Raw genomic sequence first — 120,043 nt, forward strand, 5'->3', positions numbered from 1 at the left:
ATGTGCTAAAAGCAGTGGGAATGTTAACACAAGTGTTCCTAAAAACGCTTTCATTTATTTTTTATATTGAGACTGAATTGATTTTAACTGTGTATTATGATCTAGAATGTTCAAAGTGACCGACCGGTATCCGATTGTATTTTGAAGATTGGGAGCTAAAGATTATTCAAAACTCGAAGTATGCTTCTTTCAAATGGAACAACAAGCAAACAAGCTATCAAATTGGCTCAGCATCTCCATCTGAAATAACAAGAAGGTTTTTTAATGAAATTACTTAATTGCGATACGGATACTGTACAATGTTCATTGATACATCAACCACCACCAGACAACTATATTAAGTATTATATTCATCAATAGTCTAGGAAATGGTCATAATAGCGTCTAGCGGTCGGGTAAATGGGAGGGGGTGTCATACCGCCAGACGCCATTTTTCATACCCCAAGGGTGAAATTCTCGGTTATCATTATGACCACTCAAAAGCAAATATTTACCCTTGGTGAGAAAGTGTCGCTTCTTCACAAATACAGCGTCTATATAGCCGACTGGGAATTCAAACAGTGGTCTCAAAATGGTCCCCTGTGGACATCTTCTTTTTGGAGCGGGCAATTGTAGCCAACCTCCGGGTTACAAAGTGTCACTCTAATCGCCCGGACAGGTCAGTTTTTTGCAACAGACGAATACCTTTTAAAACTTTCAGTTTCTGTGTTTGTTGTGATGACGGACACCAGACAAGTGGTCTCCTACTATCGCCTACTTTTTGTTGGATAACGCAATAGCACCAAAAAGTATGAAGAATCTCATTGGACACACCGACATTAGGAATGACTTCGTGCTGAAACTAAACTAAAATAGTAGAAGGAATAAAGTCGTGGAACTTGACATCATAAATAGTAAGGCTCCTGTGTCACCAAAGTTTGAACCTCAGAAAAAAAAATGTTATGAAGGGTACGAAAAAATGACGATAGGTATTGCCTACTTTTCTTTGATTTAAAGGCAAGGTATATACCTTTGATTTCTGAAACCATTCGATTGTTTTAATCCTGTATATAAGTGAAAATGTATGCAGTTCAACTAATGTGAAAAGTTCAATTCGAAAGGTGGTCGCGGTTTTGAGATACCGCCAAGTGAAATGTCCTGCGCCGAGAAACGTTACTGACGTAACGCTTCTCAGATTCAAGTTTGGGAGCATTAAAAGCGATACATTTTTACATAACCACATTACTTCGGAGTGAATGTTTCTCTCTATACCCTCGAAAGATGCTGTATGCTTCAAACCAAAGGTTATTACTGTCACTATTAAGAAGTCCAAACGAATATACCTTTAAATAACGGTTGGCTTTAACACTTTTTGCATTGGGGATTCCTTCTAATACACCAATGGGATGTTACTTCTTTATAGTATGGTATACTCCAAGGGGGTAGGAGGAAGTAAACCCGACCTCAACTCTTGGTATTGCCGCAATAATTTTCAAGATGCAATTACAGGGACAGGGGGACGGTCCAGGGTGGAAGGTCTACACGGGTTCTCCTCCTCCAATCAGATAGGAAATTGCAAACGACATGTCTGAGGAGGTCCAAGCTGATTGAGTAAATCAAGCTGACAAAAAACAATGTCAAAGTCGGAACAGTCTACGCTTTCACGACACGGCGAATTAGACCAGTCTCGATGATAAATTACTGGCTTTAGTAAATTAATTCAGTTAATTGAAAGGGGTACGTGAAAGTAGCTCAATAGTTCCCCTACACTTTGTCCATAAAATGAGCATGGTAAATTTAGTAAAGCCAATGTTGCGACTGTGATTTTCATCTGTAATGACTTCTGACAGTTGTAACTAACATGTTTCAGATGTGTATAAAAAAACATTTGATATTGATAGTTGTTTTGAAGTACAGTGCAGAGAAAACGAAAACACACAACTCCTACAATTATAGTCAGTCTGCCAACAATGATGGAGTGTACATTAATACCAACACTTATTTCAATAACTTCGAACAATGTATTTGTGTATAGCACGTTTAACTTGATGACAATGTTGTGCACATCAACCAAACCGCCGACAAATAATGTTTTTTAATTTTTTTGTTTCGCTTGGAATGTATTTTGATGTTAATTAAAAAACTTTAAAAATAAAAAATAAAAATGTTTTTCATAAATAAACCATTGTCGACCACGCTGTTTGCCGTTTCTCACAAAATATTTTTGCTGCAGTTTTAAACGGCACCTTAATTGGCTCAATTGGTCTGGAAATTTATCAAATTGCCCCAAAAGGGTCTCGTTATTGGTGTCGGTGTCGGGTTGGGAGTCTATCAGTCAGTTGTGATTTATTCAACAACCCTTTGGCTAGTAGCGTTTCTGCAGCAGGGTGTTTGTGCCAACTTGTTGTTTTTTTACCTCAATTGGGATCAGGATCAACCAAGTCTTTTCGTGTATTTGTTTTACCTTGGGTTAATCTAGGAAGGAGCCATGGTATTAATATAACTTGTTTTCTCATGCTTGTTTTCGCACTTGTTTTTCAGAAGACCCATGCCTGATTTGTCTCAGTTATGAAGTATTGTGATTTGAATATTTAAAGAAATTATCTTCACAATCTACCGAAATATGACAATTTAAAACAACTCACACACTTAAACATCTGCAAGGGGGTAATAAACAAGAACAACAACTTGTTACTCAAATGTTGGTTGAGAAAAGCTGTAAACTTTAATTTGTTACGAAAATTATTTCCTGCAAGGATAGTGGGTATTTCACGAATGTTTACACACCCTTTACAACAAATTTCCCCACTACACCCGTACATGAGTTCGATAGTTCACTGAAATATCTCAGAAAACCGGCAAAACTTCAAAGTGTGACGATTTCCTCGAGAAATTGTTAATAATACCCAATCTCATCGTCCTCCCATTGCTGAAACAACACGGCATGCTGAGAAAGAAAATTGCACTGCAGCTGGCTTGTCGAATAACGATATGTTGAACACCACCAAATTACATGTTTACATGTTTCCCAGAAACAGCAAGAGGTGTTATCTCAGGTAACCTGATGAGCTTGAAGTGATAGTGTCTCAAATTAAGGTGACTGGGGTCAAGGGTGCAGGGTATGCCTGGAACGGTAAGCCTGGGTTACTGGCAGAGGGCGCCCTATGCTCAGACTAGGGCTTCCGTTTGAGTATTAAGATGTCCGTGTGGCTACAGTGCACTCACAGTGAACCTTTAACTTCCGATGTCCGTGGAAGCAGACATTATTGCGAAATGCTCCTTTTTAAGATTGTTGAACATAAAGGTCAATTTATGCTCCGGGAACTTAAATGTTTCGCTTCATAAATGGGTTAAAAAAGTTACCGACATAATAATGCGCATGTCTGTTTAATGTCACAAGCCCGTCAGACTGGGAGTCGTCATTTTTTGAATGGAAAGAAAAGTGGAAAAACATAATTAAAAGTCGGAGGTAAGATGTAAGGTGGGCAAAGCTGATAAGACTCGAGTAACACGCGAGGTACAGAGGATCAACACTGGACCATCATTCATCAAATCCAACAATCGGAAGACTTTTCTAAATTAGCAATTTGCCTAGAAAAATAAACAGCTGACCTTGGTAGTGAATTTTCATTAATCAAGCTAGTATCCCCAATCCTGTTTTCGAGACTAAAACGTCTCAAGTACAAACCATGGCAAATCTTCAAAACTACAGCGTCTCAAGTACAAACCATGGAAAAACTTCAAACTACAGCGTCTCAAGTACAAACCATGACAAATCGTCAAAACTACAGCGTCTCAAGTACAAACAATGAAAAATCTTCAAACTACAGCATCTCAAGTACAAACAATGAAAAATCTTCAAACTACAGCATCTCAAGTACAAACCATGAACAATCTTCGAAAAGCATCTTGAGTACAAACAATGGAAAATCGCACAGTACAATTATTTAGCGCTAAGAAACGACCCAGCACACTTGTTTTGACATTGTTCAATCCCGTATGTCGTATCAAAAATATATACGGGCAGAAACAACACATTTATTAAACATACTTTCGGAAAACATAGTTATTGTATATAAGGCGTTGTTAAAACCCATGGGATCAACATTGGTGAATGGGTCTTAATACATAACAAAAGGTCACCTAGAAGGTCTGTCGTTGGGTTTTGACATACGGTGGAAGTTATAATCCAAATGGAGGTCAGGAAAAACGGATGGGCTTTATATCCCCCGGATGAGGTAATGTCTATTATTAGCTCCTTCGTGACTGAGTATCCCTGGATGTGGGGATTCCCCAATTTAAATCCCAGACTTGACATTAGAAGAACATTAATGTTAAACGTGTTATAACTGTCTTCATGGCAGCAAATACAACGAACCAAACTAGAGGGTGGCAATTAATGTATTTTTTCAAATCAACGATTTCAAACCTCCAAAGGTATATTCTGAAACATGTTTAACTCCTTTGCAAAATTTGTTGGATGAACCAATAAATTATTCTCTAAAAAACAATTTAAGAATGAGTTTTTGCAAACTTAGGCCTACTATTACTTACTGGACTGTTCCGTTGTTTTTTTTTTGGTTTTTTTTGGTTTTTTTTGCAACTGCCAGCTAACCTGATGAAAGAGTGGAGAGTAGTCTAATCTCTAGAACATCTCTTTAAATATCATAAACCTTTACTGTCTTAAAATTCATACAAACCTGATGGGGGCATCACCGGTGTCCTTTCCTCCTGGATGATCTGCTCTCTCTCTCTCCTTTCGTAGTATTTCGTCGTCTTTACTTTTGTTTACCCTTTTCGTGTTCGCAGCGCTCAGAAATACGTGGTTTATGTGGTTACTTGCAATGAGCTCTATCTATTAAGTTTATTGACTTAAGAGCATGTTGACATTCAGATGTGATGTATGGCTGATATAAGACATGTACAAATAACAAATTTAACTTATCTAACTTTATAATCTACGCCCTAATCAATCATTAATCGTCAAATGAATGTTGATTGGACTTAAATAGTTGACTGCATGATTACTTATAATACTAAGAGCCACAAATTTAAAGCACATCAGCGAAGGGGAAAATGGCATAATCTTTATTTATTTATTAATAAATTTGTATTTAGTTTATTAATATTATTATTATATATGTTTGGGGAGAGGGAGGGGTTAGGGGTTATTAAATAATGAAAACAAAATCTGAAAAATTATTGTTGATTTCTATGAGTTAGGTTTTTACGTTTCCAAGTGTTACACTGTTTTGACATTTTATAACCATGGCAACTATAAACATGACAACTGACGACTTATAGTATCAAACCCCGACAGAAATTTCCAGTAAGACTATAGTCTCCAAATTCAAAACATAGTTGGCTTCGACCAATATGCACATCAAGAAATGCCAAGAAACTCTGGAGTCACCTTGAAAACTCTACAAGCAAGGACAACACTAAAAAGGTCACCCAACATTGTGAGTTGAGAGGGGGGCAACAAAAGGGAGGGACTCTGCAAGAGAACGGGTTAGATCTTCTCTTACCATTCGCAGACTTCACCTTGTCTTGAACTTGAATTAGGTCAACTTGCATTATCCGACCTCCACTTTTGCGCTCTATTAATATTATTACTTTTATTTACTAAGGTAAATAATTATATTTTTTGACCAGCAGTAATTTGCGGAGCCATCACAACTCACATAAAAAACACTAGAAGAAACTTTATGAAAACTGTTTAAGATTGCGTTTCCATTCGGGAGATGAACACACATTTTACGAGCAATAAAACCGTACAATTATCACAGTGGTGAATGAAGTGGAGGTCAGATATACTGCAGAATTGTCTTTACCTTGGTCCTTTGGTGAACTCCAATGTACGTCCACAAACCACATAATCCATAGACTTCTGCAACCGTGTCTTCTGTTTATAGATGGAATACTTAACTTCGTACTGAAAGTTCAACGGTGAATTTTGTGTTGAACACTGCTGTTTTAGTCAAAACTATCCGTCCAGTGATAAAACAACGCACAAGGTTCATAGTTCGTGTTCTGCTGGCATTCACCATGACTTGGTCAAGCCTTAGGTGTAGAATAATCACAATTCATAACATAAAACAGTTATTGTCAACATTATTGTACATTAATTTTTCCAAATGTACATGATTTGTCATAAAGTCGAGACAGCTCCGAAGTACAGGAACACTCGATCTTTAAAGGTAATATTTCTCGCTCGAACTGTTTTAAGAATTTGCAACGAACTACATTGTTAGAAGATCTATAGCCAAAAGGCCGAGAAGCGATCTTATCAAGACGTTTCCATCAAGATGTTCTATGGGGTGTTGGTTTATCATCCACCGATTTGTTTTAAACATAATACCCCCGAAATTGGACAAAACGTAATTTTGGGGGAGTGCGTTAGAAAGTCATTTTGGGCAAGTTGTTTGCAGAAATCGGGCTTGCAATTTCAAAATAATTATTCGCTTTATGCAAATCATTAGTGAAACGGCACTTTACTTATTTATAATTATGCACTACATTGATTGACTCCGGGTTTTTTGTAAACGTTTATTTAACGTTAGATTCCTGCAAATTACTTGCCAACCATGACTTCAACTACGTATCGAAAATACCCCCTTGCCAAATCGATACGTGTCAAAAAAAAAAAACATTTACAATTTTGGCTGGAAACCTCTTGATATGGTTCATCCAGCCCCGGGAGCCATAAGCACAAAGTGGCTCTGTTAAAACAATAAAGACAGGTGAAAAATCAAGCCATAACTTATGCTTTTAGGTACTTTTATTTTGGGAACTCCAATGTACGTCCACATTATTATCCATTGACTTCTGCAACTGTCTTCGTCAGGAAAAAGCGACGTCCAATCCCACAGAGCTATGAGATACGGCCGGCCGGCCATTGCTGCCCTCCAGACTCCAGTGTGCTATACAGCCAGCTCAAATCTGAATGCCACTTGACTGGAATGCAATTCGATTCGTCACAATGAGCATTTGAAAACACCGCTTAACTCCTCATTTGCATAAACACAGAAGGTATTGTGTGAGGTGGAATTTCTATCACCACCTGGTTTCACGTGTCTGTCTCTAGGTGTGTTTTTTTTTTTTTTTTTTTTTTGGGGGGGGGGGTTGCACGATAGGCTTTTTTGGGGGGTCATGATATTGAGGAGGCCTGATAAATTAATTCTGCTTTAAAGTTGGTCGTTTTTGGATAGTATTTTCCTGAGGTAATTAGACTGCGTTTGAAATGTTGTTCTTTTCCCTTCAAATTTCAACAGAGGGCCGTGTTAGATTTCGAAATGCCAAAAGTGTTTTAAACGAGAGGGCGGTATTTATCCGTACTTACTTTTTTTTTTTCATCTATCTTTAGCTTCTTTAGAGAGCCACTTTGTGTTTCATGGCTCCCGGGGCTGGATGTGTCATATCAAGAGGTCTCCAGCCAATATTGTGATATTTTTGTTGACACGTATCAAAATTTGGCAAGGGGGTGTTTTCGGTACGTAGTTGAAGTCATGGTGGGCAAGTAGTTTGCAGAAATCGGACGTGAAAAAAACGTTTTAAAATAATTATTCGCATTATGCAAATCTTAGTGAAACGTCACTTTACTTATTTATAATTTATGCACGACGTTGGTTGGCTCCGATTATTTGAAAACGTTTATTTTACGTCCGATTTCTGTAAATTACTTGCCCACCATGACTTCAACTACGTACCCAAAATACCCTTTGCCAAATTTTGATGTGTCAACTTACATGTTCACAACTTTGGCTGGAGTAAAACATCCTGCCCCGGGAGCCATGAAACACAAAGTGGCTCTCTAAAGAAGCTAAAGACAGATGAAACAAATCAAGCAATAACTAGACTTATAGATGAGTGTTAACAAACACAAAGCTGGACGTGTTGTGTTACTTCGATTAAGTGCCTTTAAGCTGATCGAATTTTAAGATGGAAGACTATTGATCTTTGATTGGCTCTTTTTTTCTTCTTCTTTCTATTTTCAAACAAATACTTTATAGGCTAAAGAAGAAGCCGAGACCGAATGCTATGGAGTTTTAGGCGGAAACAAAGAAATATCATTCAATCTAAATACAAAAATCTCGACGAAAATAAAACCTGTTCCGACAGTACATGTTTTTATAATTCGTTCATTATCTGCAAAACGCAGAGGGCGCTCTATCATTCAAGTGTATCAGTTTCATTACCACAACATGTAATGACAATCACTTTATGTACCCGCAAGTTACAACACTTTTTATTATGATCAACGCATTGCGACACTTTAAATATCACTTTGTGAGGTTACCCCATCTAAAAAGCAGATCAACAGTCAGCACGGGAAGAACATTTTTTTTCGGTTATTTTTTTACTATTTTTTTTTTAGCATGACTTTCACATAGTGTTGTGCACGCATCCTGGCACTGGTGCTTATGATCTACACCGCTTCATGACTTGGCACTGCCTTGACTTGACGGAGCCTTCAGGCCCATCAAACATATAATGACAGCTTTGAACATTCAATGTTCATTCTCCGTAGCCAAAGGGGTCGGGGCAATTGTTATTTGATAATTGAGATGTTTTCCTGTTTTCCAATCTTGACCTGAATAAATGTAACTTTTGTTTCCCATGCTCGTAGTGTTTATTCCATGTAACCATGGAGGTATAGTGTAACGGACACACGGAGCAGAGGACAGACCGTTCCAATTGCCCCAAAATCTGTTTGGCATGCATTTTTTTCAAGCACACTAAATCATAATAATTATTATTATAATATGCACTTGCATTTCTCAAGTATTTCTTAAAACTTCGCTATTAGTTAAAACTGAATTTTTACAAATCTTATGAAGTTTTCACAAATCTTCATTATTATTTTTTGTCGGGAAAAAAAATGTTGTTAGAAGTTAGACAAACGGACACCCCCCCCCCCCAACTACGCCCCGCCCCGGCAGTCGCTCAGCTAGTTGACCTTGAGTAACCTCTCCGTTCGTGTTTACCGCAATGCACTCTGGGTTTCAAGATGGCTGCCAGTATAGCACACACATGATTGTGACAGCGGATGGAACAGGTAAATATTTAAGAGTCTCTTACAACGATCGTGTATTGTTTTTGCTTCCGATCTGTGTTTCGAATTGTCACCTGAGGTCATGGTTAGTATTCGGCGGCTTTAGTTTGAAATGTTCTACATTATCATGGACGATATTGGGCATTTACTGTTTTAATTTAGTCGCTCAATTTCAGTTTGACAGTTGACTCCGTGTACATGTAACACGGTCCGACCCTACAGCTCAGTCACGTCAGTGCAGACTCAGCTGGCTAGCTGGGGAGATTCAGTAACCTACCTGGGTTTTTTTGCAAAGTAACATACTGAATATTTGTGTGTGAAGCTAATTATTAAATAAACATTAACATTACAGTTGCTAATTATACATAAAAAAGTAACATAAACATAGACCTAGTCTTATTTATATTTTTATATAAATAGAACTAGCTTAATAATAATAGGGCTAGGCCCAAGTAAAAAATAAAATAGGAAATGTATCCAAATCCCATTGTGAATGTAACTGTAAGCGATCTTTCTGGCCAGATCGTACATTTGCAAATATAATGAATGAAGTCTGTGTTTAGTATGCATTTTGTTTGGGTATTGTTTGTAATTCGAAACTTCATGCATTGGACTCTCTCATGGACTTTTTTTTTAGTTCAACAATGAGCTCAAGATTAGAGAATACATTTGCCTTCTTCTTAGAAAGATTAAAATCCAGTGAAATGACTTACTTACAACTTTACAACAGGTATGTTATTGTACTCTTTTATACTTCACTATTCAGTCCTTTTTTTGGTCTAATTTACTTAGACAACTGTACTGATCTGTACTGCTGTACCCTGTACTCTGTTGATAAAACTGTCATTACTTGCTAAGTTCCCTTTTTACAACTCATTTCAAAAACATGACAGTTCCCTCTAGTGTGATGGAGGTAGATCAAGCAATTATTTGTTGATGTTATTAAGCGTTGTGTGGGGAGTTTAATAGTAACACTTCTTTATTTGACAGGTACTTTGAAACTTCCCTCTCCTACATCTGTCACTGACTTAGGATTTCTTCTCGAATGTTACTTTCGCAGGCAATTTTGAACTACATCGGTGTAGCTCGGAACTGGTCAGCACACCATTGTGACGATACTAAAGATATGGATAGATTTGCAGAATTCTCAGGAAGATGGTAAGTTAACAAAAAAGTCACAAAACGAAAATCAAACTACCCAACATGCCCTGACATGCTAGAATTGATTATTAAACCTATTCATTTATATTTTGTATTCTTTTCTTTTACAGACATCAAACTTGGAAGAGGCCATTCAGACGGCTGAGGTGTGTATGATATAATTGAGCAATAAGCATTTAATAATGATTAATTTTTATGTAGCGCTCGCTTTATCATGGCCATATATTTCATTCGTTAAACCTCAACTCCCTAGGGATACAGCTGGTGCTGCGAGTTACCGTGCTCCAAGCTAATCATTCACATAAACCATCTCTGCCCTCGCAGTACCCATTTTACCTTTGAGTGGAGAGAAGCAATAGTTAAGTGTCTTGCTGTAGGACACAAGTGTCATGACCGTGATTCGAACCAACATCCCAATGACTTAACCACCAGAGCTTGAGTCCGATGCTCTTATCCGCTCTGCCACGACACCCCCACTTAATTAAATTAATTAAATCTAGGCGTGTTGGGATCTCACAAAGGCACCACTCAAAGTGTAACTTTTATCAAAGACAATTCATGGTGTTTATACTGTGATGGTTTGAAACTTCTTTCTTACTTTATCTGTGATTTATATTGCTTTTATAGGATCTGTGTTATGTTTGGTTTTTGGAACCCATCAAATGTGTCAATTATATAGACCATGTGAACTTTGTTTACAATAAGTGTGACCTTGTGCATTCTTTGAGTATTCTGGCAGGCAAGATACTACACTGGTCATATGGGAAAGTTAATATTTTGTGTCATAATTTCCACATAAATTCAGGAATTATGAAAGCTGGACACGTTTTGAGATGTGCCCCTTTTCATCATATCATCAGTTGATAAGAATTATATAGTGCAATCTCCAAAAAATATAAGATTTTATGTTTTCTTCCATTAGGCTGTGTACAAATCGTGCCTGCAGGAAGTCCATGTACTGTGGCTCTTTTGTAAACATGTGATGTCACAGGTCACATTGTCTTTTGGCTGGAATCTGGATAAATATGTTGTGATTACATCATGTGATGCTAAAACAGTGTCGCTATAATTGTAATGTCTTTTCAGGCCATTTTACATCATGCGGAACACAAGCCTACAAAGCCCAGGACTATAGGAAACAGCAAATGGTAAGTGAGGGCTACTTATTTGATTATTTATCAAAGAGATTGATTGTAAAACATGGTTTCATAAATCCAGGGCTCGAAGTAACTGCTGGCCAAACCTAGTAATTCCAGCAGTAACTCAAAAATTCAACAATTCTTGCAGTCCTGTGTTATCCGAACATATACTTCAAAGAAATTTTTTAATGTACACTTAAACTTTTCAGTTTCAAACCTCCTTATATTTATAAGCAAAGCAAGTATACAACAATCAATATTAGGTCTTGTGGTAGGTACAAAACCTGATTCTAACTTTGACTTTTCTTAAAACTTCAAGCCCTGAAATTGAAGCGTAACTTTTTTATCACAGAATCCAAATAGTTTGCCTGGAATGACAGGAGAGGAGGATAGTGGAAGTAGGATTGAGGTCACCGGTAGGCAAAAAAAAACGGTTTTCTTCTACAATTCAAAACAATAATCAGCTTTTCCTCATGTACACTGATTATTTCTACAGGAAGTCATTGCATCACAGACTTCATGAGTTGTACTCAGAAGAATGCGGTAAACCTCCTAGCAATAAGGTGAGAACTACTCAGTGTATCTAACACATACATTTGTAGAGTTATATTTAAGAACTAGAGGGCGCACTGGTGATGCTTCTTGCACAAATGCGACGGGACTGCAAGGAGACACATGCACGCCATTCTGTACGCGGGTTGAATATGAAACACATGTTGGAGTTTTGTTTTTATTGAACGCTACACGATGCTGTTTTTTCAACTTACAAAATGGCCGCACAAACACGCGCTAAGCAATGCCTGTTTTGTCAACTTAGAAAACGGCCGCCTGCGCGCATGCCGGGTCACGTATATAGGCCAGTGCGCCCTCTTGTTCTTATTTATAACTCTATGATCTAACATCATCATTCACCATTATCCCTAATCTATGTCACTGTCATTACCTACAGGTAATGCTCTTTCTTTAGAAATTATGAATTAAGGATAGCAACACATAGAAAATTTGATTTAATGTAATATTGTTTGTGACAGTTCCCCATTGCTTTCAATAATTTGAGATTTTAATGTATTCTCCTTGTTTTCTGGTGAAGTCATAGAATTGGAAATAAGTTTGTTGTGTTTGTTCTTTCACAGCATCTCAAGACAGGGGTTCATCTTTTGGACAAGTTAGCCAAGAGAGAAAAACTAACATGTCTTATAGTGAGTCTTGGTAGTCAGGGCTACTCCTTAATGCTGCGTGGAGAAAATGGTGCAGGTAAGAGCTGCTTTTCAAAGCAGAGAATAACGCTTAACCATTTCTACTTAGCAAAAAATGAACAGGATACTAGTCACAAATTGTACATGTTACATGGTATTTGAGCTGGTAACCTTCTTCTAGCAAGCATATTTTTGTTGGGCTTAGCTACTTTGAGTGCTTAAGCAACAGTTCTACTGTTTATAGAAAATGAATCCATATTACTCGTCACAAGGCATACTTAACCCTTTAGAAACTGTAGCGGCCACAAGCGACTTGTACCCATAATGCCCATAGCAGTCGCAAACTGCTGCTACACATCACACCAGTCGAACTGTTTGCTGCATATTTGGTACAAGATGTATCATCCATCAATTATCGTCAGTCACAGTGATAAAAAAGGAAATCAGTTTGAGTGTTTTTCTTGTCTTTATTTGCAGAAACAGAAACAATGAGACTTCCTTATGAGGTAAGATTATCTTCCTTTATTATTTCCATTAAATAAATATATTTGTGGCATATCATGGCCGAGCGGTTAAGAGCACCCGATTCAAGCTCTGGTGTTTGATCGGCAGAGTGTGGGTTCGAAACACGGTCGTGACACTTGCTGCGTTAAATTGGGAAGGTAGTGCTTTCTGCTCTACCGGTCAGGCTTCGGATTAATGATACACAAGCTTACATTCGTATGGACTGTAAAGGGGGTAACCTTGTTTCAGCCCTAGGAGTAGGTGGCAACAGCCTCTGAACAAAATTTGTAGCCCACACCTTGAAGTGGCCTTCAGGCCTTGTGTGTCTGGCGACTTGCAGAGAAAAACAAATTAAACCTTCCTACATTTTTTGCAAATGCCAAGGGATGTTGGTGTTACTGTGGCTATTTTGTCAGCTCTAGCAATCTTGGTTGCTATGGTAATGGTGACACTGATCTCAACTTACACAGTGTGTATGGGGCCCTGAGTGACTGGATGGGTCACCCTATAGCCTTCTACATTACAGTCTGCAGCCCCTGTAACTGATTGAAAACATATGATTTACGAGTCCTGTGGAAAACCATCCACAGGCTAAACTCGGGTAGATTTTGAACCTCCCATCCCAACATTCTAGTGCAGATGTACAGAAAATCATTAAAAACAAACTGTACTACATATCATGTTGGAAGTTTATCATCGGGTTTACTCCTTGTGAAGTTGTCATTCATCAAGTACTTTGTTTTTGTTTCGTTTTCACAGGAATCAGAGCTTTTAGAATATCTGGATGCAGAAGAGGTAAATATATTCCCAATATTTTAGTAGTTTTAAATCAACACAATGAACATACTAGTCTACCAGTGTCTGTGGATGATTCAAAACCCAAACATGACTGCAAAAATGAAATGTATTGCCTGATGTTTCGTCCCTTGCCGAGTCTTTCTCAAGTGACAACACAGCACAAACACAGCTCTGTGTAGCAGTCACTAGGTGGACATTCCCTTTGTTCTGTACACTTAAGGAAAATCATGTTCTTCAACACTGTAAACAACACAGTACAGACATGTGTGAGTCGATGTATTAATTCAAGTCCCTGCATTATGTAGATCTCTTTTGTTCTCTGGTCCACACTTCAAATGTAGCGTTAAAACATATTATAACACACCTCTTGCTTGTTCTGTATTCTGGTTGGCTGAAACACGGTCACGTTGGATGAACTAGTATAGTCTAGTGATCGCGTGCGCGTGTTTTGCTGGTACTAGTTCATGAGCGGGCACTAGTCTTTGAAATATGCCCGGTTACAGCGCCCTCTCTCGACTTAACCGTAATTAGCAACTACTAAACTTCCTTTCTTTTCCAGGTTTCTGTTCTTACTTCACATTTAAGACCGAGCTGTGTTATAAAACACATAATATTGACTGGCATAGTTCGGTAACTAATGTACGTCTATTCCCCCTTCGGGCCTGTGAGTGACCAGAGGAAATAGTTGGCTCTTCTGGTCACACAAAGTCCCTGGGGGGAATAGACGTACACACTAGTTACCTCTTTGCCAGTCAATATGTGTATACTGGTGTATAGTACAAAAGACACCCTTAGGTACAGATTGTTAGTCAGAAAGTTCACAATGACTTCACTCAACTTGCATCATTGCATGTCTTTTTGAAGTACAAAAATATTTGAGATCCATTTGAAAAATCAGATGTGTTTTCCATCAGACTTATACTGTGGGTTTTTCTTCTTTCTTCTTAGCTTCCACCAGTTCTGGTAGATCTGTTGGAGAAATCCCAATCTAATATCTTCTACAATGGCTGCGTCATAACTGAAGTGCGTGATTACAGGCAATCCGGTAACGGACATAACTACACCACACGCTATGTGCTGCTCAGACCAACCGCACAGGTAAATATACACAATGCAGTGTTCAGATTGTATAACTAGTCTCGTAGGAGTATCAGGTTTCTGAATTAAACCACAATATTTAATCTTGTGTATTTTTTGTTTAAATGTTCAATATGTATGCACATCAGAGAATGCTTTCTTTTAATCAGAGTAATGTTTGTGCTCATGAGATAACTATTCCTGTCTTTTCTTTTCCAGACTCTCCTGTGTGACATAAATTCTATTTCAAATGATGGCAACAGGTTTACAAATGTAAGTCAAAGTATTTTGTCTACACACAAATCACATTTAATTTCTCCTGTTGTTGGACCGTTCAATAGCATCCTCTGTGGTATTGAATGGTAGGTAAACTGTGCCTGCCTGCAATGTAATATCATGTGGTGAATGCATGTACACATCTTGCACAGTTAACGCTCCTAAGCTTGGGCGAATCACGATATTATCGAATATCGCGATACTAATTTGGAAACGATTTCGATATCGGATCGATTTGGTTTTAATCAAAATATCGATATCGATTAAGTATCGCAATATCGCGATGTATTTCTTAGCTGAGACATCTTGCACCCCATAGGTTTGGAGTAAAACCAGATGAACAGGTCATTAGAACACCTCTCTTATGCTATGACTGTCTCTTCTACAACTTTCACTGGGAGTTTGTAGACTGATGATGTCAAATTTAATTAATCGCGATTATATCGAATATCGCGATATATTGTCGGCGATATATCGTGAATAAAATAAATCGATATCGCCCAAGCTTAAACGCTCCTTCTGTCTACCCATTTAATATCCACTGTGGTCTTGAATGATAGATGAACTATGCCAGCCTGCAATCAGTGCCCAATTTCATATAGCTGCTTAAGCAGAAATGGTTGCATAACTAGTTTCTGCTTAGCAAAAATAAGCATAAAATCATTTAGAGCAGTGCATGCGCATGGTGTTTTGACTGACTGGTAAGTAACATTGTTTTTGAGCCCTGGTAAAAGGTGGTGAATGCATTTACACAGAACACACATGTACACACTTAGTTCTGCACAGTTTGCCACCAAATACAACCCAAGTAGTAGAACGGTCTTAAGTGGTTGGCCAACTCGCATAGTCTCCTGTAGAGCAAGCTAGTCGAAACGTTGAGACCAACTCAGAACTGACTCCGCGGCAGTACAGTTAATTACGATCCTATAAGCTAAAGTAGAAGTCCAGTCTATTTTCTATACCATCCGCCCTGGTAATAGTTAAACAACAGGACAGTTCTTTTCAGAACTGAGAAGTCTCCCGAACCTCCGTTTATCTACTCCGCGGCAGTAGAATAAAGCAAGACAGTTCTCTAAGAACAAACTCTACCTTGCAAGTAGATACACACATGGTGTTACCGCAAACCAAATATACATTGATACCTCACCATGCAATGCCTCAAATCCTATATCGCTGGAAAGTGTGGCCAAGAGTTGTGAAATAAATGAAGCCTAAATGGGAGCGTTCAGTGTGCTATACAAGGCTTACTTTTCCGGAATGGTTGCATCGCTAATCAACCAGTATTGTTGTTTTTTCTTCCCAGGATGAGAAGCTTCATCTTGAGAGCCAGTTACTCCTGGCAACCCAAGAGCCTCTATGCCTCGATCCATCACCAGCTGTAACATGTCTAGAGAATAAGATACATCAGGACAGACATAGACTGAATGGGAGAGCGCTCAAAAGGTACGAAGATCTTTACATTGCTGGACACACAGGAGTAAAACACAGGTTTTTGTATGCAGGTCGCCAGATACACAAGGCCTGAAGGTCACTTCAAGGTGTTGGCTACAATCATTTTTCCAGGGGCCGTTGCCACCTACTCCTAGGGCTTAAAACAGGGTTACCCCCTTCACAGTTCATACGGATGTAGGCTTGGGTATCATCAATTAGAAGCCTGGCTGGTAGAGCAGAAAGCACTACCTCCCCAAGTGTCACGACCGGAACTCAAACCCACATTTTGCTGATCAAACACCAGAGCTTGAATCCGGTGCTCTTAACCGCTCGGCCACGACACGCAACGACACGCCACAGGGTGCAAGGGATATACTCCCCCCCACTTATTTGACTAAGAAACTGGCCATAGAATCCTATGTGGTGTGTTACTTTACTTTTAAATGGAAAGGCAAGAGGACCTTTTTGGTGGACTTGCCTATTTATGACACTGGCCGGAAACAATAATATAATTCTTTGAATTGAATAACTAAGGATCGGCGATTGTGATTTCCTTTTTGAAATGTCAACAGATGTATGAAGCGGCATTCCCACATCATGAGGGCTCGGCAAGCTGCTCTGAAGACTCTACCTCCTCCTAAGGAACTTGGCTTACAAGACTTCCTCTGTAAAAGGAAAGACAGGACACCTGCGGTGCCTGTCAACTTAAAACTCGGCAAAACGGTAAATGTGTTTTCGCAGCGATCTACCTTATGCTAGTTAAAGGCAGTGGACACTGTTGGTAATTACTCAAAATAATTATGAGCGTAAAACCTTACTTAATAACGAGTAAATGGGGAGCTGTTGATAGTATAAAACATTGTGAGAAATGGCTCCCTCTGAAGAAAGAAGTATTTTTCCACGAATTTGATTTTGAGACCTCAGATTAAGAATTTGATGTCTCGAAATCAATCGTCTGAAAGCACACAACTTCGTGTGACAAGGGTGTTTTTTCTTTCATTATTATCTCTCAACTTCGATGACCGATTGAGCTCATATTTTCACAGGTTTGTTTTTTTATGCATTGAGATACACCAAGTGAGAAGACTGGTCTAAGTCAATTACCAATAGTGTCCAGTGTCTTTAAAATAACTGAGGACCAGTCAAAACTCTCTCCAAAGCTCTCTCCAAGTCGGACCGGCTTATTCAGTGTTACAAACCTTCCTATTTCATATGAAAAATGGTCAGGTTGGTGTTGAGGAATCTTACCTCACTTTCCACCTCTAGAACCCTGGTTCGAATCACACCGGGGGCACTATGTGGATTGGGTTTCAGTCCCTACCTGACTGTTTGAGTTTTCCCTGGAGTAATTCTCTGGGGTTTTCCTCCTACCCCTAAAATTGAAACGTCTTCCTTTATGTCCTTGTATTCTCCCCAATTAGGTTCTTGGCTTGTACAATGATTAAGTTTGCTTTTCTGAGAGTCCTTGGCTTCACAACCAGAATAAATAAAATGAAATGGGGAAGCAGCTGACGGAGTGGCCAAATGACTAGCTAATGGACCTGCTGGCTAGTCACTGAAGAAGTTCAGGCCAAATTCTGTTACATTCTTGAGAAAGAAACCATCTCCTGATTAAAAAAATACTGCTTTGCGGTTTTACAAATCTAAACAGAGGCAAGAAGCAAAATTATAGTCTGGTTCTTTGTGTGCTTCAGAATAAGTGCTGGCATTGATAATGTGTACACAGGAAACTAAACAAAAATGGCTGTGTTCTTTGCTGCCAATTCTCTTACATTATTTGTTGGGAGTAGAATGTACAGCATGTTTACACTCTACTGAATCAAACTGCTTTGTTAACTTTGCCAATGTATATTTAGTGGAATGTAATTTGACAATACATGTATATAGATTGTCCTAGTTAAATTGTCCATGTGTATCTTATCCATAGTGTGTTGATATGTGGAAGCAGAGAGAGACTGACTATCCTCCTGCAGATATCAGCTTGGTAAGTTCAACTTATTCACCTTTACTCAACATCTTGAGTTAATTTTTACTTAGTGTGGCTGCATTTGTTGAACTGTTTGGGATTTCATGATGACAATCAGTGCATACTGATCGAATGGTTGAGTTGTTGCACCATTGGTTTTTTTCTTCAGAATCATGACAACTCACAGGGAGACTATTTCCATGTTGTTACCACAAACCCTATTAGATTGTGTCTCCACCATGCACAGTTTCAAATCCTACTTATGGACTTGGTGCTACCACAAACCTTACAAACCTTACTAGATTGTATCTCCACGATGTAAAGTTCAAAATCTTACTCATGTTTATGATGTGACCGCAAACCTTACTAGATTGTATCTCCACCATGCAGTTTCGAATCCTACTCATGGACTTGGTGTTACCACAAACCTTACTAGATTGTATATCCACCATGTAGAGTTTCAAAACCTACTCATGTACATGCTGTTTTCCGCAAACCTTACTAAATTGTATCTCTATCATGCACATGATATTGAAACCTAATTGGATTGCATCTTCACCAAGCAAAGTGTACAAATCGTTTATGTACTCATGTCCATTGTGTTACCCCAAACCTTACTAGATTGTATCTCCACCATGTTTCAAATCCTTCCCATGTACATGGTGTTACCGTTAATCCTGACAAGATTGTAACTCCACTGTGCCAAGATTAAAATTCTACTGAAGTAAGGTGTTCACAGTTTTTCTTTGGAAGATAGGGCTATACGTCCAAAATATTGCATCAAATGAATCACCATTTTTAATTATTATTTATATATCCAGGTTGAACAGCTTTCAAGTTGCCAAGAAAGACCGAGGCCAAGTAGCAACTCATTGGTAAGAAAAAGTTTTAACTACGCATAGAATCCCCTTAAACATTTTAAATAGATAAGCTTTCTGCTTTTCTGATAAAAAATTAAAGAACCAACTTAGTTCAAAGGATCCTTCAAGCACTGAGTTGTCCAAATTTTTCACTTTCAATACATCAACATTTAAATTACAAATAAAACAAGGCGTCCAAAAGACACCCAAACACCCCTCTGGCCAACACTTTGCGCTTATCCGTTTTCTTTCTACACCCCCCCTTCCCCACCATAGGTGGCAACTGTGGAGGAGATTCTAGAAACTGATAGGGGGAATGGTAAGGTGCATTATGCTCGGGTTTCTATCTACCAGCATCAGCTGGATCAGAGCTATGTGGGAGAACTTTACTATGATAGAGACTACAATGTACATGAAGGCAAGAGACCGGGTGTCACGTGCAGGTAAGCAATTATTCCTTTGTTGTTTTAGGGAACGGGATTGTCTAACAGTTTCAACATTTTAAAGGTCCCACAGAGAATTCCACTTTGACTACCCCGCCCTTCCCCAATATGTGTCTTTATCAATGTGCATTAAAGGATTTGGGTACTTTTTCTAAATGTCCGTAGATTTACATTAAACTTACATGGTTTGAAGATAATGATAAAGGAAAGCTTCCCTTCAAATATTACTTACTTAGGTGCTGTATTTGTTGAGAAGTGAGTAAAACAATGTCATGAAAATACGTTTGTAAATGCTTAAAATAATTTTCGTCTCATGAGACGAAAATTATTTTCATGACATTGTTTTACTCACTTCCCAAAAACTACAGCACCTCAGCCTGTAGTATTTTCAGGGAAGCTTTCTACTATCATTATCTTCAAACTGTGTAAGTTAAGTGTAAATCTGTGGACATTGTGTTTTTTGTCCTACAAAAAGGACATACACCTTTTAATAACATGTTTCCTGTGTGCCCCCCCCTCTTGTAAAGTTGACCTCAACACTCAACACCTCTACCCTACCTTGACACCAAGATGTAACTTCTGTTTTTTAATCCTTCCCCAAGCAGGTTCCCACTTGGCTCTTTCAAGAACGCTGAAATGTAAGTTGATTCCTCATCATTTCCTTCTTCTGAGAATCTTGTTCTTTTGTATAATATAAATAACCACAGCTCTTGAAAATAATTGCTTGTATTTTTTCTGGGAAGAAAAAACTTGACTGACACTTCTGATCACTGTCTGGTACGGCAACACACCGGCGGATGACCGAAAACGCCTTAATCTTGTAGTCAACACTGCTAGATTTATAATTGGTTGTTAGCTTCCTGCTTTTGAAAAAAATTATGCATTACAGGTTCTAAAGAAATCGAGAGCCGTTATTTCAGATGAACTTCCCTAAATGCCACAACTTCTTGCATGTGGCAAACTAAGATTTAAATCTTGAATCAAGTAAGTATGACGAAGACATTGCATGAAAGCTATGCTTGCCTTGCGTACACTCATGCACATTTCCATTGTTTAACCTCAGTGATGGTGATGTGTACAAGGGGTCAATAAGGGGTCAATGTTCTAGTGGGGTCGATGTTCTAGTGCGAAAATCTGACTTGCTTTTGTTTACTGTGTTATACTATGCTTATTTCCAATTTTGTTACCCTTTACAGTGTTTGAATAGCCTGAAAATACTACTAAATCAAGTTCCGTGTTGGTTAGCCTGTGTACTTGAAAAAATAGTCCTACTTTTTTTCAGGATCAAATGTCTTGCCTAACAATGTTTTGTGAATTGCAATAATCATTTCTGGAATTGTGCTTTATAAGAGCTGTCATTATAATTTCAAAGTCTTATATAGCGCATGTATCTACCAAACAAGGTACTCAAGGCGCTGAGTATATACAAACTCTCAGAAAGATAGGTTATTGCAGTGATGAATTCTGAGACCCACCTTATAAGGGTTTACAAGGTGCTACGGCGCATTAAGCAGCCACAGCCAGGAACACCGGGCGAACCCCTTCTCTTTTCAATAAGTGCACTGGGTTCTTTTACATGTGTTACACAACACATGGGACCAACTGCTTTACGTCCCATCTGAAGGACAAAGCAACGGTTAAGTGTCTTGCTTCAGGACACAAGTGTCACGGCTGGGGATTCGAACCCACACTCTGCTGATCATAAACACCAGAGTTTGAATTCGGTGCTCTTAACCGCTCAGCCACGACACTAATTATGACTATTATTTGTGAGTTTTGGAGCTTTATGTTATTTTCGACACAGGTATTTGCATCAATTTCGAGATCTCTTCACTGAAGAAGGTCGAAGGCAGGTGAAGATCACTAGGATTGTACCCGGACAAAATGCCTACAGTAACAACGCTGCAGCTTCAACAGCAGCAGCGACAGCCTCCCATGGTTCAGCAGGTGCTGCTGCGGGTAACAGCAACACCTCTGTACAAACCTCACTGCAGCAGAATAATAGTAATAATCAGGTTGGACAAGTTGCTGCACAGGTTGCTGCGCATGTTGCTGCACAGACTCCTAGCCAGGCTTCTGGTATTGTTATCAAGGTAAGACTCAACTTTAAGCCTGGCGTACATTGTCCCATGAAAACTGCTAAGGGCTATTAACTACCTCCGAACTTGCCCTGTGAGCTACTAAAAAAATGCACAGCCAACTTGTTTAAAAATGCTCACATTTCTTCCTTTTCAGATGTGAATAATAAATTTATAAACTGTATTAATTTGTTGTTGAGTGTGTAAATGTAACTTCATTTGATCCTTATACTGGTTGTGATTTCTACTGTTAACACACCTGAATGATACATTTATGGCAATACATGTAATCCAGGCTACTAAAAAGTAAAATGCACAGTTTACTAGCCCCCAGCTTAAGTGCAAGGCCCGACTATATCATTGGATTTTTTAGTACTACATTCATTCCTTTTCTTCGACTTCCAACAAACACACCAACCAACCAACCTGTCAAATTAAATTAAACAATAGTTCTTTCAATAAAATTTTGAAAAATTAATCATGTTTGTTTCAACTAGGCAAACTAATTTTCTTGCACATGTTAGGGTTTCATACATTTTTGTAGCAAGTTATTATGCACACTGTTTGAACTTTGACCTCCACAGGCAGAGCCAGGGCTGTCTGATAGCTCAGCACTCAGACTGTCTTTGTTGAATAACTCGGGAGGCCTTTCCAGTCCTGCAACTTCATTATCAGGTGATTTACACCAGTCACTAGACTATTAAGTAAAAAGGGTCTGTAAAGGTTTGGTAATGACTCTGAAATATAATCGTAGTAAAAAAAATAGTGGTAATAAGTACAACAGCTTTGGATGGAAAAATGCATTTTGAGAATTATTTCACTTTGAATTACTCTGGTTATGGAAAAAGATATCACTTTTTATTCCCCAAAAATGTAATATAACAAGGGTTACCACTAATCTAGTACAGGGGACTCACAGCTTAACGTCCCTTCCCAAGTGACAAAGCAACTATGGTAAAGTATCTTACTCAATAACACAAGTACCACAATCGGAACTCGAACCCACGCCCTGTCACACAGAGATTTTGAAAGTCCCCAGGAACAACATTTCAACTGAAGTGATTGAAGGTGGTCGGTACTGGGCGGGCCTGCCGAAAGCTCACAATTTGCCCAGCACTCCCAGCACTCGTCATGCCTACCTGAAGCTTGCACTTCAGCAACAATGGCCCCATACATAATTAAACATGATTAAATTTGCTAGTCCGCTCGTCCTTGGTGGATTTAAAAAAAAAAATGGATTTATAGCCCACCACTAAAGTTGGTCTAGCTACAAACCTGATAGTGTTATGGAATGTGAATTAATTATGTTGTTCATTGTTTTTTTCTTGACAGCCCATTTGTTTCAAGGTAACACCATTACCCTGGGTGCAGCTCCACAGCAGTCCACTCAACCATCTGTGCCTATCCTTAGTCCACCAATCACTGCTGGACGACACAAAGGCAGACAACCACCTGCATATCTAAATTTATCAAGGTACGATCATTTTGAAGTCATACAATTTGAGGTAATTTAAATAGCACATACACCTCCCTTAATATTCATGCAAGACGTCACCAATCTAACCCAAAATGAGGTCATCGGCGCCCTCAGTACCAACCACTCGATCCTAGTTGCAGTGGCTGCGCCGATGGACATGTTTTGGGTTAGAATGGTGACGTTATGCATGACTATTAAGTGAGACAATTTGCCGTTACAACAGAAACCATTAATTTTGTAATGAAGTAACTGATAATTTTTAATTATTTGTGTTTACAGAGCAAGTAGTGCCCCTCCAGATTCTGGTTTAATGATGACTTCACCCCAAGGAACCCCAACATCTCTTCCTGTTTCTTCGCCATGTAAGACACTATCTCTAGCTATCAGTCTCCTGATTCACTTTTATTGCTCAAAGTCTTGTTGACCTTGGATTTACTCATGTTAAAGATGGCACTTCTCTTGTGGGTGTAAAAGTTCAGCAATATATGTCTATATGAATTGAGGCAATGCATGATATGGTATCAATGTATATTCCGTTTGCGGTTACACCATGTGTACACCTTTTTACTGTGTATATTTTGTACCTTGGGAACTAGGTCTTGCATTTTATTCTGCTGCTGTACTGCTGCGGAGTAGATTTTGCAAGAAATTGACCAAAAGTCTCAGACTCTTCAGTATCCTGACGATGACTAGAGCAAGCTAGTCAAAACGTTGAGACCACTTAGGAACTCGCCCCTTGGCAGTGAAGTAAATAACGAGAAATCCCCTTGATTCACTAGGCATAGTCCCAGCCGATTTCATACCTTCCGCCCAGGTAGTAGTTAATAATTTCAGAAACAAGCAGTCTCCAAAAATATACTCCGTGGCAGTATAATAAAAAGCAAGACCTAGTTCCCGAAGAACTAAAAAACTACATAGCAAAGTAGATATACACATAGTGCATTACCACAAACCGAATATACAATATATGTCTACCTATTCAAAACTGATGACAAGTCAGGGTCACAAGCACCAGTCTATTTTAGATGTCAGCCTCACTATGATTATCCAGTATTGTACATTAGCCTCACTTTGAGTCCCATAATGAGTGTATTGTTTGATGTGTTGTTTTGTACTCCAGTATCTGGTTCAATGGCTCCACCTCCTACACCACCACCTCCATCATCCACTCCATCCTTCATCCCCGCCCCACCCTCTCCAAGTGTACACCCCAACCCGGGGCGTGTCATCACCCCAACCCTGGAGGGTGTGGCCGGGAGGGTGGCCACACCTACTGGGATTGCAAGCGGCCAAATGCCACACAGTGTAGCTGTAACCATAACTATGGCAGGTGGTGGTAGTATTGCAGTGCCTGTATCGATGGGTTTGGTTGGACATTCTCGAACAGGTAGGGATTTTAAGAAAGTTTTCTACATCCATGGAAAGTCGAGAAAATAGAATTAGCTGTTGCAAACAACTTACCAACCAAAAGGACCGAGAGTATAAATGCAAAAAGTAGTTTAAAGGCCTGACGTTTCGACCCTAGCAGAGTCTTTCTCGAAGGCTAAATGACTGCTTATGTTTCACTTAGTTACCTGTTCATGTTTGTTGTGTTGTCATTTAGCCTGCGAGAAAGACTCTGCTAGGGTCGAAACGTCAGGCCATTAACTATTTTTTTCCATGGAAAGTCATCAGCAATATGTGTTGGGCAGCGATATTTTTAAAACAGACGGGCGAGTTGAATGTAACAAGCAATAACTTAAACCTAGTTTTAACTGAGCAAAATGTCATAGGATGAAATCCTAGACCTCTTTCAATGAAGAGAGTGGTAGACGCGCGTTAAGACTTACTAATTACTTTAAAAAACTCATTACAATGCAAACTACCATGCATATTTGTATTCTCGTATTTTTATTGGTAAAACAATTCTTGTTATAAAATCATCCTGATTTCAATGCATATTCATCTGGCATTCTTTACTGGCAGGAACGGCTCTGTGTGAAATTCTTATAGCTGATGCCGTTTGATTTGGGGAAAAGCATGAACAGCTTCTAGCGTTTGTGTGTATTTATGGGAAATAGTTGCTAGTTATGAAATCAGTACAGCTTCAAACTTCCATGACGTATGTCGTAATACAACATTTTTGTACTAATATTTACACAAACGTATTTAACACATTTTTTAAAAGAGACAGTAAAGGCCATTTTAGTTTGTCCATTTCTTAGTCTACCTCTTTGATAACTGTACAACCTACAGTGTGGTACAAGATCAGTATGACACAAACTGATCCAACAAAAAAATCACGAGCGACATCAGATATTTATTTCATAGTTTTTCAAATTGTACCAGATGTGATGTCTTACATTTTTCTTGTATTTTCATCTTTTTGATTTACATATGTGTATTTTGTTTACATGTACATTGAAACTAAAGAATAAGTCTCAATGCACAAAAGTTGTTACTATTGAATTTGTTGTTGTTCATCACCAGGTATTGTTCAGACAGGGGGCAACCTCATTAGTTCTCCCATTAGCGTGATGACGAGTCTACCAGCTGGGTTTCCAACGGACATAAACTCAATAACCACAACGACCTCGACCACACCTCCAAGTACAACCACAGCATCAACACCCACCTCTTCCCCTACACAGGGTAACATCATATCCACACCCGCCGGGCTCCTGACGGGTCCCATCAACATCATCAACGCGGCCCACGGAGGGTTGTTGAGTACCGGGGCAGTCAGCTTATCTGGTGGGGCACAACTCGCTGCTGCTACAGGGATTACATCAGCACGACTCTCGCAGCTTGCCTTGAAGGGACACGGCGGAATCAGAGCACAAGGGCCACTCTCATTACTTCCGGTTTGAACCTTTTTACTTGTTGATTTGTTAAGTTTTATTTGCAGAGCACATGATAGTTAGTTGAAGTCAACAGTTTTGAGGAAGTATTGGTTTTGTTGATTAGCATTCGATCAGACCCAGGCCTGCTTTGATCATGTTGACAGTCGCTCTAATTAACAGATTGATTGCACAGTAATATACCATTATCACGTTGCCACCATCTTGGTCAAGTTTCCTGCCTCAAATAACAGTAATGAATGCCAGTTTACAAAAAAGGAACCAGACAAATTCTTCTTCAAGAAAATCAAGATGGGCGTACCATGATAAAGGTCTATTGAGTACATTGGGAGAACTTGGGATTCTTATGCCATTTGGTTTCTTTTGTTAATATCAAAGCAGGGACAGCAGACCATTCTATACAATGCCGCTCTGCAGCAACGAATACAGCAGCAACTACAGCAGCAGTATCAGCAACACCTTCAGCAACAGCAACAGCAGTCAACATCAGCAGCAGTCCAAGCCCAAAGGCAAGGCCTACCAGGCACCAGTGGTGGGCAGCAAACAAGTAGCAACGTGGTAGGCAAGAATACCATTAGTGCAACCCTTGGGTCATCACAGACGGCTGCTGTCCTGTCACAACTCACAGCCATTCAGGTAGAATCAAACAGTCAATCAACCGTATTTTAGCTCACATTTCGGCAGTTTACTTCAGCGAAGTTTTTACCAAGGAGAGTTGTCAAATATCTCCAGAAGCAATTTTTGCACCAACAAAGTTTGTGGCGTGTCAGGGCTAGTTCAGTGGACCCAAGTTCTTGTGGGTTTGAAGCGAGCGTGGTCATGAAACTTGTGCCCCTTGAGCAAGGCAACTATAATTGCTTTGTAAACAGTTGGGCAGGTAGTGCATTTTGCTCTACATGCCTACACCCTTATGGACTGTGATAGGGGTAACCCTGTTTCAGCCCCAGGAGTAGGTGGCAACATTCCTCTGGTGGCAATTGCTTTGGGTTGATAGCCTGTAACAGTTGAGTGTAGCCCTCTCCTTGAAGTGACTGTCCCACCTTGTGATGTTAGGCGATCTAATAGTTGTGGACGCTTTTCCAAGCAACTAAAGAAATTAAAATTTCTTTTGTTCTGTTGTGATCTTAATTTGACACAGTGGTCACAAGATAGAAACATTCAAATGTGCATACATACAAATAGAAAAAATGAATTATTATTGTGGAAATACACTCTATATACTGAAGGAACATTTCTATAACAATGCGGTTCAATTTGCCATGCTGAAATGTTACCAACATGTACGATATGTATTTTCTTAGCACATGTTTACCACATGTTTGCATAGTTCTATTAACGAGTGTGCATGACGTGCGCATGACGAGCAATAGATAGTTAAGTCATCTGAGAAGGGTTTATTAAAGGATTTGGGTACTTTTTCAAAATGTCCCTAGATTTACATTAAACTTACAGGGTTTGAAGATAATGATAGTGGAAAGCTTCCCTTCAAATATTACTTACTGAGGTGCTGTAGTTTTTGAGAAATTAGTAAAAAAAATGTAATGAAAATACGTTTGTAAATGATAAAAATAATTTTCATTACACTGTTTTACTCATTTCCCCAAAACTACAGCACCTCAGCACGTAATATTTTCAGGGAAGCTTTCTACTATCATTATCTTCAGACTGTGTAAGTTTAGTGTAAATCTGTGGACATTGTGTTTTTTGTCCTACAAGAGTTACATAGACCCTTTAAATAGATGGAGATCGAATACTGGAGATTTAATACCTAAATACAATAATGCCATATATTTCCTTTTTGCCTCTATAACATGGTCTACAGGCTAGCCAACTGACCCCTGCCCACCAACAAGCTCTCCATACACAGCAGCTACAAGCCCAGCTTGCCTACCAGAAACAGCAGCAGCTGCAGCTAAGACAACAGCAGCAGCAAGCACTCCAACAACACGCTAGCAGCAAGGGAAAGAGCAAAAAGCGTACCACACCAACTCCACCAAAGTAACGATGTAGTCATCATGTACTACCGTTAGGGACAAACTGCATCCTTGAAACTTTTCCTGTGACTTTAAATGATTGTGCTGCTTCATCAAACATTTGGTACTGAATTTGGATAATTCTATTTTCCTAATAAAAAAAAGGTGAATTAAATAAGACTTTCACTGACAATATTTGGTGGCATTATTTGACCAGCGTTAACTGTTCAGGTGGTGTCATCAATTTGTGTTGAAATTTTCAGCAACCATATCCCCCCTACCAGCTGGGTTTGTATAACTACTCAATGCTATATTGAAGATGAATCTTAGTTTCTATCTGTTGACGACTTCCATGCATGTTTAACACGGCAACGATACCACGCTCGCCATTTTTTGGCAGTCAACAGGTAGGTGTGAAAATGCGACATTGCCTATATGCGCACTACACTTCAATATGTGCACATATGCCATTAACTCACAAAATGTCGCAACCAAGATTATTGTGATGATGACATCAGTTGAACAGGGTCAAATATTGTGGTCAAGTCAACAATCAAAAGGGGACTTCATTCCCTTCAATATTTTTTACTGAAAGTTTGTGCAGCATTTATTGTTATAATCAATCAACTCATTTTCAGGGCCATGCAAGAAGTCTGATGTCAAATGCCTACTTCGGACTTGTATCTACTTAAAACAAAACCTATACATTGTGTCTTTTAAAATCTAAAGATAGTGAAGAACAATTACTAAGTTCCACACACATGGAGTAGATTTTACTTCATCAATGCCAAAAATAAATCAAGACAAAGTTGCAACCCTACCCTGAAAATCCCACGACCAAATTGTCAAATTAGAGTTGTAAATATTTATAATCAAAAAGTAAGTTAATACCACAGAAAGAAGACCAACGAATCTTTTGTTCCGTTTTAGCTAGAGGTTCTTGATACACCAAAGGTGCAATTGGCCCACAAAAGAACCTTAACATTTTTTACATTGTGAAGACAGAAACGAGGTAGACGATATGCAATGTGCATTAAGTACCTTTTTTACGTGTAGCATATTTTATTTTTTCTTCTAGAGAACATTGTTATTCTAGTAGTATTTTTCTTAGAACTAATATGCACTATTATATACGTCAATGTGTTTATTATTGTAGATGCAGATTGAATTTATTAACAATCATGACACTCAGTGAAATATGTTGTAATAAGGACAAACATTTTATAGAAATTTTTAACATTTGTTTAAAAAAAAAAAACAGAAGTAGATTCAAGAAGGAATCAAAAATGAAAGTGTTAGTACACAGTGTCTTTGTTGGATGAAATCAGTGGACTTTAAGAGCTTTGTTACGATTTGAGGTGCTTAGAACAGTGAAGAAGTCTGGTATGTTCGTATAAAGCCATGTATTTAAGGTGTGCTTTTCAAAAATTCTGATGGAGCTGAAACAAGGGTCAAAGCTGTTATGAAAAGGTAAATTTCACTGAAATACTGCCTTGTTTCACTGGCTGATCGGGGCCCAATTTCATGTCTCTGCTTACCGCTGAAATCTGTGCTTACAATCAGCATTTTCCGCTTGCACGTCAAACACTGAATTTTGATTTTCTGCAGTAGCTGTTTAGGCAAAGAATGCCTAGCAACAGGAAGTGCGCAGCCAAAATTCCCTGCTAATCCTAGAAATACGCTTGACGTAACCGCATAATTCCCTGCTCTGCAAGCGCCGATTCTTTGCTCATGGTAAGCAGAGCCATGACATTGGGCCCTGGTTACTTCAAAAAGGATTTCGGATAGTTTCTTTATGTTAACACAAAGTTTTGAGAGCACTGGTTTTTAGTAGTCTAGATTTCAACTAACATGACGTTTTGTTTGGGAATTTTGATGCATTTTCAAGCAAGTGTAAGTTGAACTTCCTAGTTATCAACGGCTCAGGTCTAGAGATAACCTATTCTCTGCTTGCACGCAAAACTTCCCATTGAAATCTAGACTTGACAAGTCGTTTATTGTTAGTTATAGCGTTAACAAAAAGGCCCTCTCACAACTGTACTCTTGTGTAGAATTTGAAACTTTGCGTAGTGGAAGTGTTGGTTGTGAAAAGAACCCGTTCTAAAAAGAACCTGTGGCTAACGACCGTGGTTTCAATCAGTACGCTCCTGAAAACAATCGGAGCATACTGATCGAAACATTGAGTCAACCATCGGTTCTTTTTCAGAACAAACACTACTCAAAGAGATATATTCATAATGGTATTATCGCAAACCTCTCTCAGTCATACTCTTGTGAGTCTACTGCTCGGTGCGAGACAACTGCTCTAATGACTACGGCCCCGTTAAAATGGCAAGTAGTCAAGAGCCAGCAATGGAGAGCAGTATAATAACGTGAGATCATGCAAAGCGACAAACATTTGACGAGACGACTTTTATACAAGTCTATGGCTCAGGCTATTTTCTTTTTACTTGAAATGACGACATCTAGACACTTGCGACCCAACAAAAACATTGTGTACATTCTATACTGTTGCTTTTTATATTTGTATGCGTCGGGATACATTGATATGAGTGGATGACTAAATAAAATGATTTTAAACGCCATTCTGTGTCCAGTCGAGTTGTGATTTTAATTGAACGGTTAATCAAACAAGTTCTGAAATAGTGCTCTATTAGCACCCACATGATCAACATCTCAAACTGCTCATTATTTTTCAACTGGTGTGTAGAGCTTTGGTTTAATTTCATTTGATACAGCACCTTGTAAGGGTTTACAAGGTTGTGTGGTGCAGTCTGCTTAAACAAGTGCGATAAATTTTACAGGACAGGGGAACAAATGGAAACAGCATGAAGATCGTATCCCCTGCATCACACACAAAGTGCATTTTAATAATAATTTGGGCGGCTAATCATCCTTACTCGCAGTCGCAGCTAGAGCTGAATTGCGAAGGACGCGGCTACAACGTGTTTGAGCAGCAGGCATGCAAGGGCGCCTTCAGCTGCCAGCCACGTACCATCAACCCAAATATCAAACTACATGATACAAATTAATTAATCGTTAAGTCACCATCAGATTATATGTACACACACCATTGTACAACTGTTAATTTTTTTTAAGTAATTGTAATGATGGGGGGGGGGGTATACACAATCCTTACAGCTCCATTTTCAATATTTGTCAAATAAAAGCAGCTATTTATTTTAGCACTAATCGTGTGCTTTTAAATTATGGTTTTATCACAAGGGACCACAGTGAATTGTTGGACTCAGCTCAGCAACTTAGTATTTTTAGATAATGGTCCCCATAGCGCTCTCTTGGACGAAGTGTACAAGTTTAAATTAACAGTCTCCCTATATAAACGCAAGCTCCTGCGACTTTGGTCGCTTCGTCAACAGTCTCTAGACGCGTGTTATGTATTTTATAACTCCATGGTTTGTGCAAATTACCAGTAGTGCTTTTAAGTTTTATGAAATGTCCTTCATTGGTTCTTTATCACAAACACAGACCGTCATGGAGAGCTGTTGGATATTTCAGCAATAGTGTATTTTTCATGAATTGATGGTCCCTATAACTATAGCGCTCTCGTTGATTTTACCTCCATGATTGGACAGAAGTGTCTTAAGTTTGTTTAACATTCTTTTTTTTAAGCCCCCTCCGCTCCTACTATTCTACAACAAACACTCTATCTATACTTGCTATTAAACTCCAGGGTTAATAGCAATCATATGTGCAATAAAATCACTTATTTATACGTATTTTAGCACACCATGGAAAGTTATTGGATAGTTCAGCAAGTGTATTTTTATTTAATGGTCCCCATAAATAGCGCTCTCATTGGTAAGAAGTGTCTTAGTTTAATTAACGGTCTCCTTATACAGCGCCTCCTACGACGTTGGTTGTTTAGTTTAGTTAATGGTCTCATCATCATGTACATACACTTCGACCGGAGCCGGAGGATTCAGAATACACCCAGCCTAATTAAGAACTGGTACTGACTCTGGTTCTCTACGCCCATCTCTCTATAAAAATAGTAATGTAATAGTATTCCAAACTATCTTTGTAAATAGCAATCATGGTAAAATTGTATCATGTTGACTGGAGAGTGGATAAGACACGTACGGAGAGAGGTGTTTCAGTTCTATATTATTATTTATATAAAAAAAAAAGTAGAAGATGATGTACGAAAAACTATACGTTAAAACAAGATACAACAACAAAACAGATTCAATTTTGTAATAGCAATGCACTGATGTGATGGTGAACCTACTTGCATGGTCAAACGACAGAATAAACTTCGTAATCGTAGTAATGGTATGTCCATACAAAGGGAAAACACAAGCGCGACTTTTATCACCTGTTATTTAACGGTCCCCATAAATGGCGCTCTCATTGGTCAGAAGTGTCTTAGTTTAATTAATGGTCTCCTTTAACAGCGCCCTCCTACTGCGAGGATAGTTTAGTTTTGTTAACGGTCTCCTTATCTGGCGCCCTCAACGGAAGAGGTTAGCCTTGACTGGTCCCAGGCACACTTGACTACACAGGCCCTATGGACGATTGCAGGGATTTCATTGGATAACGCGCAGTGACGTAAGCTTTTCATATCTGTTATGATTGGTTCGCGAAACCGGTCGGTGACTTGAACACTTTTGATCGTCTGCTCAGCACCTAATGTATTGAGGGCGGTACACAAGGAGACCGTTAATTAAAACTAAGACACTTCTGACCAATGAGAGCGCTATTTAAGGGGACCGTTAAATAGTAGGACAGAGTATATACGTGACGACCGGTGATGCTGAATAATTGTCTGTCGCGTATGCAATGTGCAACAACAATGTGTATCATGATCATGCTATCATGTTATGTATCCTGTTTTAGACGCTATCACTACTATGGAAACTTCAGTGTCAAGGGGGAAGAAGTCGCAGTGTGGAGTTGAGCATAACATAGAGCTAGGCATGTAATTCTTTTAATTTATTTAGCTCTAGTCTATGACACACAACTGCAACGAGTTGTGCCCCACCAAATCGGCTGCTACGGTCCCGGAACATCCGACGAGCATCTTGTTCACGACGAGGTTTATGGGTTCGATTCTAGGCTCGTTCATAATCACCGCCATCCGTAAGTATTTTTTTTTCTGTATAGTTTATACCATGTTCCTTGCTCTATTATTTGTATATGTAATACACATGTGGCTAAACTGCACATAATAAATACGGTAATGCACACGCTGCAATCACATCATGCGTGTCGCATGCAGTGATGCTGAGCAGACGATCGGAAAAAAGTGTGCAAAAGTGAAGTCACCAACCTGTCCACCCTTTGACCAATCATAACATAATGTAAAGCTTACGTCACTGCGCGTTATCCAATAAAAATCCTTGCAATCCAATATGGCGTGTCAAACGTTGCATTATTCGATAATGTACAATATATGTGCGATGTTTCTCATAATATATGCGATAATTGTCACATATGTGCGATATTCATTTGATGTATGCAATAAATGTAATATATATGCAATAAATGTAATATATATGCAATAAATGTAATATATGTGCAATAAATGTAATATATATGCAATAAATTGTAATATATGTGCGATAAATTGTAATATATGTGCGATAAATTGTAATATATGTGCGATAAATTGTAATATATGTGCGATAAATTGTAATATATGTGCGATAAATTGTAATATATGTGCGATAAATTGTAATATATGTGCAATAATTTGCAATATATGTGCGATAATTTGCAATATATATGCGATAATTTTTAATATATGTTTGATAATTTTGTAGTATATTATATGCGATCATTTGTATGCGATGTTTTGTGACGATATACATATGCAATAATTTAATATACATGTGCGATGTTCGTTCTTATATATGTGCGAAAACGGAATTGTGGGATATAGTATGACTTCCTGTCCACTTGATCCCCGTATCCGTAATGTTTTAGATCGGGCCAGACTATACTCTTGACGGTATAGTATGGTTCCTATGGTTCAATGAGATTGGCGTAGTGTTTATAGTGATGGTCAGGGTACGAGACTCGAGCAGCGTATTTCCGAAATAGCCAGCCAGCCGCGTATTCGGATAATAGAACACATACAGTACAGGGAGGTGACAAAATGTTGCATTTTGCTCAAATCTGAAGGTGAAGATCTGTTTTACTCGAACGAATTCTGCAATATTAGCATAATTTAGATATGTTAATTGATAATATGTCAATTTCATAGCTTCACATGATTAAAAAAATAATTTATAAAAAGTGAAAAACATTAACAAAACGTCAAAAAATGACCCGCAAACAAAAAGGCAAAAATTTGTATTTTGTATTTTTTGCATTTTGTAATATGTCAAAAAATCATCACTGTGAAATACAAAACCATAACTTGAAAAGAATTTATACCCTTCGTTAAAACAAAACATTTAATTTGTAATCCAGAACTTTCAAGACTAATATAGTGGGCGTATCAAATTTTGGAGCTGGGTAAATTTGGTTCACTATCTAGTGGTTAATTAACCACAGTTATTCTGACGCCATTGTCAATGTACATTCCGCCCAATTACATAGACGGTGGACTTAAACACAATTTGAAAAGAATTTGAACCCTTCGTTAAGACAAAAAGTTGCTTTCTTGTTCCAGAATCTTGAAGGAAGATAGACTAAACGTATCAAATTTTGAGCTGGCTAAATTGGTCAACTATTATTGATTCTGCAATAAAAAGAAAATGTTTGTCTTATCAATTACTAAATAAATTTGTTTATTGTTCGTAAGCATATACTCTTATGTTTGAAAGAAAAACACTTCTATTTCCAGGTGACTTTAAATTGTAGAACAGTTAAAGTTAGTAAATTACCGAGCTATATCTGAAACACTCATGATTGATTATTTTTAGTTGTTGTCAATAAAATTTAAAATTTCTTGTGCTATAAAAATTCAACTGTGTCTTGTTTGCAAAATCATTTTTCAAATTTTTGGAATATTAAGCACCACATTTATAGTTATGGTGTTGTTATTCACAGTGATGTTTTTTGACATATTAAAAAATGCAAAAAACACAAAATACAAATTTTTGCCTTTTTGTTTGCGGGTCATTTTTTGACGTTTTGTTAATGTTTTTCACTTTTTATAAATTATTTTTTTAATCATGTGAAGCTATGAAATTGACATATTATCAATTAATATATCTAAATTATGCTAATATTGCAGAATTCGTTCGAGTAAAACAGATCTTCACCTTCAGATTTGAGCAAAATGCAACATTTTGTCACCTCCCTGTACTGTATGTGTTCTATTATCCGAATACGCGGCTGGCTGGCTATTTCGGAAATACGCTGCTCGAGTCTCGTACCCTGACCATCACTATAAACCCTACGCCAATCTCATTGAACCATAGGAACCATACTATACCGTCCAGAGTATAGTCTGGCCCGATCTAAAACATTACGGATACGGGGATCAAGTGGACAGGAAGCCATACTATATCCCACAATTCCGTTTTCGCACATATATAAGAACGAACATCGCACATGTATATTAAATTATCGCATATGTATACCGTCACAAAACATCGCATACAAATGATCGCATATAATATACTACAAAATTATCAAACATATATTAAAAATTATCGCATATATATTGCAATTTATCGCACATATATTACAATTTATCGCACATATATTACAATTTATCGCACATATATTACAATTTATCACACATATATTACAATTTATCGCACATATATTACAATTTATCGCACATATATTACAATTTATCGCACATATATTACAATTTATCGCACATATATTACAATTTATTGCATATATATTACATTTATTGCATATATATTACATTTATTGCATATATATTACATTTATTGCATACATCAAATGAATATCGCACATATGTGACAATTATCGCACATATATGAGAAACATCGCACATATATTGTACATTATCGAATAATGCAACGTTTGACACGCCATAATCCAATGCCACTTTGGCAAGACCAGTGCCATTCTTTATCATTGCGGACACCAGTTAAAGACAAGGGACCAGTCGCAGCTGAACTCCACCGTTGATGGCGCTATGTAAGGAGACCGTTAACTAAACTAAGACACTTCTGACCAATGAGAGCGCTATTTATGGGGACCGTTAAAAAAAAAAAGTTGTCGACTTCTTCCTTCCGTGACCATCTATTTGTTGGTGTCGTCTGCTGCTTGCTGGTGGACGTCAACAAATTCAGCTTGAAGACAAAATATGGTTGTTGGTATGTAGTGTTTCATTTTCTAATTTTATCATTTAATTAATTGTGAAACAGTCATGACAGTGGTGGCAGGATACAGAAAATCTCCCTATGCGGAAACCTATTAAATAATACTGTTAGTTGGGTACAGGAGAAGACCGGGGACCCTAACTAAACCCTAAATAAAACAACTATAATAAATGACTAAATTTGGTTACGAATGAATTGGTTTAGTTATGTTGTTTTGTTAATTAATGTTAGTCCTGCCCTAGCCCTGGGATCTGGGTCGGGGATAGACCACCTTGTTGAGTTGTTCACACAGTGTTTAGTATTAATTAACTGACATACAGATCCTTGTCATTTGAATTTTGATTGGTGAATGGTGGAACTTAGTCACGTGACATTCACTATACTCCCATCATGCCCATCTGCACCGACGATCAAAAAGACCTATATTCGCCCATGGGGAATAGCATTTCCCATTCAACAGTTAGGATCATCCTTGTTAGTGTTACCAATGTTTTGAGCAGTACAGCGCCACCGGTAAAACAAAGGAGCACCTGTGCAAAAGATTGTGATCTGATTGCTATTAAAAATTTGTGCATTGTACAAAATTTCAAAATACATCAAATGACAAGGATCTATGTCAGTTACATAAAGCAAATATTGAGTGGCTTTAATTCGGTAAAATTTTGACTGTTCTATTTCAATCGGCTTCGCCTCGTGAAATGGAAGTCCAAATTTTACCTTTCGATAATATTCCTCCCATTCCACTCTAAGCCACTCAATATTTGTATACTATTCTAGTAGTCGCACTTCAAATAGTTGCAACTCAGCTATGATGAGATTGTTAAGACACAACCAATTTTGAATTCTTACTCAACAAGATGCATTTTTGTATGCGTGCTGTCATGTAGGAGGTCCCGTTTTCGAGGTGTCCCTTAAAACGTGGCAAATCTTTTACCTCTCTGTGCGCAATGTAAACAGTCCCTAGATAGATAAAAATTGTGTGGTTACTATATATTTGCATACTTCATTTTAACAAATGAAGAAATTAGGGCATCGGTTGATATGGCATCATTATTTTTTTCCCAATTCAAAGAAAAAGGCATAATACCGTGAAATTGGTAAGATGAGGATGCCTGCAAGTGCAATAGTCACTGCATGATGTCTCTGAATCTGATGTTTTGTAGGAATATGTTGTTGTTGTGAATTGTCGTGAGCAACCCAAATGGTTTACCAACCAAACCAAACAGGTAGTCATGGATAGTAGTCGAGACTATTTTTCTAGAAATCAGACTATTTGTGTAACTAGTGCATCATAATTTAGGCAGCATGATTAACCCAGTAGTTGAAAAACAGAAGTCACGACAACTAATAATTTGAGTCGAGACTACGACACTACATGTTTGAGTCGCCCAGGCCTAATCAAAAGTGATTCGGATTGGGTACTGGTCAAATGCAACTGTATGCAATCAGTTAAGTATAGGCTGGTTTTTAAATAGTCGGAACCTGACGGTAGAAAGAGAACTTAATGTTCTCGCCTATTTCTTTGGGATGGCTTTTGATTATTAGTCTTAATGTTTACTTTCAAATTATCGAAACTAACTATTCTTAGTCCTAGACTCTACCTTTCCTGGTGTTTTCACATTGTCGTTTGAGCGGATGAAACAAGAACAGTCATCCTACTTGTTCTCGACTATATAAGGAATTGGATACAATCGTAATACAACATTTTTGTACTAATATTTACACAAACGTATTTAACACATTTTTTAAAAGAGACAGTAAAGGCCATTTTAGTTTGTCCATTTCTTAGTCTACCCCTTTGATAACTGTACAACCTACAGTGTGGTACAAGATCAGTATTACACAAACTGATCCAACAAAAAAATCACGAGCGACATCAGATATTTATTTCATAGTTTTTCAAATTGTACCAGATGTGATGTCTTACATTTTTCTTGTATTTTCATCTTTTTGATTTACATATGTGTATTTTGTTTACATGTACATTGAAACTAAAGAATAAGTCTCAATGCACCAAAGTTGTTACTATTGAATTTGTTGTTGTTCATCACCAGGTATTGTTCAGACAGGGGGCAACCTCATTAGTTCTCCCATTTGCGTGATGACGAGTCTACCAGCTGGGTTTCCAACGGACATAAACTCAATAACCACAACGACCTCGACCACACCTCCAAGTACAACCACAGCATCAACACCCACCTCTTCCCCTACACAGGGTAACATCATATCCACACCCGCCGGGCTCCTGACGGGTCCCATCAACATCATCAACGCGGCCCACGGAGGGTTGTTGAGTACCGGGGCAGTCAGCTTATCTGGTGGGGCACAACTCGCTGCTGCTACAGGGATTACATCAGCACGACTCTCGCAGCTTGCCTTGAAGGGACACGGCGGAATCAGAGCACAAGGGCCACTCTCATTACTTCCGGTTTGAACCTTTTTACTTGTTGATTTGTTAAGTTTTATTTGCAGAGCACATGATAGTTAGTTGAAGTCAACAGTTTTGAGGAAGTATTGGTTTTGTTGATTAGCATTCGATCAGACCCTGCTTTGATCATGTTGACAGTCGCTCTAATTAACAGATTGATTGCACAGTAATATACCATTATCACGTTGCCACCATCTTGGTCAAGTTTCCTGCCTCAAATAACAGTAATGAATGCCAGTTTACAAAAAGGAACCAGACAAATTCTTCTTCAAGAAAGTCAAGATGGGCGTACCATGATAAAAGTCTATTGAGTACATTGGGAGAACTTGGGATTCTTATGCCATTTGGTTTCTTTTGTTAATATCAAAGCAGGGACAGCAGACCATTCTATACAATGCCGCTCTGCAGCAACGAATACAGCAGCAACTACAGCAGCAGTATCAGCAACACCTTCAGCAACAGCAGCAGCAGTCAACATCAGCAGCAGTCCAAGCCCAAAGGCAAGGCCTAGCAGGCACCAGTGGTGGGCAGCAAACAAGTAGCAACGTGGTAGGCAAGAATACCATTAGTGCAACCCTTGGGTCATCACAGACGGCTGCTGTCCTGTCACAACTCACAGCCATTCAGGTAGAATCAAACAGTCAATCAACCATATTTTAGCTCACATTTCGGCAGTTTACTTTGGTGAAGTTTTTACCAAGGAGGGTTGTCAAATATCTCCAGAAGTAATTTTTGTAACAACAAAGTTTGTGGCGTGTCGAGGCTAGTTCAGTGGACCCAAGCTCTTGTGGGTTTGAAGCGAGCGTGGTCATGAAACTTGTGCCCCTTGAGCAAGGCAACTATAATTGCTTTGTAAACAGTTGGGCAGGTAGTGCATTTTGCTCTACATGCCTACACCCTTATGGACTGTGATAGGGGTAACCCTGTTTCAGCCCCAGGAGTAGGTGGCAACATTCCTCTGGTGGCAATTGCTTTGGGTTGATAGCCTGTAACAGTTGAGTGTAGCCCTCTCCTTGAAGTGACTGTCCCACCTTGTGATGTTAGGCGATCTAATAGTTGTGGACGCTTTTCCAAGCAACTAAAGAAATTAAAATTTCTTTTGTTCTGTTGTGATCTTAATTTGACACAGTGGCCACAAGATAGAAACATTCAAATGTGCGAACATACAAATAGAAAAAATGAATTATTATTGTGGAAATACACTCTATACACTGAAGGAACATTTCTATAACAATACGGTTCAATTTGCCATGCTGAAATGTTACCAACATGTACGATATGTATTTTCTTAGCACATGTTTACCACATGTTTGCATAGTTCTATTAACGAGTGTGCATGACGTGCGCATGACGAGCAATAGATAGTTAAGTCATCTGAGAAGGGTTTATTAAAGGATTTGGGTACTTTTTCAAAATGTCCCTAGATTTACATTAAACTTACAGGGTTTGAAGATAATGATAGTGGAAAGCTTCCCTTCAAATATTACTTACTGAGGTGCTGTAGTTTTTGAGAAATTAGTAAAAACATGTAATGAAAATACATTTGTAAATGATAAAAATATTTTTCATTACACTGTTTTACTCATTTCCCCAAAACTACAGCACCTCAGCACGTAATATTTTCAGGGAAGCTTTCTACTATCATTATCTTCAGACTGTGTAAGTTTAGTGTAAATCTGTGGACATTGTGTTTTTTGTCCTACAAGAGTTACATAGACCCTTTAAATAGATGGAGATCGAATACTGGAGATTTAATACCTAAATACAATAATGCCATATATTTCCTTTTTGCCTCTATAACATGGTCTACAGGCTAGCCAACTGACCCCTGCCCACCAACAAGCTCTCCATACACAGCAGCTACAAGCCCAGCTTGCCTACCAGAAACAGCAGCAGCTGCAGCTAAGACAACAGCAGCAGCAAGCACTCCAACAACACGCTAGCAGCAAGGGAAAGAGCAAAAAGCGTACCACACCAACTCCACCAAAGTAACGATGTAGTCATCATGTACTACCGTTAGGGACAAACTGCATCCTTGAAACTTTTCCTGTGACTTTAAATGATTGTGCTGCTTCATCAAACATTTGGTACTGAATTTGGATAATTCTATTTTCCTAATAAAAAAAGGTGAATTAAATAAGACTTTCACGAACAATATTTGGTGGCATTATTTGACCAGCGTTAACTGTTCAGGTGGTGTCATCAATTTGTGTTGAAATTTTCAGCAACCATATCCCCCCTACCAGCTGGGTTTGTATAACTACTCAATGCTATATTGAAGATGAATCTTAGTTTCTATCTGTTGACGACTTCCATGCATGTTTAACACGGCAACGATACCACGCTCGCCATTTTTTGGCAGTCAACAGGTAGGTGTGAAAATGCGACATTGCCTATATGCGCACTACACTTCAATATGTGCACATATGCCATTAACTCACAAAATGTCGCAACCAAGATTATTGTGATGATGACATCAGTTGAACAGGGTCAAATATTGTGGTCAAGTCAACAATCAAAAGGGGACTTCATTCCCTTCAATATTTTTTACTGAAAGTTTGTGCAGCATTTATTGTTATAATCAATCAACTCATTTTCAGGGCCATGCAAGAAGTCTGATGTCAAATGCCTACTTCGGACTTGTATCTACTTAAAACAAAACCTATACATTGTGTCTTTTAAAATCTAAAGATAGTGAACAACAACTACTAAGTTCCACACACATGGAGTAGATTTTACTTCATCAATGCCAAAAATAAATCAAGACAAAGTTGCAACCCTACCCTGAAAATCCCACGACCAAATTGTCAAATTAGAGTTGTAAATATTTATAATCAAAAAGTAAGTTAATACCACAGAAAGAAGACCAACGAATCTTTTGTTCCTTTTTAGCTAGAGGTTCTTGATACACAAAAGGTGCAATTGGCCCACAAAAGAACCTTAACATTTTTTACATTGTGAAGACAGAAACGAGGTAGACGATATGCAATGTGCATTAAGTACCTTTTTTACGTGTAGCATATTTTATTTTTTCTTCTAGAGAACATTGTTATTCTAGTAGTATTTTTCTTAGAACTAATATGCACTATTATATACGTCAATGTGTTTATTATTGTAGATGCAGATTGAATTTATTAACAATCATGACACTCAGTGAAATATGTTGTAATAAGGACAAACATTTTATAACAATTTTTAACATTTGTTTAAAAAAAAAAACAGAAGTAGATTCAAGAAAGAATCAAAAATGAAAGTGTTAGTACACAGTGTCTTTGTTGGATGAAATCAGTGGACTTTAAGAGCTTTGTTACGAATTGAGGGGCTTAGAACAGTGAAGAAGTCTGGTATGTTCGTATAAAGCCATGTATTTAAGGTGTGCTTTTCAAAAATTCTGATAGAGCTGAAACAAGGGTCAAAGCTGTTATGAAAAGGTAAATTTCACTGAAATACTGCCTTGTTTCACTGGCTGATCGGGGCCCAATTTCATGTCTCTGCTTACCGCTGAAATCTGTGCTTACAATCAGCATTTTCCGCTTGCACGTCAAACACTGAATTTTGATTTTCTGCAGTAGCTGTTTAGGCAAAGAATGCCTAGCAACAGGAAGTGCGCAGCCAAAATTCCCTGCTAATCCTAAAAATACGCTTGACGTAACCGCATAATTCCCTGCTCTGCAAGCGCCGATTCTTTGCTCATGGTAAGCAGAGCCATGACATTGGGCCCTGGTTACTTCAAAAAGGATTTCGGATAGTTTCTTTATGTCAACACAAAGTTTTGAGAGCACTGGTTTTTCGTAGTCTAGATTTCAATTAACATGACGTTTTGTTTGGGAATTTTGATGCATTTTCAAGCAAGTGTAAGTTGAACTTCCTAGCTATCAACGGCTCAGGTCTAGAGAAAACCTTTCTCTGCTTGCACGCAAAACTTCCCATTGAAATCTAGACTTGACAAGTCGTTTATTGTTTGTTATAGCGTTAACAAAAAGGCCCTCTCACAACTGTACTCTTGTGTAGAATTTGAAACTTTGCGTAGTGGAAGTGTTGGTTGTGAAAAGAACCCGTTCTAGAAAGAACCTGTGGCTAACGACCGTGGTTTCAATCAGTACGCTCCTGAAAACAATCGGAGCATACTGATTGAAACATTGAGTCAACCATCGGTTCTTTTTCAGAACAAACACTACTCAAAGAGATATATTCATAATGGTATTATCGCAAACCTCTCTCAGTCATACTCTTGTGAGTCTACTGCTCGGTGCGAGACAACTGCTCTAATGATTACGGCCCCGTTAAAATGGCAAGTAGTCAAGAGCCAGCAATGGAGAGCAGTATAATAACGTGAGATCATGCAAAGCGACAAACATTTGACGAGACGACTTTTATACAAGTCTATGGCTCAGGCTATTTTCTTTTTACTTGAAATGACGACATCTAGACACTTGCGACCCAACAAAAACATTGTGTACATTCTATACTGTTGCTTTTTATATTTGTATGCATCGGGATACATTGATATGAGTGGATGACTAAATAAAATGATTTTAAACGCCATTCTGTGTCCAGTCGAGTTGTGATTTTAATTGAACGGTTAATCAAACAAGTTCTGAAATAGTGCTCTATTAGCACCCACATGATCAACATCTCAAACTGCTCATTATTTTTCAACTGGTGTGTAGAGCTTTGGTTTAATTTCATTTGATACAGCACCTTGTAAGGGTTTACAAGGTTGTGTGGTGCAGTCTGCTTAAACAAGTGCGATAAATTTTACAGGACAGGGGAACAAATGGAAACAGCATGAAGATCGTATCCCCTGCATCACACACAAAGTGCATTTTAATAATAATTTGGGCAGCTAATCATCCTTACTCGCAGTCGCAGCTAGAGCTGAATTGCGAAGGACGCGGCTACAACGTGTTTGAGAAGCAGGCATGCAAGGGCGCCTTCAGCTGCCAGCCACGTACCATCAACCCAAATATCAAACTACATGATAAAAATTAATTAATCGTTAAGTCACCATCAGATTATATGTACACACTTACACCATTGTGCAACTGTTAATTTTTTTAAAGTAATTTTAATGATGGGGGGGGGGGGTATACACAATCCTTACAGCTCCATTTTCAATATTTGTCAAATAAAAGCAGCTATTTATTTTAGCACTAATCGTGTGCTTTTAAATTATGGTTTTATCACAAGGGACCACAGTGAATTGTTGGACTCAGCTCAGCAACTTAGTATTTTTAGATAATGGTCCCCATAGCGCTCTCTTGGACGAAGTGTATAAGTTTAAATTAACAGTCTCCCTATATAAGCGCAAGCTCCTGCGACTTTGGTCGTTTCGTCAACAGTCTCTAGACGCGTGTTATGTATTTTATAACTCCTAGTTTGTGCAAATTACCAGTAATGCTTTTAAGTTTTATGAAATGTCCTTCATTGGTTCTTTATCACAAACACAGACCGTCATGGAGAGCTGTTGGATATTTCAGCAATAGTGTATTTTTCATGAATTGATGGTCCCTATAACTATAGCGCTCTCGTTGATTTTACCTCCATGATTGGACAGAAGTGTCTTAAGTTTGTTTAACGTTCATTTTTTTAAGCCCCCTCCGCTCCTACTATTCTACAACAAACACTCTATCTATACTTGCTATTAAACTCCAGGGTTAATAGCAATCATATGTGCAATAAAATCACTTATTTATACGTATTTTAGCACACCATGGAAAGTTATTGGATAGTTCAGCAAGTGTATTTTTATTTAATGGTCCCCATAAATAGCGCTCTCATTGGTAAGAAGTGTCTTAGTTTAATTAACGGTCTCCTTATACAGCGCCTCCTACGACGTTGGTTGTTTAGTTTAGTTAATGGTCTCATCATCATGTACATACACTTCGACCGGAGCCGGAGGATTCAGAATACACCCAGCCTAAGAACTGGTACTGACTCTGGTTCTCTACGCCCATCTCTCTATAAAAATAGTAATGTAATAGTATTCCAAACTATCTTTGTAAATAGCAATCATGGTAAAATTGTATCATGTTGACTGGAGAGTGGATAGGACACGTACGGAGAGAGGTGTTTCAGTTCTATATTATTATTTATTATATAAGATGATGTACGAAAAACTATACGTTAAAACAAGATACAACAACAAAACAGATTCAATTTTGTAATAGCAATGCACTGATGTGATGGTGAACCTACTTGCATGGTCAAACGACAGAATAAACTTCGTAATCGTAGTAATGGTATGTCCATACAACGGGAAAACACAAGCGCGACTTTTATCACCTGTTATTTAACGGTCCCCATAAATGGCGCTCTCATTGGTCAGAAGTGTCTTAGTTTAATTAATGGTCTCCTTTAACAGCGCCCTCCTACTGCGAGGATAGTTTAGTTTTGTTAACGGTCTCCTTATCTGGCGCCCTCAACGGAAGAGGTTAGCCTTGACTGGTCCCGTATCTTTAACTGGTGTCCGCAATGATAAAGACAGGCACACTTGACTACACAGGCCCTATGGACGATTGCAGGGATTTCATTGGATAACGCGCAGTGACGTAAGCTTTTCATATCTGTTATGATTGGTTCGCGAAACCGGTAGGTGACTTGAACACTTTTGATCGTCTGCTCAGCACCTAATGTATTGAGGGCGCTACACAAGGAGACCGTTAATTAAATTAAGACACTTCTGACCAATGAGAGCGCTATTTAAGGGGACCGTTAAATAGTAGGACAGAGTATATACGTGACGACCGGTGATGCTGAATAATTGTCTGTCGCGTATGCAATGTGCAACAACAATGTGTATCATGATCATGATATCATGTTATGTATCCTGTTTTAGACGCTATCACTACTATGGAAACTTCAGTGTCAAGGGGGAAGAAGTCGCAGTGTGGAGTTGAGCATAACATAGAGCTAGGCATGTAATTCTTTTAATTTATTTAGCTCTAGTCTATGACACACAACTGCAACGAGTTGTGCCCCACCAAATCGGCTGCTACGGTCCCGGAACATCCGACGAGCATCTTGTTCACGACGAGGTTTATGGGTTCGATTCTAGGCTCGTTAATAATTACCGCCATCCGTAAGTATTTTTTTTTCTGTATAGTTTATACCATGTTCCTTGCTCTATTATTTGTATATGTAATACACATATGTGGCTAAACTGCACATAATAAATACGGTAATGCACACGCTGCAATCACATCATGCGTGTCGCATGTAGTGATGCTGAGCAGACGATCGGAAAAAAATGTGCAAAAGTGAAGTCACCAACCTGTCCACCCTTTGACCAATCATAACATAATGTAAAGCTTACGTCACTGCGCGTTATCCAATAAAAATCCTTGCAATCCAATGCCACTTTGGCAAGACCAGTGCCATTCTTTATCATTGCGGACACCAGTTAAAGACAAGGGACCAGTCGCAGCTGAACTCCACCGTTGATGGCGCTATGTAAGGAGACCGTTAACTAAACTAAGACACTTCTGACCAATGAGAGCGCTATTTATGGGGACCGTTAAAAAAAAAAAGTTGTCGACTTCTTCCTTCCGTGACCATCTATTTGTTGGTGTCGTCTGCTGCTTGCTGGTGGACGTCAACAAATTCAGCTTGAAGACAAAATATGGCTGTTGGTATGTGGTGTTTCATTTTATAATTTTATCATTTAATTAATTGTGACACAGTCATGACAGTGGTGGCAGGATACAGAAAATCTCCCTATGCGGAAACCTATTAAATAATACTGTTACTGTTAGTTGGGTACAGGAGAAGACCGGGGACCCTAACTAAACCCTAAATAAAACAACTATAATAAATGACTAAATTTGGTTACGAATGAATTGGTTTAGTTATGTTATTTTGTTAATTAATGTTAGTCCTGCCCTAGCCCTGGGATCTGGGTCGGGGATAGACCACCTTGTTGAGTTGTTCACACAGTGTTTAGTATTAATTAACTGACATACAGATCCTTGTCATTTGATTGGTGAATGGTGGAACTTACTTCACGTGACATTCACTATACTCCCATCATGCCCATCTGCACCGACGATCAAAAAGACCTATATTCGCCCATGGGGAATAGCATTTCCCATTCAACAGTTAGGATCATCCTTGTTAGTGTTACCAATGTTTTGAGCAGTACAGCGCCACCGGTAAAACAAAGGAGCACCTGTGCAAAAGATTGTGATCTGATTGCTATTAAAAATTTGTGCATTGTACAAAATTTCAAAATACATCAAATGACAAGGATCTATGTCAGTTATATAAAGCAAATATTGAGTGGCTTTAATTCGGTAAAATTTTGACTGTTCTATTTCAATCGGCTTCGCCTCGTGAAATGGAAGTCCAAATTTTACCTTTCGATAATATTCCTCCCATTACACTCTGAGCCACTCAATATTTGTATACTATTCTAGACGTTGCACTTCAAATAGTTGCAACTCAGCTATGATGAGATTGTTAAGTCACAACCAATTTTGAATTCTTACTCAACAAGATGCATTTTTGTATGCGTGCTGTCATGTAGGAGGTCCCGTTTTCGAGGTGTCCCTTAAAACGTGGCAAATCTTTTACCTCTCTGTGCGCAATGTAAACAGTCCCTAGATAGATAAAAATTGTGTGGTTACTATATATTTGCATACTTCATTTTAACAAATGAAGAAATTAGGGCATCGGTTGATATGGCATCATTATTTTTTTCCCAATTCAAAGAAAAAGGCATAATACCGTGAAATTGGTAAGATGAGGATGCCTGCAAGTGCAATAGTCACTGCATGATGTCTCTGAATCTGATCATGTTTTGTAGGAATATGTTGTTGTTGTGAATTGTCGTGAGCAACCCAAATGGTTTACCAACCAAACCAAACAGGTAGTCATGGATAGTAGTCGAGACTATTTTTCTAGAAATCAGACTATTTGTGTAACTAGTGCATCATAATTTAGGCAGCATGATTAACCCAGTAGTTGAAAAACAGAAGTCACGACAACTAATAATTTGAGTCGAGACTACGACACTACATGTTTGAGTCGCCCAGGCCTAATCAAAAGTGATTTGGATTGGGTACTGGTCAAATGCAACTGTATGCAATCAGTTAAGTATAGGCTGGTTTTTAAATAGTCGGAACCTGACGGTAGAAAGAGAACTTAATGTTCTCGCCTATTTCTTTGGGATGGCTTTTGATTATTAGTCTTAATGTTTACTTTCAATTTATCAAAACTAACTATTCTTACTCCTAGACTCTACCTTTCCTGGTGTTTTCACATTGTCGTTTGAGCGGATGAAACAAGAACAGTCATCCTACTTGTTCTCGACTATATAAGGAATTGGATACAATCGTAATACAACATTTTTGTACTAATATTTACACAAACGTATTTAACACATTTTTTAAAAGAGACAGTAAAGGCCATTTTAGTTTGTCCATTTCTTAGTCTACCCCTTTGATAACTGTATAACCTACAGTGTGGTACAAGATCAGTATTACACAAACTGATCCAACAAAAAATCATGAGCGACATCAGATATTTATTTCATAGTTTTTCAAATTGTACCAGATGTGATGTCTTACATTTTTCTTGTATTTTCATCTTTTTGATTTACGTATGTGTATTTTGTTTACATGTACATTGAAACTAAAGAATAAGTCTCAATGCACCAAAGTTGTTACTATTGAATTTGTTGTTGTTCATCACCAGGTATTGTTCAGACAGGGGGCAACCTCATTAGTTCTCCCATTAGCGTGATGACGAGTCTACCAGCTGGGTTTCCAACGGACATAAACTCAATAACCACAACGACCTCGACCACACCTCCAAGTACAACCACAGCATCAACACCCACCTCTTCCCCTACACAGGGTAACATCATATCCACACCCGCCGGGCTCCTGACGGGTCCCATCAACATCATCAACGCGGCCCACGGAGGGTTGTTGAGTACCGGGGCAGTCAGCTTATCTGGTGGGGCACAACTCGCTGCTGCTACAGGGATTACATCAGCACGACTCTCGCAGCTTGCCTTGAAGGAACACGGCGGAATCAGAGCACAAGGGCCACTCTCATTACTTCCGGTTTGAACCTTTTTACTTGTTGATTTGTTAAGTTTTATTTGCAGAGCACATGATAGTTAGTTGAAGTCAACAGTTTTGAGGAAGTATTGGTTTTGTTGATTAGCATTCGATCAGACCCAGGCCTGCTTTGATCATGTTGACAGTCGCTCTAATTAACAGATTGATTGCACAGTAATATACCATTATCACGTTGCCACCATCTTGGTCAAGTTTCCTGCCTCAAATAACAGTAATGAATGCCAGTTTACAAAAAAGGAACCAGACAAATTCTTCTTCAAGAAAATCAAGATGGGCGTACCATGATAAAGGTCTATTGAGTACATTGGGAGAACTTGGGATTCTTATGCCATTTGGTTTCTTTTGTTAATATCAAAGCAGGGACAGCAGACCATTCTATACAATGCCACTCTGCAGCAACGAATACAGCAGCAACTACAGCAGCAGTATCAGCAACACCTTCAGCAACAGCAGCAGCAGTCAACATCAGCAGCAGTCCAAGCCCAAAGGCAAGGCCTACCAGGCACCAGTGGTGGGCAGCAAACAAGTAGCAACGTGGTAGGCAAGAATACCATTAGTGCAACCCTTGGGTCATCACAGACGGCTGCTGTCCTGTCACAACTCACAGCCATTCAGGTAGAATCAAACAGTCAATCAACCATATTTTAGCTCACATTTCGGCAGTTTAATTTGGTGAAGTTTTTACCAAGGAGGGTTGTCAAATATCTCCAGAAGTAATTTTTGTAACAACAAAGTTTGTGGCGTGTCGAGGCTAGTTCAGTGGACCCAAGCTCTTGTGGGTTTGAAGCGAGCGTGGTCATGAAACTTGTGCCCCTTGAGCAAGGCAACTATAATTGCTTTGTAAACAGTTGGGCAGGTAGTGCATTTTGCTCTACATGCCTACACCCTTATGGACTGTGATAGGGGTAACCCTGTTTCAGCTCCAGGAGTAGGTGGCAACATTCCTCTGGTGGCAATTGCTTTGGGTTGTTAGCCTGTAACAGTTGAGTGTAGCCCTCTCCTTGAAGTGACTGTCCCACCTTGTGATGTTAGGCGATCTAATAGTTGTGGACGCTTTTCCAAGCAACTAAAGAAATTAAAATTTCTTTTGTTCTGTTGTGATCTTAATTTGACACAGTGGCCACAAGATAGAAACATTCAAATGTGCGAACATACAAATAGAAAAAATGAATTATTATTGTGGAAATACACTCTATACACTGAAGGAACATTTCTATAACAATGCGGTTCAATTTGCCATGCTGAAATGTTACCAACATGTACGATATGTATTTTCTTAGCACATGTTTACCACATGTTTGCATAGTTCTATTAACGAGTGTGCATGACGTGCGCATGACGTGCGCATGACGAGCAATAGATAGTTAAGTCATCTGAGAAGGGTTTATTAAAGGATTTGGGTACTTTTTCAAAATGTCCCTAGATTTACATTAAACTTACAGGGTTTGAAGATAATGATAGTGGAAAGCTTCCCTTCAAGTATTACTTACTGAGGTGCTGTAGTTTTTGAGAAATTAGTAAAAAGATGTAATGAAAATACGTTTGTAAATTATTAAAATAATTTTCATTACATTGTTTTACTCATTTCCCAAAAACTACAGCACCTCAGCACGTAATATTTTCAGGGAAGCTTTTTACTATCATTATCTTCAGACTGTAAGTTTAGTGTAAATCTGTGGTCATTGTGTTTTTTGTCCTACAAGAGTTACATAGACCCTTTAAATAGATGGAGATCGAATACTGGAGATTTAATACCTAAATACAATAATGTCATATATTTCCTTTTTGCCTCTATAGCATGGTCTACAGGCTAGCCAACTGACCCCTGCCCACCAACAAGCTCTCCATACACAGCAGCTACAAGCCCAGCTTGCCTACCAGAAACAGCAGCAGCTGCAGCTAAGACAACAGCAGCAGCAAGCACTCCAACAACATGCTAGCAGCAAGGGAAAGAGCAAAAAGCGTACCACACCAACTCCACCAAAGTAACGATGTAGTCATCATGTACTACCAATAGGGACAAACTGCATCCTTGAAACTTTTCCTGTGACTTTAAATGATTGTGCTGCTTCATCAAACATTTGGTACTGAATTTGGATAATTCTATTTTCCTAATAAAAAAAAGGTGAATTAAATAAGACTTTCACGGACAATATTTGGTGGCATTATTTGACCAGCGTTAACTGTTCATGCGGTGTCACCAATTTGTGTTGAAAATTTCAGCAATCATATCCCCCCTACCAGCTGGGTTTGTATAACTACTCAATGCTATATTGAAGATGAATCTTAGTTTCTATCTATTGACGCATTGCATGCATGTTTAACACAGCAACGATACCACGCTCGCCATTTTTTGGCAGTCAACAGGTGGGTGTGAAAATGCGACATTGCTTATATGCGCACTACACTTATGTGCACATATGCCATTAACTCACAAAATGTCGCAACCAAGATTATTGTGATGATGACATCAGTTGAACAGGGTCAAATATTGTGGTCAAGTCAACAATCAAAAGGGGACTACATTCCCTTCAATATTTTTTACTGAAAGTTTGTGCAGCATTTATTGTTATAATCAATCAACTCATTTTCAGGGCCATGCAAGAAGTCTGATGTCAAATGCCTACTTCGGACTTGTATCTACTTAAACCAAAACCTATACATTGTGTCTTTTAAAATCTAAAGATAGTGAACAACAACTACTAAGTTCCATACACATGGAGTAGATTTTACTTCATCAATGCCAAAAATAAATCAAGACAAAGTTGCAACCCTACCCTGAAAATCTCACGACCAAATTGTCAAATTAGAGTTGTAAATATTTATAATCAAAAAGTTAATACCACAGAAAGAAGACCAACGAATCTTTTGTTCCTTTTTAGCAAGAGGTTCTTGATACACAAAAGGTGCAATTGGCCCACAAAAGAACCTTAACATTTTTTACATTGTGAAGACAGAAACGAGGTAGACGATATGCAATGTGCATTAAGTACCTTTTTTACGTGTAGCATGTTTTATTTTTTCTTCTAGAGAACATTGTTATTCTAGTAGTATTTTTCTTAGAACTAATATGCACTATTATATACGTCAATGTGTTTATTATTGTAGATGCAGATTGAATTTATTAACAATCATGACACTCAGTGAAATATGTTGCAATAAGGACAAACATTTTATAGAAATTTTTAACATTTGTTTAAAAAAAAAAAACAGAAGTAGATTCAAGAAGGAATCAAAAATGAAAGTGTTAGTACACAGTGTCTTTGTTGGATGAAATCAGTGGACTTTAAGAGCTTTGTTACGATTTGAGGTGCTTAGAACAGTGAAGAAGTCTGGTATGTTCGTATAAAGCCATGTATTTAAGGTGTGCTTTTCAAAAATTCTGATGGAGCTGAAACAAGGGTCAAAGCTGTTATGAAAAGGTAAATTTCACTGAAATACTGCCTTGTTTCACTGGCTGATCGGGGCCCAATTTCATGTCTCTGCTTACCGCTGAAATCTGTGCTTACAATCGGCATTTTCCGCTTGCACGTCAAACACTGAATTTTGATTTTCTGCAGTAGCTGTTTAGGCAAAGAATGCCTAGCAACAGGAAGTGCGCAGCCAAAATTCCCTGCTAATCCTAGAAATACGCTTGACGTAACCGCATAATTCCCTGCTCTGCAAGCGCCGATTCTTTGCTCATGGTAAGCAGAGCCATGACATTGGGCCCTGGTTACTTCAAAAAGGATTTCGGATAGTTTCTTTATGTTAACACAAAGTTTTGAGAGCACTGGTTTTTCGTAGTCTAGATTTCAATTAACATGACGTTTTGTTTGGGAATTTTGATGCATTTTCAAGCAAGTGTAAGTTGAACTTCCTAGCTATCAACGGCTCAGGTCTAGAGATAACCTTTCTCTGCTTGCACGCAAAACTTCCCATTGAAATCTAGACTTGACAAGTCGTTTATTGTTTGTTATAGCGTTAACAAAAAGGCCCTCTCACAACTGTACTCTTGTGTAGAATTTGAAACTTTGCGTAGTGGAAGTGTTGGTTGTGAAAAGAACCCGTTCTAAAAAGAACCTGTGGCTAACGACCGTGGTTTCAATCAGTACGCTCCTGAAAACAATCGGAGCATACTGATCGAAACATTGAGTCAACCATCGGTTCTTTTTCAGAACAAACACTACTCAAAGAGATATATTCATAATGGTATTATCGCAAACCTCTCTCAGTTATACTCTTGTGAGTCTACTGCTCGGTGCGAGACAACTGCTCTCATGACTACGGCCCCGTTAAAATGGCAAGTAGTCAAGAGCCAGCAATGGAGAGCAGTATAATAACGTGAGATCATGCAAAGCGACAAATATTTGACGAGACGACTTTTATACAAGTCTATGGCTCAGGCTCCTTTCTTTTTACTTGAAATGACGACATCTAGACACTTGCGACCCAACAAAAACATTGTGTACATTCTATACTGTTGCTTTTTATATTTGTATGCGTCGGGATACATTGATATGAGTGGATGACTAAATAAAATGATTTTAAACGCCATTCTGTGTCCAGTCGAGTTGTGATTTTAATTGAACGGTTAATCAAACAAGTTCTGAAATAGTGCTCTATTAGCACCCACATGATCAACATCTCAAACTGCTCATTATTTTTCAACTGGTGTGTAGAGCTTTGGTTTAATTTCATTTGATACAGCACCTTGTAAGGGTTTACAAGGTTGTGTGGTGCAGTCTGCTTAAACAAGTGCGATAAATTTTACAGGACAGGGGAACAAATGGAAACAGCATGAAGATCGTATCCCCTGCATCACACACAAAGTGCATTTTAATAATTTGGGCGGCTAATCATCCTTACTCGCAGTCGCAGCTAGAGCTGAATTGCGAAGGACGCGGCTACAACGTGTTTGAGAAGCAGGCATGCAAGGGCGCCTTCAGCTGCCAGCCACGTACCATCAACCCAAATATCAAACTACATGATACAAATTAATTAATCGTTAAGTCACCATCAGATTATATGTACACACTTACACCATTGTACAACTGTTAATTTTTTTTAAGTAATTGTAATGATGGGGGGGGGGTATACACAATCCTTACAGCTCCATTTTCAATATTTGTCAAATAAAAGCAGCTATTTATTTTAGCACTAATCGTGTGCTTTTAAATTATGGTTTTATCACAAGGGACCACAGTGAATTGTTGGACTCAGCTCAGCAACTTAGTATTTTTAGATAATGGTCCCTATAGCGCTCTCTTGGACGAAGTGTATAAGTTTAAATAACAGTCTCCCTATATAAGCGCAAGCGACTTTGGTCGTTTCGTCAACAGTCTCTAGACGCGTGTTATGTATTTTATAACTCCATGGTTTGTGCAAATTACCAGTAGTGCTTTTAAGTTTTATGAAATGTCCTTTATTGGTTCTTTATCACAAACACAGACCGTCATGGAGAGCTGTTGGATATTTCAGCAATAGTGTATTTTTCATGAATTGATGGTCCCTATAACTATAGCGCTCTCGTTGATTTTACCTCCATGATTGGACAGAAGTGTCTTAAGTTTGTTTAACGTTCATTTTTTTAAGCCCCCTCCGCTCCTACTATTCTACAACAAACACTCTATCTATACTTGCTATTAAACTCCAGGGTTAATAGCAATCATATGTGCAATAAAATCACTTATTTATACGTATTTTAGCACACCATGGAAAGTTATTGGATAGTTCAGCAAGTGTATTTTTATTTAATGGTCCCCATAAATAGCGCTCTCATTGGTAAGAAGTGTCTTAGTTTAATTAACGGTCTCCTTATACAGCGCCTCCTACGACGTTGGTTGTTTAGTTTAGTTAATGGTCTCATCATCATGTACATACACTTCGACCGGAGCCGGAGGATTCAGAATACACCCAGCCTAAGAACTGGTACTGACTCTGGTTCTCTACGCCCATCTCTCTATAAAAATAGTAATGTAATAGTATTCCAAACTATCTTTGTAAATAGCAATCATGGTAAAATTGTATCATGTTGACTGGAGAGTGGATAGGACACGTACGAAGAGAGGTGTTTCAGTTCTAGTATAGTATATTATTATTTATATAAAAAAAAAGTAGAAGAAGATGTACGAAAAACTATACGTTAAAACAAGATACAACAACAAAACAGATTCAATTTTGTAATAGCAATGCACTGATGTGATGGTGAACCTACTTGCATGGTCAAACGACAGAATAAACTTCGTAATCGTAGTAATGGTATGTCCATACAACGGGAAAACACAAGGGCGACTTTTATCACCTGTTATTTAACGGTCCCCATAAATGGCGCTCTCATTGGTCAGAAGTGTCTTAGTTTAATTAATGGTCTCCTTTAACAGCGCCCTCCTACTGCGAGGATAGTTTAGTTTTGTTAACGGTCTCCTTATCTGGCGCCCTCAACGGAAGAGGTTAGCCTTGACTGGTCCCGTATCTTTAACTGGTGTCCGCAATGATAAAGACAGGCACACTTGACTACACAGGCCCTATGGACGATTGCAGGGATTTCATTGGATAACGCGCAGTGACGTAAGCTTTTCATATCTGTTATGATTGGTTCGCGAAACCGGTCGGTGACTTGAACACTTTTGATCGTCTGCTCAGCACCTAATGTATTGAGGGCGCTACACAAGGAGACCGTTAATTAAACTAAGACACTTCTGACCAATGAGAGCGCTATTTAAGGGGACCGTTAAATAGTAGGACAGAGTATATACGTGACGACCGGTGATGCTGAATAATTGTCTGTCGCGTATGCAATGTGCAACAACAATGTGTATTATGATCATGATATCATGTTATGTATCCTGTTTTAGACGCTATCACTACTATGGAAACTTCAGTGCCAAGGGGGAAGAAGTCGCAGTGTGGAGTTGAGCATAACATAGAGCTAGGCATGTAATTCTTTTAATTTATTTAGCTCTAGTCTATGACACACAACTGCAACGAGTTGTGCCCCACCAAATCGGCTGCTACGGTCCCGGAACATCCGACGAGCATCTTGTTCACGACGAGGTTTATGGGTTCGATTCTAGGTTTTGTATTTCACAGTGATGTTTTTTGACATATTAAAAAATGCAAAAAACACAAAATACAAATTTTTGCCTTTTTGTTTGCGGGTCATTTTTTGACGTTTTATTAATGTTTTTCACTTTTTGTAAATTATTTTTTTAATCATGTGAAGCTATGAAATTGACATATTATCAATTAATATATCTAAATTATGCTAATATTGCAGAATTCGTTCGAGTAAAACAGATCTTCACCTTCAGATTTGAGCAAAATGCAACATTTTGTCACCTCCCTGTACTGTATGTATTCTATTATCCGAATACGCGGCTGGCTGGCTATTTCGGAAATACGCTGCTCGAGTCTCATACCCTGACCATCACTATCAACCCTACGCCAATCTCATTGAACCATAGGAACCATACTATACCGTCCAGAGTATAGTCTGGCCCGATCTAAAACATTACGGATACGGGGATCAAGTGGACAGGAAGCCATACTATATCCCACAATTCCGTTTTCGCACATATATAAGAACTAACATCGCACATGTATATTAAATTATCGCATATGTATACCGTCACAAAACATCGCATACAAATGATCGCATATAATATACTACAAAATTATCAAACATATATTAAAAATTATCGCATATATATTGCAAATTATCGCACATATATTGCAAATTATTGCACATATATTACAATTTATCGCACATATATTACAATTTATCGCACATATATTACAATTTATCGCACATATATTACAATTTATCGCACATATATTACAATTTATCGCACATATATTACAATTTATTGCATATATATTACATTTATTGCATATATATTACATTTATTGCATATATATTACATTTATTGCATACATCAAATGAATATCGCACAAATGTGACAATTATCGCATATATATGAGAAACATCGCACATATATTGTACATTATCGAATAATGCAACGTTTGACACGCCATATCCTGCAGCAGCAAAGCATGGGGTCGAGCGGGAAGCGAAAATCTTGGGCACGATCGAAGATGCGGGGTGACCGCCCACAAAGAGAGGTTGTGTGATGATGACGTCATGGAGTACCTGGTTTATCGAACTGTAAGAGGGCGCTAATCATTGGGACCGTTAAATAAACTAGACGTTAACACTTCTGTCCAATATGAGCCTAAGAAAGGTCATTTTTATCTTGATCCTAATTGAATCACGTTTTAACAACCTTATAAACTGCTGTGGAATGTTCATTTGAATGCTTGTCTATAGAAGAGAATAGTAGCCAGGAACCTTGTGTTTTCCCTTCTCAATTGATGATAAGAAACCTTAGTGAGTTAATAATGAATAACCAATATTATTAACTACCCAAAAATCAATACCTATTGAACAATTTTACATGCTTACATTTCCACGACCAGACCCGACTTGATAGGGTGTTTTTTCAATTATTTTAAGAAAATTCTTTTGTTGGAAACTTTTTGGTGGCAAAACTTTCATGAAAAACAGAGCGTTCACTGTAACTGGGCTTTTTGCCAGGGGAAAATTATGAGTCTGCCTCAAAATCAATGGAGTCGAAAAAAACAAACAAAGGGATCAAACATTGTTGAATATTTCCAATGAATAAACAATGTTTTATTTACAAATTGCTTCAGTGGTTTACATTTTTTCTTATAAACAAACACACCAATGTTCAATACAAATTTTAGAAAGTTGCAAAGATAAAATTCCTGACAAGTAGCCTTGTGTGATTCATGTGGGTTTTCTCTGATTTGTCAATGAACGAGTCCAAATAAATTTGGTTAAACTGTCAATGTTAACATAACACCAAGAAGTTGTTGTTGAACGTCACAAGTATTCTCTATATTATAACTAATTGTCAAAAAACTGTTAAGCTTTAATTCTCACTTGTATTTTTCTAGCACTTTTTTAAGCAGTTTAGTATCGTGTAATACAATTCCAACATCATTAGCATTGATGGCTGATGTTTCTTCTGATGGGTTCTTCAGGTGATGTGTGTGCAAGGTGAAAATCTCTTGTGAATAGTGTTCTGAGGAAATTGTCTGTTTTCATCCACTGGTTGAGAACCAACATCACTCAAAAGAGATTTACAAATGGTGCTACCCCAAACATCACCTGGTTATTACTCCAACCATGCAATGCTTCAAATCCTACTGATGAGTTCTTGTCCCTTGTTTACGAAACATTGCCTGCAGAGTGAGAAAATAAACAAAAAAATTGATTGAGAGGTTAATTTCCGATTAACAAAAAAATGAGTGAAAGGTTAATTTATGATCAACAAATAAATGGATACCCCTTAAACTCTTGATTAATAGAAGTACTTTTAATTTGTATTTTTCTTGAGAATTGGTTATTGAGCTTGAAAACACAACCTTAGTAGGTTACCCTTTTCTATGTCCCCTTTTCATAATTTATTGTTTTCTAAAGTAGCCTTTGTGAATTGAATTTCAGCCCCTTTCTCCTGTAGTTTGACTCATTGAAAAATAATCCTACTGAACAAAGTAATCGTGTATTAAAGTTTACAACATTTTCACACTGTCCGAAGGTTTTAACAATTTTTATAACTTGAAACATCAATATTACCTTTGCTGGTCTTGAACTTTTAATGAATCTTGGCTCCTTGTCACTAGTTTCCCATGTAAAGTCCAGAGATGTCCTCACTGTCTGAACAGTATCTGTAAATTAGTGTAAATTGAAAAAAACAACTATTTCTTTAGTAATATAAATGCAAAACAGGGAAAGCATGTGGATATTGAAAGGAAAGTGACAAAAAGAGACTGAGTGATTATGGACAGGCGTCTGGAATTTTAATTTGTATTACTAAAGATTGACAATATTATACAATTTTAATATTATAGGACAAGTTAGGTCAATGAGATTGTGGTTTAAACATTTTCAAATGTAAAGTAACATTATAAAAAAAAATCACTCTATTCAAAGCCAGTTGACACTATAATGACTAATGCCAATTACTCAAAATAATTGTTAGCATAAAAACTTACTAGGTAACAATCAATGCAATGGAGAGCTGTTGACATGGTTGATGATAGTTTAAAATCATTGTTATGTGTGTGGCTGTGACTGTGTGTGAGCCCCACTCAGCTCAGGTTGGGCCTTGGTTTTTATTTTATAAATAAAGGAAAGTATAAAAAATAACAAAGCTTATCTAAGGTTACTTAACTTCTAAGTTAAATTAAAAAGTAATTAAAATAGTAGGTTAAAAATAACAAAGGAATTTGTCAATCAGTATTTTGTGCTTAATTTAATAGCTTTGTGAAACTTTGCCCAGTTCAGTAGGGGCTTCAAATTGATATGAGCGTGCAATTCAAATATCTACCTGCTCTTTTTCACGAAAAAGATGCAGCACAAAATAAGCCTGCCATTTGTTTGCGCAGTGTGCATATGCATGGTGTGTGACTCACTAATTGGCAATCATCATCATGACCATCCTATTTTACTAATTAGGCAAAAGAAAAACAACTGTTACATTTCTTCATATCGTAACTTACCCTAATATCAAAAGCACATTGTCCTGTTTCCATAAGGCAATTATGAGCAAACTGTCAGTTCTGAAAGCTGTCAAAAAGAGCTTAATTTTCAAGTTTTAGCCGCCTTAACCGAGGAATTAAATGGCGGCCGCCGGATAAAGTTTTGTCTTTATGAATGTGACGTCATCGAGGGTGGGGGGGGGGGGTAGTGGTTTGAAACTAGTACGACCGTAGAGGGAGGTATACAAGGGGACCGTTAAAAAAACATCTACCCCATACCTCCTGCAGCAGCAAAGCATGGGGTCGAGCGGGAAGCGAAAATCTTGGGCACGATCGAAGATGCGGGGTGACCGCCCACAAAGAGAGGTTGTGTGATGATGACGTCATGGAGTACCTGGTTTATCGAACTGTAAGAGGGCGCTAATCATTGGGACCGTTAAATAAACTAGACGTTAACACTTCTGTCCAATATGAGCCTAAGAAAGGTCATTTTTATCTTGATCCTAATTGAATCACGTTTTAACAACCTTATAAACTGCTGTGGAATGTTCATTTGAATGCTTGTCTATAGAAGAGAATAGTAGCCAGGAACCTTGTGTTTTCCCTTCTCAATTGATGATAAGAAACCTTAGTGAGTTAATAATGAATAACCAATATTATTAACTACCCAAAAATCAATACCTATTGAACAATTTTACATGCTTACATTTCCACGACCAGACCCGACTTGATAGGGTGTTTTTTCAATTATTTTAAGAAAATTCTTTTGTTGGAAACTTTTTGGTGGCAAAACTTTCATGAAAAACAGAGCGTTCACTGTAACTGGGCTTTTTGCCAGGGGAAAACTATGAGTCTGCCTCAAAATCAACGGGAGTCGAAAAAAACAAACAAAGGGATCAAACATTGTTGAATATTTCCAATGAATAAACAATGTTTTATTTACAAATTGCTTCAGTGGTTTACATTTTTTCTTATAAACAAACACACCTATGTTCAATACAAATTTTAGAAAGTTGCAAAGATAAAATTCCTGACAAGTAGCCTTGTGTGATTCATGTGGGTTTTCTCTGATTTGTCAATGAACGAGTCCAAATAAATTTGGTTAAACTGTCAATGTTAACATAACACCAAGAAGTTGTTGTTGAACGTCACAAGTATTCTCTATATTATAACTAATTGTCAAAAAACTGTTAAGCTTTAATTCTCACTTGTATTTTTCTAGCACTTTTTTAAGCAGTTTAGTATCGTGTAATACAATTCCAACATCATTAGCATTGATGGCTGATGTTTCTTCTGATGGGTTCTTCAGGTGATGTGTGTGCAAGGTGAAAATCTCTTGTGAATAGTGTTCTGAGGAAATTGTCTGTTTTCATCCACTGGTTGAGAACCAACATCACTCAAAAGAGATTTACAAATGGTGCTACCCCAAACATCACCTGGTTATTACTCCAACCATGCAATGCTTCAAATCCTACTGATGAGTTCTTGTCCCTTGTTTACGAAACATTGCCTGCAGAGTGAGAAAATAAACAAAAAAATTGATTGAGAGGTTAATTTCCGATTAACAAAAAAATGAGTGAAAGGTTAATTTATGATCAACAAATAAATGGATACCCCCTTAAACTCTTGATTAATAGAAGTACTTTTAATTTGTATTTTTCTTGAGAATTGGTTATTGAGCTTGAAAACACAACCTTAGTAGGTTACCCTTTTCTATGTCCCCTTTTCATAATTTATTGTTTTCTAAAGTAGCCTTTGTAAAATTGAATTTCAGCCCCTTTCTCCTGTAGTTTGACTCATTGAAAAATAATCCTACTGAACAAAGTAATCGTGTATTAAAGTTTACAACATTTTCACACTGTCCGAAGGTTTTAACAATTTTTATAACTTGAAACATCAATATTACCTTTGCTGGTCTTGAACTTTTAATGAATCTTGGCTCCTTGTCACTAGTTTCCCATGTAAAGTCCAGAGATGTCCTCACTGTCTGAACAGTATCTGTAAATTAGTGTAAATTGAAAAAAAACAACTATTTCTTTAGTAATATAAATGCAAAACAGGGAAAGCATGTGGATATTGAAAGGAAAGTGACAAAAAGAGACTGAGTGATTATGGACAGGCGTCTGGAATTTTAATTTGTATTACTAAAGATTGACAATATTATACAATTTTAATATTATAGGACAAGTTAGGTCAATGAGATTGTGGTTTAAACATTTTCAAATGTAAAGTAAAATTATAAAAAAAAATCACTCTATTCAAAGCCAGTTGACACTATAATGACTAATGCCAATTACTCAAAATAATTGTTAGCATAAAAACTTACTAGGTAACAATCAATGCAATGGAGAGCTGTTGACATGGTTGATGATAGTTTAAAATCATTGTTATGTGTGTGGCTGTGACTGTGTGTGAGCCCCACTCAGCTCAGGTTGGGCCTTGGTTTTTATTTTATAAATAAAGGAAAGTATAAAAAATAACAAAGCTTATCTAAGGTTACTTAACTTCTAAGTTAAATTAAAAAGTAATTAAAATAGTAGGTTAAAAATAACAAAGGAATTTGTCAATCAGTATTTTGTGCTTAATTTAATAGCTTTGTGAAACTTTGCCCAGTTCAGTAGGGGCTTCAAATTGATATGAGCGTGCAATTCAAATATCTACCTGCTCTTTTTCACGAAAAAGATGCAGCACAAAATAAGCCTGCCATTTGTTTGCGCAGTGTGCATATGCATGGTGTGTGACTCACTAATTGGCAATCATCATCATGACCATCCTATTTTACTAATTAGGCAAAAGAAAAACAACTGTTACATTTCTTCATATCGTAACTTACCCTAATATCAAAAGCACATTGTCCTGTTTCCATAAGGCAATTATGAGCAAACTGTCAGTTCTGAAAGCTGTCAAAAAGAGCTTAATTTTCAAGTTTTAGCCGCCTTAACCGAGGAATTAAATGGCGGCCGCCGGATAAAGTTTTGTCTTTATGAATGTGACGTCATCGAGGGTGGGGGGGGGGTAGTGGTTTGAAACTAGTACGACCGTAGAGGGAGGTATACAAGGGGACCGTTAAAAAAACATCTACCCCATACCTCCTGCAGCAGCAAAGCATGGGGTCGAGCGGGAAGCGAAAATCTTGGGCACGATCGAAGATGCGGGGTGACCGCCCACAAAGAGAGGTTGTGTGATGATGACGTCATGGAGTACCTGGTTTATCGAACTGTAAGAGGGCGCTAATCATTGGGACCGTTAAATAAACTAGACGTTAACACTTCTGTCCAATATGAGCCTAAGAAAGGTCATTTTTATCTTGATCCTAATTGAATCACGTTTTAACAACCTTATAAACTGCTGTGGAATGTTCATTTGAATGCTTGTCTATAGAAGAGAATAGTAGCCAGGAACCTTGTGTTTTCCCTTCTCAATTGATGATAAGAAACCTTAGTGAGTTAATAATGAATAACCAATATTATTAACTACCCAAAAATCAATACCTATTGAACAATTTTACATGCTTACATTTCCACGACCAGACCCGACTTGATAGGGTGTTTTTTCAATTATTTTAAGAAAATTCTTTTGTTGGAAACTTTTTGGTGGCAAAACTTTCATGAAAAACAGAGCGTTCACTGTAACTGGGCTTTTTGCCAGGGGAAAACTATGAGTCTGCCTCAAAATCAACGGGAGTCGAAAAAAACAAACAAAGGGATCAAACATTGTTGAATATTTCCAATGAATAAACAATGTTTTATTTACAAATTGCTTCAGTGGTTTACATTTTTTCTTATAAACAAACACACCTATGTTCAATACAAATTTTAGAAAGTTGCAAAGATAAAATTCCTGACAAGTAGCCTTGTGTGATTCATGTGGGTTTTCTCTGATTTGTCAATGAACGAGTCCAAATAAATTTGGTTAAACTGTCAATGTTAACATAACACCAAGAAGTTGTTGTTGAACGTCACAAGTATTCTCTATATTATAACTAATTGTCAAAAAACTGTTAAGCTTTAATTCTCACTTGTATTTTTCTAGCACTTTTTTAAGCAGTTTAGTATCGTGTAATACAATTCCAACATCATTAGCATTGATGGCTGATGTTTCTTCTGATGGGTTCTTCAGGTGATGTGTGTGCAAGGTGAAAATCTCTTGTGAATAGTGTTCTGAGGAAATTGTCTGTTTTCATCCACTGGTTGAGAACCAACATCACTCAAAAGAGATTTACAAATGGTGCTACCCCAAACATCACCTGGTTATTACTCCAACCATGCAATGCTTCAAATCCTACTGATGAGTTCTTGTCCCTTGTTTACGAAACATTGCCTGCAGAGTGAGAAAATAAACAAAAAAATTGATTGAGAGGTTAATTTCCGATTAACAAAAAAATGAGTGAAAGGTTAATTTATGATCAACAAATAAATGGATACCCCCTTAAACTCTTGATTAATAGAAGTACTTTTAATTTGTATTTTTCTTGAGAATTGGTTATTGAGCTTGAAAACACAACCTTAGTAGGTTACCCTTTTCTATGTCCCCTTTTCATAATTTATTGTTTTCTAAAGTAGCCTTTGTAAAATTGAATTTCAGCCCCTTTCTCCTGTAGTTTGACTCATTGAAAAATAATCCTACTGAACAAAGTAATCGTGTATTAAAGTTTACAACATTTTCACACTGTCCGAAGGTTTTAACAATTTTTATAACTTGAAACATCAATATTACCTTTGCTGGTCTTGAACTTTTAATGAATCTTGGCTCCTTGTCACTAGTTTCCCATGTAAAGTCCAGAGATGTCCTCACTGTCTGAACAGTATCTGTAAATTAGTGTAAATTGAAAAAAACAACTATTTCTTTAGTAATATAAATGCAAAACAGGGAAAGCATGTGGATATTGAAAGGAAAGTGACAAAAAGAGACTGAGTGATTATGGACAGGCGTCTGGAATTTTAATTTGTATTACTAAAGATTGACAATATTATACAATTTTAATATTATAGGACAAGTTAGGTCAATGAGATTGTGGTTTAAACATTTTCAAATGTAAAGTAAAATTATAAAAAAAAATCACTCTATTCAAAGCCAGTTGACACTATAATGACTAATGCCAATTACTCAAAATAATTGTTAGCATAAAAACTTACTAGGTAACAATCAATGCAATGGAGAGCTGTTGACATGGTTGATGATAGTTTAAAATCATTGTTATGTGTGTGGCTGTGACTGTGTGTGAGCCCCACTCAGCTCAGGTTGGGCCTTGGTTTTTATTTTATAAATAAAGGAAAGTATAAAAAATAACAAAGCTTATCTAAGGTTACTTAACTTCTAAGTTAAATTAAAAAGTAATTAAAATAGTAAGTTAAAAATAACAAAGGAATTTGTCAATCAGTATTTTGTGCTTAATTTAATAGCTTTGTGAAACTTTGCCCAGTTCAGTAGGGGCTTCAAATTGATATGAGCGTGCAATTCAAATATCTACCTGCTCTTTTTCACGAAAAAGATGCAGCACAAAATAAGCCTGCCATTTGTTTGCGCAGTGTGCATATGCATGGTGTGTGACTCACTAATTGGCAATCATCATCATGACCATCCTATTTTACTAATTAGGCAAAAGAAAAACAACTGTTACATTTCTTCATATCGTAACTTACCCTAATATCAAAAGCACATTGTCCTGTTTCCATAAGGCAATTATGAGCAAACTGTCAGTTCTGAAAGCTGTCAAAAAGAGCTTAATTTTCAAGTTTTAGCCGCCTTAACCGAGGAATTAAATGGCGGCCGCCAGATAAAGTTTTGTCTTTATGAATGTGACGTCATCGAGGGTGGGGGGGGGGGGGTAGTGGTTTGAAACTAGTACGACCGTAGAGGGAGGTATACAAGGGGACCGTTAAAAAAACATCTACCCCATACCTCCTGCAGCAGCAAAGCATGGGGTCGAGCGGGAAGCGAAAATCTTGGGCACGATCGAAGATGCGGGGTGACCGCCCACAAAGAGAGGTTGTGTGATGATGACGTCATGGAGTACCTGGTTTATCGAACTGTAAGAGGGCGCTAATCATTGGGACCGTTAAATAAACTAGACGTTAACACTTCTGTCCAACATGAGCCTAAGAAAGGTCATTTTTATCTTGATCCTAATTGAATCACGTTTTAACAACCTTATAAACTGCTGTGGAATGTTCATTTGAATGCTTGTCTATAGAAGAGAATAGTAGCCAGGAACCTTGTGTTTTCCCTTCTCAATTGATGATAAGAAACCTTAGTGAGTTAATAATGAATAACCAATATTATTAACTACCCAAAAATCAATACCTATTGAACAATTTTACATGCTTACATTTCCACGACCAGACCCGACTTGATAGGGTGTTTTTTCAATTATTTTAAGAAAATTCTTTTGTTGGAAACTTTTTGGTGGCAAAACTTTCATGAAAAACAGAGCGTTCACTGTAACTGGGCTTTTTGCCAGGGGAAAACTATGAGTCTGCCTCAAAATCAATGGAGTCGAAAAAAACAAACAAAGGGATCAAACATTGTTGAATATTTCCAATGAATAAACAATGTTTTATTTACAAATTGCTTCAGTGGTTTACATTTTTTCTTATAAACAAACACACCTATGTTCAATACAAATTTTAGAAAGTTGCAAAGATAAAATTCCTGACAAGTAGCCTTGTGTGATTCATGTGGGTTTTCTCTGATTTGTCAATGAACGAGTCCAAATAAATTTGGTTAAACTGTCAATGTTAACATAACACCAAGAAGTTGTTGTTGAACGTCACAAGTATTCTCTATATTATAACTAATTGTCAAAAAACTGTTAAGCTTTAATTCTCACTTGTATTTTTCTAGCACTTTTTTAAGCAGTTTAGTATCGTGTAATACAATTCCAACATCATTAGCATTGATGGCTGATGTTTCTTCTGATGGGTTCTTCAGGTGATGTGTGTGCAAGGTGAAAATCTCTTGTGAATAGTGTTCTGAGGAAATTGTCTGTTTTCATCCACTGGTTGAGAACCAACATCACTCAAAAGAGATTTACAAATGGTGCTACCCCAAACATCACCTGGTTATTACTCCAACCATGCAATGCTTCAAATCCTACTGATGAGTTCTTGTCCCTTGTTTACGAAACATTGCCTGCAGAGTGAGAAAATAAACAAAAAAATTGATTGAGAGGTTAATTTCCGATTAACAAAAAAATGAGTGAAAGGTTAATTTATGATCAACAAATAAATGGATACCCCCTTAAACTCTTGATTAATAGAAGTACTTTTAATTTGTATTTTTCTTGAGAATTGGTTATTGAGCTTGAAAACACAACCTTAGTAGGTTACCCTTTTCTATGTCCCCTTTTCATAATTTATTGTTTTCTAAAGTAGCCTTTGTGAATTGAATTTCAGCCCCTTTCTCCTGTAGTTTGACTCATTGAAAAATAATCCTACTGAACAAAGTAATCGTGTATTAAAGTTTACAACATTTTCACACTGTCCGAAGGTTTTAACAATTTTTATAACTTGAAACATCAATATTACCTTTGCTGGTCTTGAACTTTTAATGAATCTTGGCTCCTTGTCACTAGTTTCCCATGTAAAGTCCAGAGATGTCCTCACTGTCTGAACAGTATCTGTAAATTAGTGTAAATTGAAAAAAACAACTATTTCTTTAGTAATATAAATGCAAAACAGGGAAAGCATGTGGATATTGAAAGGAAAGTGACAAAAAGAGACTGAGTGATTATGGACAGGCGTCTGGAATTTTAATTTGTATTACTAAAGATTGACAATATTATACAATTTTAATATTATAGGACAAGTTAGGTCAATGAGATTGTGGTTTAAACATTTTCAAATGTAAAGTAAAATTATAAAAAAAAATCACTCTATTCAAAGCCAGTTGACACTATAATGACTAATGCCAATTACTCAAAATAATTGTTAGCATAAAAACTTACTAGGTAACAATCAATGCAATGGAGAGCTGTTGACATGGTTGATGATAGTTTAAAATCATTGTTATGTGTGTGGCTGTGACTGTGTGTGAGCCCCACTCAGCTCAGGTTGGGCCTTGGTTTTTATTTTATAAATAAAGGAAAGTATGAAAAATAACAAAGCTTATCTAAGGTTACTTAACTTCTAAGTTAAATTAAAAAGTAATTAAAATAGTAGGTTAAAAATAACAAAGGAATTTGTCAATCAGTATTTTGTGCTTAATTTAATAGCTTTGTGAAACTTTGCCCAGTTCAGTAGGGGCTTCAAATTGATATGAGCGTGCAATTCAAATATCTACCTGCTCTTTTTCACGAAAAAGATGCAGCACAAAATAAGCCTGCCATTTGTTTGCGCAGTGTGCATATGCATGGTGTGTGACTCACTAATTGGCAATCATCATCATGACCATCCTATTTTACTAATTAGGCAAAAGAAAAACAACTGTTACATTTCTTCATATCGTAACTTACCCTAATATCAAAAGCACATTGTCCTGTTTCCATAAGGCAATTATGAGCAAACTGTCAGTTCTGAAAGCTGTCAAAAAGAGCTTAATTTTCAAGTTTTAGCCGCCTTAACCGAGGAATTAAATGGCGGCCGCCGGATAAAGTTTTGTCTTTATGAATGTGACGTCATCGAGGGTGGGGGGGGGGGTAGTGGTTTGAAACTAGTACGACCGTAGAGGGAGGTATACAAGGGGACCGTTAAAAAAACATCTACCCCATACCTCCTGCAGCAGCAAAGCATGGGGTCGAGCGGGAAGCGAAAATCTTGGGCACGATCGAAGATGCGGGGTGACCGCCCACAAAGAGAGGTTGTGTGATGATGACGTCATGGAGTACCTGGTTTATCGAACTGTAAGAGGGCGCTAATCATTGGGACCGTTAAATAAACTAGACGTTAACACTTCTGTCCAATATGAGCCTAAGAAAGGTCATTTTTATCTTGATCCTAATTGAATCACGTTTTAACAACCTTATAAACTGCTGTGGAATGTTCATTTGAATGCTTGTCTATAGAAGAGAATAGTAGCCAGGAACCTTGTGTTTTCCCTTCTCAATGATAAGAAACCTTAGTGAGTTAATAATGAATAACCAATATTATTAACTACCCAAAAATCAATACCTATTGAACAATTTTACATGCTTACATTTCCACGACCAGACCCGACTTGATAGGGTGTTTTTTCAATTATTTTAAGAAAATTCTTTTGTTGGAAACTTTTTGGTGGCAAAACTTTCATGAAAAACAGAGCGTTCACTGTAACTGGGCTTTTTGCCAGGGGAAAACTATGAGTCTGCCTCAAAATCAATGGAGTCGAAAAAAACAAACAAAGGGATCAAACATTGTTGAATATTTCCAATGAATAAACAATGTTTTATTTACAAATTGCTTCAGTGGTTTACATTTTTTCTTATAAACAAACACACCTATGTTCAATACAAATTTTAGAAAGTTGCAAAGATAAAATTCCTGACAAGTAGCCTTGTGTGATTCATGTGGGTTTTCTCTGATTTGTCAATGAACGAGTCCAAATAAATTTGGTTAAACTGTCAATGTTAACATAACACCAAGAAGTTGTTGTTGAACGTCACAAGTATTCTCTATATTATAACTAATTGTCAAAAAACTGTTAAGCTTTAATTCTCACTTGTATTTTTCTAGCACTTTTTTAAGCAGTTTAGTATCGTGTAATACAATTCCAACATCATTAGCATTGATGGCTGATGTTTCTTCTGATGGGTTCTTCAGGTGATGTGTGTGCAAGGTGAAAATCTCTTGTGAATAGTGTTCTGAGGAAATTGTCTGTTTTCATCCACTGGTTGAGAACCAACATCACTCAAAAGAGATTTACAAATGGTGCTACCCCAAACATCACCTGGTTATTACTCCAACCATGCAATGCTTCAAATCCTACTGATGAGTTCTTGTCCCTTGTTTACGAAACATTGCCTGCAGAGTGAGAAAATAAACAAAAAAATTGATTGAGAGGTTAATTTCCGATTAACAAAAAAATGAGTGAAAGGTTAATTTATGATCAACAAATAAATGGATACCCCCTTAAACTCTTGATTAATAGAAGTACTTTTAATTTGTATTTTTCTTGAGAATTGGTTATTGAGCTTGAAAACACAACCTTAGTAGGTTACCCTTTTCTATGTCCCCTTTTCATAATTTATTGTTTTCTAAAGTAGCCTTTGTAAAATTGAATTTCAGCCCCTTTCTCCTGTAGTTTGACTCATTGAAAAATAATCCTACTGAACAAAGTAATCGTGTATTAAAGTTTACAACATTTTCACACTGTCCGAAGGTTTTAACAATTTTTATAACTTGAAACATCAATATTACCTTTGCTGGTCTTGAACTTTTAATGAATCTTGGCTCCTTGTCACTAGTTTCCCATGTAAAGTCCAGAGATGTCCTCACTGTCTGAACAGTATCTGTAAATTAGTGTAAATTGAAAAAAACAACTATTTCTTTAGTAATATAAATGCAAAACAGGGAAAGCATGTGGATATTGAAAGGAAAGTGACAAAAAGAGACTGAGTGATTATGGACAGGCGTCTGGAATTTTAATTTGTATTACTAAAGATTGACAATATTATACAATTTTAATATTATAGGACAAGTTAGGTCAATGAGATTGTGGTTTAAACATTTTCAAATGTAAAGTAAAATTATAAAAAAAAATCACTCTATTCAAAGCCAGTTGACACTATAATGACTAATGCCAATTACTCAAAATAATTGTTAGCATAAAAACTTACTAGGTAACAATCAATGCAATGGAGAGCTGTTGACATGGTTGATGATAGTTTAAAATCATTGTTATGTGTGTGGCTGTGACTGTGTGTGAGCCCCACTCAGCTCAGGTTGGGCCTTGGTTTTTATTTTATAAATAAAGGAAAGTATAAAAAATAACAAAGCTTATCTAAGGTTACTTAACTTCTAAGTTAAATTAAAAAGTAATTAAAATAGTAAGTTAAAAATAACAAAGGAATTTGTCAATCAGTATTTTGTGCTTAATTTAATAGCTTTGTGAAACTTTGCCCAGTTCAGTAGGGGCTTCAAATTGATATGAGCGTGCAATTCAAATATCTACCTGCTCTTTTTCACGAAAAAGATGCAGCACAAAATAAGCCTGCCATTTGTTTGCGCAGTGTGCATATGCATGGTGTGTGACTCACTAATTGGCAATCATCATCATGACCATCCTATTTTACTAATTAGGCAAAAGAAAAACAACTGTTACATTTCTTCATATCGTAACTTACCCTAATATCAAAAGCACATTGTCCTGTTTCCATAAGGCAATTATGAGCAAACTGTCAGTTCTGAAAGCTGTCAAAAAGAGCTTAATTTTCAAGTTTTAGCCGCCTTAACCGAGGAATTAAATGGCGGCCGCCAGATAAAGTTTTGTCTTTATGAATGTGACGTCATCGAGGGTGGGGGGGGGGGGTAGTGGTTTGAAACTAGTACGACCGTAGAGGGAGGTATACAAGGGGACCGTTAAAAAAACATCTACCCCATACCTCCTGCAGCAGCAAAGCATGGGGTCGAGCGGGAAGCGAAAATCTTGGGCACGATCGAAGATGCGGGGTGACCGCCCACAAAGAGAGGTTGTGTGATGATGACGTCATGGAGTACCTGGTTTATCGAACTGTAAGAGGGCGCTAATCATTGGGACCGTTAAATAAACTAGACGTTAATACTTCTGTCCAACATGAGCCTAAGAAAGGTCATTTTTATCTTGATCCTAATTGAATCACGTTTTAACAACCTTATAAACTGCTGTGGAATGTTCATTTGAATGCTTGTCTATAGAAGAGAATAGTAGCCAGGAACCTTGTGTTTTCCCTTCTCAATTGATGATAAGAAACCTTAGTGAGTTAATAATGAATAACCAATATTATTAACTACCCAAAAATCAATACCTATTGAACAATTTTACATGCTTACATTTCCACGACCAGACCCGACTTGATAGGGTGTTTTTTCAATTATTTTAAGAAAATTCTTTTGTTGGAAACTTTTTGGTGGCAAAACTTTCATGAAAAACAGAGCGTTCACTGTAACTGGGCTTTTTGCCAGGGGAAAACTATGAGTCTGCCTCAAAATCAATGGAGTCGAAAAAAACAAACAAAGGGATCAAACATTGTTGAATATTTCCAATGAATAAACAATGTTTTATTTACAAATTGCTTCAGTGGTTTACATTTTTTCTTATAAACAAACACACCTATGTTCAATACAAATTTTAGAAAGTTGCAAAGATAAAATTCCTGACAAGTAGCCTTGTGTGATTCATGTGGGTTTTCTCTGATTTGTCAATGAACGAGTCCAAATAAATTTGGTTAAACTGTCAATGTTAACATAACACCAAGAAGTTGTTGTTGAACGTCACAAGTATTCTCTATATTATAACTAATTGTCAAAAAACTGTTAAGCTTTAATTCTCACTTGTATTTTTCTAGCACTTTTTTAAGCAGTTTAGTATCGTGTAATACAATTCCAACATCATTAGCATTGATGGCTGATGTTTCTTCTGATGGGTTCTTCAGGTGATGTGTGTGCAAGGTGAAAATCTCTTGTGAATAGTGTTCTGAGGAAATTGTCTGTTTTCATCCACTGGTTGAGAACCAACATCACTCAAAAGAGATTTACAAATGGTGCTACCCCAAACATCACCTGGTTATTACTCCAACCATGCAATGCTTCAAATCCTACTGATGAGTTCTTGTCCCTTGTTTACGAAACATTGCCTGCAGAGTGAGAAAATAAACAAAAAAATTGATTGAGAGGTTAATTTCCGATTAACAAAAAAATGAGTGAAAGGTTAATTTATGATCAACAAATAAATGGATACCCCCTTAAACTCTTGATTAATAGAAGTACTTTTAATTTGTATTTTTCTTGAGAATTGGTTATTGAGCTTGAAAACACAACCTTAGTAGGTTACCCTTTTCTATGTCCCCTTTTCATAATTTATTGTTTTCTAAAGTAGCCTTTGTGAATTGAATTTCAGCCCCTTTCTCCTGTAGTTTGACTCATTGAAAAATAATCCTACTGAACAAAGTAATCGTGTATTAAAGTTTACAACATTTTCACACTGTCCGAAGGTTTTAACAATTTTTATAACTTGAAACATCAATATTACCTTTGCTGGTCTTGAACTTTTAATGAATCTTGGCTCCTTGTCACTAGTTTCCCATGTAAAGTCCAGAGATGTCCTCACTGTCTGAACAGTATCTGTAAATTAGTGTAAATTGAAAAAAACAACTATTTCTTTAGTAATATAAATGCAAAACAGGGAAAGCATGTGGATATTGAAAGGAAAGTGACAAAAAGAGACTGAGTGATTATGGACAGGCGTCTGGAATTTTAATTTGTATTACTAAAGATTGACAATATTATACAATTTTAATATTATAGGACAAGTTAGGTCAATGAGATTGTGGTTTAAACATTTTCAAATGTAAAGTAAAATTATAAAAAAAAATCACTCTATTCAAAGCCAGTTGACACTATAATGACTAATGCCAATTACTCAAAATAATTGTTAGCATAAAAACTTACTAGGTAACAATCAATGCAATGGAGAGCTGTTGACATGGTTGATGATAGTTTAAAATCATTGTTATGTGTGTGGCTGTGACTGTGTGTGAGCCCCACTCAGCTCAGGTTGGGCCTTGGTTTTTATTTTATAAATAAAGGAAAGTATAAAAAATAACAAAGCTTATCTAAGGTTACTTAACTTCTAAGTTAAATTAAAAAGTAATTAAAATAGTAGGTTAAAAATAACAAAGGAATTTGTCAATCAGTATTTTGTGCTTAATTTAATAGCTTTGTGAAACTTTGCCCAGTTCAGTAGGGGCTTCAAATTGATATGAGCGTGCAATTCAAATATCTACCTGCTCTTTTTCACGAAAAAGATGCAGCACAAAATAAGCCTGCCATTTGTTTGCGCAGTGTGCATATGCATGGTGTGTGACTCACTAATTGGCAATCATCATCATGACCATCCTATTTTACTAATTAGGCAAAAGAAAAACAACTGTTACATTTCTTCATATCGTAACTTACCCTAATATCAAAAGCACATTGTCCTGTTTCCATAAGGCAATTATGAGCAAACTGTCAGTTCTGAAAGCTGTCAAAAAGAGCTTAATTTTCAAGTTTTAGCCGCCTTAACCGAGGAATTAAATGGCGGCCGCCGGATAAAGTTTTGTCTTTATGAATGTGACGTCATCGAGGGTGGGGGGGGGGGGGGGGTAGTGGTTTGAAACTAGTACGACCGTAGAGGGAGGTATACAAGGGGACCGTTAAAAAAACATCTACCCCATACCTCCTGCAGCAGCAAAGCATGGGGTCGAGCGGGAAGCGAAAATCTTGGGCACGATCGAAGATGCGGGGTGACCGCCCACAAAGAGAGGTTGTGTGATGATGACGTCATGGAGTACCTGGTTTATCGAACTGTAAGAGGGCGCTAATCATTGGGACCGTTAAATAAACTAGACGTTAACACTTCTGTCCAATATGAGCCTAAGAAAGGTCATTTTTATCTTGATCCTAATTGAATCACGTTTTAACAACCTTATAAACTGCTGTGGAATGTTCATTTGAATGCTTGTCTATAGAAGAGAATAGTAGCCAGGAACCTTGTGTTTTCCCTTCTCAATTGATGATAAGAAACCTTAGTGAGTTAATAATGAATAACCAATATTATTAACTACCCAAAAATCAATACCTATTGAACAATTTTACATGCTTACATTTCCACGACCAGACCCGACTTGATAGGGTGTTTTTTCAATTATTTTAAGAAAATTCTTTTGTTGGAAACTTTTTGGTGGCAAAACTTTCATGAAAAACAGAGCGTTCACTGTAACTGGGCTTTTTGCCAGGGGAAAACTATGAGTCTGCCTCAAAATCAATGGAGTCGAAAAAAACAAACAAAGGGATCAAACATTGTTGAATATTTCCAATGAATAAACAATGTTTTATTTACAAATTGCTTCAGTGGTTTACATTTTTTCTTATAAACAAACACACCTATGTTCAATACAAATTTTAGAAAGTTGCAAAGATAAAATTCCTGACAAGTAGCCTTGTGTGATTCATGTGGGTTTTCTCTGATTTGTCAATGAACGAGTCCAAATAAATTTGGTTAAACTGTCAATGTTAACATAACACCAAGAAGTTGTTGTTGAACGTCACAAGTATTCTCTATATTATAACTAATTGTCAAAAAACTGTTAAGCTTTAATTCTCACTTGTATTTTTCTAGCACTTTTTTAAGCAGTTTAGTATCGTGTAATACAATTCCAACATCATTAGCATTGATGGCTGATGTTTCTTCTGATGGGTTCTTCAGGTGATGTGTGTGCAAGGTGAAAATCTCTTGTGAATAGTGTTCTGAGGAAATTGTCTGTTTTCATCCACTGGTTGAGAACCAACATCACTCAAAAGAGATTTACAAATGGTGCTACCCCAAACATCACCTGGTTATTACTCCAACCATGCAATGCTTCAAATCCTACTGATGAGTTCTTGTCCCTTGTTTACGAAACATTGCCTGCAGAGTGAGAAAATAAACAAAAAAATTGATTGAGAGGTTAATTTCCGATTAACAAAAAAATGAGTGAAAGGTTAATTTATGATCAACAAATAAATGGATACCCCCTTAAACTCTTGATTAATAGAAGTACTTTTAATTTGTATTTTTCTTGAGAATTGGTTATTGAGCTTGAAAACACAACCTTAGTAGGTTACCCTTTTCTATGTCCCCTTTTCATAATTTATTGTTTTCTAAAGTAGCCTTTGTAAAATTGAATTTCAGCCCCTTTCTCCTGTAGTTTGACTCATTGAAAAATAATCCTACTGAACAAAGTAATCGTGTATTAAAGTTTACAACATTTTCACACTGTCCGAAGGTTTTAACAATTTTTATAACTTGAAACATCAATATTACCTTTGCTGGTCTTGAACTTTTAATGAATCTTGGCTCCTTGTCACTAGTTTCCCATGTAAAGTCCAGAGATGTCCTCACTGTCTGAACAGTATCTGTAAATTAGTGTAAATTGAAAAAAACAACTATTTCTTTAGTAATATAAATGCAAAACAGGGAAAGCATGTGGATATTGAAAGGAAAGTGACAAAAAGAGACTGAGTGATTATGGACAGGCGTCTGGAATTTTAATTTGTATTACTAAAGATTGACAATATTATACAATTTTAATATTATAGGACAAGTTATGTCAATGAGATTGTGGTTTAAACATTTTCAAATGTAAAGTAAAATTATAAAAAAAAATCACTCTATTCAAAGCCAGTTGACACTATAATGACTAATGCCAATTACTCAAAATAATTGTTAGCATAAAAACTTACTAGGTAACAATCAATGCAATGGAGAGCTGTTGACATGGTTGATGATAGTTTAAAATCATTGTTATGTGTGTGGCTGTGACTGTGTGTGAGCCCCACTCAGCTCAGGTTGGGCCTTGGTTTTTATTTTATAAATAAAGGAAAGTATAAAAAATAACAAAGCTTATCTAAGGTTACTTAACTTCTAAGTTAAATTAAAAAGTAATTAAAATAGTAGGTTAAAAATAACAAAGGAATTTGTCAATCAGTATTTTGTGCTTAATTTAATAGCTTTGTGAAACTTTGCCCAGTTCAGTAGGGGCTTCAAATTGATATGAGCGTGCAATTCAAATATCTACCTGCTCTTTTTCACGAAAAAGATGCAGCACAAAATAAGCCTGCCATTTGTTTGCGCAGTGTGCATATGCATGGTGTGTGACTCACTAATTGGCAATCATCATCATGACCATCCTATTTTACTAATTAGGCAAAAGAAAAACAACTGTTACATTTCTTCATATCGTAACTTACCCTAATATCAAAAGCACATTGTCCTGTTTCCATAAGGCAATTATGAGCAAACTGTCAGTTCTGAAAGCTGTCAAAAAGAGCTTAATTTTCAAGTTTTAGCCGCCTTAACCGAGGAATTAAATGGCGGCCGCCGGATAAAGTTTTGTCTTTATGAATGTGACGTCATCGAGGGTGGGGGGGGGGGTAGTGGTTTGAAACTAGTACGACCGTAGAGGGAGGTATACAAGGGGACCGTTAAAAAAACATCTACCCCATACCTCCTGCAGCAGCAAAGCATGGGGTCGAGCGGGAAGCGAAAATCTTGGGCACGATCGAAGATGCGGGGTGACCGCCCACAAAGAGAGGTTGTGTGATGATGACGTCATGGAGTACCTGGTTTATCGAACTGTAAGAGGGCGCTAATCATTGGGACCGTTAAATAAACTAGACGTTAACACTTCTGTCCAATATGAGCCTAAGAAAGGTCATTTTTATCTTGATCCTAATTGAATCACGTTTTAACAACCTTATAAACTGCTGTGGAATGTTCATTTGAATGCTTGTCTATAGAAGAGAATAGTAGCCAGGAACCTTGTGTTTTCCCTTCTCAATTGATGATAAGAAACCTTAGTGAGTTAATAATGAATAACCAATATTATTAACTACCCAAAAATCAATACCTATTGAACAATTTTACATGCTTACATTTCCACGACCAGACCCGACTTGATAGGGTGTTTTTTCAATTATTTTAAGAAAATTCTTTTGTTGGAAACTTTTTGGTGGCAAAACTTTCATGAAAAAAAGAGCGTTCACTGTAACTGGGCTTTTTGCCAGGGGAAAACTATGAGTCTGCCTCAAAATCAATGGAGTCGAAAAAAACAAACAAAGGGATCAAACATTGTTGAATATTTCCAATGAATAAACAATGTTTTATTTACAAATTGCTTCAGTGGTTTACATTTTTTCTTATAAACAAACACACCTATGTTCAATACAAATTTTAGAAAGTTGCAAAGATAAAATTCCTGACAAGTAGCCTTGTGTGATTCATGTGGGTTTTCTCTGATTTGTCAATGAACGAGTCCAAATAAATTTGGTTAAACTGTCAATGTTAACATAACACCAAGAAGTTGTTGTTGAACGTCACAAGTATTCTCTATATTATAACTAATTGTCAAAAAACTGTTAAGCTTTAATTCTCACTTGTATTTTTCTAGCACTTTTTTAAGCAGTTTAGTATCGTGTAATACAATTCCAACATCATTAGCATTGATGGCTGATGTTTCTTCTGATGGGTTCTTCAGGTGATGTGTGTGCAAGGTGAAAATCTCTTGTGAATAGTGTTCTGAGGAAATTGTCTGTTTTCATCCACTGGTTGAGAACCAACATCACTCAAAAGAGATTTACAAATGGTGCTACCCCAAACATCACCTGGTTATTACTCCAACCATGCAATGCTTCAAATCCTACTGATGAGTTCTTGTCCCTTGTTTACGAAACATTGCCTGCAGAGTGAGAAAATAAACAAAAAAATTGATTGAGAGGTTAATTTCCGATTAACAAAAAAATGAGTGAAAGGTTAATTTATGATCAACAAATAAATGGATACCCCCTTAAACTCTTGATTAATAGAAGTACTTTTAATTTGTATTTTTCTTGAGAATTGGTTATTGAGCTTGAAAACACAACCTTAGTAGGTTACCCTTTTCTATGTCCCCTTTTCATAATTTATTGTTTTCTAAAGTAGCCTTTGTAAAATTGAATTTCAGCCCCTTTCTCCTGTAGTTTGACTCATTGAAAAATAATCCTACTGAACAAAGTAATCGTGTATTAAAGTTTACAACATTTTCACACTGTCCGAAGGTTTTAACAATTTTTATAACTTGAAACATCAATATTACCTTTGCTGGTCTTGAACTTTTAATGAATCTTGGCTCCTTGTCACTAGTTTCCCATGTAAAGTCCAGAGATGTCCTCACTGTCTGAACAGTATCTGTAAATTAGTGTAAATTGAAAAAAACAACTATTTCTTTAGTAATATAAATGCAAAACAGGGAAAGCATGTGGATATTGAAAGGAAAGTGACAAAAAGAGACTGAGTGATTATGGACAGGCGTCTGGAATTTTAATTTGTATTACTAAAGATTGACAATATTATACAATTTTAATATTATAGGACAAGTTATGTCAATGAGATTGTGGTTTAAACATTTTCAAATGTAAAGTAAAATTATAAAAAAAAATCACTCTATTCAAAGCCAGTTGACACTATAATGACTAATGCCAATTACTCAAAATAATTGTTAGCATAAAAACTTACTAGGTAACAATCAATGCAATGGAGAGCTGTTGACATGGTTGATGATAGTTTAAAATCATTGTTATGTGTGTGGCTGTGACTGTGTGTGAGCCCCACTCAGCTCAGGTTGGGCCTTGGTTTTTATTTTATAAATAAAGGAAAGTATAAAAAATAACAAAGCTTATCTAAGGTTACTTAACTTCTAAGTTAAATTAAAAAGTAATTAAAATAGTAGGTTAAAAATAACAAAGGAATTTGTCAATCAGTATTTTGTGCTTAATTTAATAGCTTTGTGAAACTTTGCCCAGTTCAGTAGGGGCTTCAAATTGATATGAGCGTGCAATTCAAATATCTACCTGCTCTTTTTCACGAAAAAGATGCAGCACAAAATAAGCCTGCCATTTGTTTGCGCAGTGTGCATATGCATGGTGTGTGACTCACTAATTGGCAATCATCATCATGACCATCCTATTTTACTAATTAGGCAAAAGAAAAACAACTGTTACATTTCTTCATATCGTAACTTACCCTAATATCAAAAGCACATTGTCCTGTTTCCATAAGGCAATTATGAGCAAACTGTCAGTTCTGAAAGCTGTCAAAAAGAGCTTAATTTTCAAGTTTTAGCCGCCTTAACCGAGGAATTAAATGGCGGCCGCCGGATAAAGTTTTGTCTTTATGAATGTGACGTCATCGAGGGTGGGGGGGGGGGGTAGTGGTTTGAAACTAGTACGACCGTAGAGGGAGGTATACAAGGGGACCGTTAAAAAAACATCTACCCCATACCTCCTGCAGCAGCAAAGCATGGGGTCGAGCGGGAAGCGAAAATCTTGGGCACGATCGAAGATGCGGGGTGACCGCCCACAAAGAGAGGTTGTGTGATGATGACGTCATGGAGTACCTGGTTTATCGAACTGTAAGAGGGCGCTAATCATTGGGACCGTTAAATAAACTAGACGTTAACACTTCTGTCCAATATGAGCCTAAGAAAGGTCATTTTTATCTTGATCCTAATTGAATCACGTTTTAACAACCTTATAAACTGCTGTGGAATGTTCATTTGAATGCTTGTCTATAGAAGAGAATAGTAGCCAGGAACCTTGTGTTTTCCCTTCTCAATTGATGATAAGAAACCTTAGTGAGTTAATAATGAATAACCAATATTATTAACTACCCAAAAATCAATACCTATTGAACAATTTTACATGCTTACATTTCCACGACCAGACCCGACTTGATAGGGTGTTTTTTCAATTATTTTAAGAAAATTCTTTTGTTGGAAACTTTTTGGTGGCAAAACTTTCATGAAAAACAGAGCGTTCACTGTAACTGGGCTTTTTGCCAGGGGAAAACTATGAGTCTGCCTCAAAATCAATGGAGTCGAAAAAAACAAACAAAGGGATCAAACATTGTTGAATATTTCCAATGAATAAACAATGTTTTATTTACAAATTGCTTCAGTGGTTTACATTTTTTCTTATAAACAAACACACCTATGTTCAATACAAATTTTAGAAAGTTGCAAAGATAAAATTCCTGACAAGTAGCCTTGTGTGATTCATGTGGGTTTTCTCTGATTTGTCAATGAACGAGTCCAAATAAATTTGGTTAAACTGTCAATGTTAACATAACACCAAGAAGTTGTTGTTGAACGTCACAAGTATTCTCTATATTATAACTAATTGTCAAAAAACTGTTAAGCTTTAATTCTCACTTGTATTTTTCTAGCACTTTTTTAAGCAGTTTAGTATCGTGTAATACAATTCCAACATCATTAGCATTGATGGCTGATGTTTCTTCTGATGGGTTCTTCAGGTGATGTGTGTGCAAGGTGAAAATCTCTTGTGAATAGTGTTCTGAGGAAATTGTCTGTTTTCATCCACTGGTTGAGAACCAACATCACTCAAAAGAGATTTACAAATGGTGCTACCCCAAACATCACCTGGTTATTACTCCAACCATGCAATGCTTCAAATCCTACTGATGAGTTCTTGTCCCTTGTTTACGAAACATTGCCTGCAGAGTGAGAAAATAAACAAAAAAATTGATTGAGAGGTTAATTTCCGATTAACAAAAAAATGAGTGAAAGGTTAATTTATGATCAACAAATAAATGGATACCCCCTTAAACTCTTGATTAATAGAAGTACTTTTAATTTGTATTTTTCTTGAGAATTGGTTATTGAGCTTGAAAACACAACCTTAGTAGGTTACCCTTTTCTATGTCCCCTTTTCATAATTTATTGTTTTCTAAAGTAGCCTTTGTAAAATTGAATTTCAGCCCCTTTCTCCTGTAGTTTGACTCATTGAAAAATAATCCTACTGAACAAAGTAATCGTGTATTAAAGTTTACAACATTTTCACACTGTCCGAAGGTTTTAACAATTTTTATAACTTGAAACATCAATATTACCTTTGCTGGTCTTGAACTTTTAATGAATCTTGGCTCCTTGTCACTAGTTTCCCATGTAAAGTCCAGAGATGTCCTCACTGTCTGAACAGTATCTGTAAATTAGTGTAAATTGAAAAAAACAACTATTTCTTTAGTAATATAAATGCAAAACAGGGAAAGCATGTGGATATTGAAAGGAAAGTGACAAAAAGAGACTGAGTGATTATGGACAGGCGTCTGGAATTTTAATTTGTATTACTAAAGATTGACAATATTATACAATTTTAATATTATAGGACAAGTTAGGTCAATGAGATTGTGGTTTAAACATTTTCAAATGTAAAGTAAAATTATAAAAAAAAATCACTCTATTCAAAGCCAGTTGACACTATAATGACTAATGCCAATTACTCAAAATAATTGTTAGCATAAAAACTTACTAGGTAACAATCAATGCAATGGAGAGCTGTTGACATGGTTGATGATAGTTTAAAATCATTGTTATGTGTGTGGCTGTGACTGTGTGTGAGCCCCACTCAGCTCAGGTTGGGCCTTGGTTTTTATTTTATAAATAAAGGAAAGTATAAAAAATAACAAAGCTTATCTAAGGTTACTTAACTTCTAAGTTAAATTAAAAAGTAATTAAAATAGTAGGTTAAAAATAACAAAGGAATTTGTCAATCAGTATTTTGTGCTTAATTTAATAGCTTTGTGAAACTTTGCCCAGTTCAGTAGGGGCTTCAAATTGATATGAGCGTGCAATTCAAATATCTACCTGCTCTTTTTCACGAAAAAGATGCAGCACAAAATAAGCCTGCCATTTGTTTGCGCAGTGTGCATATGCATGGTGTGTGACTCACTAATTGGCAATCATCATCATGACCATCCTATTTTACTAATTAGGCAAAAGAAAAACAACTGTTACATTTCTTCATATCGTAACTTACCCTAATATCAAAAGCACATTGTCCTGTTTCCATAAGGCAATTATGAGCAAACTGTCAGTTCTGAAAGCTGTCAAAAAGAGCTTAATTTTCAAGTTTTAGCCGCCTTAACCGAGGAATTAAATGGCGGCCGCCGGATAAAGTTTTGTCTTTATGAATGTGACGTCATCGAGGGTGGGGGGGGGGGGGTAGTGGTTTGAAACTAGTACGACCGTAGAGGGAGGTATACAAGGGGACCGTTAAAAAAACATCTACCCCATACCTCCTGCAGCAGCAAAGCATGGGGTCGAGCGGGAAGCGAAAATCTTGGGCACGATCGAAGATGCGGGGTGACCGCCCACAAAGAGAGGTTGTGTGATGATGACGTCATGGAGTACCTGGTTTATCGAACTGTAAGAGGGCGCTAATCATTGGGACCGTTAAATAAACTAGACGTTAACACTTCTGTCCAATATGAGCCTAAGAAAGGTCATTTTTATCTTGATCCTAATTGAATCACGTTTTAACAACCTTATAAACTGCTGTGGAATGTTCATTTGAATGCTTGTCTATAGAAGAGAATAGTAGCCAGGAACCTTGTGTTTTCCCTTCTCAATTGATGATAAGAAACCTTAGTGAGTTAATAATGAATAACCAATATTATTAACTACCCAAAAATCAATACCTATTGAACAATTTTACATGCTTACATTTCCACGACCAGACCCGACTTGATAGGGTGTTTTTTCAATTATTTTAAGAAAATTCTTTTGTTGGAAACTTTTTGGTGGCAAAACTTTCATGAAAAACAGAGCGTTCACTGTAACTGGGCTTTTTGCCAGGGGAAAACTATGAGTCTGCCTCAAAATCAATGGAGTCGAAAAAAACAAACAAAGGGATCAAACATTGTTGAATATTTCCAATGAATAAACAATGTTTTATTTACAAATTGCTTCAGTGGTTTACATTTTTTCTTATAAACAAACACACCTATGTTCAATACAAATTTTAGAAAGTTGCAAAGATAAAATTCCTGACAAGTAGCCTTGTGTGATTCATGTGGGTTTTCTCTGATTTGTCAATGAACGAGTCCAAATAAATTTGGTTAAACTGTCAATGTTAACATAACACCAAGAAGTTGTTGTTGAACGTCACAAGTATTCTCTATATTATAACTAATTGTCAAAAAACTGTTAAGCTTTAATTCTCACTTGTATTTTTCTAGCACTTTTTTAAGCAGTTTAGTATCGTGTAATACAATTCCAACATCATTAGCATTGATGGCTGATGTTTCTTCTGATGGGTTCTTCAGGTGATGTGTGTGCAAGGTGAAAATCTCTTGTGAATAGTGTTCTGAGGAAATTGTCCGTTTTCATCCACTGGTTGAGAACCAACATCACTCAAAAGAGATTTACAAATGGTGCTACCCCAAACATCACCTGGTTATTACTCCAACCATGCAATGCTTCAAATCCTACTGATGAGTTCTTGTCCCTTGTTTACGAAACATTGCCTGCAGAGTGAGAAAATAAACAAAAAAATTGATTGAGAGGTTAATTTCCGATTAACAAAAAAATGAGTGAAAGGTTAATTTATGATCAACAAATAAATGGATACCCCCTTAAACTCTTGATTAATAGAAGTACTTTTAATTTGTATTTTTCTTGAGAATTGGTTATTGAGCTTGAAAACACAACCTTAGTAGGTTACCCTTTTCTATGTCCCCTTTTCATAATTTATTGTTTTCTAAAGTAGCCTTTGTGAATTGAATTTCAGCCCCTTTCTCCTGTAGTTTGACTCATTGAAAAATAATCCTACTGAACAAAGTAATCGTGTATTAAAGTTTACAACATTTTCACACTGTCCGAAGGTTTTAACAATTTTTATAACTTGAAACATCAATATTACCTTTGCTGGTCTTGAACTTTTAATGAATCTTGGCTCCTTGTCACTAGTTTCCCATGTAAAGTCCAGAGATGTCCTCACTGTCTGAACAGTATCTGTAAATTAGTGTAAATTGAAAAAAACAACTATTTCTTTAGTAATATAAATGCAAAACAGGGAAAGCATGTGGATATTGAAAGGAAAGTGACAAAAAGAGACTGAGTGATTATGGACAGGCGTCTGGAATTTTAATTTGTATTACTAAAGATTGACAATATTATACAATTTTAATATTATAGGACAAGTTAGGTCAATGAGATTGTGGTTTAAACATTTTCAAATGTAAAGTAAAATTATAAAAAAAAATCACTCTATTCAAAGCCAGTTGACACTATAATGACTAATGCCAATTACTCAAAATAATTGTTAGCATAAAAACTTACTAGGTAACAATCAATGCAATGGAGAGCTGTTGACATGGTTGATGATAGTTTAAAATCATTGTTATGTGTGTGGCTGTGACTGTGTGTGAGCCCCACTCAGCTCAGGTTGGGCCTTGGTTTTTATTTTATAAATAAAGGAAAGTATAAAAAATAACAAAGCTTATCTAAGGTTACTTAACTTCTAAGTTAAATTAAAAAGTAATTAAAATAGTAGGTTAAAAATAACAAAGGAATTTGTCAATCAGTATTTTGTGCTTAATTTAATAGCTTTGTGAAACTTTGCCCAGTTCAGTAGGGGCTTCAAATTGATATGAGCGTGCAATTCAAATATCTACCTGCTCTTTTTCACGAAAACGATGCAGCACAAAATAAGCCTGCCATTTGTTTGCGCAGTGTGCATATGCATGGTGTGTGACTCACTAATTGGCAATCATCATCATGACCATCCTATTTTACTAATTAGGCAAAAGAAAAACAACTGTTACATTTCTTCATATCGTAACTTACCCTAATATCAAAAGCACATTGTCCTGTTTCCATAAGGCAATTATGAGCAAACTGTCAGTTCTGAAAGCTGTCAAAAAGAGCTTAATTTTCAAGTTTTAGCCGCCTTAACCGAGGAATTAAATGGCGGCCGCCGGATAAAGTTTTGTCTTTATGAATGTGACGTCATCGAGGGTGGGGGGGGGGGTAGTGGTTTGAAACTAGTACGACCGTAGAGGGAGGTATACAAGGGGACCGTTAAAAAAACATCTACCCCATACCTCCTGCAGCAGCAAAGCATGGGGTCGAGCGGGAAGCGAAAATCTTGGGCACGATCGAAGATGCGGGGTGACCGCCCACAAAGAGAGGTTGTGTGATGATGACGTCATGGAGTACCTGGTTTATCGAACTGTAAGAGGGCGCTAATCATTGGGACCGTTAAATAAACTAGACGTTAACACTTCTGTCCAATATGAGCCTAAGAAAGGTCATTTTTATCTTGATCCTAATTGAATCACGTTTTAACAACCTTATAAACTGCTGTGGAATGTTCATTTGAATGCTTGTCTATAGAAGAGAATAGTAGCCAGGAACCTTGTGTTTTCCCTTCTCAATTGATGATAAGAAACCTTAGTGAGTTAATAATGAATAACCAATATTATTAACTACCCAAAAATCAATACCTATTGAACAATTTTACATGCTTACATTTCCACGACCAGACCCGACTTGATAGGGTGTTTTTTCAATTATTTTAAGAAAATTCTTTTGTTGGAAACTTTTTGGTGGCAAAACTTTCATGAAAAACAGAGCGTTCACTGTAACTGGGCTTTTTGCCAGGGGAAAACTATGAGTCTGCCTCAAAATCAATGGAGTCGAAAAAAACAAACAAAGGGATCAAACATTGTTGAATATTTCCAATGAATAAACAATGTTTTATTTACAAATTGCTTCAGTGGTTTACATTTTTTCTTATAAACAAACACACCTATGTTCAATACAAATTTTAGAAAGTTGCAAAGATAAAATTCCTGACAAGTAGCCTTGTGTGATTCATGTGGGTTTTCTCTGATTTGTCAATGAACGAGTCCAAATAAATTTGGTTAAACTGTCAATGTTAACATAACACCAAGAAGTTGTTGTTGAACGTCACAAGTATTCTCTATATTATAACTAATTGTCAAAAAACTGTTAAGCTTTAATTCTCACTTGTATTTTTCTAGCACTTTTTTAAGCAGTTTAGTATCGTGTAATACAATTCCAACATCATTAGCATTGATGGCTGATGTTTCTTCTGATGGGTTCTTCAGGTGATGTGTGTGCAAGGTGAAAATCTCTTGTGAATAGTGTTCTGAGGAAATTGTCTGTTTTCATCCACTGGTTGAGAACCAACATCACTCAAAAGAGATTTACAAATGGTGCTACCCCAAACATCACCTGGTTATTACTCCAACCATGCAATGCTTCAAATCCTACTGATGAGTTCTTGTCCCTTGTTTACGAAACATTGCCTGCAGAGTGAGAAAATAAACAAAAAAATTGATTGAGAGGTTAATTTCCGATTAACAAAAAAATGAGTGAAAGGTTAATTTATGATCAACAAATAAATGGATACCCCCTTAAACTCTTGATTAATAGAAGTACTTTTAATTTGTATTTTTCTTGAGAATTGGTTATTGAGCTTGAAAACACAACCTTAGTAGGTTACCCTTTTCTATGTCCCCTTTTCATAATTTATTGTTTTCTAAAGTAGCCTTTGTGAATTGAATTTCAGCCCCTTTCTCCTGTAGTTTGACTCATTGAAAAATAATCCTACTGAACAAAGTAATCGTGTATTAAAGTTTACAACATTTTCACACTGTCCGAAGGTTTTAACAATTTTTATAACTTGAAACATCAATATTACCTTTGCTGGTCTTGAACTTTTAATGAATCTTGGCTCCTTGTCACTAGTTTCCCATGTAAAGTCCAGAGATGTCCTCACTGTCTGAACAGTATCTGTAAATTAGTGTAAATTGAAAAAAACAACTATTTCTTTAGTAATATAAATGCAAAACAGGGAAAGCATGTGGATATTGAAAGGAAAGTGACAAAAAGAGACTGAGTGATTATGGACAGGCGTCTGGAATTTTAATTTGTATTACTAAAGATTGACAATATTATACAATTTTAATATTATAGGACAAGTTAGGTCAATGAGATTGTGGTTTAAACATTTTCAAATGTAAAGTAAAATTATAAAAAAAAATCACTCTATTCAAAGCCAGTTGACACTATAATGACTAATGCCAATTACTCAAAATAATTGTTAGCATAAAAACTTACTAGGTAACAATCAATGCAATGGAGAGCTGTTGACATGGTTGATGATAGTTTAAAATCATTGTTATGTGTGTGGCTGTGACTGTGTGTGAGCCCCACTCAGCTCAGGTTGGGCCTTGGTTTTTATTTTATAAATAAAGGAAAGTATAAAAAATAACAAAGCTTATCTAAGGTTACTTAACTTCTAAGTTAAATTAAAAAGTAATTAAAATAGTAGGTTAAAAATAACAAAGGAATTTGTCAATCAGTATTTTGTGCTTAATTTAATAGCTTTGTGAAACTTTGCCCAGTTCAGTAGGGGCTTCAAATTGATATGAGCGTGCAATTCAAATATCTACCTGCTCTTTTTCACGAAAAAGATGCAGCACAAAATAAGCCTGCCATTTGTTTGCGCAGTGTGCATATGCATGGTGTGTGACTCACTAATTGGCAATCATCATCATGACCATCCTATTTTACTAATTAGGCAAAAGAAAAACAACTGTTACATTTCTTCATATCGTAACTTACCCTAATATCAAAAGCACATTGTCCTGTTTCCATAAGGCAATTATGAGCAAACTGTCAGTTCTGAAAGCTGTCAAAAAGAGCTTAATTTTCAAGTTTTAGCCGCCTTAACCGAGGAATTAAATGGCGGCCGCCGGATAAAGTTTTGTCTTTATGAATGTGACGTCATCGAGGGTGGGGGGGGGGGGGGGGTAGTGGTTTGAAACTAGTACGACCGTAGAGGGAGGTATACAAGGGGACCGTTAAAAAAACATCTACCCCATACCTCCTGCAGCAGCAAAGCATGGGGTCGAGCGGGAAGCGAAAATCTTGGGCACGATCGAAGATGCGGGGTGACCGCCCACAAAGAGAGGTTGTGTGATGATGACGTCATGGAGTACCTGGTTTATCGAACTGTAAGAGGGCGCTAATCATTGGGACCGTTAAATAAACTAGACGTTAACACTTCTGTCCAATATGAGCCTAAGAAAGGTCATTTTTATCTTGATCCTAATTGAATCACGTTTTAACAACCTTATAAACTGCTGTGGAATGTTCATTTGAATGCTTGTCTATAGAAGAGAATAGTAGCCAGGAACCTTGTGTTTTCCCTTCTCAATTGATGATAAGAAACCTTAGTGAGTTAATAATGAATAACCAATATTATTAACTACCCAAAAATCAATACCTATTGAACAATTTTACATGCTTACATTTCCACGACCAGACCCGACTTGATAGGGTGTTTTTTCAATTATTTTAAGAAAATTCTTTTGTTGGAAACTTTTTGGTGGCAAAACTTTCATGAAAAACAGAGCGTTCACTGTAACTGGGCTTTTTGCCAGGGGAAAACTATGAGTCTGCCTCAAAATCAATGGAGTCGAAAAAAACAAACAAAGGGATCAAACATTGTTGAATATTTCCAATGAATAAACAATGTTTTATTTACAAATTGCTTCAGTGGTTTACATTTTTTCTTATAAACAAACACACCTATGTTCAATACAAATTTTAGAAAGTTGCAAAGATAAAATTCCTGACAAGTAGCCTTGTGTGATTCATGTGGGTTTTCTCTGATTTGTCAATGAACGAGTCCAAATAAATTTGGTTAAACTGTCAATGTTAACATAACACCAAGAAGTTGTTGTTGAACGTCACAAGTATTCTCTATATTATAACTAATTGTCAAAAAACTGTTAAGCTTTAATTCTCACTTGTATTTTTCTAGCACTTTTTTAAGCAGTTTAGTATCGTGTAATACAATTCCAACATCATTAGCATTGATGGCTGATGTTTCTTCTGATGGGTTCTTCAGGTGATGTGTGTGCAAGGTGAAAATCTCTTGTGAATAGTGTTCTGAGGAAATTGTCTGTTTTCATCCACTGGTTGAGAACCAACATCACTCAAAAGAGATTTACAAATGGTGCTACCCCAAACATCACCTGGTTATTACTCCAACCATGCAATGCTTCAAATCCTACTGATGAGTTCTTGTCCCTTGTTTACGAAACATTGCCTGCAGAGTGAGAAAATAAACAAAAAAATTGATTGAGAGGTTAATTTCCGATTAACAAAAAAATGAGTGAAAGGTTAATTTATGATCAACAAATAAATGGATACCCCCTTAAACTCTTGATTAATAGAAGTACTTTTAATTTGTATTTTTCTTGAGAATTGGTTATTGAGCTTGAAAACACAACCTTAGTAGGTTACCCTTTTCTATGTCCCCTTTTCATAATTTATTGTTTTCTAAAGTAGCCTTTGTGAATTGAATTTCAGCCCCTTTCTCCTGTAGTTTGACTCATTGAAAAATAATCCTACTGAACAAAGTAATCGTGTATTAAAGTTTACAACATTTTCACACTGTCCGAAAGGTTTTAACAATTTTTATAACTTGAAACATCAATATTACCTTTGCTGGTCTTGAACTTTTAATGAATCTTGGCTCCTTGTCACTAGTTTCCCATGTAAAGTCCAGAGATGTCCTCACTGTCTGAACAGTATCTGTAAATTAGTGTAAATTGAAAAAAACAACTATTTCTTTAGTAATATAAATGCAAAACAGGGAAAGCATGTGGATATTGAAAGGAAAGTGACAAAAAGAGACTGAGTGATTATGGACAGGCGTCTGGAATTTTAATTTGTATTACTAAAGATTGACAATATTATACAATTTTAATATTATAGGACAAGTTAGGTCAATGAGATTGTGGTTTAAACATTTTCAAATGTAAAGTAAAATTATAAAAAAAAATCACTCTATTCAAAGCCAGTTGACACTATAATGACTAATGCCAATTACTCAAAATAATTGTTAGCATAAAAACTTACTAGGTAACAATCAATGCAATGGAGAGCTGTTGACATGGTTGATGATAGTTTAAAATCATTGTTATGTGTGTGGCTGTGACTGTGTGTGAGCCCCACTCAGCTCAGGTTGGGCCTTGGTTTTTATTTTATAAATAAAGGAAAGTATAAAAAATAACAAAGCTTATCTAAGGTTACTTAACTTCTAAGTTAAATTAAAAAGTAATTAAAATAGTAGGTTAAAAATAACAAAGGAATTTGTCAATCAGTATTTTGTGCTTAATTTAATAGCTTTGTGAAACTTTGCCCAGTTCAGTAGGGGCTTCAAATTGATATGAGCGTGCAATTCAAATATCTACCTGCTCTTTTTCACGAAAAAGATGCAGCACAAAATAAGCCTGCCATTTGTTTGCGCAGTGTGCATATGCATGGTGTGTGACTCACTAATTGGCAATCATCATCATGACCATCCTATTTTACTAATTAGGCAAAAGAAAAACAACTGTTACATTTCTTCATATCGTAACTTACCCTAATATCAAAAGCACATTGTCCTGTTTCCATAAGGCAATTATGAGCAAACTGTCAGTTCTGAAAGCTGTCAAAAAGAGCTTAATTTTCAAGTTTTAGCCGCCTTAACCGAGGAATTAAATGGCGGCCGCCGGATAAAGTTTTGTCTTTATGAATGTGACGTCATCGAGGGTGGGGGGGGGGTAGTGGTTTGAAACTAGTACGACCGTAGAGGGAGGTATACAAGGGGACCGTTAAAAAAACATCTACCCCATACCTCCTGCAGCAGCAAAGCATGGGGTCGAGCGGGAAGCGAAAATCTTGGGCACGATCGAAGATGCGGGGTGACCGCCCACAAAGAGAGGTTGTGTGATGATGACGTCATGGAGTACCTGGTTTATCGAACTGTAAGAGGGCGCTAATCATTGGGACCGTTAAATAAACTAGACGTTAACACTTCTGTCCAATATGAGCCTAAGAAAGGTCATTTTTATCTTGATCCTAATTGAATCACGTTTTAACAACCTTATAAACTGCTGTGGAATGTTCATTTGAATGCTTGTCTATAGAAGAGAATAGTAGCCAGGAACCTTGTGTTTTCCCTTCTCAATTGATGATAAGAAACCTTAGTGAGTTAATAATGAATAACCAATATTATTAACTACCCAAAAATCAATACCTATTGAACAATTTTACATGCTTACATTTCCACGACCAGACCCGACTTGATAGGGTGTTTTTTCAATTATTTTAAGAAAATTCTTTTGTTGGAAACTTTTTGGTGGCAAAACTTTCATGAAAAACAGAGCGTTCACTGTAACTGGGCTTTTTGCCAGGGGAAAACTATGAGTCTGCCTCAAAATCAATGGAGTCGAAAAAAACAAACAAAGGGATCAAACATTGTTGAATATTTCCAATGAATAAACAATGTTTTATTTACAAATTGCTTCAGTGGTTTACATTTTTTCTTATAAACAAACACACCTATGTTCAATACAAATTTTAGAAAGTTGCAAAGATAAAATTCCTGACAAGTAGCCTTGTGTGATTCATGTGGGTTTTCTCTGATTTGTCAATGAACGAGTCCAAATAAATTTGGTTAAACTGTCAATGTTAACATAACACCAAGAAGTTGTTGTTGAACGTCACAAGTATTCTCTATATTATAACTAATTGTCAAAAAACTGTTAAGCTTTAATTCTCACTTGTATTTTTCTAGCACTTTTTTAAGCAGTTTAGTATCGTGTAATACAATTCCAACATCATTAGCATTGATGGCTGATGTTTCTTCTGATGGGTTCTTCAGGTGATGTGTGTGCAAGGTGAAAATCTCTTGTGAATAGTGTTCTGAGGAAATTGTCCGTTTTCATCCACTGGTTGAGAACCAACATCACTCAAAAGAGATTTACAAATGGTGCTACCCCAAACATCACCTGGTTATTACTCCAACCATGCAATGCTTCAAATCCTACTGATGAGTTCTTGTCCCTTGTTTACGAAACATTGCCTGCAGAGTGAGAAAATAAACAAAAAAATTGATTGAGAGGTTAATTTCCGATTAACAAAAAAATGAGTGAAAGGTTAATTTATGATCAACAAATAAATGGATACCCCCTTAAACTCTTGATTAATAGAAGTACTTTTAATTTGTATTTTTCTTGAGAATTGGTTATTGAGCTTGAAAACACAACCTTAGTAGGTTACCCTTTTCTATGTCCCCTTTTCATAATTTATTGTTTTCTAAAGTAGCCTTTGTGAATTGAATTTCAGCCCCTTTCTCCTGTAGTTTGACTCATTGAAAAATAATCCTACTGAACAAAGTAATCGTGTATTAAAGTTTACAACATTTTCACACTGTCCGAAGGTTTTAACAATTTTTATAACTTGAAACATCAATATTACCTTTGCTGGTCTTGAACTTTTAATGAATCTTGGCTCCTTGTCACTAGTTTCCCATGTAAAGTCCAGAGATGTCCTCACTGTCTGAACAGTATCTGTAAATTAGTGTAAATTGAAAAAAACAACTATTTCTTTAGTAATATAAATGCAAAACAGGGAAAGCATGTGGATATTGAAAGGAAAGTGACAAAAAGAGACTGAGTGATTATGGACAGGCGTCTGGAATTTTAATTTGTATTACTAAAGATTGACAATATTATACAATTTTAATATTATAGGACAAGTTAGGTCAATGAGATTGTGGTTTAAACATTTTCAAATGTAAAGTAAAATTATAAAAAAAAATCACTCTATTCAAAGCCAGTTGACACTATAATGACTAATGCCAATTACTCAAAATAATTGTTAGCATAAAAACTTACTAGGTAACAATCAATGCAATGGAGAGCTGTTGACATGGTTGATGATAGTTTAAAATCATTGTTATGTGTGTGGCTGTGACTGTGTGTGAGCCCCACTCAGCTCAGGTTGGGCCTTGGTTTTTATTTTATAAATAAAGGAAAGTATAAAAAATAACAAAGCTTATCTAAGGTTACTTAACTTCTAAGTTAAATTAAAAAGTAATTAAAATAGTAGGTTAAAAATAACAAAGGAATTTGTCAATCAGTATTTTGTGCTTAATTTAATAGCTTTGTGAAACTTTGCCCAGTTCAGTAGGGGCTTCAAATTGATATGAGCGTGCAATTCAAATATCTACCTGCTCTTTTTCACGAAAACGATGCAGCACAAAATAAGCCTGCCATTTGTTTGCGCAGTGTGCATATGCATGGTGTGTGACTCACTAATAATTGGCAATCATCATCATGACCATCCTATTTTACTAATTAGGCAAAAGAAAAACAACTGTTACATTTCTTCATATCGTAACTTACCCTAATATCAAAAGCACATTGTCCTGTTTCCATAAGGCAATTATGAGCAAACTGTCAGTTCTGAAAGCTGTCAAAAAGAGCTTAATTTTCAAGTTTTAGCCGCCTTAACCGAGGAATTAAATGGCGGCCGCCGGATAAAGTTTTGTCTTTATGAATGTGACGTCATCGAGGGTGGGGGGGGGGGGGGTAGTGGTTTGAAACTAGTACGACCGTAGAGGGAGGTATACAAGGGGACCGTTAAAAAAACATCTACCCCATACCTCCTGCAGCAGCAAAGCATGGGGTCGAGCGGGAAGCGAAAATCTTGGGCACGATCGAAGATGCGGGGTGACCGCCCACAAAGAGAGGTTGTGTGATGATGACGTCATGGAGTACCTGGTTTATCGAACTGTAAGAGGGCGCTAATCATTGGGACCGTTAAATAAACTAGACGTTAACACTTCTGTCCAATATGAGCCTAAGAAAGGTCATTTTTATCTTGATCCTAATTGAATCACGTTTTAACAACCTTATAAACTGCTGTGGAATGTTCATTTGAATGCTTGTCTATAGAAGAGAATAGTAGCCAGGAACCTTGTGTTTTCCCTTCTCAATTGATGATAAGAAACCTTAGTGAGTTAATAATGAATAACCAATATTATTAACTACCCAAAAATCAATACCTATTGAACAATTTTACATGCTTACATTTCCACGACCAGACCCGACTTGATAGGGTGTTTTTTCAATTATTTTAAGAAAATTCTTTTGTTGGAAACTTTTTGGTGGCAAAACTTTCATGAAAAACAGAGCGTTCACTGTAACTGGGCTTTTTGCCAGGGGAAAACTATGAGTCTGCCTCAAAATCAATGGAGTCGAAAAAAACAAACAAAGGGATCAAACATTGTTGAATATTTCCAATGAATAAACAATGTTTTATTTACAAATTGCTTCAGTGGTTTACATTTTTTCTTATAAACAAACACACCTATGTTCAATACAAATTTTAGAAAGTTGCAAAGATAAAATTCCTGACAAGTAGCCTTGTGTGATTCATGTGGGTTTTCTCTGATTTGTCAATGAACGAGTCCAAATAAATTTGGTTAAACTGTCAATGTTAACATAACACCAAGAAGTTGTTGTTGAACGTCACAAGTATTCTCTATATTATAACTAATTGTCAAAAAACTGTTAAGCTTTAATTCTCACTTGTATTTTTCTAGCACTTTTTTAAGCAGTTTAGTATCGTGTAATACAATTCCAACATCATTAGCATTGATGGCTGATGTTTCTTCTGATGGGTTCTTCAGGTGATGTGTGTGCAAGGTGAAAATCTCTTGTGAATAGTGTTCTGAGGAAATTGTCCGTTTTCATCCACTGGTTGAGAACCAACATCACTCAAAAGAGATTTACAAATGGTGCTACCCCAAACATCACCTGGTTATTACTCCAACCATGCAATGCTTCAAATCCTACTGATGAGTTCTTGTCCCTTGTTTACGAAACATTGCCTGCAGAGTGAGAAAATAAACAAAAAAATTGATTGAGAGGTTAATTTCCGATTAACAAAAAAATGAGTGAAAGGTTAATTTATGATCAACAAATAAATGGATACCCCCTTAAACTCTTGATTAATAGAAGTACTTTTAATTTGTATTTTTCTTGAGAATTGGTTATTGAGCTTGAAAACACAACCTTAGTAGGTTACCCTTTTCTATGTCCCCTTTTCATAATTTATTGTTTTCTAAAGTAGCCTTTGTGAATTGAATTTCAGCCCCTTTCTCCTGTAGTTTGACTCATTGAAAAATAATCCTACTGAACAAAGTAATCGTGTATTAAAGTTTACAACATTTTCACACTGTCCGAAGGTTTTAACAATTTTTATAACTTGAAACATCAATATTACCTTTGCTGGTCTTGAACTTTTAATGAATCTTGGCTCCTTGTCACTAGTTTCCCATGTAAAGTCCAGAGATGTCCTCACTGTCTGAACAGTATCTGTAAATTAGTGTAAATTGAAAAAAACAACTATTTCTTTAGTAATATAAATGCAAAACAGGGAAAGCATGTGGATATTGAAAGGAAAGTGACAAAAAGAGACTGAGTGATTATGGACAGGCGTCTGGAATTTTAATTTGTATTACTAAAGATTGACAATATTATACAATTTTAATATTATAGGACAAGTTAGGTCAATGAGATTGTGGTTTAAACATTTTCAAATGTAAAGTAAAATTATAAAAAAAAATCACTCTATTCAAAGCCAGTTGACACTATAATGACTAATGCCAATTACTCAAAATAATTGTTAGCATAAAAACTTACTAGGTAACAATCAATGCAATGGAGAGCTGTTGACATGGTTGATGATAGTTTAAAATCATTGTTATGTGTGTGGCTGTGACTGTGTGTGAGCCCCACTCAGCTCAGGTTGGGCCTTGGTTTTTATTTTATAAATAAAGGAAAGTATAAAAAATAACAAAGCTTATCTAAGGTTACTTAACTTCTAAGTTAAATTAAAAAGTAATTAAAATAGTAGGTTAAAAATAACAAAGGAATTTGTCAATCAGTATTTTGTGCTTAATTTAATAGCTTTGTGAAACTTTGCCCAGTTCAGTAGGGGCTTCAAATTGATATGAGCGTGCAATTCAAATATCTACCTGCTCTTTTTCACGAAAACGATGCAGCACAAAATAAGCCTGCCATTTGTTTGCGCAGTGTGCATATGCATGGTGTGTGACTCACTAATTGGCAATCATCATCATGACCATCCTATTTTACTAATTAGGCAAAAGAAAAACAACTGTTACATTTCTTCATATCGTAACTTACCCTAATATCAAAAGCACATTGTCCTGTTTCCATAAGGCAATTATGAGCAAACTGTCAGTTCTGAAAGCTGTCAAAAAGAGCTTAATTTTCAAGTTTTAGCCGCCTTAACCGAGGAATTAAATGGCGGCCGCCGGATAAAGTTTTGTCTTTATGAATGTGACGTCATCGAGGGTGGGGGGGGGGGGTAGTGGTTTGAAACTAGTACGACCGTAGAGGGAGGTATACAAGGGGACCGTTAAAAAAACATCTACCCCATACCTCCTGCAGCAGCAAAGCATGGGGTCGAGCGGGAAGCGAAAATCTTGGGCACGATCGAAGATGCGGGGTGACCGCCCACAAAGAGAGGTTGTGTGATGATGACGTCATGGAGTACCTGGTTTATCGAACTGTAAGAGGGCGCTAATCATTGGGACCGTTAAATAAACTAGACGTTAACACTTCTGTCCAATATGAGCCTAAGAAAGGTCATTTTTATCTTGATCCTAATTGAATCACGTTTTAACAACCTTATAAACTGCTGTGGAATGTTCATTTGAATGCTTGTCTATAGAAGAGAATAGTAGCCAGGAACCTTGTGTTTTCCCTTCTCAATTGATGATAAGAAACCTTAGTGAGTTAATAATGAATAACCAATATTATTAACTACCCAAAAATCAATACCTATTGAACAATTTTACATGCTTACATTTCCACGACCAGACCCGACTTGATAGGGTGTTTTTTCAATTATTTTAAGAAAATTCTTTTGTTGGAAACTTTTTGGTGGCAAAACTTTCATGAAAAACAGAGCGTTCACTGTAACTGGGCTTTTTGCCAGGGGAAAACTATGAGTCTGCCTCAAAATCAATGGAGTCGAAAAAAACAAACAAAGGGATCAAACATTGTTGAATATTTCCAATGAATAAACAATGTTTTATTTACAAATTGCTTCAGTGGTTTACATTTTTTCTTATAAACAAACACACCTATGTTCAATACAAATTTTAGAAAGTTGCAAAGATAAAATTCCTGACAAGTAGCCTTGTGTGATTCATGTGGGTTTTCTCTGATTTGTCAATGAACGAGTCCAAATAAATTTGGTTAAACTGTCAATGTTAACATAACACCAAGAAGTTGTTGTTGAACGTCACAAGTATTCTCTATATTATAACTAATTGTCAAAAAACTGTTAAGCTTTAATTCTCACTTGTATTTTTCTAGCACTTTTTTAAGCAGTTTAGTATCGTGTAATACAATTCCAACATCATTAGCATTGATGGCTGATGTTTCTTCTGATGGGTTCTTCAGGTGATGTGTGTGCAAGGTGAAAATCTCTTGTGAATAGTGTTCTGAGGAAATTGTCTGTTTTCATCCACTGGTTGAGAACCAACATCACTCAAAAGAGATTTACAAATGGTGCTACCCCAAACATCACCTGGTTATTACTCCAACCATGCAATGCTTCAAATCCTACTGATGAGTTCTTGTCCCTTGTTTACGAAACATTGCCTGCAGAGTGAGAAAATAAACAAAAAAATTGATTGAGAGGTTAATTTCCGATTAACAAAAAAATGAGTGAAAGGTTAATTTATGATCAACAAATAAATGGATACCCCCTTAAACTCTTGATTAATAGAAGTACTTTTAATTTGTATTTTTCTTGAGAATTGGTTATTGAGCTTGAAAACACAACCTTAGTAGGTTACCCTTTTCTATGTCCCCTTTTCATAATTTATTGTTTTCTAAAGTAGCCTTTGTGAATTGAATTTCAGCCCCTTTCTCCTGTAGTTTGACTCATTGAAAAATAATCCTACTGAACAAAGTAATCGTGTATTAAAGTTTACAACATTTTCACACTGTCCGAAGGTTTTAACAATTTTTATAACTTGAAACATCAATATTACCTTTGCTGGTCTTGAACTTTTAATGAATCTTGGCTCCTTGTCACTAGTTTCCCATGTAAAGTCCAGAGATGTCCTCACTGTCTGAACAGTATCTGTAAATTAGTGTAAATTGAAAAAAACAACTATTTCTTTAGTAATATAAATGCAAAACAGGGAAAGCATGTGGATATTGAAAGGAAAGTGACAAAAAGAGACTGAGTGATTATGGACAGGCGTCTGGAATTTTAATTTGTATTACTAAAGATTGACAATATTATACAATTTTAATATTATAGGACAAGTTAGGTCAATGAGATTGTGGTTTAAACATTTTCAAATGTAAAGTAAAATTATAAAAAAAAATCACTCTATTCAAAGCCAGTTGACACTATAATGACTAATGCCAATTACTCAAAATAATTGTTAGCATAAAAACTTACTAGGTAACAATCAATGCAATGGAGAGCTGTTGACATGGTTGATGATAGTTTAAAATCATTGTTATGTGTGTGGCTGTGACTGTGTGTGAGCCCCACTCAGCTCAGGTTGGGCCTTGGTTTTTATTTTATAAATAAAGGAAAGTATAAAAAATAACAAAGCTTATCTAAGGTTACTTAACTTCTAAGTTAAATTAAAAAGTAATTAAAATAGTAGGTTAAAAATAACAAAGGAATTTGTCAATCAGTATTTTGTGCTTAATTTAATAGCTTTGTGAAACTTTGCCCAGTTCAGTAGGGGCTTCAAATTGATATGAGCGTGCAATTCAAATATCTACCTGCTCTTTTTCACGAAAACGATGCAGCACAAAATAAGCCTGCCATTTGTTTGCGCAGTGTGCATATGCATGGTGTGTGACTCACTAATTGGCAATCATCATCATGACCATCCTATTTTACTAATTAGGCAAAAGAAAAACAACTGTTACATTTCTTCATATCGTAACTTACCCTAATATCAAAAGCACATTGTCCTGTTTCCATAAGGCAATTATGAGCAAACTGTCAGTTCTGAAAGCTGTCAAAAAGAGCTTAATTTTCAAGTTTTAGCCGCCTTAACCGAGGAATTAAATGGCGGCCGCCGGATAAAGTTTTGTCTTTATGAATGTGACGTCATCGAGGGTGGGGGGGGGGGGGGGGGGTAGTGGTTTGAAACTAGTACGACCGTAGAGGGAGGTATACAAGGGGACCGTTAAAAAAACATCTACCCCATACCTCCTGCAGCAGCAAAGCATGGGGTCGAGCGGGATATGGCGTGTCAAACGTTGCATTATTCGATAATGTACAATATATGTGCGATGTTTCTCATAATATATGCGATAATTGTCACATATGTGCGATATTCATTTGATGTATGCAATAAATGTAATATATATGCAATAAATGTAATATATATGCAATAAATGTAATATATGTGCAATAAATGTAATATATATGCAATAAATTGTAATATATGTGCGATAAATTGTAATATATGTGCGATAAATTGTAATATATGTGCGATAAATTGTAATATATGTGCGATAAATTGTAATATATGTGCGATAAATTGTAATATATGTGCGATAAATTGTAATATATGTGCAATAATTTGCAATATATGTGCGATAATTTGCAATATATATGCGATAATTTTTAATATATGTTTGATAATTTTGTAGTATATTATATGCGATCATTTGTATGCGATGTTTTGTGACGATATACATATGCAATAATTTAATATACATGTGCGATGTTCGTTCTTATATATGTGCGAAAACGGAATTGTGGGATATAGTATGACTTCCTGTCCACTTGATCCCCGTATCCGTAATGTTTTAGATCGGGCCAGACTATACTCTTGACGGTATAGTATGGTTCCTATGGTTCAATGAGATTGGCGTAGTGTTTATAGTGATGGTCAGGGTACGAGACTCGAGCAGCGTATTTCCGAAATAGCCAGCCAGCCGCGTATTCGGATAATAGAACACATACAGTACAGGGAGGTGACAAAATGTTGCATTTTGCTCAAATCTGAAGGTGAAGATCTGTTTTACTCGAACGAATTCTGCAATATTAGCATAATTTAGATATGTTAATTGATAATATGTCAATTTCATAGCTTCACATGATTAAAAAAATAATTTATAAAAAGTGAAAAACATTAACAAAACGTCAAAAAATGACCCGCAAACAAAAAGGCAAAAATTTGTATTTTGTATTTTTTGCATTTTGTAATATGTCAAAAAATCATCACTGTGAAATACAAAACCATAACTTGAAAAGAATTTATACCCTTCGTTAAAACAAAACATTTAATTTGTAATCCAGAACTTTCAAGACTAATATAGTGGGCGTATCAAATTTTGGAGCTGGGTAAATTTGGTTCACTATCTAGTGGTTAATTAACCACAGTTATTCTGACGCCATTGTCAATGTACATTCCGCCCAATTACATAGACGGTGGACTTAAACACAATTTGAAAAGAATTTGAACCCTTCGTTAAGACAAAAAGTTGCTTTCTTGTTCCAGAATCTTGAAGGAAGATAGACTAAACGTATCAAATTTTGAGCTGGCTAAATTGGTCAACTATTATTGATTCTGCAATAAAAAGAAAATGTTTGTCTTATCAATTACTAAATAAATTTGTTTATTGTTCGTAAGCATATACTCTTATGTTTGAAAGAAAAACACTTCTATTTCCAGGTGACTTTAAATTGTAGAACAGTTAAAGTTAGTAAATTACCGAGCTATATCTGAAACACTCATGATTGATTATTTTTAGTTGTTGTCAATAAAATTTAAAATTTCTTGTGCTATAAAAATTCAACTGTGTCTTGTTTGCAAAATCATTTTTCAAATTTTTGGAATATTAAGCACCACATTTATAGTTATGGTGTTGTTATTCACAGTGATGTTTTTTGACATATTAAAAAATGCAAAAAACACAAAATACAAATTTTTGCCTTTTTGTTTGCGGGTCATTTTTTGACGTTTTGTTAATGTTTTTCACTTTTTATAAATTATTTTTTTAATCATGTGAAGCTATGAAATTGACATATTATCAATTAATATATCTAAATTATGCTAATATTGCAGAATTCGTTCGAGTAAAACAGATCTTCACCTTCAGATTTGAGCAAAATGCAACATTTTGTCACCTCCCTGTACTGTATGTGTTCTATTATCCGAATACGCGGCTGGCTGGCTATTTCGGAAATACGCTGCTCGAGTCTCGTACCCTGACCATCACTATAAACCCTACGCCAATCTCATTGAACCATAGGAACCATACTATACCGTCCAGAGTATAGTCTGGCCCGATCTAAAACATTACGGATACGGGGATCAAGTGGACAGGAAGCCATACTATATCCCACAATTCCGTTTTCGCACATATATAAGAACGAACATCGCACATGTATATTAAATTATCGCATATGTATACCGTCACAAAACATCGCATACAAATGATCGCATATAATATACTACAAAATTATCAAACATATATTAAAAATTATCGCATATATATTGCAATTTATCGCACATATATTACAATTTATCGCACATATATTACAATTTATCGCACATATATTACAATTTATCACACATATATTACAATTTATCGCACATATATTACAATTTATCGCACATATATTACAATTTATCGCACATATATTACAATTTATCGCACATATATTACAATTTATTGCATATATATTACATTTATTGCATATATATTACATTTATTGCATATATATTACATTTATTGCATACATCAAATGAATATCGCACATATGTGACAATTATCGCACATATATGAGAAACATCGCACATATATTGTACATTATCGAATAATGCAACGTTTGACACGCCATAGCGGGAAGCGAAAATCTTGGGCACGATCGAAGATGCGGGGTGACCGCCCACAAAGAGAGGTTGTGTGATGATGACGTCATGGAGTACCTGGTTTATCGAACTGTAAGAGGGCGCTAATCATTGGGACCGTTAAATAAACTAGACGTTAACACTTCTGTCCAATATGAGCCTAAGAAAGGTCATTTTTATCTTGATCCTAATTGAATCACGTTTTAACAACCTTATAAACTGCTGTGGAATGTTCATTTGAATGCTTGTCTATAGAAGAGAATAGTAGCCAGGAACCTTGTGTTTTCCCTTCTCAATTGATGATAAGAAACCTTAGTGAGTTAATAATGAATAACCAATATTATTAACTACCCAAAAATCAATACCTATTGAACAATTTTACATGCTTACATTTCCACGACCAGACCCGACTTGATAGGGTGTTTTTTCAATTATTTTAAGAAAATTCTTTTGTTGGAAACTTTTTGGTGGCAAAACTTTCATGAAAAACAGAGCGTTCACTGTAACTGGGCTTTTTGCCAGGGGAAAACTATGAGTCTGCCTCAAAATCAATGGAGTCGAAAAAAACAAACAAAGGGATCAAACATTGTTGAATATTTCCAATGAATAAACAATGTTTTATTTACAAATTGCTTCAGTGGTTTACATTTTTTCTTATAAACAAACACACCTATGTTCAATACAAATTTTAGAAAGTTGCAAAGATAAAATTCCTGACAAGTAGCCTTGTGTGATTCATGTGGGTTTTCTCTGATTTGTCAATGAACGAGTCCAAATAAATTTGGTTAAACTGTCAATGTTAACATAACACCAAGAAGTTGTTGTTGAACGTCACAAGTATTCTCTATATTATAACTAATTGTCAAAAAACTGTTAAGCTTTAATTCTCACTTGTATTTTTCTAGCACTTTTTTAAGCAGTTTAGTATCGTGTAATACAATTCCAACATCATTAGCATTGATGGCTGATGTTTCTTCTGATGGGTTCTTCAGGTGATGTGTGTGCAAGGTGAAAATCTCTTGTGAATAGTGTTCTGAGGAAATTGTCTGTTTTCATCCACTGGTTGAGAACCAACATCACTCAAAAGAGATTTACAAATGGTGCTACCCCAAACATCACCTGGTTATTACTCCAACCATGCAATGCTTCAAATCCTACTGATGAGTTCTTGTCCCTTGTTTACGAAACATTGCCTGCAGAGTGAGAAAATAAACAAAAAAATTGATTGAGAGGTTAATTTCCGATTAACAAAAAAATGAGTGAAAGGTTAATTTATGATCAACAAATAAATGGATACCCCCTTAAACTCTTGATTAATAGAAGTACTTTTAATTTGTATTTTTCTTGAGAATTGGTTATTGAGCTTGAAAACACAACCTTAGTAGGTTACCCTTTTCTATGTCCCCTTTTCATAATTTATTGTTTTCTAAAGTAGCCTTTGTGAATTGAATTTCAGCCCCTTTCTCCTGTAGTTTGACTCATTGAAAAATAATCCTACTGAACAAAGTAATCGTGTATTAAAGTTTACAACATTTTCACACTGTCCGAAGGTTTTAACAATTTTTATAACTTGAAACATCAATATTACCTTTGCTGGTCTTGAACTTTTAATGAATCTTGGCTCCTTGTCACTAGTTTCCCATGTAAAGTCCAGAGATGTCCTCACTGTCTGAACAGTATCTGTAAATTAGTGTAAATTGAAAAAAACAACTATTTCTTTAGTAATATAAATGCAAAACAGGGAAAGCATGTGGATATTGAAAGGAAAGTGACAAAAAGAGACTGAGTGATTATGGACAGGCGTCTGGAATTTTAATTTGTATTACTAAAGATTGACAATATTATACAATTTTAATATTATAGGACAAGTTAGGTCAATGAGATTGTGGTTTAAACATTTTCAAATGTAAAGTAAAATTATAAAAAAAAATCACTCTATTCAAAGCCAGTTGACACTATAATGACTAATGCCAATTACTCAAAATAATTGTTAGCATAAAAACTTACTAGGTAACAATCAATGCAATGGAGAGCTGTTGACATGGTTGATGATAGTTTAAAATCATTGTTATGTGTGTGGCTGTGACTGTGTGTGAGCCCCACTCAGCTCAGGTTGGGCCTTGGTTTTTATTTTATAAATAAAGGAAAGTATAAAAAATAACAAAGCTTATCTAAGGTTACTTAACTTCTAAGTTAAATTAAAAAGTAATTAAAATAGTAGGTTAAAAATAACAAAGGAATTTGTCAATCAGTATTTTGTGCTTAATTTAATAGCTTTGTGAAACTTTGCCCAGTTCAGTAGGGGCTTCAAATTGATATGAGCGTGCAATTCAAATATCTACCTGCTCTTTTTCACGAAAAAGATGCAGCACAAAATAAGCCTGCCATTTGTTTGCGCAGTGTGCATATGCATGGTGTGTGACTCACTAATTGGCAATCATCATCATGACCATCCTATTTTTACTAATTAGGCAAAAGAAAAACAACTGTTACATTTCTTCATATCGTAACTTACCCTAATATCAAAAGCACATTGTCCTGTTTCCATAAGGCAATTATGAGCAAACTGTCAGTTCTGAAAGCTGTCAAAAAGAGCTTAATTTTCAAGTTTTAGCCGCCTTAACCGAGGAATTAAATGGCGGCCGCCGGATAAAGTTTTGTCTTTATGAATGTGACGTCATCGAGGGTGGGGGGGGGGGTAGTGGTTTGAAACTAGTACGACCGTAGAGGGAGGTATACAAGGGGACCGTTAAAAAAACATCTACCCCATACCTCCTGCAGCAGCAAAGCATGGGGTCGAGCGGGAAGCGAAAATCTTGGGCACGATCGAAGATGCGGGGTGACCGCCCACAAAGAGAGGTTGTGTGATGATGACGTCATGGAGTACCTGGTTTATCGAACTGTAAGAGGGCGCTAATCATTGGGACCGTTAAATAAACTAGACGTTAACACTTCTGTCCAATATGAGCCTAAGAAAGGTCATTTTTATCTTGATCCTAATTGAATCACGTTTTAACAACCTTATAAACTGCTGTGGAATGTTCATTTGAATGCTTGTCTATAGAAGAGAATAGTAGCCAGGAACCTTGTGTTTTCCCTTCTCAATTGATGATAAGAAACCTTAGTGAGTTAATAATGAATAACCAATATTATTAACTACCCAAAAATCAATACCTATTGAACAATTTTACATGCTTACATTTCCACGACCAGACCCGACTTGATAGTGTGTTTTTTCAATTATTTTAAGAAAATTCTTTTGTTGGAAACTTTTTGGTGGCAAAACTTTCATGAAAAACAGAGCGTTCACTGTAACTGGGCTTTTGTCAGGGGAAAACTATGAGTCTGCCTCAAAATCAATGGAGTCGAAAAAAACAAACAAAGGGATCAAACATTGTTGAATATTTCCAATGAATAAACAATGTTTTATTTACAAATTGCTTCAGTGGTTTACATTTTTTCTTATAAACAAACACACCTATGTTCAATACAAATTTTAGAAAGTTGCAAAGATAAAATTCCTGACAAGTAGCCTTGTGTGATTCATGTGGGTTTTCTCTGATTTGTCAATGAACGAGTCCAAATAAATTTGGTTAAACTGTCAATGTTAACATAACACCAAGAAGTTGTTGTTGAACGTCACAAGTATTCTCTATATTATAACTAATTGTCAAAAAACTGTTAAGCTTTAATTCTCACTTGTATTTTTCTAGCACTTTTTTAAGCAGTTTAGTATCGTGTAATACAATTCCAACATCATTAGCATTGATGGCTGATGTTTCTTCTGATGGGTTCTTCAGGTGATGTGTGTGCAAGGTGAAAATCTCTTGTGAATGGTGTTCTGAGGAAATTGTCCGTTTTCATCCACTGGTTGAGAACCAACATCACTCAAAAGAGATTTACAAATGGTGCTACCCCAAACATCACCTGGTTATTACTCCAACCATGCAATGCTTCAAATCCTACTGATGAGTTCTTGTCCCTTGTTTACGAAACATTGCCTGCAGAGTGAGAAAATAAACAAAAAAATTGATTGAGAGGTTAATTTCCGATTAACAAAAAAATGAGTGAAAGGTTAATTTATGATCAACAAATAAATGGATACCCCCTTAAACTCTTGATTAATAGAAGTACTTTTAATTTGTATTTTTCTTGAGAATTGGTTATTGAGCTTGAAAACACAACCTTAGTAGGTTACCCTTTTCTATGTCCCCTTTTCATAATTTATTGTTTTCTAAAGTAGCCTTTGTGAATTGAATTTCAGCCCCTTTCTCCTGTAGTTTGACTCATTGAAAAATAATCCTACTGAACAAAGTAATCGTGTATTAAAGTTTACAACATTTTCACACTGTCCGAAGGTTTTAACAATTTTTATAACTTGAAACATCAATATTACCTTTGCTGGTCTTGAACTTTTAATGAATCTTGGCTCCTTGTCACTAGTTTCCCATGTAAAGTCCAGAGATGTCCTCACTGTCTGAACAGTATCTGTAAATTAGTGTAAATTGAAAAAAACAACTATTTCTTTAGTAATATAAATGCAAAACAGGGAAAGCATGTGGATATTGAAAGGAAAGTGACAAAAAGAGACTGAGTGATTATGGACAGGCGTCTGGAATTTTAATTTGTATTACTAAAGATTGACAATATTATACAATTTTAATATTATAGGACAAGTTAGGTCAATGAGATTGTGGTTTAAACATTTTCAAATGTAAAGTAAAATTATAAAAAAAAATCACTCTATTCAAAGCCAGTTGACACTATAATGACTAATGCCAATTACTCAAAATAATTGTTAGCATAAAAACTTACTAGGTAACAATCAATGCAATGGAGAGCTGTTGACATGGTTGATGATAGTTTAAAATCATTGTTATGTGTGTGGCTGTGACTGTGTGTGAGCCCCACTCAGCTCAGGTTGGGCCTTGGTTTTTATTTTATAAATAAAGGAAAGTATAAAAAATAACAAAGCTTATCTAAGGTTACTTAACTTCTAAGTTAAATTAAAAAGTAATTAAAATAGTAGGTTAAAAATAACAAAGGAATTTGTCAATCAGTATTTTGTGCTTAATTTAATAGCTTTGTGAAACTTTGCCCAGTTCAGTAGGGGCTTCAAATTGATATGAGCGTGCAATTCAAATATCTACCTGCTCTTTTTCACGAAAACGATGCAGCACAAAATAAGCCTGCCATTTGTTTGCGCAGTGTGCATATGCATGGTGTGTGACTCACTAATTGGCAATCATCATCATGACCATCCTATTTTACTAATTAGGCAAAAGAAAAACAACTGTTACATTTCTTCATATCGTAACTTACCCTAATATCAAAAGCACATTGTCCTGTTTCCATAAGGCAATTATGAGCAAACTGTCAGTTCTGAAAGCTGTCAAAAAGAGCTTAATTTTCAAGTTTTAGCCGCCTTAACCGAGGAATTAAATGGCGGCCGCCGGATAAAGTTTTGTCTTTATGAATGTGACGTCATCGAGGGTGGGGGGGGGGGGGGGGTAGTGGTTTGAAACTAGTACGACCGTAGAGGGAGGTATACAAGGGGACCGTTAAAAAAACATCTACCCCATACCTCCTGCAGCAGCAAAGCATGGGGTCGAGCGGGAAGCGAAAATCTTGGGCACGATCGAAGATGCGGGGTGACCGCCCACAAAGAGAGGTTGTGTGATGATGACGTCATGGAGTACCTGGTTTATCGAACTGTAAGAGGGCGCTAATCATTGGGACCGTTAAATAAACTAGACGTTAACACTTCTGTCCAATATGAGCCTAAGAAAGGTCATTTTTATCTTGATCCTAATTGAATCACGTTTTAACAACCTTATAAACTGCTGTGGAATGTTCATTTGAATGCTTGTCTATAGAAGAGAATAGTAGCCAGGAACCTTGTGTTTTCCCTTCTCAATTGATGATAAGAAACCTTAGTGAGTTAATAATGAATAACCAATATTATTAACTACCCAAAAATCAATACCTATTGAACAATTTTACATGCTTACATTTCCACGACCAGACCCGACTTGATAGGGTGTTTTTTCAATTATTTTAAGAAAATTCTTTTGTTGGAAACTTTTTGGTGGCAAAACTTTCATGAAAAACAGAGCGTTCACTGTAACTGGGCTTTTTGCCAGGGGAAAATTATGAGTCTGCCTCAAAATCAATGGAGTCGAAAAAAACAAACAAAGGGATCAAACATTGTTGAATATTTCCAATGAATAAACAATGTTTTATTTACAAATTGCTTCAGTGGTTTACATTTTTTCTTATAAACAAACACACCAATGTTCAATACAAATTTTAGAAAGTTGCAAAGATAAAATTCCTGACAAGTAGCCTTGTGTGATTCATGTAGGTTTTCTCTGATTTGTCAATGAACGAGTCCAAATAAATTTGGTTAAACTGTCAATGTTAACATAACACCAAGAAGTTGTTGTTGAACGTCACAAGTATTCTCTATATTATAACTAATTGTCAAAAAACTGTTAAGCTTTAATTCTCACTTGTATTTTTCTAGCACTTTTTTAAGCAGTTTAGTATCGTGTAATACAATTCCAACATCATTAGCATTGATGGCTGATGTTTCTTCTGATGGGTTCTTCAGGTGATGTGTGTGCAAGGTGAAAATCTCTTGTGAATAGTGTTCTGAGGAAATTGTCTGTTTTCATCCACTGGTTGAGAACCAACATCACTCAAAAGAGATTTACAAATGGTGCTACCCCAAACATCACCTGGTTATTACTCCAACCATGCAATGCTTCAAATCCTACTGATGAGTTCTTGTCCCTTGTTTACGAAACATTGCCTGCAGAGTGAGAAAATAAACAAAAAAATTGATTGAGAGGTTAATTTCCGATTAACAAAAAAATGAGTGAAAGGTTAATTTATGATCAACAAATAAATGGATACCCCCTTAAACTCTTGATTAATAGAAGTACTTTTAATTTGTATTTTTCTTGAGAATTGGTAATTGAGCTTGAAAACACAACCTTAGTAGGTTACCCTTTTCTATGTCCCCTTTTCATAATTTATTGTTTTCTAAAGTAGCCTTTGTAAAATTGAATTTCAGCCCCTTTCTCCTGTAGTTTGACTCATTGAAAAATAATCCTACTGAACAAAGTAATCGTGTATTAAAGTTTACAACATTTTCACACTGTCCGAAGGTTTTAACAATTTTTATAACTTGAAACATCAATATTACCTTTGCTGGTCTTGAACTTTTAATGAATCTTGGCTCCTTGTCACAAGTTTCCCATGTAAAGTCCAGAGATGTCCTCACTGTCTGAACAGTATCTGTAAATTAGTGTAAATTGAAAAAAAAAATATTTCTTTAGTAATATAAATGCAAAACAGGGAAAGCATGTGGATATTGAAAGGAAAGTGACAAAAAGAGACTGAGTGATTATGGACAGGCGTCTGGAATTTTAATTTGTATTACTAAAGATTGACAATATTATACAATTTTAATATTATAGGACAAGTTAGGTCAATGAGATTGTGGTTTAAACATTTTCAAATGTAAAGTAAAATTATAAAAAAAATCACTCTATTCAAAGCCAGTTGACACTATAATGACTAATGCCAATTACTCAAAATAATTGTTAGCATAAAAACTTACTAGGTAACAATCAATGCAATGGAGAGCTGTTGACATGGTTGATGATAGTTTAAAATCATTGTTATGTGTGTGGCTGTGACTGTGTGTGAGCCCCACTCAGCTCAGGTTGGGCCTTGGTTTTTATTTTATAAATAAAGGAAAGTATAAAAAATAACAAAGCTTATCTAAGGTTACTTAACTTCTAAGTTAAATTAAAAAGTAATTAAAATAGTAGGTTAAAAATAACAAAGGAATTTGTCAATCAGTATTTTGTGCTTAATTTAATAGCTTTGTGAAACTTTGCCCAGTTCAGTAGGGGCTTCAAATTGATATGAGCGTGCAATTCAAATATCTACCTGCTCTTTTTCACGAAAAAGATGCAGCACAAAATAAGCCTGCCATTTGTTTGCGCAGTGTGCATATGCATGGTGTGTGACTCACTAATTGGCAATCATCATCATGACCATCCTATTTTACTAATTAGGCAAAAGAAAAACAACTGTTACATTTCTTCATATCGTAACTTACCCTAATATCAAAAGCACATTGTCCTGTTTCCATAAGGCAATTATGAGCAAACTGTCAGTTCTGAAAGCTGTCAAAAAGAGCTTAATTTTCAAGTTTTAGCCGCCTTAACCGAGGAATTAAATGGCGGCCGCCGGATAAAGTTTTGTCTTTATGAATGTGACGTCATCGAGGGTGGGGGGGGGGGTAGTGGTTTGAAACTAGTACGACCGTAGAGGGAGGTATACAAGGGGACCGTTAAAAAAACATCTACCCCATACCTCCTGCAGCAGCAAAGCATGGGGTCGAGCGGGAAGCGAAAATCTTGGGCACGATCGAAGATGCGGGGTGACCGCCCACAAAGAGAGGTTGTGTGATGATGACGTCATGGAGTACCTGGTTTATCGAACTGTAAGAGGGCGCTAATCATTGGGACCGTTAAATAAACTAGACGTTAACACTTCTGTCCAATATGAGCCTAAGAAAGGTCATTTTTATCTTGATCCTAATTGAATCACGTTTTAACAACCTTATAAACTGCTGTGGAATGTTCATTTGAATGCTTGTCTATAGAAGAGAATAGTAGCCAGGAACCTTGTGTTTTCCCTTCTCAATTGATGATAAGAAACCTTAGTGAGTTAATAATGAATAACCAATATTATTAACTACCCAAAAATCAATACCTATTGAACAATTTTACATGCTTACATTTCCACGACCAGACCCGACTTGATAGTGTGTTTTTTCAATTATTTTAAGAAAATTCTTTTGTTGGAAACTTTTTGGTGGCAAAACTTTCATGAAAAACAGAGCGTTCACTGTAACTGGGCTTTTTGCCAGGGGAAAACTATGAGTCTGCCTCAAAATCAATGGAGTCGAAAAAAACAAACAAAGGGATCAAACATTGTTGAATATTTCCAATGAATAAACAATGTTTTATTTACAAATTGCTTCAGTGGTTTACATTTTTTCTTATAAACAAACACACCTATGTTCAATACAAATTTTAGAAAGTTGCAAAGATAAAATTCCTGACAAGTAGCCTTGTGTGATTCATGTGGGTTTTCTCTGATTTGTCAATGAACGAGTCCAAATAAATTTGGTTAAACTGTCAATGTTAACATAACACCAAGAAGTTGTTGTTGAACGTCACAAGTATTCTCTATATTATAACTAATTGTCAAAAAACTGTTAAGCTTTAATTCTCACTTGTATTTTTCTAGCACTTTTTTAAGCAGTTTAGTATCGTGTAATACAATTCCAACATCATTAGCATTGATGGCTGATGTTTCTTCTGATGGGTTCTTCAGGTGATGTGTGTGCAAGGTGAAAATCTCTTGTGAATAGTGTTCTGAGGAAATTGTCCGTTTTCATCCACTGGTTGAGAACCAACATCACTCAAAAGAGATTTACAAATGGTGCTACCCCAAACATCACCTGGTTATTACTCCAACCATGCAATGCTTCAAATCCTACTGATGAGTTCTTGTCCCTTGTTTACGAAACATTGCCTGCAGAGTGAGAAAATAAACAAAAAAATTGATTGAGAGGTTAATTTCCGATTAACAAAAAAATGAGTGAAAGGTTAATTTATGATCAACAAATAAATGGATACCCCCTTAAACTCTTGATTAATAGAAGTACTTTTAATTTGTATTTTTCTTGAGAATTGGTTATTGAGCTTGAAAACACAACCTTAGTAGGTTACCCTTTTCTATGTCCCCTTTTCATAATTTATTGTTTTCTAAAGTAGCCTTTGTGAATTGAATTTCAGCCCCTTTCTCCTGTAGTTTGACTCATTGAAAAATAATCCTACTGAACAAAGTAATCGTGTATTAAAGTTTACAACATTTTCACACTGTCCGAAGGTTTTAACAATTTTTATAACTTGAAACATCAATATTACCTTTGCTGGTCTTGAACTTTTAATGAATCTTGGCTCCTTGTCACTAGTTTCCCATGTAAAGTCCAGAGATGTCCTCACTGTCTGAACAGTATCTGTAAATTAGTGTAAATTGAAAAAAACAACTATTTCTTTAGTAATATAAATGCAAAACAGGGAAAGCATGTGGATATTGAAAGGAAAGTGACAAAAAGAGACTGAGTGATTATGGACAGGCGTCTGGAATTTTAATTTGTATTACTAAAGATTGACAATATTATACAATTTTAATATTATAGGACAAGTTAGGTCAATGAGATTGTGGTTTAAACATTTTCAAATGTAAAGTAAAATTATAAAAAAAAATCACTCTATTCAAAGCCAGTTGACACTATAATGACTAATGCCAATTACTCAAAATAATTGTTAGCATAAAAACTTACTAGGTAACAATCAATGCAATGGAGAGCTGTTGACATGGTTGATGATAGTTTAAAATCATTGTTATGTGTGTGGCTGTGACTGTGTGTGAGCCCCACTCAGCTCAGGTTGGGCCTTGGTTTTTATTTTATAAATAAAGGAAAGTATAAAAAATAACAAAGCTTATCTAAGGTTACTTAACTTCTAAGTTAAATTAAAAAGTAATTAAAATAGTAGGTTAAAAATAACAAAGGAATTTGTCAATCAGTATTTTGTGCTTAATTTAATAGCTTTGTGAAACTTTGCCCAGTTCAGTAGGGGCTTCAAATTGATATGAGCGTGCAATTCAAATATCTACCTGCTCTTTTTCACGAAAACGATGCAGCACAAAATAAGCCTGCCATTTGTTTGCGCAGTGTGCATATGCATGGTGTGTGACTCACTAATTGGCAATCATCATCATGACCATCCTATTTTACTAATTAGGCAAAAGAAAAACAACTGTTACATTTCTTCATATCGTAACTTACCCTAATATCAAAAGCACATTGTCCTGTTTCCATAAGGCAATTATGAGCAAACTGTCAGTTCTGAAAGCTGTCAAAAAGAGCTTAATTTTCAAGTTTTAGCCGCCTTAACCGAGGAATTAAATGGCGGCCGCCGGATAAAGTTTTGTCTTTATGAATGTGACGTCATCGAGGGTGGGGGGGGGGTAGTGGTTTGAAACTAGTACGACCGTAGAGGGAGGTATACAAGGGGACCGTTAAAAAAACATCTACCCCATACCTCCTGCAGCAGCAAAGCATGGGGTCGAGCGGGAAGCGAAAATCTTGGGCACGATCGAAGATGCGGGGTGACCGCCCACAAAGAGAGGTTGTGTGATGATGACGTCATGGAGTACCTGGTTTATCGAACTGTAAGAGGGCGCTAATCATTGGGACCGTTAAATAAACTAGACGTTAACACTTCTGTCCAATATGAGCCTAAGAAAGGTCATTTTTATCTTGATCCTAATTGAATCACGTTTTAACAACCTTATAAACTGCTGTGGAATGTTCATTTGAATGCTTGTCTATAGAAGAGAATAGTAGCCAGGAACCTTGTGTTTTCCCTTCTCAATTGATGATAAGAAACCTTAGTGAGTTAATAATGAATAACCAATATTATTAACTACCCAAAAATCAATACCTATTGAACAATTTTACATGCTTACATTTCCACGACCAGACCCGACTTGATAGGGTGTTTTTTCAATTATTTTAAGAAAATTCTTTTGTTGGAAACTTTTTGGTGGCAAAACTTTCATGAAAAACAGAGCGTTCACTGTAACTGGGCTTTTTGCCAGGGGAAAACTATGAGTCTGCCTCAAAATCAATGGAGTCGAAAAAAACAAACAAAGGGATCAAACATTGTTGAATATTTCCAATGAATAAACAATGTTTTATTTACAAATTGCTTCAGTGGTTTACATTTTTTCTTATAAACAAACACACCTATGTTCAATACAAATTTTAGAAAGTTGCAAAGATAAAATTCCTGACAAGTAGCCTTGTGTGATTCATGTGGGTTTTCTCTGATTTGTCAATGAACGAGTCCAAATAAATTTGGTTAAACTGTCAATGTTAACATAACACCAAGAAGTTGTTGTTGAACGTCACAAGTATTCTCTATATTATAACTAATTGTCAAAAAACTGTTAAGCTTTAATTCTCACTTGTATTTTTCTAGCACTTTTTTAAGCAGTTTAGTATCGTGTAATACAATTCCAACATCATTAGCATTGATGGCTGATGTTTCTTCTGATGGGTTCTTCAGGTGATGTGTGTGCAAGGTGAAAATCTCTTGTGAATAGTGTTCTGAGGAAATTGTCCGTTTTCATCCACTGGTTGAGAACCAACATCACTCAAAAGAGATTTACAAATGGTGCTACCCCAAACATCACCTGGTTATTACTCCAACCATGCAATGCTTAAAATCCTACTGATGAGTTCTTGTCCCTTGTTTACGAAACATTGCCTGCAGAGTGAGAAAATAAACAAAAAAATTGATTGAGAGGTTAATTTCCGATTAACAAAAAAATGAGTGAAAGGTTAATTTATGATCAACAAATAAATGGATACCCCCTTAAACTCTTGATTAATAGAAGTACTTTTAATTTGTATTTTTCTTGAGAATTGGTTATTGAGCTTGAAAACACAACCTTAGTAGGTTACCCTTTTCTATGTCCCCTTTTCATAATTTATTGTTTTCTAAAGTAGCCTTTGTGAATTGAATTTCAGCCCCTTTCTCCTGTAGTTTGACTCATTGAAAAATAATCCTACTGAACAAAGTAATCGTGTATTAAAGTTTACAACATTTTCACACTGTCCGAAGGTTTTAACAATTTTTATAACTTGAAACATCAATATTACCTTTGCTGGTCTTGAACTTTTAATGAATCTTGGCTCCTTGTCACTAGTTTCCCATGTAAAGTCCAGAGATGTCCTCACTGTCTGAACAGTATCTGTAAATTAGTGTAAATTGAAAAAAACAACTATTTCTTTAGTAATATAAATGCAAAACAGGGAAAGCATGTGGATATTGAAAGGAAAGTGACAAAAAGAGACTGAGTGATTATGGACAGGCGTCTGGAATTTTAATTTGTATTACTAAAGATTGACAATATTATACAATTTTAATATTATAGGACAAGTTAGGTCAATGAGATTGTGGTTTAAACATTTTCAAATGTAAAGTAAAATTATAAAAAAAAATCACTCTATTCAAAGCCAGTTGACACTATAATGACTAATGCCAATTACTCAAAATAATTGTTAGCATAAAAACTTACTAGGTAACAATCAATGCAATGGAGAGCTGTTGACATGGTTGATGATAGTTTAAAATCATTGTTATGTGTGTGGCTGTGACTGTGTGTGAGCCCCACTCAGCTCAGGTTGGGCCTTGGTTTTTATTTTATAAATAAAGGAAAGTATAAAAAATAACAAAGCTTATCTAAGGTTACTTAACTTCTAAGTTAAATTAAAAAGTAATTAAAATAGTAGGTTAAAAATAACAAAGGAATTTGTCAATCAGTATTTTGTGCTTAATTTAATAGCTTTGTGAAACTTTGCCCAGTTCAGTAGGGGCTTCAAATTGATATGAGCGTGCAATTCAAATATCTACCTGCTCTTTTTCACGAAAACGATGCAGCACAAAATAAGCCTGCCATTTGTTTGCGCAGTGTGCATATGCATGGTGTGTGACTCACTAATTGGCAATCATCATCATGACCATCCTATTTTACTAATTAGGCAAAAGAAAAACAACTGTTACATTTCTTCATATCGTAACTTACCCTAATATCAAAAGCACATTGTCCTGTTTCCATAAGGCAATTATGAGCAAACTGTCAGTTCTGAAAGCTGTCAAAAAGAGCTTAATTTTCAAGTTTTAGCCGCCTTAACCGAGGAATTAAATGGCGGCCGCCGGATAAAGTTTTGTCTTTATGAATGTGACGTCATCGAGGGTGGGGGGGGGTAGTGGTTTGAAACTAGTACGACCGTAGAGGGAGGTATACAAGGGGACCGTTAAAAAAACATCTACCCCATACCTCCTGCAGCAGCAAAGCATGGGGTCGAGCGGGAAGCGAAAATCTTGGGCACGATCGAAGATGCGGGGTGACCGCCCACAAAGAGAGGTTGTGTGATGATGACGTCATGGAGTACCTGGTTTATCGAACTGTAAGAGGGCGCTAATCATTGGGACCGTTAAATAAACTAGACGTTAACACTTCTGTCCAATATGAGCCTAAGAAAGGTCATTTTTATCTTGATCCTAATTGAATCACGTTTTAACAACCTTATAAACTGCTGTGGAATGTTCATTTGAATGCTTGTCTATAGAAGAGAATAGTAGCCAGGAACCTTGTGTTTTCCCTTCTCAATTGATGATAAGAAACCTTAGTGAGTTAATAATGAATAACCAATATTATTAACTACCCAAAAATCAATACCTATTGAACAATTTTACATGCTTACATTTCCACGACCAGACCCGACTTGATAGGGTGTTTTTTCAATTATTTTAAGAAAATTCTTTTGTTGGAAACTTTTTGGTGGCAAAACTTTCATGAAAAACAGAGCGTTCACTGTAACTGGGCTTTTTGCCAGGGGAAAACTATGAGTCTGCCTCAAAATCAATGGAGTCGAAAAAAACAAACAAAGGGATCAAACATTGTTGAATATTTCCAATGAATAAACAATGTTTTATTTACAAATTGCTTCAGTGGTTTACATTTTTTCTTATAAACAAACACACCTATGTTCAATACAAATTTTAGAAAGTTGCAAAGATAAAATTCCTGACAAGTAGCCTTGTGTGATTCATGTGGGTTTTCTCTGATTTGTCAATGAACGAGTCCAAATAAATTTGGTTAAACTGTCAATGTTAACATAACACCAAGAAGTTGTTGTTGAACGTCACAAGTATTCTCTATATTATAACTAATTGTCAAAAAACTGTTAAGCTTTAATTCTCACTTGTATTTTTCTAGCACTTTTTTAAGCAGTTTAGTATCGTGTAATACAATTCCAACATCATTAGCATTGATGGCTGATGTTTCTTCTGATGGGTTCTTCAGGTGATGTGTGTGCAAGGTGAAAATCTCTTGTGAATAGTGTTCTGAGGAAATTGTCCGTTTTCATCCACTGGTTGAGAACCAACATCACTCAAAAGAGATTTACAAATGGTGCTACCCCAAACATCACCTGGTTATTACTCCAACCATGCAATGCTTAAAATCCTACTGATGAGTTCTTGTCCCTTGTTTACGAAACATTGCCTGCAGAGTGAGAAAATAAACAAAAAAATTGATTGAGAGGTTAATTTCCGATTAACAAAAAAATGAGTGAAAGGTTAATTTATGATCAACAAATAAATGGATACCCCCTTAAACTCTTGATTAATAGAAGTACTTTTAATTTGTATTTTTCTTGAGAATTGGTTATTGAGCTTGAAAACACAACCTTAGTAGGTTACCCTTTTCTATGTCCCCTTTTCATAATTTATTGTTTTCTAAAGTAGCCTTTGTGAATTGAATTTCAGCCCCTTTCTCCTGTAGTTTGACTCATTGAAAAATAATCCTACTGAACAAAGTAATCGTGTATTAAAGTTTACAACATTTTCACACTGTCCGAAGGTTTTAACAATTTTTATAACTTGAAACATCAATATTACCTTTGCTGGTCTTGAACTTTTAATGAATCTTGGCTCCTTGTCACTAGTTTCCCATGTAAAGTCCAGAGATGTCCTCACTGTCTGAACAGTATCTGTAAATTAGTGTAAATTGAAAAAAACAACTATTTCTTTAGTAATATAAATGCAAAACAGGGAAAGCATGTGGATATTGAAAGGAAAGTGACAAAAAGAGACTGAGTGATTATGGACAGGCGTCTGGAATTTTAATTTGTATTACTAAAGATTGACAATATTATACAATTTTAATATTATAGGACAAGTTAGGTCAATGAGATTGTGGTTTAAACATTTTCAAATGTAAAGTAAAATTATAAAAAAAAATCACTCTATTCAAAGCCAGTTGACACTATAATGACTAATGCCAATTACTCAAAATAATTGTTAGCATAAAAACTTACTAGGTAACAATCAATGCAATGGAGAGCTGTTGACATGGTTGATGATAGTTTAAAATCATTGTTATGTGTGTGGCTGTGACTGTGTGTGAGCCCCACTCAGCTCAGGTTGGGCCTTGGTTTTTATTTTATAAATAAAGGAAAGTATAAAAAATAACAAAGCTTATCTAAGGTTACTTAACTTCTAAGTTAAATTAAAAAGTAATTAAAATAGTAGGTTAAAAATAACAAAGGAATTTGTCAATCAGTATTTTGTGCTTAATTTAATAGCTTTGTGAAACTTTGCCCAGTTCAGTAGGGGCTTCAAATTGATATGAGCGTGCAATTCAAATATCTACCTGCTCTTTTTCACGAAAACGATGCAGCACAAAATAAGCCTGCCATTTGTTTGCGCAGTGTGCATATGCATGGTGTGTGACTCACTAATTGGCAATCATCATCATGACCATCCTATTTTACTAATTAGGCAAAAGAAAAACAACTGTTACATTTCTTCATATCGTAACTTACCCTAATATCAAAAGCACATTGTCCTGTTTCCATAAGGCAATTATGAGCAAACTGTCAGTTCTGAAAGCTGTCAAAAAGAGCTTAATTTTCAAGTTTTAGCCGCCTTAACCGAGGAATTAAATGGCGGCCGCCGGATAAAGTTTTGTCTTTATGAATGTGACGTCATCGAGGGTGGGGGAGGGGGGGGGTAGTGGTTTGAAACTAGTACGACCGTAGAGGGAGGTATACAAGGGGACCGTTAAAAAAACATCTACCCCATACCTCCTGCAGCAGCAAAGCATGGGGTCGAGCGGGAAGCGAAAATCTTGGGCACGATCGAAGATGCGGGGTGACCGCCCACAAAGAGAGGTTGTGTGATGATGACGTCATGGAGTACCTGGTTTATCGAACTGTAAGAGGGCGCTAATCATTGGGACCGTTAAATAAACTAGACGTTAACACTTCTGTCCAATATGAGCCTAAGAAAGGTCATTTTTATCTTGATCCTAATTGAATCACGTTTTAACAACCTTATAAACTGCTGTGGAATGTTCATTTGAATGCTTGTCTATAGAAGAGAATAGTAGCCAGGAACCTTGTGTTTTCCCTTCTCAATTGATGATAAGAAACCTTAGTGAGTTAATAATGAATAACCAATATTATTAACTACCCAAAAATCAATACCTATTGAACAATTTTACATGCTTACATTTCCACGACCAGACCCGACTTGATAGGGTGTTTTTTCAATTATTTTAAGAAAATTCTTTTGTTGGAAACTTTTTGGTGGCAAAACTTTCATGAAAAACAGAGCGTTCACTGTAACTGGGCTTTTTGCCAGGGGAAAACTATGAGTCTGCCTCAAAATCAATGGAGTCGAAAAAAACAAACAAAGGGATCAAACATTGTTGAATATTTCCAATGAATAAACAATGTTTTATTTACAAATTGCTTCAGTGGTTTACATTTTTTCTTATAAACAAACACACCTATGTTCAATACAAATTTTAGAAAGTTGCAAAGATAAAATTCCTGACAAGTAGCCTTGTGTGATTCATGTGGGTTTTCTCTGATTTGTCAATGAACGAGTCCAAATAAATTTGGTTAAACTGTCAATGTTAACATAACACCAAGAAGTTGTTGTTGAACGTCACAAGTATTCTCTATATTATAACTAATTGTCAAAAAACTGTTAAGCTTTAATTCTCACTTGTATTTTTCTAGCACTTTTTTAAGCAGTTTAGTATCGTGTAATACAATTCCAACATCATTAGCATTGATGGCTGATGTTTCTTCTGATGGGTTCTTCAGGTGATGTGTGTGCAAGGTGAAAATCTCTTGTGAATAGTGTTCTGAGGAAATTGTCTGTTTTCATCCACTGGTTGAGAACCAACATCACTCAAAAGAGATTTACAAATGGTGCTACCCCAAACATCACCTGGTTATTACTCCAACCATGCAATGCTTCAAATCCTACTGATGAGTTCTTGTCCCTTGTTTACGAAACATTGCCTGCAGAGTGAGAAAATAAACAAAAAAATTGATTGAGAGGTTAATTTCCGATTAACAAAAAAATGAGTGAAAGGTTAATTTATGATCAACAAATAAATGGATACCCCCTTAAACTCTTGATTAATAGAAGTA

General features: G+C 36.3%; 3 protein-coding genes across 10 annotated transcripts; all 3 read left to right on the forward strand.

Moving 5' to 3' along the window:
• The first annotated feature begins 8,982 nt into the window (after nt 1-8,982).
• Nucleotides 8,983-30,831, forward strand: LOC139936255 (uncharacterized). Of its 2 annotated transcripts, none has more exons than XM_071931042.1 (24): nt 8,983-9,037; nt 10,095-10,192; nt 10,306-10,341; nt 11,282-11,343; nt 11,831-11,897; nt 12,468-12,588; nt 13,008-13,036; nt 13,794-13,829; nt 14,781-14,930; nt 15,129-15,182; nt 16,489-16,628; nt 17,189-17,339; nt 18,544-18,600; nt 19,404-19,457; nt 19,719-19,885; nt 20,491-20,523; nt 21,690-21,978; nt 22,548-22,638; nt 23,296-23,437; nt 23,720-23,802; nt 24,561-24,827; nt 25,910-26,283; nt 26,659-26,916; nt 28,103-30,831. In XM_071931042.1, exons 2-24 carry the CDS (start codon nt 10,190-10,192, stop codon nt 28,280-28,282), a joined length of 2,844 nt encoding a protein of 947 aa, XP_071787143.1. In that variant the 5' UTR covers nt 8,983-9,037; nt 10,095-10,189; the 3' UTR covers nt 28,283-30,831. The 2 variants fall into 2 exon arrangements, with proteins under 2 accessions (XP_071787143.1, XP_071787144.1); XM_071931043.1 differs by having other exon boundaries at nt 26,662-26,916.
• Nucleotides 30,832-33,046: 2,215 nt separating this feature from the next.
• Nucleotides 33,047-43,464, forward strand: LOC139936355 (uncharacterized). Of its 3 annotated transcripts, none has more exons than XM_071931162.1 (4): nt 33,047-33,353; nt 38,581-38,954; nt 39,327-39,581; nt 40,767-43,464. In XM_071931162.1, exons 1-4 carry the CDS (start codon nt 33,224-33,226, stop codon nt 40,944-40,946), a joined length of 939 nt encoding a protein of 312 aa, XP_071787263.1. In that variant the 5' UTR covers nt 33,047-33,223; the 3' UTR covers nt 40,947-43,464. The 3 variants fall into 3 exon arrangements, with proteins under 3 accessions (XP_071787263.1, XP_071787262.1, XP_071787264.1); XM_071931161.1 differs by having other exon boundaries at nt 39,324-39,581; nt 40,767-43,463; XM_071931163.1 differs by lacking the exon at nt 33,047-33,353 and adding an exon at nt 36,291-36,520 and having other exon boundaries at nt 39,324-39,581; nt 40,767-43,463.
• Nucleotides 43,465-45,749: 2,285 nt separating this feature from the next.
• LOC139936354 (uncharacterized) lies at nt 45,750-53,565 on the forward strand. Of its 5 annotated transcripts, none has more exons than XM_071931155.1 (4): nt 45,750-46,035; nt 48,648-49,021; nt 49,397-49,654; nt 50,837-53,565. In XM_071931155.1, exons 1-4 carry the CDS (start codon nt 45,906-45,908, stop codon nt 51,026-51,028), a joined length of 954 nt encoding a protein of 317 aa, XP_071787256.1. In that variant the 5' UTR covers nt 45,750-45,905; the 3' UTR covers nt 51,029-53,565. The 5 variants fall into 5 exon arrangements, with proteins under 5 accessions (XP_071787256.1, XP_071787259.1, XP_071787258.1 ...); XM_071931158.1 differs by having other exon boundaries at nt 50,849-53,565; XM_071931157.1 differs by having other exon boundaries at nt 49,400-49,654.
• Nucleotides 53,566-120,043: the final 66,478 nt, after the last annotated feature.

This window comes from Asterias amurensis, chromosome 4, assembly GCF_032118995.1.
Source record: "Asterias amurensis chromosome 4, ASM3211899v1".
NCBI lineage: Eukaryota > Metazoa > Echinodermata > Asteroidea > Forcipulatida > Asteriidae > Asterias > Asterias amurensis.

Coding starts and splice junctions, on each gene's coding strand:
- LOC139936255 (XM_071931042.1), top strand. Junction 20,524..21,689: donor TCTTTCAAGAACGCTGAAAT/GTAAGTTGATTC, acceptor TTTTCGACACAG/GTATTTGCATCAATTTCGAG. Junction 23,803..24,560: donor TCTTCCTGTTTCTTCGCCAT/GTAAGACACTAT, acceptor TTTGTACTCCAG/TATCTGGTTCAATGGCTCCA.
- LOC139936355 (XM_071931161.1), top strand. CDS start 33,224: ATGACACACAACTGCAACGAGTTGTGCCCCACCAAATCGGCTGCTACG. Junction 38,955..39,323: donor GGCCACTCTCATTACTTCCG/GTTTGAACCTTT, acceptor TTAATATCAAAG/CAGGGACAGCAGACCATTCT. Junction 39,582..40,766: donor CACAACTCACAGCCATTCAG/GTAGAATCAAAC, acceptor CATGGTCTACAG/GCTAGCCAACTGACCCCTGC.
- LOC139936354 (XM_071931155.1), top strand. CDS start 45,906: ATGACACACAACTGCAACGAGTTGTGCCCCACCAAATCGGCTGCTACG. Junction 46,036..48,647: donor GTTAATAATTACCGCCATCC/GTAAGTATTTTT, acceptor GTTCATCACCAG/GTATTGTTCAGACAGGGGGC. Junction 49,022..49,396: donor GGCCACTCTCATTACTTCCG/GTTTGAACCTTT, acceptor TTAATATCAAAG/CAGGGACAGCAGACCATTCT.